General features: G+C 40.4%; 2 protein-coding genes and 1 non-coding gene across 9 annotated transcripts in view; 1 reads left to right on the top strand and 2 right to left on the bottom strand.

Moving 5' to 3' along the window:
- PACC1 (proton activated chloride channel 1) overlaps window positions 1–29,190 on the top strand; it is a 44,798-nt gene extending 15,608 nt beyond the window's left edge. For 3 of the 5 annotated variants that reach the window (XM_023203798.3, XM_023203802.2, XM_023203801.2), the window contains exons 3-8: window positions 6,050–6,259; window positions 7,731–7,882; window positions 13,192–13,334; window positions 15,848–15,992; window positions 18,246–18,353; window positions 28,287–29,190. In XM_023203798.3, the coding sequence (XP_023059566.1) occupies window positions 6,050–6,259; window positions 7,731–7,882; window positions 13,192–13,334; window positions 15,848–15,992; window positions 18,246–18,353; window positions 28,287–28,448 (920 nt within the window). In that variant the 3' untranslated portion in view covers window positions 28,449–29,190. The remainder of the gene's footprint in view (window positions 1–6,049; window positions 6,260–7,730; window positions 7,883–13,191; window positions 13,335–15,847; window positions 15,993–18,245; window positions 18,354–28,286) is intronic. The other 2 variants (XM_023203799.3, XM_023203800.3) reach the window with 2 other exon arrangements.
- Window positions 29,191–31,714: 2,524 nt separating this feature from the next.
- PPP2R5A (protein phosphatase 2 regulatory subunit B'alpha) lies at window positions 31,715–106,247 on the bottom strand. Of its 3 annotated transcripts, XM_023203805.2 has the most exons (14): window positions 105,369–105,475; window positions 68,959–69,071; window positions 65,714–65,910; window positions 61,394–61,495; window positions 50,431–50,523; window positions 46,502–46,632; window positions 45,134–45,193; window positions 44,043–44,151; window positions 43,335–43,388; window positions 36,552–36,602; window positions 36,163–36,282; window positions 35,948–36,075; window positions 34,783–34,884; window positions 31,715–32,937 (listed from the first exon to the last, which is right to left on the bottom strand). In XM_023203805.2, the coding sequence occupies exons 2-14, from the start codon at window positions 68,987–68,989 to the stop codon at window positions 32,805–32,807; spliced, it is 1,311 nt and encodes a 436-aa protein (XP_023059573.1). In that variant the 5' UTR covers window positions 68,990–69,071; window positions 105,369–105,475; the 3' UTR covers window positions 31,715–32,804. The 3 variants fall into 3 exon arrangements, with proteins under 3 accessions (XP_023059573.1, XP_023059571.1, XP_023059572.1); XM_023203803.2 differs by lacking the exon at window positions 68,959–69,071 and having other exon boundaries at window positions 105,369–106,247; XM_023203804.1 differs by lacking the exons at window positions 50,431–50,523; window positions 68,959–69,071 and having other exon boundaries at window positions 105,369–106,218.
- Window positions 39,918–40,052, bottom strand: LOC111537171. The gene has a single exon (XR_002729930.1). It is a non-coding gene; the product is annotated as a small nucleolar RNA SNORA16B/SNORA16A family (small nucleolar RNA).
- Window positions 106,248–144,179: the final 37,932 nt, after the last annotated feature.

Genomic DNA, 144,179 nt, shown 5'->3' with positions numbered 1-144,179 from the left:
GGGAAAGAGCATTGGGCTAGGAGCCAGGACTCTTAAGACTCTCTCATTCTGATTGTGCCAGTTACTGGCTGTGGGATCTGGATTGTTTGGTACAAAGAGTAGAGTTGGGCCAGATGGCCTTTTAGGTCCCTATCAACTCTTAAAAATTAGATTCAGATGTTATGCAACAAATCAGTCACTTCAGAGTTCCTTCAGTTTTATCTTGTGATCTTTTCAAACCCCGTTAGAATGTAGTCGGCTGGTACTCATTGCCACTGCAGTTATGAGCAGCTCATGACAGTGGATGTATTTTCACCCACCAGGTTTTGAAGGATACCCATGGTCCCATTTGGACCATGGGAGTTGGTTGTACCTTCCAAGCTAAATGGCTATGGGTAGGTTCCTGTGCATAGATCCTGTGGCCCTGCAGCCCAGCTACAGCTGACTGCTCAGGGGTCAGCACCCAAGAAAGGGAGGCCATCTGTGGGCTGGGTATGAAGGAGGTCAGTGTCTTGTGAGGTATCTGGTGGAACACCCTATACAGGATACTCTCTGGGGGAGAATTTGAATGCAAGACTCATGGAGAAGGACTTAGTAAAGTGGAGCAGGGTCCTGAGAGAAACATGTAAAGAAGGCAGAGAGCAAAGGCATGAAGGAGCAGAAATTGACACAGTGTTTATTAGCAATAGGTAGAGGCAAAAGTGTAATCAAACACAAAAGAAGCTGAGATGAGAAAGAATTGCTTTAATTCCTTTTGGACAACTAGAGCTGCTGTGGACCTTGGTGGCTTAGCTCTCAGCTATCCATTGGGTTTCCTGGGCTCTCACTTATCCTTGTACCTGTAGAGTAAACCTCCACTGCCCACAGTAACTTATTCCTTAAAACCTAAAGGGGCCTCACTGACAGTTCTGGAAATTGGCATTCCTGTGTAAAGTAAAAACTTTCTAAAGTATTTTGCCAAAAAACAGCAAGGAACATTCATTGGTTTATAGTTTTACATGCTTGATTGCACTGATATTCTCTGATGGATTGAGTTAGCATGGCAAGACTTAGTTCATCTATTATTTGGGTTATTTATTCATTTGACAAACATGGAAACATTACATGCCTACTATGTGAAAGACACTACATTCTGCCCTGCCTCCATTTTATTTTCAGCGTATATCTTTTCAGATTTATTTTTCAAAAGAGATTATAGTTCTATGATCTTTATTTTTGCTATTTTCATAATTGAGCACTTCATTGTTTGAAGGGGAGAGGGTACATTCTGTTTCTTTGGTACCAATAATTGTTACCATTGAGCAGGCACTATGTAATGCATTTTGCAACATTCTCTCATTTACTTCCCTCAAAAATCCTGTAAAATGGAAATGATAAAAATGTAAGGCTTTAAGAGCACTGAGTAACTTGTCTAGGATCATGGAGTAGTTAGTAGCAAAGCTGCAGCTGGAGCTCAAAACTCTGACTCTAAAGCTCATGCTCTTAACCACTGCACAGTATATTTGCTCTTTCAGTCAGAAAATAAATGAATAATGGAAACCAAATTATTTCTTCCTTAAAATTCTTCTTGTGGTTTAGGTGCAGAACTAACATGACCCCCTCCACAGAGTCTTTGCTGATAACTGCCCCTCTCCCTGTGCTTCCCATTCGTCCTCCAGTTGAAGGAAACCTAATGTTTTATACCCTTACATCTTTCTGAATTCTGTAGCACTTTGGATCAGAGACCATCAGTCCTTCATTTGATATCTCCCTGAAGCACCTAGTACAAAATCTTGCATGTAGAGTTGGTGCTTGATCTTGTAGAAGTAAAGAATGAATTATTTCCTTGTCTTTACCAATCCAGGAGACTTGGATAGTTCTGTGTTGCGCCTGCTTTTGTGCTTTAAATAAAGTAAAATGAAATAATTATGAGCAGATACTCTTTTGTGTCTTTGTATTTGAAATCTGCTATCAAAGCATATGGTTGGGTTTTGTTGTTATTCCAGACTGACAGTCTCTGCTTTTTAATTGGATGGTTTAGTCCATTTACATTTGATGTAATTATTGATATGGCTGGATTTGACTACATTTTGCTGTTTTCTATTTGTCTTGCTGGGTTTTTTTGTTTGTTTCTCTGTTTTTTCTTTATTGCAAGTTATAAACCTTACAATATTGTTGAGTAATTTCTGCTGTAGGCAGTCTTAACCTTTTTTTTAACTAGCTTTTTGTTTTACTCACTTATTTAACATTTTCAGTGCTCTTTACATCTGAGAGTTACCATCTAAGTGTCAATTCCTTTTAGCTTTCAGAATTTTTGTTAGCATGCATTGTAGTGCAGGTCTGCTAGTGATGAATTCTCTCAGCCATTGTGTTTCAAAATATCTTTATTTCATCTTCATTTTTGAAGTTTTGCTGGTTAGAGAATTATACTGGTAGAAGAAAAATTTTTTTTCTTTCAGCATTTGAAGATGTTCTGTTGTCTTCTGGCCTCCATTATTTCTGTTCAGAAATTGGTTGTCATTAGTATCAGTGTACTATATGTAATATATATCTATGTGTATATATATATATATAGATATATATTTTTTTCCCTTACTGCCTTCAAGATTTTTCTCTTTTCTTTACATTAGCAGTTTGACTATGATTTGCCTCAGCAATTTTTTTTTTTTTTTTTAATTATCCTGATTGGCATTTATTGAGCGTCTTGGATCTGTAAGTTGATGTCTTTCTACAGTTTTGGGCCATTGTTTTTTTCAGATTTTTTTTTTTTTTTTTTTTTTTTAAGATGGAGTTTTGCTCTTGTTTCCCAGGCTGGAGTGCAATGGCGTGATCTCAACTCACTGCAACCTCCGCCTCCCGAGTTCAAGCGATTCTCCTGCCTCAGCCTCCCAAGTAGCTGGGATTATAGGTGCATGCCACCATGCCCAGCTAATTTTTGTATTTTTAGTAGAGATGGGGTTTCACCACGTTGGCCAGGGTGGTTTCTATCTCTTGACCTTGTGATCCACCTGCCTCAGCCTCCCACAGTGCTGGGATTACAGGGGTGAGCCACCGTGCCTGGCCTCAGATATTTTTTGTGACCTATTTTCTGTCTCCAGTTACATGTCATTACACTGCTAGATACTGTAACAATTATCCGGGCTCCATTTTTTTTTTTTTTTTTCCTTCAATATTTTCTTCAGATTGGATAGTTTCTGTTGATTTAACTTCAAGTTCACTGACTCTTTTTCTGCCATCTTTTGCTATTAAAATATACAGTGAACTTTTTACTTCATTTATTTCTTGTCAGATCTGGAATTTTCATCTGTTTTTTAAAATTTAATGAAACATTTTTACAGTGGTTAGATACACATAATGTAAAACTCATCGTCTTACCCACTAAAATGTATAGCTCAGTGATATTAAGCACATTCATATTGCTGTGCAACCATCACCACCATCCATCTCCACAATGCTTTTTCATCCTGCAAAACTGAAATTCTATATATTTGGCTGTTGTTATTATTTTCTGTTTCTCTGTTGATCTTGTCTTTATTCCTTATTCAGATATTTTCCTTTAAGTGCCATAAAGTTCCTCTCTGCTAAATTGCAACACTGGGTCATCTTGGTGTTGGTTTCTATAGATTGCTTTTTTCTTGAGTACAGGTCACATTTTCTTGTATCTTAGCATGTCTAGTGATTTTTGATTGAACACTGGACATTATGAATGATGATTCATAGTGTCATATGAATAGTGAATCAAAATAGAGATTCTGGATTCTGTTATGATCTTCAGAAGGGTATTTTTTTTTTCTTGGCATATAGTTAGTATGGCAAGATTTAAGCTCAGCTCTAAACTCCTATCTCCACTGCATTAGCCGTAGTTGAAATCTCCATGCAGTTCTTTCAATTTCCAGTTGTTACTTTTTACTGGCCCCCTTGGGTTCTCCAGCCAAGGATCTGAACATATATTTAGTTGCCGATTTGGGTGTTTCACCCGCTATGTGGCTCCCTCCCTTTCAAGGTTTTGTCTGAACTTTCTGGCTGCCCTTCTAGCCCTGAACTTTGTGCCTGTCACTCTGAACCATGCCTTATAGGGATTGGCATGTATTCTTAGGCAAAAAGCTACAGATGTATAAATCTCACCAACAATTCTTCTCTTTCAAGGGTAGCCTCTCAATTTCATGCCTTCAAATAATTTAAAATATGTTGTCCAAAGTTTATAATTGTTTTCTGTGGAAGGGTGATGTGACACTGCTACTCTGTCACTGTTGGAAGCCGGATGCCAAGCAGATACCTTTTGGGGCTTACGTTCAGATGCTTCCCTTGTTCTCAGCCTTGTGCTCACCTGGGCTGTGGAGGAAATAGGGCTTCTTCTCAGGGAGCTCCATTTTCAGCTCAGGAGCAGAGAGGGCACAGGGAACCCTGTGGGAGTATCTTAGTCCGCTCGGACTGCTGTAACAAAATGCCACAGATGAGTGGCATAAACAATAGAAATTTATTTCTCACAATTCTGGAAGTGAGAAGTCCAATATCAAGGTGCCAGCAGGGTTGATTTCTGGTGAGGCCTCTCTCTCTTTGGCTTGCAGACACCTGCCTTCTCATTGTGTCCTCACATGAACCTTTTTCCTGTGTGCTTATGCTCCTAGTGTCTCCTCCTCTTATAAGGATTCTGGTCCTATTGGATCAGGCCTCATCCTTATGGCCACATTTAACCTTAATTATATCCATGAAGGCCCTGTCTCTAAATATACTCACACTGAGGGTTAGGGCTTCAACCTGAATTTGAGGGTAGGGGATACAGTTTTGTCCATAACAGAGATTAATCTAGCTTCTAGTCTCAGGATTTTGTGAGGGAGGTAGGGGAGACAGAGTTGTGTTGTACCAGTGGCATCAGGATGTGTTTAATCAGTCACCATGTAAATGCAGAATGTTTCAGGCATAGCATGAAGGGCTAAGGATTCAGTTACGGATAAGACTGGCCCCATCCCTGCCCTCATGGAACTCACAGCCTAGGGGGAGAAAAGATGTATAGACATGACATTGCAGAGTGATGAAGTAGGGGACATTCAGGGCTCCCTGGGAATACTGAGGAAGAGGTGCCCAAATAAAGGTTAGGGGTCAGGAGAGGCTTTTTCAAGAAAATGTCTGTCTTTTTTTTTTTTTTTTTTTGAGACAGAGTTTCGCTTTTGTTGCCCAGGCTAGAGTGCAGTGGCATGATCTTGGCTCACTGCAACCTCCGCCTCCTGGGTTCAAGCAATTCTACTGCCTCAGCCTATTGAGGAGCTGGGATTACAGGCATGTGCCACCGTGCTCAGCTAATTTTGTATTTTTAGTAGAGACAGTGTTTCACCGTGTTGGTCAGGTTGGTCTCGAACTCCTGACCTCAGGTGATCCCCCCGCCTCAACCTCCAAAGTGTTGGGATTACAGGCGTGAACCACTGCGCCTGGCCAATAAAGTGTCTTTCTAAATTAAAATGCTTCCGTGGAAGGTGGCGTGACCAAGCTACTCTGTCGCTGTTGGAAGCCAGATGCCAAGCAAAAAGCTTAGGATGCTTACGGGCTTAGGATGAGTGAGGCGTCAGCTGTGGAAGAAACGAAAATCAAGCAGAGGGAATAGTAAATGTGAGAGGCTCCCGGGTTGAGCAGGGCACGCCAGAAAAAAAAAAGTCGATGGGGAGAGGTGGAGCTGGAGCTGGGAGAATTGGGGAAGTGGAGTGGTGAGGGATAAGGCCAGAGAGGTAGGTTGTTGGATTGTAACTGCCTATCCCTCTAGAGAGTAAACTCCTTTTTTCTGTTCTGTTTAATTTTTGCTTGTTCTTTTAAAATTTTTATTTATTTTTTATCTTTTATCTTTTTTCTTTTGAGAGTAAACTCCGTAAAGACAATGAATAAGTCTCCTTCAGCTTGGTGTCCTCTGCCTGGCAGAGAAGCTGTGTAGTAAATGTTTACAGGTGCCCTTTGTTATGATTTGTGGGGTGAGGTGGAAAGGTTGGGCGTGCAGGTGACCTCACCTCCTTGGTGAGGTAGGCAAAGACCTGGAGGTTGCTGACCATCTCTGGCTGTACCTTGTCCCTGTGTCCTGGGTCACGTGGTGTTTTGTTGTTGTCAGGCCTGGACAGCGAGTCTGCCTCCAGCAGCATCCGCTTCAGCAAGGCCTGCCTGAAGAACGTCTTCTCGGTCCTGCTCATCTTCATCTACCTGCTGCTCATGGCTGTGGCTGTCTTCCTGGTCTACCAGACCATCACAGACTTTCGTGAGAAACTCAAGCACCCTGTCATGTCTGTGTCTTACAAGGAAGTGGATCGCTATGATGCCCCAGGTAGAGCCTGCCCCTGGGCCAGGCATCAGGGCCCCAGATCTAGGGTGTCGGCTGGCAGATACTCTCTGAGCTGCCATTGTATTTGTGGCACTACGGGCAGGGCAGAGGAGGCCAACCAAGCATAGTCTAGGTAAAGAGCCAACCAAAGAGCTGCTGTTGGGAGTGTGGTACGTGCTGAGGAGAGAAATGAACAGAACCTAGAGTAGCTATTGCAGGCTACTGGAGGGGTCAAGGAAAAGCTTGGCAGAGAGGTAGGATTTGAGCTGGTCCTTGAAAAGCACATAGATGGGAAGAGAGTGTCTTTGGGATGGGGATCAGTAGAGTGAAGGGGTGTCTAGGGAAGCAGAGGGCTTCTCTGGAGAGGATGAGACTAACTTGGCTGGGGTCAGAGGGCAGGGATGAGGAGAAGCAGGAGTCAAGGCTGGACTGTGGGGTGGGGAGGGTGATAGGGGAGGTGAGACCATCCGAGGTAGACAGGAACCCTGCCTGGAGAGGGACTCCCAGGCCACACTGGGTAGACCTGTCCCGCTGGGGTGTCTGGTCCCTGAGTGGCAGTCCGCTCTGCTACAGAGCAGGCTGTCTACTCTGGGCTACAGGCTGGCACTGGATGCTCTGGGGGCTGTAGAGTAAATGAGGAGGCATGAGCTGTGTGACTTTGGCCTTGTCTACCCAGTGTGTGCCCCCTGCTCTGTCCACAGATGCCCCTGAGTGACCTGCGGGAGGGCCTGCTCACATGGCAGAGCCAGAGTCCAGGTGCCCTCTCTCTGGGGCTTCCTGCCAGCCTCCAGCAGAGTCAGTTGTGCTGGTCATGGCTCCTCTGCCCATCTCTTCCTGTCTTGTGTTTGTCCCTCTTCTCTGTGTGTCTGCTTGAGTCTTCTTTATCTGTAGGTTTTACTTTCTCTGTCTGGTCTCTTAGTCTCTCTGAAGTCTGTCTCTGCTACCATGTGCTGCCGTCTTAGCATTGCTGCCTTTGAGGCTGGACAGCTACAGTCTGTAGAGGTGCCTGGGCTGGAAAGAGGGAGGGACTCTTGGGATGTGACTCGCACACTTGGGGCTCCCAGTCTAAGAGACAAAATGAGTTCCGAGGAATTCCACAGCTTAGAGCCTCCCAGCGATTCTGCAGGTGGGTGTTGGCCCAGAGGGATGGCACAGCGGGGCTGAGTCAAGCGACACTCCCTCGGAGGGTGTGGAGCGGGGCTCTGAGGGGGACCGGGTTTTGATGTGGGCATCAGGGTGGCTGGATCCCAGGTTGGCCAGGGGCTTACTGAGGAGGGGCTTGTGCCCTCTGCTACAGCGGGGCTTTCTGAGGCCAGGGGATGTGGCTCCTCACCCTCTGAAACCCTTTTCTTCTCCCTTCCTTGCAGTCATCCAGGAAGTCCAGAACATAGATTGCTGATAGATGTGAGATGATTTCAGGGATGTGGTCAGGACTGTGATTTCTGACACTTGCTTTTCCTGTTTGTGCCCCCAGGTATTGCCCTGTACCCCGGTCAGGCCCAGTTGCTCAGCTGTAAGCACCATTATGAAGTCATTCCTCCTCTGACAAGCCCTGGCCAGCCGGGTGACATGAATTGCACCACCCAGAGGATCAACTACACGGACCCCTTCTCCAATCAGACTCTGGTAATTCCTGTCTGCCTGAGCTGGGTCTGGGCAGCTGCTCCGTTAGCCCCGCACCCCTTCTTCCACTCACTCAGTGTGGGGCCTTGGTCCCCAAGCAGACATGCGGCTGTGCCACGTGGACACTTGGCTGTGGTTGCCTCGTTTGCATTCAGGGAGGACAGTGAGGCCTCCAGCCTTTGCTGAGTAATGCTCAGGGATTCCTGACAGTGCGGTGAGACCCTGTCCCTGATGGAAGAATGACAGGGCTAAAGGGTGGGGCTGGTGGGATATAGTGAAGTAGGTCCCATACCTGACCGCTTGACAGAATTGCCAGGATACTTTTTGAAAATACAAATTGCCAGGTTCCATGTGAAGCCAACTGAATTATAATTCCTTAGGTGAGGCCTGGGAATCCGTAGTTTGAAATAAATATGCCAGCATAAAGGAGTGCCGGTATGGGGACAACTCCTGGGCCCTGGGCTGGCCGTGTTGTCGTGTACAACAGCACGGCTGGGAAGGATGACTAAGGGACGGGGTTCGGAGTGCCCTGGAGGAGTGGCACTGCACAGGGTTTCAAAGGCAGGGTGGCGTTTTGTATTGATTTACATCTCATCTCCTTGCTTCAGAAAGGATTGAAAGGGGCTACAATAAAGTTTTCCAGATGAAATTGGGAAGGAAAGGTTTTCTAGGCAGAGGAAATTGCACCATGACCTAAAGGGAAGAGACGACATGTTGTACTTGTGCCTCTGGGCACAATTGCAGTTGGCGGGGAGATGTTTCATAGGGTCAGGAGCCCTGGAAGACTGACGGGTGATGAAGCTGTGGACAGAGTAATGGCCAGATGAGAAAAGAACATGTATCGTGCTGTAGTGCCACACTTGCTCCCTTGGGTAACAGGGTACTGTTAGTGGGTTTTAAGATGAAAGAATCGCACTAATATTTTTTTGTTAGTATGTGTACGCTAGGCCCCCTCCTAAAATTCTGCTGAAATGATTCTGTAAGGAACGAGATAAAACAGACTAGAACATCAGTAATAGCTTTGCACATAAAGAAAGGATATCACCAGTGGACCAGACATTTTGAGGAACTGGTATAAAGTATAAAAAACAGCTTGGGCCTGATTGGTGGAGCAAACAAATGAGAGAAAAACCCTAACCCAAAACAGATGCAGAAGAGACCTGCTGTAGAGGTACAAGCTTTCCTTCCAAACCCCCAGCTTGGAATCAGCACTGTTAGAAAGCAGGGTAGTCATTACTGGACTGCCTGTTGGCTGGGCCAGACACACCCTATGCTCTCCCTAGGTATGCAGAGCCGCTGGGGATGGTTGCTTCTGGGTAAAAGACCCTGGAACCATTCTCTACAGAAGCTAAGGGAAGATTCTTTGCTTAGGCATAGGAAACAGCAGACTTCTACAATGGAAAAGGAGAGAGAACTAAAGGAAAGGACTCTTCCCAGAGTAAAACACACTGGAATACTCAGTGTGCTTCCACAGAGCATACTTAGCTTTCCCATGCAAGGGAGAGGCCTATTAGAGAAACAGAAATTTATTACTTTGGAAGAAACCAAAACCCAGACCTATACTAGTCAACCTAATCCTTCATTCATAAATAAGAATGGAGAATTAATGGTCACCAGACATTTGCATGAAACTAATGACAGAAAAAGACCAAGATGAACAAATAGAATGGACTCTAGAATAGGGAAATGGAAGCTAATTAAAACAAAAAGGAAGCCGGGCGCGGTGGCTCAAGCCTGTAATCCCAGCACTTTGGGAGGCCGAGACGGGCGGATCACGAGGTCAGGAGATCGAGACCATCCTGGCTAACACGGTGAAACCCTGTCTCTACTAAAAATACAAAAAACTAGCCGGGCGAGGTGGCGGGCACCTGTAGTCCCAGCTACTCCGGAGGCTGAGGCAGGAGAATGGCGTGAACCCGGGAGGCGGAGCTTGCAGTGAGCTGAGATCTGGCCACCGCACTCCAGCCCGGGTGACAGAGCAAGACAACGCCTCAAAAAAAACAAAAACAAAAAAAAAAAACAAAAAGGAAAACAACTTTTAAACAATTCCAATATGGAGTTATATGTATAATAGAAGCTCTCTGTCTGGATTCCCAGCTCCCTTCATCCCTCTGTAAAACATGCTAATGAACACTCATGGCTGTTTCCGTCCCACCAAGTGCCTGTTCTCTGGATGCCCTCTTCTCCTCCCCCAGTTGAAGGGTACGCTTACGAGGAGTCAGTGAGGGTCAGTTCCAAACCCGTGTAGGCCAGTTGCACTTGTTACAATAGTTACATGATTCGACTAAATAGTGTAAAAACCCTTGAAATAAGGGCACAAAGAGAGAGCTGTTTTTATGGAAATGAAGTTGAATACAACTACTAGCCCCCGGCTCTGAGTGATGGTTCGTCTCCTCCATCAATTCCTTGAAGTCCACAAGCTATAAACTAACAGAGAAGTTATCTCCTCCCTATCCACCAAGTTTCCTACCCAAACCAGCGTATAGCAGTGCAGGAAGAACAGGATGAGAGCAGCAGAGCTCCCGTTTGGAAAAGGACGAAGGGGAAGGGCCTGCAGCTCTGCTCTGCAGCAGTGCTGGAACCCTGCGGGGTGGGACTGGTGAGATGCCTTCTTGGTGTGAAGTAAGCTCCTTGGTTTGAACCTGTCGCTGCCCTCAGAAAGAGACTCCTATGTGCTCTGGCCTTGTCCCTGGAACTTCTGCCTTGGTGGTAATGCTCTGTGGCCATATCTGAAGTGGATATTAGAAAATACGCCCTCCCTGGTGGCTGCACAGCTTGTGCCACTCACTTCCTGATTGTGTGAGTGGCTTTAGGGCTAAACAATCACAAACTGGGAGGGTGGCTTCTTACCTGCCTCCTCCTCCCGTTGCCTTTGTTTGCAGTGAGATTTCAGAAACGTGTAGGCTTCTGGCTGTTCGCATCTAATCAAGTCCATGTGGAAGTGACCCGGGTCGAGGGTCTCATCCTGTTATATTTGTAAAATCTTTGGAATTTTGTAATTTTCTGGTGCTTTCTTTCATGCTCTCAATTTAATGGTAGTTATTTTTTACCAAATGCTCTGTCCGGCACAATAAGGTTTGCCACTTTTCCAGCCTGCGGGATCCTTTTCTATTTCCTTACTGCCCGCCATTTTCCCACCGCCTAAATGTTTGGCTGATGCCTCATTTTTAGATTTTTTTGCAACCATGAAACATTCCAGTGTCAGTTAACAAATTATATATTAGTCAGAGTATAAGCTAAGCTACCGAATAAAAACAAAACCCGCAAATACGGTGGCTGAGATGAGGGAGAAGTCTTCTCTCTTTGAGAACAGTCCTGGCATGCAGGCTGTGTGGCATAGTGGCCAGTGCTGCCTCATAGGATGGTCCAGCCATGACTTTTGTCTTGTCACTGTGCTATCCCCTGGGCATTGTTCTGGTCCATGTGGGCAGTGTGTGTGTGTGTGCGTGCGCACATGCCCACGCCTGGGAAGGTGAGAAGTGCAGGGCAAGCAGTTCCCTTTTCAGGAAATGGCATGGAGTTGAATGAGCCCCCTTTTCTTCCACACGTTAGGAGCTTCATCACATGGCTACATTTAAGGGCAGAGATGAGGCTCCAGCAGGCGGAGTGGATTCTGCTGAAACCTGGGTTGGGAAAGCCGTTCTAGTACTAAAGGAAGAAATGGATAATAGAAACCAGGGACAGTGTTCTCTAAAACGAAATGGCACAGAAAGGTTGAAAAATAAATAAGATGGACAAAGCTGTCTTGGGAAAATGCAACGAAGCCCAGAAGTGGCAATATTAATAGTCAGTGTGGAATTCCATGTGTGAAGGGGTGAAAGAAGGATGTTTAATATTGATAACAGGTTCAACTCCATACTCTCCACTAAGATGACTGAACAGTTCCAAAACTTTATGTACTAAACAGCATGACATTTATATATTTTAAGCAAAATCTGTTAGAAGTAAAAAATACCATCACTTTAGAGCACGATTTAAACACCCCTCTCAGAAATTCACAGATCAAATAGACAAAAACTAGAAAGGATAAGAATTGAATAGTGCAGTTAATAAATTTAGAGTGTGTATGTGTGTGTATACATGTGGGGACACAAAACTTTGTAACTGATAGTGTACTCACTCTTTTTCAAATATCTAGAGCATTTATAAAAGTTGATGTAAAAGACATTTTTTTCTAAAGTTAATCTATAAATTCAGTTTCCATCACAGTTAAAAGTCCCAATGAATTTTTTTTGTGGAACTAAGCAAGCTAGTTTTAAAGCATACTTAGGGGAACACGTGTTCAAAAATAACCAAGACAAGTTTGGGGATGGGGAAGACTGGTAGGGAGGGCACTATAGGAAAACTTATAAACCTATAAACCATAAAGAAACCTTTTCTTTACGGTTTTGGGTTTTGCTTGCTGAGGAAAGCCAAAATTATATCAATATTCTCCTCTATTTCTTTATAGCATTTTTTAACCTTTTTTACATTTACATACTTTATATATCTGGCTTTAAGCTCTGCATATAGTGTGAAATAGGGCTCTAACTCCTACTTCCCAAACAATGCATAGAGACAGGTTTTAAAGCCTCTTCCCCTCCCTGCTTTATCCTATACTAAATTCAATATAGAACCAATATCTGTGTCTGCTCCCGGCCCCAGCAGAGCCCACACATTTGTCTGTCTCTGTCCAGTACTATGCTGCTTTGATTCCTGTGGTTTTCCACTGTTCCCAGATCTGGGCCGGTGCCCTCCCTACTACTCTTCCCCATCCCCAAACTTGTCTTGGTTATTTTTGAACACGTGTTCCCCTAAGTATGCTTTAAAACTAGCTTGCTTAGTTCCACAAAAAAAAATTCATTGGGACTTTTAACTGTGATGGAAACTGAATTTATAGATTAACTTTAGAAAAAAAGGTTCATAGGTTTCACTATATTAAATTTAAAGTTTCCATAGGACAAATGACATTGGAAACAAAGTTAAAAGAAAAATGACAGACTGGAAGAAAAGATTGGCACACATAACAGATGAAAGTGAACATCCTTGCCAAATTAAGGGCTTCCATAACTCAAACAACCAATGAGAAAAGTGGACAGAGGATGAGCTGCATTCAGCTCTGGTCGGGCATCGTGCGGGGAAAGCTCCCCAGGAATGAGCATGAGTCCCAGCCCGGGCCTGTTCTCGCCTGAACAGGAGGGTCTGGCTAGTGGTCCCTTTGGAGACCACTGGGCGAGGAGCTATGGGCTTTCCAGTCAGTGCTTCTGCCCTCAGACCCAGAGGCCTCTGTGTGCTCTCCCAGGACTGAGATTCTGTCCTTTGTCTCTCTGCAGAAATCTGCCCTGATTGTCCAGGGGCCCCGGGAAGTGAAAAAGCGGGAGCTGGTCTTCCTCCAGTTCCGCCTGAACAAGAGTAGTGAGGACTTCAGCGCCATTGATTACCTCCTCTTCTCTTCTTTCCAGGAGTTCCTGCAAAGGTGGCCTTTTAGAGTTCACAGTGGGCTTACTGTCTACTTTTATCTCGTTCCAGCCGTGTACATCCCTGGGCTAAAGATGGAGGGCTGAGGGTAGGGAAGGGAAGGGACATTCCCAGATGACCCATTGGCCCAGGAAGGGACCTCATGAGCTTGGCCGGTCCACTCAACATCTTATCACAAAGTTAAGCGAATCTGGTGTGGAGGAGCACGCTGGCTGTTCATGCACCTAGTGCTGACTGGTTCTGGAGAGATCATTTGGTCTCGCCATTGCCTGGGGCTGCTGAGGAGTAGGGGAAGTTGCCTTTGATTTGTAAGTCCCCTTGAGGGCAAGTTCTTGTGTGGTTCCTTGGTTCCACTCCCCACCCCTCCAGTGTGCACAGGAACCATGTCTTGCCCCTAGGGCTCAGTGTGTGTTTGCCTGAAATACAGTTGGCCCTTGAACAACTTGGGGTTTGGGGTGACCGAACTTAACCACTCCTGCCTATGCAGCCAAAAATTTTTGGATAACTTTTGACTCCCCCAAAACTTAACTACTAACAGCCTACTATTAACAGAAGCCTTACCAATAACATAAACGACACATATTTTGTGGTTATATGTATCATAGACTGTATTCTTTTTTTTTTTTTTTTTTTTTTTTTTTGAGACGGAGTCTTGCTCTGTTCCCCAGGCTAGAGTGCAGTGGCGTGATCTCGGCTCGCTGCAAGCTCTGCCTCCTGGGTTTATGCCATTCTCCTGCCTCAGCCTCCCAAGTAGCTGGGACTACAGGTGCCCGCCACCACACCCGGCTAATTTTTTTGTATTTTTAATAGAGACAGGCTTTCACCATGTTAGCCAGGATGGTCTCGATCTCCTGACCTCGTCATCTGCCTGTCTCGGCCTCCCAAAGTGCTGGGATTACAGGCATGAGCCACCGCGCCCGGCCATAGACTGTATTCTTATAAAGTAAACTAGAGAAAAGAAAATGTTATTTAGAAAATCATGGCCGGGTGTGGTGGCTCACACCTGTAATCCTAGCACTTTGGGAGGCCGAGGTGGGTAGATCACGGGGTCAGGAGATCGAGACCATCCTGGCTAACATGGTGAAACCCCATCTCTACTAAAAATACAAAACATTAGCTGGGTGTGGTAGCATGCACCTGTAGTCCCAGCTACTCAGGAGGCTGAGGCAGGAGAATCGATTGAACCCAGGAGGCGGAGGTTGCAGTGAGCCTAGATTGCGCCACTGCACTCCAGCCTGGGCAACAGAGCGAGACTCCGTCTCAAAAAAAAAAAAAATTAGGAAGAGAAAATATACTTACTATTCATTAAGTGGAAGTGATCATTGTAAAGGCCTTAATCCTCGTCGCCTTCATGTTGAGTAGGCTGAGGAGGACGGGGGTTGGTCTTGCTGTCTCAGGAGTGGCGGAGGCGGAAGAAAATCCATGTGTGAGTGGACCCGCCCAGCTCAAACCTGTGTTGTTTAAGGGTCTACTGCATATCTAGTATGATGATGGAAGCTCCGCCACCTCTCTTAGTCTTTGATTTACAGTGATGAATGTCCCCTGACCATCAGAAAGTTCCTGTCTGCTCCACACACACTGCTTTGGGGTCACACCGTGGAGCCTAGAGGGCAGGAGAATTTTCTTCATGTGCCTGAGCTGAGAGAGACTCAGTTCACCCCCAGGTCCTGCTGAGCACGGAGGCTCCATTCAGAGCAAGCAGGGAGGCAGCTACCGGGGCAGGGAGGCTGCTCCCCAGTGGACATGCAGCGAGCTGCCTCCGTTCCACACCGCTGCTGCTTTGTTCTTCCACCCCAGAGCCTCTGCCTTAGCATTTTCCCCCCTTTCTGCCACCTAGAATTCCTCCCTTCCTTGCTTCAAGCTGGCCATCTTGCCTTCCTCCTGGAAGACTTTTCCCGGGATCCCGCCCCCACTCCACACTCCTTTTGTGAGCTTCCTCAGGACGCTGCTGCAGTTTTTACTTGTTTTTATGTTCGCTTTGATTTTGCTGCATCTGCACTGTCTTGGGGCTGATGCTGTAGGTGTCCCACCTGCCTGAGAGCTCCCCAGGGAACCCTCTTCCCCTCTTTGGGCTTTCCAGAGGGAGCTGACAGGCCAGTGAGGGCTTCCTCAGGCTCTACTCAAGTCCAGAGTTCTCTGAGGAGCCGTGAGCACCGTGTTCTGAAGAGCTTCTGCCAACTTCATTGCCGACAGCTTTGGTAGCAGTAGATAGGAATGATGGGAGGAGGGAGGAGGATTTCTCCTATTGGGAGCTTCAGGGATCATGTTCTTGCCTTGAGGCCAGTGTCAACTCCCCCTCCATTTGGAAACCAAAGGGAGAGAAAACTGGGATGGGCCTTGCTTTTGCTGGTGACTGACAGCCCTGCTGAGGCAACCACAGTTTGGAGAGGAGGCAGGGAGTGGGCAGCATCCTGGTTGTGCCAGCAAGGAAACCAGCTTGCAGTGGGGGCTTCGACTCCTGCTGCCAGACCTGGATTGACCTGGATCTTCCTTCTCCCTCCTTCCTCCAAGCCCAAACAGGGTAGGCTTCATGCAGGCCTGTGAGAGTGCCTATTCCAGCTGGAAGTTCTCTGGGGGCTTCCGCACCTGGGTCAAGATGTCACTGGTGAAGACCAAGGAGGAGGATGGGCGGGAAGCAGTGGAGTTCCGGCAGGAGGTAGGTGGCTCTGGGTTTGCTCGAAACTGCTGGTGACTTTTCCACATTCAAGTCTGAGGTGGAGGGAAGCTTGGCAGAGAAGGGTCCTTTGAGCAGGGCCTTAAGGGTGAGTTGGCCTTGGTCAGGATGAGAAGGGACCCCCATGGAGGGCTTCATATGCTGTACCAGAGAGTCTGTGTGTGCTTCTGCAGGCAGCGCACATACCGGCCAGTCCTCACAGAATGCATGTGTGGGGCAGAGATCACTGCGGCTTGCAGAGAGGTCAGTAACTCATCCAGCCGTGTCTGATGTCCTGTATCTAGCAGCACTGTGAGGGGCTGGCAGTGGCATAGCAGATTGATTATTTGCAGGGAAGAGAGACTAGACACAGTGGTCCCAAGTGTGCATGTTGATGCTTTTCCTAAGGTCCTCTTCAGCTCTCATGGGTGTCACAGCAAGAGATGCCAGGTGTATCTCCTGGCTGCTAGGCCAGTGGGCTGAAAGCTTTTTGATCAGATTTCCCATTAGTAAAAACTTTTTGAGCATATACTCCATATACATACAACTTTGCAGGTGATATAACATACTATTATTGTCCTAGTGTTATATACATTTTAAACATTCAAAAACAGAAATGTTAAAAGGATGAGATAAAAATAAATACTAAAAAAAGCTAGTCTTTTCCTCCTGTATCCCAGTGGCTCATGATGCTCATTTGGAGCAGAAGGACACACTCCAGCCAACTAGGCTGTCACTGGCCAGAAGTCAGGCAGGAGGGGACTGTCTTGGGTTAGTGTTAAACAGGGTCCTTTCATGAGCCCTAGCTCCTCAGACTAGTCCAGGCTGGATACTTGGAAGAGGCTCAAAGCCAGTTTTCTTCAAGGAAGCAAGGCTATTTTTCCTGCCTTTGGAAGTGACAATCCCTCCTGGTGATTGGACCTTACAGTATTCCTGTTTCGTAAGATAACTGTCATCTCCCAGATTTTTACTTCCAAATTTGCTCCAAGAAATTCAAGTCCTTTTTTATCTGGCCCCACAACAGCTCTGAGGAAGGAGGCTGTGTTCACTTACCTGACAATTAAATTCAACCCCATCTACCCTGGCTCTTCTGGTAGCTCCCACTGTGATCTGAAACCAAAGGGTGAAAACCCCAGTGAACCTTTACATTTAAGAAATTTTAGTGTCTTTTATTACTGTCTAAATTGGAAGTCTTTTGTTGGTGTTATGAGCTCCTTTGAACACAACTAACTAATGTGTTTTAAAATCACATTTGAGAGTTTAGAATGCCCTCACATAGGCATGCTCCTGTACTGTAGTGACGTAGGCATTTTGTTCACCTTTGCGGGTGGCAAAGCTGAGGCTCAGCTTCGATGATGGATCCGAGCCTCTGGGTGGAGCTGGTTTCTGCCTTTGCTACCTGCTTGCTGTCCGTTACACCACACAGCCTCTTTAGTAATTGACTACCGGATCTCACCAAGCACACCTACTGAGTATTTACAGGGAATGCTCAGCTGTGTGGATCTATGTGGCTGTGCTTTGTCCTTATAAACTTGAAGGGTTGAAACAAGGGTTGAAAGTTCAAACAAATACTTGGTCTGAAAACCAAGTATTTTGAAATTTGGGATTTTTATTGCTTTTAATTGTGAGTCTTACATGGTAGTTTGAATATGGTTTATTTATTTTTTTTTTTTTTGGAGACAGAGTCTTGCTCTGTCCCCCAGGCTGGAGTGCAGTGGCCCGATTTTGGCTTACTACAACCTCTGCCTCCCAGGTTCAAGCGATTCTCCTGTCTCAGCCTCCTGAGTAGCTGGGATTACAGGCGCCCACCACTACGCCCGGCTTATTTTTGTATTTTCAGTAGAAATGGGGCTTAACCGTGTTGGCCAGGCTGGTCTCAAACTTCTGACCTCAGGTGATCTACCCGGCTCAGCCTCCCAAAGTGTTGGAATTACAGACATGAGCCAACATGCCTGGCCTGAATATGGTTTAATTGTGAGTACAGATAGTGACAAATTTCAGTGACAATCCAAAACACCTGTTGTACATCACAGATCCCATTTCTCCAGAGAACTGTGGAAACCAAGGTAAAGCCTTAGATCTGCTACCAGTGTCAGGATCTTGTATATATGAGATTTTTGCCACTCTGTCTCCAAAAGATAGTGTGAGGAGAACCACAGTCTGTGATCCCCTGCCTACTCTCTCTCCTTTCCCTGGGCACAGGCGAGGGAAGGGCACACAGAGGTGGTAACACTGCTTTCTCTCCTCCATATCTAGACAAGTGTGGTTAACTACATTGACCAGAGACCAGCTGCTGAAAAAAGTGCTCAGTTGTTTTTTGTGGTCTTTGAATGGAAAGATCCTTTCATCCAGAAAGTCCAAGATGTGAGTATTATTTAAGATTATGATAGCAAAACCCCCTGCCCTGAAGCATTTTGGCTCATTCTTGTAGACTGATAAGTCTACCTACCTGTCCTCATCTTTTTTCATAGCACAAATCGCTTATAATTTATATGTATGGCATCAGTGTTACGTATTCTTTGTGTTTAGTCTTGTCTTCATCACTAGACTTTCTCTGTAAAGGAGGGGACTTTAATTTTGCTCATCATAGTTTATCTGGGATATAGTGGAGTGCTTTGCGCAGAGTAGCTGCTTAGTAGTAATGTTCATTGAATAAATTGAGTAGAAAACATTAAGTCACTACTATACAGGTTACCGCAGTTGCAAGTTATTCTCTTTCTTAATGGTTCTCTGTAGGATAAATACTACGTGTAGTAAGAACAGAATGGTACAAATAAATAATTAACAAAGTATTAATTAATGCCATATTTTTAAAAAATTGATAAATGTACATGTTTATGTGGTACATGTAATATTTTGATACATGCATACAAAGTCTAATGATCAAAGATCAGGGTAGTTGGGTTACCCATCTTCTCAAACATTTTTAATTTCCTTGCATTGGCAACATTATTCTAGCTATTTTGAAATATATAATACATTCTTGTTAACTATAATTGTTCTACTGTACTATCTGTCATCTATCTTACTGTATTTTTGTACCTATTAACCAATTTCTCTTCATGTCTGCTTCCCCCAACCCTTCCCAGCCTCTGGTAACCACCATTTTACTCACTACCTCCATGGGACTCACTTTTTTTTTAGCTCCCACATGAGTGAGAACGTGTGATATTTGTTTTTCTGTGCCTGGCTTATTTCACGTAACATAATGTTCTCCAGTTTCGTTCGTGTTGCTGCAAATGACAGGATGTCATTATTTAATGACTGAATTGTGTATATATACCACATTTTCCTTATCCATTCATCCTAAGTGTTGATGGACACTTGAGTTGATTCCAGATCTTGGCTGTTGTGAATAGTGCTACAGTAAACATGGGAGTGCGGATATCTCTTTGATACACTGATTTTCTTTCTTTTTTTTTTTTCTTTTCTTTTTTGATTTCCTTTCTTTTGGATATGCACCCAGCAATGAGATTGCTGGATCATATGGTAGTTCTAGTTTTAGCTTTTTGAGGAACCTCCATACTGTTTTTTCATAGTGACTTTTATAATGTAAATTATTACATTAATCATAATGTAAATTATTACATTCCTACCAACAGTATACAAGCATTCCCCTTTTTCCACATCTTCACCATCATGTTACTTACTGTCTTTTTGATAGTGGTCATTTTAACTGAAGGGAGGTGATATAACCTTATTTTGGATTTGGTTTGCATTTCCCTGATTGATTAGTGTTGTTGTGCATATTTTCATATGCCTTTTGGCCGTTTGAATGTCATCTTTTGGGATAAATGGCTATTCAGATCTCTTGCCCATTTAAAAATTGGATTATTTGGCTTTTTTTTGCTGTTGAGTTGTTTGAGTTCCTTATATATTCTGGTTACTAATCCCTTGTTGGATGCATAGTTTGCAGATAATTTCTCTCATTCTGTAGGTTGTCTCTTAACTTTGTTGATTGTTTCCTTTGTTGTATAGAAGCTTTTTAGCTTAATATAATCCCATTTTTCTGTTTTCGCCTTTGTTGCCTGTGCTTTTGAGGTCTTACCAAAAAGATCTTTGTCCAGACCAATGTCCTAAAGTATTATTCCAGTATTTTCTTCTGGTTTCGTAATTTCAAGTCTTAGATTTGAGTCTTTAATCCATTTTGAGTGGATTTTTTTTATATAGTAAGAGATGGGGTCTGGTTTCATTCTTCTGCATATGGATATCCAATTTTCCCAGCACCATTTATTGAAGAGACTGTCCTTTCCCAATTGTATTTTCTTGGTGCCTTTGTCAAAAATGAGTTGGCTGCATATACATGGATTTATTTCTAGATTCTGTGTTCTGTTCCATTGATCTTATGTGTCTGTTTTTATGCCAATACCATGCTGCCTTGTTTACTATAACTTTGTAGTATATTTTGAAGTCAGGTAGTGTGATGCCTTCAGCTTTGTTCTTTTTGCCCAGGATTGATTTGGCTATCTGGCGTTTTTTGTAGTTCCATACAAAATTTAGGATTTTTTTTTCTACTTCTGTAAAGAATGTCATTGGTATTTTATAGGAATTGCATTCAATCTGTAGATTACTTTGGGTAGTGTGGACATTATACTAGTTCTTCCAATCCATGAACATAGGATATTTTTCCATTTTTTGTGTCCTGTTCAATTTTTTTGTCCCTATTTTACAGTTTTCATTATAGAGATTTTTTACTTCTTTGGTTAAATTTATTCCTAGGTATTTTATATTTTTATAGCTATTGTAAATGGGATTGCTGTCTTTAGTTTTTATTTTATTCTTGCATTGCTATAAGTTTTTTAGATTGTTTGCTGTTAGCACATAGAAATATTCCTGATTTGGGTGTGTTGATTTTGTATCCTGTGACTTTACCGAATTTATCAGTTCTACCAGTTTTTTGGTGGAGTGTTTAGGTTTTTCAAAGTATAAGATCATGTCATCCGCACACAAAGACAGTTTGACTTCTTTTCAGTTCGGATGCCCTTTATTTCTTTCTCTTGTCTAATTGCTCTGGCTAGGACTTCTAGTATTATGTTGAACAAAAATAATAAAAGTAGGCATCCTTGTCTTGTTCCAGATCTTAGAAGAAAGACTTTCAATTTTTCCCCATATGATGTTAGCTTTGGGTTTGTCATGTATGGCCTTTATTGTTTTTAGGTATGTTCCTTCTATACTCAGTTTGTGGAGATTTTTTTTTTTTTTTTTTTTTGGACAGTTTCATTCTGTCTCCCAGGCTGGAGTGCAGTGGCATGATCTCAGCTCACTACAACCCCTGCCTCCCAGGTTCAAATGATTCTTGTGCTTCAGCCTCCTGAGTAGCTGGGATTACAGGTACACATCACCATGCCCAGCTAATTTTTGTATTTTCAGTGGAGGTGGGGTTTCACCATGTCAGCCAGGCTGGTCTCAAACTCCTGACCTCAAGTGATCTGCCCGCCTCGGCCTCCCAAAGTGCTGGGATTACAGGAGTGAGCTACCATATCTGGCACATTGAGAATTTTTATCATGACAGTATGTTGAATTTTATTAAATGCTTTTTTACCATCTATTGAAATGATTACATGATTTTTGTTCTTGGTTCTGTTAATGTGATGTGTTACATTTATTGATTTGCATATGTTGAATCATCCTTGCATCTCTGGGATGAATCGCACTTGATCATGGTGAATGATCTTTTTAATGTATTATTGAATTTGGTTGACTGATATTTTGTTGAGGACTTTTGCATCTGTGTTCATCAGGGTATTAGCCTGTGGTTTTCATTTTTTGTTGTGTCTTTGTATCAAGGTAATGCTGCCCTTGCAGAATGAGTTTGGAAATATTCTTCAATTTTTTGGAATAGTTTGAGTAGAATTGCTATTAATTTTTTTTTTAATGTTAGATAGAATTTAGCAATGAAGCCATCAGGTGCTGGGCTTTTCTTTTATCACTGCCTCTATCTTGTTACTCATATTGGTCTATTCAGGTTTTCTGTTTCTTCATGGTTCAATCTTGGTATAGACTCTGTATCCAGGAATTTTTCCACTTCTTTTAGGTGTTCCTTTATTGGCATATAGTTTTTCATTAAGTCTCTAATGATCCTTTGTATTACTGTGGCATCAATTGTAATGTCTTTTATTTTGGTCTGATTTTATTTATTTGGGTCTTCATTCTATTTTTCTTAGTCTAGCTGAAGGTTTATTGATTTTGCTTAACTTTTCAAACAACTAACTTTTTTTTTTCTGAAACGGAGTCTTGTTCTATTACCAGGCTGGAATGCAGTGGCGCAATCTTGGCTCACTGCAACCTCTGCCTCCTGGGTTTAAACGATTCTCCTGCCTCAGCCTCCCGAGTAGCTGGGATTACAGGCACCCGCCACCATACCCGGCCAATTTTTGTATTTTTAATAGAGACAGGGTTTCACCATTTTGGCCAGGATGGTCTTGATCTCTTGACTTTGTGATCTGCCCGACTCGGCCTCCTACCGTGTTGGGATTACAGGTGTGAGCCCCTGCCCCTGGCGTCAAACAGCTAACTTTTCATTCCAGTTTCAGTTTCATGTATTTCTGCTCTGATCATTATTATTCTGGTAAATTTGGGTTTGGTTTGTTCTTTTCTAGTTCTTTGAAGTGATCATTAGCTTATTTGAAATCTCTACTTTTTTTGATGTAGGCATTTATTATAAACTTCCCTCTTAGTACTGCTTTTGCTGTATCTCATAGGCTTTGGTATATTGTTTCCATTTTCATTTGTTCAATAAATTTTAAAATTTCTTTCTTAATTTCTTCATTGACCTTTGGTCACTACGGAGCATCGTGTTTAATTTCTATGTATTTGTACAGTTTCCAGAATTCCTCATTATTGATTTCTAGTTTTATTCTATTGTGGTCAGACAAGATACTTAATATGATTTTGATTTTTCTGAATTAGTTGGGACTTGTTTTGTGGCCCAACATATGGTCTCCCCTGGAGAATGTTCCATGTGCTGATGAGAAAAATGTGTATGCTGTAGCAATTGGAGTTTTGAGACGCAATCTTGCTCTGTTACCCGGGCTGGAGTGCAGTGGCGCGAACTTGGCTCACTGGAAGCTCCGCCTCCTGGGTTCACGACATTCTCCTGCCTCAGCCTCCCGAGTAGCTGGGACTACAGGCGCCTGCTATCATGTCTGGCTAATTTTTTTTGTATTTTTTAGTAGAGACAGGGTTTCACCGTGTTAACCAGGGTGGTCTCGATCTCCTGACCTCACGATCCTCCTGCCTTAGTCTCCCAAAGTGCTGGGATTACAGGCGTGAGCCACCGCTTCTGGCTGGATGAAATGTTTTGTAAATGTCAGTTAGGTCCATTTGGTCTGGAGTATAGTTTAAATCCAGTGTTTGTTGATTTTCTGTCTAGATAATCTGTCCCACTGTTGTGAGTGGCCATTGATGTCCCCTACTATTATTGTATTGCAGTCTGTCTCTCTCTTTAGATCTATTAATATTTGCTTTATATATTTGGTTTCTCTGATGATATCGGATGCATACATATTTACAGTTGTTGTATCTTCTTGTTGAATTGACTCCCTCATCATTACATAATGATCTTTGTCTCTTTTTCCAGTTTTTGACTTGAAGTCTATTTTATCTGCTATAGGTATAGTTAAACCTGTTTTTTTATTTACATTTGTGTGGGATGTCTTTTTCTATCCCTTCACTTTCTTTTTCTTTCTTTTTCTGAGATGGAGTCTTGCTCTCCCACCCAGGTTGGAGCACAGTGGCATGATCTTGACTCACTGCAAACTCTACCTCCCAGGTTCAAGTGATTCTGCTGCCTCAGGCTCCCGAGTAGCTAGAATTACAGGCATGCGCTCCCACACCTGGCTCATTTTTGTATTTTTAGTAGAGACAGGGTTTCGCCATGTTGACCAGGCTGGTCTCAAACTTCTGACCTCAAACAGTCTGCCCACCTTGGCCTCCCAAAGTGCTGGGATTATAGGCATAAGCCATTGTGCCTGGCCTATCTCTTCACTTTCAGTCTGTGTGTCTTTCTAGGTGAACTATATGCTGTATGGCAGCATACAGTTGGGTCTTGTTTTTTAATAAATTCAGCAATTATATCTTAAGAATTTGGTCCATTTATATTCAGTATTATTACTGATAGAGAAGGACTTACTACGGCTATTTTGTTTTTTGTTTTTTGGTTTTGTAACTTCATTCTTCTCACTGTCTTTGTGGATAAATGATTATCTCTTTAAATTCCTTATTTTTATTTTTATTATGTCCATTATAGGTTTTGGCTTTATGGTTACCATAGGGCTTATAAAAAACATCTTGCAGTTAAAACAAGTTATTTTAAACTGAGGACAACTTCACTTTGATCACAAAGAAACAAAAAACGTTTACAACTACACTTCAACTCCACACATTTTGACTCATTATATCTATTTATATTTTTGTATTGCCTCTTTTTTTTTTTTTTTTTTTGAGACAGAGGCTTACCCTGTTGCCCTGGCTGGAGTGCAGTGGCCCATCTCAGTTCACTGCAAGCTCCGCCTCCTGGGTTTACTCCATTCTCCTGCCTCAGCCTCCCGAGTGGCTGGGACTACAGGTGCCTGCCACCATGCCCAGCTAATTTTTTGTATTTTAGTAGAGACAGGGTTTCACCATGTTAGCCAGGATGGTCTCGATCTCCTGACCTTGTGATCTGCCCACCTCAGCCTCCCAAAGTGCTGGGATTACAGGCATGAGCCACTGTGCATGGCCTGTATTGCCTGTCTCTTAACAAATTGTTGTAGTTCTTATTTTTGATCCATCTTTTAGTCTTCATACTAAAGATATGAATGGTTTACACACCACAGTTACAGTATTACAGGATTCTGAATTTGTCTGTGTACTTACTTTAACCAGTGAGTTTTATACCTTCAGATGATTTCTTGTTGCATGTTAGTGTCCTTTTATTTCAGATTAAAGAACTGCCTTTAGATTTTCTCATAAGAGAATTCTAGTGGTGATGAATTTCCTCAGATTTTGACTGGGAAAGTATTTCTACTTCCTGTTTGAAGGGTTCAGTAGCTTTGCTGGGTACAATATTTTCGGTTGGCAGTTATCTTTCTTCCCCCTTCAGCACTTTGATATGTCGTCCCACTTCCTCCTGACATGTAAGGTTTCCACTAAGAAGTCTGCTGCCAGATGTATCAGAGCTCCTTTATCTTGTCTGCTGCTTTTTTCTTACTGCTTTTAGGATCCTCTCTTTGCTTTGACCTTTGAGAGTTTATTATATATTTTAGTGTAGTAGTCTTGCTTGGGTTGAATCTACTTAGTGTTCTTTGACCTTCTTGTATCGGGTTGAATCTACTTAGTGTTCTTTGACCTTCTTGTACCTGGATATTCATATCTTTCTCTAGGTTTGGAAAGTTCTCTGCTATTATGTCTTTGAATAAACTTTCTACCTCTGTCTTTTTCTCTACCCCCCTTTTAAGGCCGTTGATTCTTTTTTTTTTTTTTTTTTTTTTGAGATGGCGTCTCACTGTGTTGCCCAGGCTGGAGTGCAGTGGTGCGATCTCAGCTCACTGCGAGCTCCACCTCCTGGGTTCATGCCATTCTCCTGCCTCAGCCTCCTGAGTAGCTGGGACTACAGGCGCCCGCCACCACACCCGGCTAATTTTTTGTATTTTTAGTAGAGACGGGGTTTCACCGTGTTAGTCAGGATGGTCTTGACCTCCTGACCTTGTGATCCACCCACCTCGGCCTCCCAAAGTGCTGGGATTACAGGCATGAGCCACTGCACCCAGCCAAGGCTATTGACTCTTGATTTAGCCCTTTTGAGGGTATTTTCTAGACCTTGTGAGTGTTCTTCATTCTTTTCTTTTTTTGAAAATTTGTGTATTTTCAAATAACTTGTCTTTAAGCTCACTAATTCTTCTGCTTGATCAATTCTGTGTTTGAGGCACTCTGATGCATTTTTCAGTTTGTTAATTGCACTTTTCAGCTCTAGGATTTCTATTTGAATTTTTAAAAATTATTTTAATCTCTTGAATTTCTCTGGTAAATTTCTGAATTGAGTCTTTGTGTTTCATTGAAGTTCCTGGAGTTTCCTCAGAACAGCTATTTTGAATTCCCTGAGTGGTCACGCACCTCTGTCTCTCCCGGATTGGTCACTGGCATCTTATTTATTTAGTCTGTTTGATGAGGTTGTATTTCTCTGAATTTTTCTGGTGCTTGTGGATGTCTGTCTATGGCCGTTGAAGACTTAGGTGTTTATTTCAGTCTTCACAGTCTGCCCTTGTTTATACCCATCTATCTTCAGGGGATTTTCTACAAATCGAAAGGTGACTGATGATGAGTTCCCTAAGCATGTAGTCACTACAGCTGTTTCAGCACTAGAGGGCAGTCTAAGCCAAGTTACACTGTGACTATTTTGTAGACTTCTAGATGTCCAGCCCTGATGTACTTGGGAAGGATCAGAGAGAATGCCCTGGGGGTTCCCAGGCCAAGTCCCTTGCTTACTTTGATGTCTTTCTCTCAAGGGGAAGGAGTCTCTCTCTGCTCTGAGCTGCCTGGAGTTGGGGAGGGGTAAGGCAGGTACTTCCATGGCTGTCACAGCTGGCACCACTTTGGGTCCCTCCTAGACCAATGCAATACTGGGATTTGCCTAAGGCCACTTTAGTCAGCCAGTGGTGAAGCTGGCTGGGGTTTGGATCCATCCTGCTAGGGTGGCAGATTGCCTTTTGGCCAGGGTGGGTTTAGAAGTACCATTTGGGAGCAATGGCCTATAATTAGGGGATTCAGGATTCTTTCTGGGGCTGTGTTTTACTGTGGCAGGGTACTAGATTCCAAGGCAAAGTCCCTCATACTGTTCCCTCTCCTTTGCCCAAGCAGCAGTGTTCCTCCATGTTGCACTGCCTGGAGTTGAGGCAGCTGGTATCATGCTCGATCACACCCCAAACCCACAGACTCCCAGCCCAGTGCAGTACCAGGGCTGTGGTTGCTACAGCCTGGCTGCCACTGAAATTATTTGGGGCCCACGGCCACTTTAGCTTATTGTAAAGTGGGCCCAGACTTGGTTTCCTCCCACCGGGGTGGCAGATGCCCCTCTGATCTGGGGTGGGCCTGATACTCTTTTCACGGGCTCTAGCCTGGAATCAGGGCCTCAGAATTCTGCCTGGTGCTGTGTTCCCCTGTGAAGTTCCAATGCAAAGTCCCAGACTCACCTCCCTCTCCCAAGCTCACAGATTCTCTCTGCTGCACTACCTAAGGTCAGGGGAGGGGTGTATAGGCAATGTGAGACCCTCCTTTCTACTCTCTTCAGTGTGTCTTTTCCTGTTATTGTACTAAACCAGATACTGTGATATCTCACCTGATTTTTTGGCTCTTGGGTGGATACTTTCTTACATGGATAGCTCAGTTTGGTGTTGCTGCAGAGGACTACCGCTGGGGGGTTCTCTTTAGCCATCAGGCTCCACCTCCTCTAATGTCAAATTCTGACTCATGATCTTGAAAGGGGAGGAATAATTGGACAGCTTTGCTAAAGGAACATTTAAGACACACCGGCCACCAGAGCCAGGCCCAAATCTAGTATTAATTGGCATTCAGGTCATCACAGTATGTCCTGATGTGATCGTGGTTTACAGGAAAGTTTCATAGCTGAGACCCACCAAATGTGTAAGCTTCCATCCCCAGGTGGGGATTCTGTGATATGGATGTGCTTGCTCTGCTATCACCCACTACCACTATTCACTATGGACTGGCAAGGCTTTGTTTGAAGAGGGATGTGCAGAGGCTTATTGCATCAAGACAGGGGAGAAGGGCTTGCAGCTCGTTGGGTAAGTGTGTGATAAAACATTTTTTAACCTACTGTATTCAGTATGAGGTACCTATTATGGGCCAAGTGGAGCCCAGTACCCAAGGCATGCTTTACTCAGCTTCACAACAGTCTTATATAAACAGTGGTGGTATCACCATTTTCACATGTGAACACTGAAGTGCATACTAAGGTCACCCTGCTAAATTGAGCTTGAAAGTATTTTATTTGGGAGGCTGAGGCAGGCAGATCACAAGGTCAAGAGATCGAGACCATCCAGGCCAACATAGTGAAACCCCGTCTCTACTAAAAATACAAAAAATTAGTTGGCCGTGGTGGCAGGTGCCTGTAGCCCCAGTTACTCGGGAGGCCGAGGCAGGAGAAGTGCTTGAACCTGGGAAGCGGAGCTTGCAGTGAGCCGAGATCATGCCACTGCACTCCAGCCTGGGCTACAAGAGTGAAACTCCGTCTCAAGAAAAAAAAAAAGAATCAAGACTGAAGCAAACCAGTAATCCTGTTTGTTTCTGTTTGCTTCACAGATAATCACTGCCAATCCTTGGAACACAATTGCTCTTCTCTGTGGCGCCTTCTTGGCATTATTTAAAGCAGCAGAGTTTGCCAAACTGAGTATAAAATGGATGATCAAAATTAGAAAGAGATACCTTAAAAGAAGAGGTCAGGCAACGAGCCACATAAGCTGAAGTCACCTCGCGTTGTTTATAGAACTGTCCACATCAGTGGGAGTTGTCATCACTTCCACTTTGTAAACTGAGCTATCAACAATCCTGTACTCACTTGAAGAAATGGGGCCTTGCTGAGAGGAACAGCATGTCAAACTGGAACTTCTAACCTCGCCCCAAAAGAGGCCGTGTAGAGCCTAATAGAAGAGAGCTAATGGATAACCTACACGTTATTTAAATATTTAAATTATTAATAAACTTTCTAAAGAGCTGGCCAATGACTTTTTAATAGGGTTTGTAGAAGATGCCTTTCTTTGTGTTTGGTTCATTGTATTGTATTAGGTTAAGCTCTACTAGGGTAATGAAGGCTCTACTTTTCACTTTTTAAAAGTAGACAAAAGAGTGTGATTTTCTTTTTCCAAAAATCCTGACTATCAAGATGTGCAGGTCATGCTTCGGAGCCTATGCACTGTACACAGAGGCAAAACCCTATGACTTTGGCGTCATCTGCCATTGACGTCCAGCCTCTGACATGCTCTTTGATTTGTTAAACGTTAAATGAGACTTTAAAGCTACTAGAAACTAGTAATTAAGTTTCTTAATGGGCTGACTAGCCACCTACTCGTCTGGCTAGAATGTTTGTTGATGTATGAGTTTAGATTAACGCTCAAAAGCACTAAGGACAGATGTACATACTAGGTGCCTACTCAGTGTATTTTGATGATTTCATTAACAGGTAAATAAAAGGTTAATACAACAGGAATGAGTGTGACAGTATGCATATCTGCTCAAATCATCGGGCACAATTATTTTCATTTGGTGACTTCCAAAGACGCAAAGGTAGTATGAGTCTGGACTCCCAAGATGGATGGATCTGACTCCAAGGTATGTTCTAACTGCTTCCAGGGAAGGGTTTGTTAGGCATGGTGACTGATGGCAGGTGTCCAGGAAGAGTGACCTGATGCCCCCGAGTAAGCTGGGTTAGCTCTACTGTGTCCACAAAACTACCCATCATCTGAGGAAGGGGCACACGCAGTATGACTCTCGAAAAGCTTTTAGCATAGCCTTTGACAGAGATGAGTATGCATTAAGAAAAAAATCTATTTTTCACATTAAGGTTCTAAAAATTGTTTCCAGAGTTTTAAATTATTTCTGTGCCTGTTGCTTCATAGAGGACTTGGTAGCATGTTTTAAATTTTGTAATCTGGCTTCCGATAATCCAAAGGGAGTAACTCAAATGTATGAACAGGCATTTTAAATGGGAAGAAACTGTTTTTTGATTGAATGATTAAAAGTGAACTGTGTAAAGAAATATTCCCTGCCACTTTTCTGCTCCACAGAAGCATGAGAATTCAAGTTTTAGCCTAGATCTCTTTATAAAATCTTATTTTATTGCAGGGCAAATGCAAAGCCAGGCATAAAAGCTTACATTAACAGTACTGATAAAAAGGGGGTATTTTTTTTAAAGCATGTCTAACAATCTGTCACTTTTATTTTTTATTTTTTTTTGCTTTGGAGACAGAGTCTCACTCTGTTGCCTAGGCTGGAGTGCAGTGGTGCTATCTCGGCTCATTGTAACCTCTGCCTCCCAGGTTCAAGTGATTCTCCTGCCTCAGCCTCCCGAGTAGCTGGGATTACAGGCACGTGCCACGTTGCCTGGCTAATTTTTATATTTTTAGTAGAGACAGGGTTTCACCATATTGGCCAAGCTGGTCTCAAACTCCTGAGCTCAAGCAATCCATCTGCCTCAGCCTCCCAAAGTGCTGTGATTACAGGCGTGAGCCACTGTGCCCGGCCAGTCACTTTAATATTACTTAAATATCTAATAAAACTTGTTTCAATGAACATACTATATTCTCTATATTGTAGAAAGTTGAGGTCGGGCATGCTGGCTCATGCCTGTAATCCCACCACTTTGGGAGGCTGAGGCAGGTGGATCACCTGAGGTCAGGAGTTCGAGATCAGCCTAACATGGTGAAACCCCATCTCTACTAAAAATGCAAAAATTAGCCGGGCGTGGTGGTGCGTGCCTATAATCCCAGCTACTTGGGAGGCTGAGGCAGGAGAATCACTTGAACCAAGGAGACCATGCCACTGCACCCCAGTCTGGGCAACAGAGCAAGACTCCATCTCAAAAAAAACCAAAAAATAATAGTTGAGAGACCTATTAAATGTGCTTTCATGTAAGCACATAATTAGGAAGTCAACGATTTTACCTTTTCAGAGAGAAAAACCTTTATTAGCTGTAACCTGTCAAAATCTACTCTGGTTGCTCTTCGGGAAAAGAAATATACCTTCTACAGAATAAGACATTTAGACATAACCTTCACTTTCTGGAAAGGCAGGTGCTTGCCTTTTCCTTCTGTTTTGTGTAGGACCATCATTTTTAACTGTGCTGTCTCCCAGCTGTCAGCAATACTGGCTGACCCTGGGTGAGTGTAGAGAATCTGGAAGGAACATCTTAATCTGATGGCCATGACAAGATGACTCTGCAATACCTACTACTTGAGAAAAATAAAATATGAGCTATTGTTGTAAAAGGAAGAATTCTGGTGTTCTTCCTTTTGGTACAGTGCCTTCGTGATGACCTGGGAGTAGTGTACACACCCTGTACTAGAGTTTTTAATATTAAAGCAGAAGTAAACATCAGTAGTGGATAACACTTTATTACAATAATGTCTGATTTCTTTTTTTTAATGAGACAGAATCTTGCTCTGTCACTCAGGCTGGAGTGCAGTGGCGCCATCTTGGGTCATTGCAGGCTCAAGCGATTCTCCTGCCTCAGCCTCCCGAGTAGCTGGGATTACAGGCACCCACCAGCATGCATGGATAATTTTTATATTTTTAGTAGAGACAGAGTTTCACCATGTTGCCCAGGCTGGTCTTGAACTCCTGACCTCAGGCGCAGGTGATCGGCCCGCCTCGGCCTCCCAAAGTGCTAGGATTACAGGCGCGAGCTGCGCCCAGCTAATAATATCTGATTTCTAACTGTGCCACAGGCTCCCTGCTCTTCACTAAAAGTGCTATTTATTATGGATTATGAAAAACTAGCTTCAAAGTAAATTAAACCTGTCCTCTTAACATACAAGGACATGAAAGATGATGGAAGGATATCCTAGAACTTGGGCTAGAAGACTCAACCTTGGCACACAATCTTCCTATTTTTAAATTAGACTTCGTCCCACAATTTGTCTTAAAAGTTTCTATAAATATACATATGTATGTAAAAAGGGGGGCAGGCTTCTCCTGTATGCCTAAGCTTAGAGCTAAAAGAAGCAAAGATGACATAAGGCAAAATACAAACATAGACTTTATTAAATGCTGCTCAATCCCCCAATGAAGATCTTTCATTACAAAACAGTTTTCCACACAACTGCAAGTTAAGAGGTTGGAATGGTACTCTGATAACAAAAGATGTGAGAAATACTTGACCAAGTAAAAACATACAAGACTTCTATATAGTCATCCTTTTCAGAGCTCTACAGAGGAAGCCTACTGCATTTCCTTTAAATAAAGCCAGGCAGTGACAACTAGTGCTCTGTATCACCACACTGTGGGACTCAAAGCCTCCATCCCTGGGTCAGGAGGGACTAGGTGAAGGGCAGGTTGTGAGGACTGGAAAGGCCCTGCCTTCAGCCTTTGAGAGGAAGAGGAGGAATGAATTGAGAGGCAAGCTGGGTAATTTACCTGAGCTGCCTCTACCCATCTGTTACCACTCTGGGGAATTGCAGAGGCAGGGGGATATTCATGAGGAACAATCTGAAGAATTTTGGTTTACTTTCCCAGCTTTTATTTATATTTTGTGCTTTAAAAGCCTGGAGATTTAAGGTTTTGCCTAAATTCCAGAGTACAGTAATATATTTATTGAGGGAGGGGTTAGGGCAGGTAATTCCCCCCATCATATTTCTGGGTGAGACAAAGAGAAGTGTAAGGATACCTTAGTTTTATTTTAGGAAGTATTCTTTTTCCTAGGATGTAACTAAGGTTTGCAGCAGTGTGAAAAGCACATTATAAAAGGGAAAAATATACAGAGCAGACTACCATATCTATGTGCAACACAATCAAAGAAGAATTCAAGTCATAATTCTTACCACTCCCATAATTATCTCACTCATATCATAGATGATAAAATTCATTCATTTCTGTGAAACTTCAGAAGTGACACAATAAATCCAATGATTAGACAAAGGTTACAATATACTGTGGCCATGATACAGCACAGGGCTACGTTTAGTCCATATATTTTTCCATTTACAGTTGCCAGAAAAAATTGGCCTTTTAATTATATTATACTGATGAGGTTTGTTTTGTAATTTTTACATATTTCAAAAAAGCATACAAAACTGTGCCTATCCGGCAGAGGTGGGAGGCTTTTTTTTATTCGGCACTTGTATTGCTGAGAATACTGTGCATGTTGTAAGCACTATTCTGTTTTTCTAGAGCTTTCTTTAGCTTTAGTTCCTCTAATTTTTTCCATAATTCTTCGCGTTCCAATTCCTTCTTTTTCTCTCTGTAGATAAACCAAAAGTTTTGTAATCAGAAATTATTTCAGAACCCAAAGAGAGGTGCTGTGTGACAGCTTACTGGAGAACACATTACTCACCCACATTTCACTTAAATCTGTCTGCTAAAGCTTTGGAGTCCACTTACCTGGAGCACCTAATTTCTTCTTGTCACTCTCCTAAATGTACTGAGTCTGTGCATCTTCTGTACCAGCTAGACATTACTACTTGCTTTCTGTCCCCTACACATTATCACTACAACACTGTGCTTTATAGTCAACAGGGTACTTACACGTTAATTTTCTCATGTTGACATCTCGCAGTTGTAGTAGTCCAATCACTATTACAAAGGCTAAAGGGGCTGGCCGCTAGGTCAGTAGGAAGCACTTCCTTCACACCAGGCAGAAGCCACATCATTTTTGCCACTAACAGCCACATCTCCAGCCACTAACCAGTTTGTATCTTACTATGTCCTATCTTTTACATGTCACATGAAAACTTTAGTTTCAGTAATCTCTCTCTAAAACAAAATGGAAGTCAAAATATTTCGTACCTCGTTTCAACTACTTAATTTCAGTTCTAAGGAAAACACTTCCGAATAACTTGGAGCAGTCTATTCTGAAAGGCTACATGAACATGTAAAACATAGGCTTATAATTCTGCAGTTATGAGTTAAAAGGACAAATCCTTTTAAAGGATTTGCTGATTTATGCAGATAAGAAATAATGATTATATTCTTAGTCATGTGAAACTTGTATTTTTCAAATACAAGTTTCCTATGATCCTAGTCATCTTATTTTTCTTCCCATTGCTTCCTGAGGCCCAAAACATGTACTTAATTTCTATTCCTGCCTGAATGCTGCTATTTAAAGGAAATAATGCATAGAGTTAGTTATTAATGGGCTAGATGGCTTTGAAGAAAGGCTATCCATTTTCTACTTTAAGATAACCATAACTAGGAACTTGTCAAAATAGATGAGCTTTTCTAAACAGAACAGGTAATATGCTTACTAGTAGTAAATGGTAACTATTATCCTCAAATGATGGGTGGGCTCAGGTACACTGGTACTAACCACTTAAGTTTAAGAAAGCGCTTCTTGAGTTTGAAATAAACATATGAGAAGAAAGTGATTTTTGAAAGATTATCTTATAGTAATTTATGAAATCCTCAAAAAGAGGTAATCACTAAGCCACGTTCCTAAAGGCTGATATATGCTAACATTTATACTCTAAAATATGTATTATTGCAAGGAACAACATATTAATAGTACCCTAAGCCATATCATTATGTGACTTCCCTCTTCCCAAAGGAGAACTATGCTGACTTTAAAATACCACCTTCTGATAATCCACAGCCTAAGAATTACTTACTGCTAACAAAGAACACTTGAAAAGTAAAGCTCACTCTGGAAGCCCACGTGGACAAAAAGGATTTCTGTAAATGCTTGGATAAAAAATCAAATTGTACAAATTGATATTTAAAATTCAGCATAAATTATATTTCATATGCAGATGCTAACAGACTGAGGAAATCTAAGGCTCAGAATGAGATAAACAGGATTTATGATCACATTAAAATCATAATCTAACTATTAGAGGAAGTAAATTATATAACTACCCTCAAAAATAGATGTTACTGCTTTTTCTGCTTTAACAAATTTATAAAAATACTGGGGCTAGTTTATCTGGAAATGACTTATGTGTTAAGAGACTTTCACATTGTAATTTTTACTATAAGGTAATTAACTTCTTAAATATCAGAATCTGAACTGAGAGCAGATACCTTCCTGAACTGAATGGCATTCAACTAACATAAAATGTAGAGAAATTTTGTAATTCAAAATATCAAATACCTCTGTCTTTCAGCTTTGTATGAGCTAGTAAGGTCATCGAAAAGCTTGCCATTCATTTCCATTAGGGTTTTCAGCACATTGTATACCAGTGCTACAATGGTCCTGAAATGAAAATGAGCCAGTCCTGAGTTATGATACTGCTAACAGAGAGGAAATGTTAACACTATGGTCTCTAAAATGGTTTAAAGGTTGGCTGATTCATTTAATCCATTTTAGAGATGATAAAACTGAGGCTCAAGAGGTTTGTAATATGCTCAAGGTCATACAGCGAGTGGTGGTAGAGACAGTCTAAGAAAAATCTTTTCCACTTTATCATGCTTAAACTGTAGTTAAAAATGTTCACTATAGTTATCTTCATTTCTGCTTTACAGTCTCATGTCTGAAATCCTGAGTAACAACATTAAAAGAAGATGAAAAAGATCCAATTACCAAAACTTATAAGAAAAGTAGAAAGCCAGATAAGGATGTTAAAGAAGTTAGAATATATTACCCTTAGCACTTCGGCTTTCCCCTAGGACAGTAGTTTGTGCATCCTCTGCAAATGTTCAGTTGGTCTCTCCAACAGGGTTTCACCACACTCTGGTGCAGAATGGTATACCAGATAGTCCACCCTCCAGGGAGATTTGCAATTTTAAATTGACATGAAGGCTGGGCAGAGTGGTTCATGCCTATAATCTCAGCACTTTGGGAGGCCAAGGTGAGATGATCACTTGAGATCACGAGTTTCAGTCCAGCCTGGCAATATAAGTGAGACCTCAAGTGTCCAAAAAAATAAAAATAAAAATTGGCTGGGTATGGTGGGGTGTACACCTGTGGTCCTAGCTACTCGGGAGGCTGAGGCAGGAGGATTGTGTGAACCCAGGAGTTTGAGGCTATGGTGAGCTATGATCGCACCATTGCAGTCCGGCCTGGGCAACAGAGCAAGACTGTCTCTAAAAAAGGTTAAAAAATAAATTGACACTAAGACCACATATTGAAGAACATACACACACGTTTATAACTTGATAAAAGTATATGTATATAAAATACAAAACAGAATACAACTGATATTAACCTTGGAGTAACTTCCAAATCTGTAATAGGTTTCAGGTATGAGTTAGGAAATCAATGACAAAAAGGTTTAAAAAGAAAAAATAAAAATATGACCTATATAAAAGATACTTACGGATTCCAGTGTTCTTTGGAAATTTTGTACAAACTGGCAAACATAATTGGCAGAATTTTATCAATGTTCTCCTCAATCAAACTAAGAATATATTCATTATTCCAGAAGTACAATGCCCTTTCTGCAACCTAAAAAAAGACATTTAGAGAAATGTCAAAACTAAAATAGGAAAGAAATACTAGTGTAAAGTAAGGGCTTCACTGAAAACATCATACCTGAAAATGAGAACTGGATACACACTTGGATATCTGCTTGAAAAGTGGCTCTTCAATTTTTTTGAACTGTGTTGGTTCAATGACATCTAAGATTTCTTCAATTTCTCCTAAAAACATCACCTAGGTTAAAAAAATTTTATTTTAAGAAACATGATAAATTATGTGAAACTAATATAGAAACCATACAAATGAGAAGGTTAATCTGCATAGTATACAATGGGCAAAAAAAATGTCTGGATGGCACAGAGTTTATTATAGCACGGGTCTTCTACCAAGTCTCTGTACATCTCCCGCTCGTTAGCAACAGCAATACAGCCAGCCCAAAGAAGCACAGCCCTGGGATTGACAAGTTCTAGTAAAATGCACTACATTTAGTGAACAAAACCCACCTCTTTCTGACTGCAGGTTTTTGGCCAAAATTTCAGCAGTCCTCTGATCACCTGCGAAAAAGAAAAAGTTTAGCATGCATTTAACAATGAAGCTAGTTAATCCCAGGGTATTTTCCATAGCTATGATTATATCAACACTCATTCTGAAGTAAATCAATATTGCTTAATATATAAGTGTATAAGCAGACCTTCTGCTCAGCTTTAGAATTTTATTAATTCAACAAATATTTACTGAGTACCTACTATGTACCAGATACTGTTCTAGATGCTAGGGACACACTGATGTATAAGATAGATGAGGTCTCTGGTTTTCATAGAGCTTACATTCTAATGGAGCACGACCAATGCAAGTGATCAATTAAACACATAAATAAAACAATTTAATAGTATGTGTTACTTCTAAGAAAAAGGAAAATACAAGTTGGTGGAGTAAGAGAGGGAGGTTATTTTAGGGAGAAACCTTAAGGAACAGATGATTCCTGTTATTTAAACCATTATGAAGCACAAAAAAGAGCCGGACAGCTTCCCAGTCTATTTCATGGCTAGTACAATCTTTATAACCGGAATACAATGAAACAAAAGAGACTATTTTTATTTATTTATTTATTTTGAGATGGAGTCTCACTCTGTCACCCAGGCTGGAGTGCAGTGGTGTGATCTTGGCTCACTGCAACCCCAGCCTCCTGGGTTCAAGCAATTCTCTGCCTCAGCTTCTCGAGTAGTTGGCATTATAGGCGCCTGCCACCACGCCTGGCTAATTTTTGTATTTTTAGTAAAGACAGGTTTCAACATCTTGGCCAGGCTGGTCTTAAACTCCTGACCTTGTGATCCACCAACCTCGGCCTCCCAAAGTGGAGACTATTTATTTAAATAAACATAGTTGAAAACAATTGCATTAAACTGAATCACAACAGAAGAATGCTATATGCCTAATTATAACTTATTCCAGAAATGCCAGGATGGTTCAATTCATAGGTTAAAGGGGGAAATAAAAAACAGATCATTTTAAAAGATTTTCAAGTCATTTGACATTTTTAATTGACTATATATTCTGATAAAAAAAATTAGTAAGCTAGAACTAAATGAATTTATCAGAAACCACCAGTAATCATTCTACACAATGATTTATTAGAGACAGGCTGTAAAACCATCTATAGGCCTGGTGGTTTTGTGGAAATAGATCTTTGACAGCTTTTTAGGTTACTTTATAGTCTGGTCCAGTAATGTGGAACACTAATTCAAATTAAAATTGAGAAGAATACTGTTTTGGAGATAATTCAGTAAGATAACAATGTGATGAATAATGTTGGAAAAGAATACCAGAATTACAATTACTTGTGTAAACATATATATCCCCTAAAACTTAAAAAAAAAAAAAAAAAAAAAAACCTGCAAGTTACTAGAGTGAGTAGGAAAATTCAGTATGTGGCCACATTAAAAAATATGTATATAAAAATCAATACCTTTATAAAACATCAGTAAAAATCAGATGAATAATAAAAAAGGTACTTTTCATAAGAACTATAATGTGTATAAAGAATAAATTTGCAAGAAATATTTAAGACATATGGAGAAAAGTATAAAACTTTACTGAAGATCATAGAAGATTACAAATACAGTTACATGTCATTTAATGATGGGGATACGTTCTAAGAAATGTGTCGTTAGGCGATTTCATCATTTAAACATCATAGTGTGTACTTACACCTAGATGGTATGGCCTACTACACACCTAGACTGTATGGTGTAGCCTTTTGCTCCTACCGACTACAAACCTGTACAGGATGTTCTTGTACTGAATACTGTAGGCACTGTAGGCAGTTGTAACAACAGTATTTGTGTATCTAAACACAAAAGGTACAGTTAAAATATAGCATTATAATCTTATGGGATCACCATTTTTCTTTCTCTTTCTTTTGGAATCACCATCTCTCTCTCTCTCTCTCTCAACATTTCTCTCTCTTTTTGATAAGGCCTCACTCTGTTGCCTAGACTGCAGTGCACTGACATGATCAGAGCTCACTGTAACCTTGAACTCCTAGGCTTAAGTGATCCTCCTGCCTCAGCCTCCCAAGTAGCTGGGACTGCGGGTGTATGCCACCGCACCTGGCTAATTTTAATTTTTTACTTTTTGTAGAGACGAGGTCTTGCTCTGTTGCCCAGGCAGTCTTAAAGTCCTGGCTTCAACCAATCCTCCTACCTTGGCCTCCCGAAGTGCTGGGATTACAGGCATGAGCAACCATGCCCAGTTCCATTTTTCTTTTTTAGGAGACAGTCCAGTCTTGCACTGTCGGCCAGGCTGGAGTGCACTGGTATGATCACAGTTCACTGCAACCCCCTAGGCTCAAGAGATCCCCCTACCTCAGCCTCCCAAGTAGCTGGGAATACATTCCTGAGCCACCATGCCTGTCTTGGACTGCCATTTTATATGTAGCCTGTTATTAAATGAAACATCATTATACAGCACATGACTGTAAATAAGTGAGGTGGTTCAATATTGTGCAGATATTATTTTTCCTGTACTTGATTTATAAGTAAATTTAATATAATTATAATCAAATGCCAATTGAATTATTTTTTGGAACTAGAAACATTCATTCTAAAATCCATAAATGTAAGCAAATGACAACAATTGTTTTTTTGGTGGGGGGAGTTAATAGAACAGAACCTATATTATGGATATCAGCAACTAAAACAAGATGATATTGGCAAATAAATGGAGAGAAAAGATATATATGAGTATCTAGACATACTCATGTATATATGAGTTTTAATATATGACAAAGGTGGCCTTTCAGTTCCATGGGAAACAGTGGTGGTCCTAGGACAGGTAGCTATTTAAAAAGGAAAAATGTAACAGGCTCCTTTGGTTGGCAGACTTCTATGATGACCTCATAAGCTTGTTTCCTGTCCTCACAACCTTGTGTAATCCCCTCTCCTTAAGTGTGAGCTGTCTAGTGTGACTTGCTTCTAACCAACCGAATGTCACTTCATGAGTAAGTTACAAAAGATTGTGACTTCTGTCTTACTAGTAGACTCTTGCTGTCTTGGCTTTGATGAAGTAAGGTGCCACGCTGGAGAAACCTGGGTGACAAGGATCTGAGGGTGGGCTCTAGCCAACAGCCAGCCAGGATCTGAGGCTCTCAGTCCAACATAACATGACAAACTGAATTCTGCCAACATACATGGGAACTTAGAAGCAGATCCTTCCCCATCTGACACTTTATATGAGACCCAATTTCTGGCCAACACTCCAACTGAAGCTTTGTAAGAGACCCTGAAGCAGAGAGCCCACCTAAGCCATGACCAGATTCTTGATTCACAGCAACTAAGGCAACAAATGCTTGTTATTTTTCCTCCCAATGGAACTATATTTTCCCAAAAAGTTGCAGATCAGTTACAGCAAACAGAACTGTGACCATCAAGGAAAACTGTCACTCTCGGCTTCTTTTTGACCAGAGCAGCTACGTGGAAGCAGCTACAGCTTTGATCAAGGCCATAAATGCTTGCTATTTTAAGCCAATAAATTTTGTGATCATTTGATATGCGTAATTGAAAATGAATGCAGGCCAGGCGTGGTGGTTCAGGCCTGTAATCCCAGCATCGATCCCAAGATCGATACCAGCCTGGGCATCATGGTGAAACCCCATCTCATCTCTACCAAAAATACAAAAAAAATAGCTGGGTGTGGTAGCACATGCCTCTAGTCCCAGCTACTTGGGAGGCTAAGGCAGGAAGCTCACCTAAGCCTAGGAGGTCAGGGCTGCTGTGAGCCACAATCATACTACTGCACTCCATCCTGGGTGATGCAGTGAGCTCCTGTCTCAAAAAAAAAAAAAAAAAAAAAAACCCAAAACACAAAACAAAAAACCCAAATGCAGTTCCTTACCCTCATCATACACAAATTTCAACGTCAGGCAGTACTGAATAATGAACAGTAGGTTGACTAGTGGCCCCCAAAAAGATGTCAATGTGGGTCAGGTGCAGTGGCTTATAAATATAATCCTAGCACTCTGGAAGGCTGAGGCAGGCAGACTGCCTGATTTCAGGAGTTCGAGACCAGCCTGGGCAACATGATGAAACCCCGTCTCTACTAAAAATACAAAAAAAACCCAACTAGCCGGGCGTGGTATTGCGCGCCTGTTATCCCAGCTACTCGGGAGGCTGAGGCACGAGACTGCTTGAATCTGGGAGGTGGAGGTTGCAGTGAGCCGAGATTGTGCCACTGACTGCACTCCAGCCTGGGCAACAGAGTGAGTCTCTGTCTCAAAAAAAAAAAAAAGAAAAGAAAAAGAAAAAAAAATTATTTTGGGGCTCAAGTTAGATTTTCTTGGAGTAAGAAAGGTGTTTTGTTTTGTTTTGCTTGTTTTATAAAAACGCAACTTTGCATGGAAGGAAAGGTTTACACTGCCAAAAAAATGGAAGTTTTGAAAGTCATGCCGACTCTTCATTTTTTTCCTCTTCATGGAAACTTAGCTGTAATGAATATTTAGTTACTTCTTTCACCCTGTACTTTTTTTTTTTTTTGAGATGGAGTCTCACTCTTGCCCAGGCTGGAGTGTAGTGCTGTGATCTCCGCTCAGCGCAACCTCCGCCTCCTGGGTTCAAGCCATTCTCCTGCCTCAAGCAATTCTGCCTCAGTCTCCCAAGTAGCTGGGATTACAGGTGCCCACCACCATGCCTGGCTAATTTTTGTATTTTCAGTAGGGACGGAGTTTCATCACGTTGGCCAGGCTGGTCTTGAACTCCTGATCTCAGGTGATCCGCCTGCCTCAGCCTCCCAAAGTGCTGGGATTACAGACTTGAGTACTAAATGAACAAAAGCTCTGAGGTAGTTATAACTTGTAGAAAGCTTTGATAGGAATGCTTACTTTCCAGAAAATTAGTATTAAGGCTCAAACCCAAGTAATATGGCACTGGAATGGCCTATGTTAGAAACTGCAAGATCTCTGTATCGAAAGATCTTTATGAGTTGGAAAATATTTTCCTTTCTTAACCTGGGTATTTATCTTACTCTCTCTCCTCATCCTGCTACTATTTTCATTAACCCAGCTCAGCCAAGCCAGATAAAAGCTGAATAACTGGCTATCATCCCTTGCCCTAATCGTCAAGTGCTTTTGTTGTGTTTTTTTTGGTGCAATCTTGGCTCACTGCAACCTCCGCCTCCAGGGTTCAAGTGATTTTCCTGTGTCTCAGCCTCCCTAGTAGCTGGGATTACAGGCACACACCACCACGCCCAGCTAATTTTTTTTTTTTTAAGTAGAAATGGGGTTTCACCATGTTGGTCAGGCTGATTTTGAACCCCTGACCTCAGGTGATCTGCCTGCCTCAGCCTTCCAAAGTGCTGGGATTACAGTTGTGAGCCACTGCACACCCAGCCAAGTTTTAATCAACTTCAGAGGTTTATATGGTTTCATTTGTAAATATATGGTTTCTAATTCTCCTGAATTGTCTTTAAAAACTGTTTACAGCTGGCCAGGCATGGTAGCTCGCGCCTGTAATCCCAGCACTTTGGGAGGCCAAGGTGGGCGGATCACGAGGTCAGGAGATGGAGACCATCCTGGCTAACACAGTGAAACCCCATCTCTACTAAAAATACAAAAAATTAGCTGGGTGTGGTGGCGGGCGCCTGTAGTCCCAGCTACTTGGGAGGCTGAGGCAGGAGAATGGCGTGAACCCAGGAGGTGGAGCTTGCAGTGAGCCGAGATTGCACCACTGCACTCCAGCCTAAGTGACAGAGCGAGACTCCGTCTGAAAAAAAAAAAAAAAAAAAACTGTTTACAGCGGTTTCTAGAAAACACTGTAAATCTAGAAGTAAAAAAAAACTAAAAAACTTAAGGAATGGAAAAATGTCTTTTGTTCCATTACACAAAGTTCAAGTGAAAGAGAGAATACTAAATATATAATTTTTTCAAGCATCCCTAGGAATAGCCTGAGAAGGCTCATAATATAGTAAAAATACATATATATTTTAGTTTTAATCCTTCAAACCCTTTGCTATTTACTAAATATTCATTAGGCTGCTGCTATTACTTTTAAATCTTTTAAAAGCACCAACCTAATACTAGGTAAATATTTAGATTTCACATGCCTAGAAAGCATTCTCTCAAAATACTTACACTTCACCAAGGTTAAAAAGTTTTCTATGCTTTTATACTCTGTTTCACCCTACTTCATCTTTTGTTTTTCTTGAATCCTCAGTAAATTTTCATAACTAATTATGTTTTCACTGTCTCCTGAATTTTTATTCTAGAGGCAAATAACAGTAGAATTCAAAGACTAAGTTGCCTTGCTGGTTCATAAACAACTTTTATTCCAAGATTACATCTTAAATCACCAAAAGCAAGGAAATGTTTTCTATCCCTATCAAGTGGTTTATCGTTAATGAGTGGCAAAAATTCTATTATTAAAAACAAAACAAAATTCAAGGGAGTACTCAAAGTATGCTTTAATTCCAGAAGGTGAATGAAGATTTAAAAGATTATTGGTGAAGACAGTATGCATATAAAATTTCACTGTGGTCATCTGATCCTATCATTGTACATCTTAACTACTACATATTAATAGTAGTCTATATTTTGGTTATTCAAGACATATAACTCATGAGAACTCTCCCCTCCTAACCCCTTCTTTGAATGCAGATTAATCTCACATTTCTTCTTCTAAATGATTTTAGCTTAAGGTACGTTATTTTACTTAATAACTCTAAAGGCTATAAAAAGAAAGCTACAATGAAATTCTATTAATGCAGACCAAAAACATGAAAATACATAGAACACTTACTGGCTCTGTTAGTGTTGTATCTTTCTCCAGGAACTGTACGACACAATAAGCTAGCTAAAAGGTAAGGGACAGTTTATAAATATTACTGAGTGAGATAACATTTAATAATGTAGGATTTTTTTATATTTAGCCAATATTTTTTAGACTACCTCATTTTGATAAATTATTTTGATATATGAAACTATACTCACAATTGTGTAACTTTTTAGCCTTGAAAGTAAATTCAAGTTTAAAAAAGATTTTTTAGTAGTAATTTCTGACTATAAAGTTAACTGAAGTAAGACTAGAGCTAACAATTTAGTTTTTCAGCATGTTTCTACATATACACCTATGCTGATATATTATTCTCTAAATATTAATAGAAGAGACCAAAATCTCTCTAACTAGGTCTAGGTTATTGCAGCTGGAAGAAACATTCTGTAGATATGTGGGATTTATTCAAAGTCACATATTAGGTCAAGGCCTGGACTAAAATATGAGGAAAGTGTGTATCTTACACTTAGTGTGTAAGTATAAATATGAAAATTAAATAATTGGTCTTACTTAACAACTAAATATTTTAAAATGATAAGAAAAATTTGCTTTGGGTAATTTTGTAAGCAAATTGCTTATACTTAAAACTGTCATCTCAATATTTCTCAATTTCTCTGCCTTTATATTTGCCTTTGAAATAATATTCATTTCATTTGAAATTTTTCTGAAACTTACCTGAGCATGAAACAAAGCTAATCCTTTTGCAGTATGCATAGGAATAAGAACCTTCATTAGAAATTGTTTATGTTCTGCTTTCAGTGGCAATGCAAAGCCATTGATAATACTGGAGGGAAAAAAAGGCAGGGGAAGGGTTAAGTAGTTACTACTTTGTTTCTAAAAGCTGTCATATCCATGAGTACATAAGGAACAGTGCTCTGTTTCAATCCTGGTGTTGTATGACTGTTCATCTTCAAACTACTTTAGGAAGACTATTACTATGAAGTCTGTTCATCTAAGTCATCTGATGATTCCAAAAGAAAATTAGGACTGTCAGTTAATTCCCAAGTAATGTCTATCTTTATTTTCTATCAAACCTGTCACTTTATGCGTTGTTGCCTTTATTTTTCCCCCCAAGGCCCCAGGAGAGTCAGTATCATAATATTGTTAGAACGTTCAATATTTTCTGAAGTAAATGGGTAGTTTTTCTTACTTTGTTGGATAATCTGAAATTAAGAAGTAGTTCTCTCCACAATCATTTTCTACTATTAATAAAGGAAACTAAAATCATTCTTTAAATAGTAACAGAAGGGTCTAAAATTCTCTTAATACTAATACGTAGTGAATAAAGAAGGCAAAGTGTTATGGCAAAAGGTAATAAGAATTCAGTTGAGGCTGGGCGTGGTGGCTCACACCTGTAATCCCAGCACTGTGGGAGGCTGAGGCGGGTGGACTGCCTGAGGTCAGGAGTTCAAGACCAGCCTGGCCAACATGGTGCAACTCCATCTCTACTAAAAATAAAAATACAAAAATTAGCTGGGCGTGGTGGCAGGCGCATGTAATCCTGGCTACTCAGGAGGCTGAGGCTGGAGAATCGCTTGAACCCGGGAGGCAGAGGTTGCAGTGAGCCGAGATCGCACCACTGCACTCCAGCCTGGGCAACAAGAGTGAAACTCCAACTCAAAAAAAAAACCAAAACTTCAGTTGAGAAACTAGGGCTCTACATTTAAACTCTAAAATATGACATAATTTCTCCAACCCTAGCTAAGATTTTAATACATAAAACATTCAAAGTTACTTCTTAAAAAGAACAAAAAAACCTGACCTACCTTCCTAATATTTCAAGAAGTTCAGCAACACCATTGAAATGTTCTGTTTCATATATAAACCTGAATTTAAAATAAAGACAGATGTAATCAAAATCAAACTTAAGAAAACTAAGAGAAACAGGCAGGAGGGTGAAGAAATCAATCCAAAGGACAGCTATTAGAAACACACAAGCATGTTTTGGGTCTTATAAGCTCTTTTGCCCCAAACCAGTTAATTCATATCAGTCTTACAAAAGAAGATCTGTTTCCTAATGAACTACATATGCCTTTGCCAAAACTCGCCATTATGTGAACATAACAGATTGTCATTTCACCTGGAATATTCAACTTAATAATTTATAAGAAAGATAAGTTTTCTCAAATAAATACTTTTTAAAATAAGAAACCTCTAATTATAGGGAAATCCAAGAGAAAAAGGCCCATATGTAATAAAGCCATTTTTAATCAGAATTTCTTTAAACCTCCAACTATATAGGCTGCATAGCTTTCCAAGATTAGGGTTGCCTTTAAAGCAGGGAGACATAAATAGAATAGGGCAGATATTTGAAATGGGCTTAGGAAGTGATGACAGAGAACTGGAGAAGGATACTCACTCTAGAGGAGGCAGATATTACTCATCTCTAATTGTTGATATGTGAGAATAGTAACCAAATTTTGCCAGATCTTCAATTAATTAAAACAAACCAAACCTTAAATGTGGGTGTTGTTATGAAATCTCCTGATCTGAAGCAACTACTTAACAGATTAATATTTATAAAGTACACTTGGCTCTCTGTATCCGCAGGTTCCGTATCTGTGCATTCATCAACTACAGATCAAAAATATTTTTAAAAAATAAATACAAATTTAAAATATAGAATAACATATATTTGCATAGCATTCACACTGTATTATTATAAGTAATCTAGAGATAAAGTATACAGGAGGATGTGTGGACGTTATATGCAAATACTATGCCATTTTATATAAGGGACTTTGGATTTTGGTATTAGCAGGGGCCTTGTAATCAGTCCCCCACAGATACTGAGGGATGACTACAAGCAAATGATAGGCCCCACATAAGAGGATTGCTTGAGTTCAGGAGTTCAAGACCAGCCTGGGCAACATAGTACATAGACCTTGTCTCTACTAAAAGTCAAAAAAATTAGCCAGGCGTGGTGGTGCACACCTGTCATTCCACTACTTGGCAGGCTGAGAGAGGAAGATTGCTTGAGTCTGGGAGATGGGGGCTACAATGAGCTATGTTCTCACCACTGCACTCCAGCCTGGATGACAGAGTGAGACCCTGTCTCAAAAAACAAAGACAACTTGAATACAAGAAGATATGTAGGAGGAAGAGGTGCAATATACAATAAATGATTAATTTACCTGAGGAAAATGTTGTTAATTTGTTTTCTGATGAATGCTCTTAATCCAAGAAATTTCCCATAAATTCGGTGCAGAACAGTCTTCAGGAAGTCACGTTCTCTGGGATCTTCACTATCAAAAAGCTCCAGGAGCTTTAAAAGAAATCTGAGAAATTACTTTTAAAAAATAATTGAGCTAAAGCTTTATTCTAATTTTGATTTGAAAGATTATCCATGATATCTTTTAAAAATTTTTTAGAGTTCTGCCTTACCACATTGACTTTATTCTTGCTAAGTAATGAAGTTGAGGAAAAGCTTAAGGAATATTTCTTCCCACTTATTTCACTTCAAAATATGACATTTACAATAAATATAAATATTTCAAAAAGTGGATTTTTCTTTACCTTCCCACTGATTTTAAAATTCCATCCTACTCTTGAATACTAAACAGGTTCACAATTTTGGAGTGTTAAAATTTGGGATTTTTAATGCTTTTTGAAAGTCAAAACTACATGGAAAATCTTTTAAGTTTTTAGATTGCAAGTCATCAAATAGTTTAAAAAAATCCATGTGTAAATGTATATTTCTAGTTTAATAGAAAGATGTACACATACTAAGACTTCTTGTGAATTTACAATAAATTCAAGATCGTTACCATGCCAACAGTTGAAAAATTAATGTTCAGTTATTAGGATAAAATATTGGCAGATACATACTAATAGAATAGAAATCAGATATAAAATAACACTAGAATATAAGATGAGGCCAATTTTTTTTTTTTTAAAGACAGAGTTTTGCTCTGTAGCCCAGATTGGAGGGTAGTGATGCAATCACAACTCACTGCAGTCTCGACCTCCTGGGATCAAGAGATCCTCCTGCCTCAGCCTCCCAACTAGCTGGGACTACAGACGCATGCCACCACGCCCAGCTAATTTATATATTTTTTGGTAGAGACGGGGTTTCACCATGTTGCCCAGGCTGGTCTCAAACTCGTAAGTTCAAGCAATCCACCTTCCTCAGCATCCCAAAGTGCCAGGATTATAGGCGTGAGCCACTATGCCCAGTCCATAGCTTTTTCAGCTTAGCAAATAGCTAAAAAATTTTAAACCAGTTCCACAATCAGCACTCTCCTATACCTCCGTTGGCCCAATCAGCGCACTCCTATATTCTGCACAACTTTTCAGCAAAACCTGAGAGAAGAGACTTTAGAAAAAGTTAAAGTCAAAATCTCAAATTTCCATTTAAAATGGTAAAGAAACTTAATTTCTTCTGTCCAAAAAACCAATATTATATTTTAAACATTGGATTTTCTTAGAAAAATATAAAATATTCTCTTTAGAGTACAAGTATCTGTAAAGCTGTCAAGGAATTTTATGTTTTGAACTTTCGTGTTTATAATTACAATAAAGATAGCAAGCTCTGTACCTCATCAGAAGTTCTTATTCCATTTTGTTTTGAATTATATATAATTGCTAACACATGCATCTGAAACCACAGTGGATGACTTAAGTCATATTTATATCTCCCAAAACAACTGATACTTATAGTTTCCATTCTTTGTTTGCTAGGCTGTTGAGGCCCTCATGAGACTCCAGCAAAACATATCCATGGAATATGAGAATTTTTGTTAATGTACCTAATAAGTTCAGATCAAATTATTCTAATTAAAAAGGGCAGCCGGGCAAAGTGGCTCTCAACTGTAATCCCAGCACTTTGAGAGGCCAAGGCGGGCAGATCACTTGAGGTCAGGTATTTGATACCAGCCTGACCAACATAGTGAAACCCTATCTCTACTAAAAGTACAAACAAAAATTAGCCAGGCATGTCGGCACACCTGAAGTCCCAGCTACTTGGGAGGCTCAGCCAGGAGAATCACTTGAACCTGGGAGGCAGAGGTTGCAGTGAGCCAAGATCCAGCCACTGCACTCCAGCCTAGGCAACAAAAGAGAAACAGCCATATAAACTGCTAAAAGCAATTACTGGGCCCTAGCTTCTCAGATAATTCAAACATTTAAAGTAGAAGGTAGAAAACAGATCCTGCTCCACCAGTTTTCTTCTTGTTGCCCTCACACCACAAAATAATACAGCAGCCTAAACACCTCAAGCTCTAGACTAACAAAGCACTAAGGCAACTGTTCCCCTCAACCTGTTATTGTATTAAATACAATTTCATATGGCATTACTAGACCTCCCTACTGTATCCCACACAAGAACTGCACAAGGAAATAAACAGGTGTTCATTTACAATTACCAAAATAACATAACTCCATTTAATCTAATTTTTAGTCATGATTAAAATGTATATGTTACTGTTAATACACACCTAATATTTCTTTATAGTTTGTGAAGAGCTACTTCAGTGGTTCAAGGAAATATTTTAGGCTGATAATGTTCTTCATTTATTAATCTTTCACAGCAACTGCTCAGAATACTTTATATGAGGTCAAGGGTAGTTACGAATGACCAAAAATGAGCTCTAAACATACCAAACTCACATTCGTAGAATCTTTATCATAGGGCACATACAAAGTAGTCTGAAGGATAGGAAAGGTCCTTGCAATGATTTTAATCCTGGCCTCAGCATCAAATTAGGTCCTAAAGAGGCCTGCATACTCAGGCCTAGAAAGGCCTAGAAAGGCTTGGTCTACTTCACAATTGTTTTGGGGGCCGGCCAATTCCATATAGTTAAAAAGGGGCCTTTAGGCCAGTGCAGTGCCTCACACCTATAATCCCAGCACTTTAGGAGGCTGAGGCGGGAGGATCCCTTGAGGCCAGGAGTTCAAGACCAGCCTGGCGAACATGGTGAAACCCCATCTCTACTAGAAATAGACAAAAAAAAAAAAAAAATCAGCAGGGCATGGTGGTGCGTGCCTGTAGTCCCAGCTACTTGGGAGGCTACGGCAGGAGAATTGCTTGAACCTGGGAGGTGGAGGATAAAGTGAGCTGAGGTTGCACCACTGCACTCCAGTCTGGGCAACAGAGCAAGACTCCCTCTCAAAAAAAAAAAAAAAAAAAAAAAAGAGGCCTTTAAATTTTTGAAAAGGTTTTGAAAATAAAAATATCTTCTTAGAAATTGTGAATATGTAGGTTCTAAAAATAACAGCTAATAACCAGTTTATAAAAAGAAAGAAGGCATCCATCCTGGCTAACATGGTGAAACCCCGTCTCTACTAAATATACGAAAAACTAGCCGGGCGACGTGGCGAGCACCTGTAGTCCCAGCTACTCGGGAGGCTGAGGCAGGAGAATGGCGTAAACCCAGGAGGCGGAGCTTGCAGTGAGCTGAGATCCGGCCACTGCACTCCAGCCTGGGCGGCAGAGCGAGACTCCGTCTCAAAAAAAAAAAAGAAAAAAAAAAAAGAAAGAAGGCATCACAATTAACTCTACCTCCTTATATTCTTAATGATTCCATTTTATCTGTGGTTTAGAAATTGGGTGGTGGGATGCTTAGGTGCAAAAAGGAAAGAAAAAGGGAAAAGTAATTGATACTTAATGACAGGAAAGGAGCCTAAAGCCCAAATTCCTCACAATGATTCTATTCCTTTTTTCCCCTGTCATTTCAAAGTCCCAATGCTTAAAATATATGTCAAGTTCAAAGACTTACAAATGTAAAACAAAAGATTTCCCTTGGATTGAATGGTCATACCAAATTTTCTTAGATACTGCAGAAAGGCTTGTTTTTCTGGTATTTATAAAATAACTATGATACTTTAGGATTAAATAGGATAATTTGATTGACTTCATTCGATGCTTACCCTTGATAAAAATACTTATACTCTCAGAGCTACTTCACTTTTATTCTAATTGTTTGGCAGTAATATTAAGTGCTGTCAAATTAAAATAAACAAATAAACCATTAAAGTTTTGAAAGACTACTCTATTTTAATCATAAGTTAATAAATCATTGCTAAGATTTATTAACTTATGATCTAAGACAAAAGAGTTCCTTACCTGTTGTACGAATTTCTGATCAATGTATCGCTTTGCAATGCTAGGCTGGAAATCAGGGCTCTCCAAAAATCTCAAGAAGAATTCATATACCAACTATGAGAGAAAGTCAAATAAAAGCTAAGATGATGGCTATAAAATATTACCCTAAATTATCACTTCATATTAAAAACACACCTGTTCTTACCAACTTAGTAGGGAGATTTCAGATCTCATACTGAGATCTGAAAATGTAATGAGTTGATAAAAATTTTTTTTTTAAAAAATTCATGCCTGTACTCCCAACATACTTTAGGAAGCTGACGTGGGAGAATCACTTGAGCCCAGGAGTCTGAGGCCACCCTGGACAACATGGTGAGACCTCTGTCTATACAAATAATCAAAAAATTAGCCAGGCATGGTGGCGTGTGTCTATTGTCCCAGCTACTGGGAGGCTGAGGTAGGAAGATCCCTTGAGTCTGGAGGTCAAGGCTGCAGTGAGCCACGATTGTGGCGGCACGTGCCACTGCACTCCAGCCTGGGCAACAAAGTGAGACTGTCTCAAAAATAAATAAATAAATAAATAAACAAACCCAGAAACTATATATTCACAATTTGGTTTCCTAACATGATAAACTTTGAGATTTATTTATTGCTTTACATAACTTGATGCAAAACGTTAAATTACAGGAGCTAGAAAAGAAGGACAATGCCTATAAAATTAAATATTTCTTAATGAAATATATTCCTATTTTGTAATCCATACTCACTAGGAACAGGCTCCTTCCCAGTGGACTACTATCTACCTCAATTTAATCACTACAGAGTCTTTTAAATGCAGAGTCAACAACCTCCAGATAAGACAGGCAGTGTAGCCAGGCGCAGTGGCTCACGCCTGTAATCCCAGCACTTTGGGAGGCCGAGGTGGGCGGATCACAAGGTCAGGAGATCGAGACCATCCTGGCTAATACGGTGAAACCCCGTCTCCACTAAAAATACAAAAAATTAGCCAGGCGTTGTGGTGCACGCCTGTAGTCCCAGCTACTCGGAGGCTGAGGCAGGAGAATGGCATGAACTTGGGAGGCGGAGCTTGCAGTGAGCCGAGATCACGCCACTGCACTCCAGCCTGGGCAACAAAGCAAGACTCCGTCTCAAAAAAAAAAAAAAAAAAAAAAAGACAGGCAGTGTATTATTAATTTTTAAAAAGAAAGGAAAAGAAAAACTTCTGGTCTTTCTATAAAACCACAGTAGGAAAACTAATTAAATCAAAACCAGCATATCCTATCCACACTTGAGAAATAATGAACCAAATTACGTAAGTAAAGGGCTAGGGAAGAAATGCCTGTGTACCAACCACAGCAAATAAATTAGAAGTCATAGCAGGCCTTCTATAAAAGTGCCAAGCAACCTACAAGTAATAGGAAATGTGCATTTGCTACCACAAATCAGAATTAAATATTTGGTTCAGCTTGTCACTATCACACCTGCTTTCAAGGAGAAAGGCAAATATGACTAAAGTTTTTTTATTGTAACCTAATAGCTATAAAAAGGCAGAAACTTAGACCAATATGTATCTTATTAGCTATTAAACAATACTATATCAATTTAACACCCTAAAAATTAAAAAGGATTCTATCTCAAAGCAAAAACAGTCATTCAATAAACATTTAGGTAGCCAGTTAGATTAGATGCAGAAGGAAGAAAAGGGAAAAGAAAGATTGCTACGCTAAATTAATAGACGTTATAGCAAACAAAAGCACTACCAGATCTAGGCCTTATCATTCACCAACTAACAACACATTTTTATTACAGTGAGTTCAGTAACATTCTATGGCTAACAATGGTTGGGGATCTGAGCAAATGCAGTTTTGCCTGATGTATCTCTGTCCAACTGTGGAAAAGGAGTGATGCTTATCTGGTCTAATGTTACCTAATATTTTGTGTTTATTATAAATTAAGGATATAACAAGAAATAAAACTTGATAGCAATTTAAGTTTTTATTCATAGACAATTTTCTAATCAAACAACAATAAAGATAACAGATAATTTTGCTTTGGGGTATACACATGCAAAAAGATACACAAAACTGATCACAGAGTGCTCTGAAAAGTCGGCACAGTCTCATGGATTGCTATGCAGTTTCATTAATGGCACAACTTATTCACTCAGTGCCTATTTTCATGTCCAGTACTGGGCTACGTATAGTATGAACAGACATTAGGGATAGTATGGCTCAAAAAGCCCATTCACTACACAATAATTATATTACGTGGCACAGACTATAAGTGCAGGAGCTATTTAGAAAAGGGCTGTATCACTGTGGAAAAGGTAGGAAAAGCTTTAAGGAGGATATGCAACTTGAGCCCTGTATTTGTTTCGATTCTGGATCTTCAGGAAGAGGATGGCTTTTATTTTATAGAAAGGTAGCAGCATGTCTTGATTTAAAAATATATATATTTATTTATTTTTAGAGACAGAGTTTCACCATGTTGCCCAGGCTGCTCTCGAACTCCTGGGCTCAAGCTATCCACCCGCCTCAGCATCCTAACGTGCTGGGAATACAGGTGTAAGCCACCATGCCTGGCTTTTTTTTTTTTTTTCTTTTTAAGCAGCATGTCTTGAGATGAAGAGAGTGCAGAGTACAGGTTGATGGTATGGAATTATAGACTCCAAATCTTTATGCAAATCCCTGGAGATTCCATCATAAGGTGGGATCAGGTTAAACATGAGCCAAATGTAGCATGCATTAGCCTATCTACTCTCCCTTCTTAAGATCTTCATCAGAAATACAGGGCCTAAGGCTTAATAGTTTTCAGAGTAATAGCCTGTCCTATGGGAGACTTTTATGACATCAAGCTACAGATCAAACTGAATTCTCTAAACCATATATATAAATTGAAACCTGTGCCATTCACGAATACCACATATAATTTCTTTCATAGTTTTCATCTACATAATTTACCTGACACAGTGAACATTATCAGTCAAAATTAGCAGCAAAATGCTGTTATGCTGTCAACTTAGCACCACTAAAGAGATGATGACAAAAAGTTACTTAAATACATATTGAGGGCCGGGTGCAGTGGCTCACACCTGTAATCCCATCACTTTGGGAGCCTGAGGCGGGTGGATCACCTGAGGTCGGGAGTTCGAGATCAGCCTGACCAACATGGAGAAACCCCATCTCTACTAAAAATATAAAATTAGCCAGACATGGTGGCACATGCCTGTAATCCCAGCTACTTGGGAGGCTGAGGCAGCAGAATCGCTTGAACCTGAGAGGCAGAGGTTGCAGTGAGCTGAGATGACTCCATTGCACTCCAGCCTGGGCGACAAGAGCAAAACTCCATCTCAAAAAAAAAAAAAAAAAAATTATTGAATAGTTATCCCAAATAGAGGTAGAAGAAACACTAGTGATCTACAGAGCTGGAAATCTTCAAAATGGAATAATCGAGATTATGCTTCTATAAAACTTATGAAATTTATCCTGTCCCAGTGTCACTCTCTATATACCCCATCCTACATTTTTAAAAATGTATCACACCCTAACATAGAATGTATGCCAATCATTTTATTATTATTTTGTTCTTCTCTGCTAGGATGTAAGGGATTTTGCTTAGTTCAGTACTTTACCCTCAATGTTTACAAAAATGCTTGATGCACAATAGATTCTTACTGAATGAATGGAAATCATATTTGTTAAGAGGTGTTTCTATGTAGTCACTGAAGTTTTTCCATGGTCTTGTTTTCTTTTTTCTTTTCTTTTTTTTTTTTTTTTTTTTTGAGACAGAGTCTTGCTCTGTCGCCCAGGCTGGAGTGCAATGGCACAATGTTGGCTCACTGCAACCTCCGCCTCCTGGGTTCAAGCCATTCTCCTGACTCAGCCTCCTGAGTAGCTGGGATTAGAGGCGTGCGCCACCACACCTGGCTAATTTTTGTATTTTTAGTAGAGACGGGGTTTCACCATGTTGTTCAAGCTGGTCTCGAACTCCTGACCTCATGATCCATCTGCCTCAGCCTCCCAAAGTGCTGGGATTACAGGTGTGAGCCACTGCGCCCAGCCTTCTATGGTCTTCTATACAAATAACTTGCTCCAAGAATCTAAGAAACAATGTTGCAAAGAAAAACACACACTTCACCAATGAATTCAGTTCACTAATAAAAACAACAAACTTCACCTATGTTCAATGTAGGGCTAGTTAGTCCTTCTACTTCTGTACACCAAAAATACCCTAAAAAATGAAAGATAACTAAAAAGTATAGGGAATTGAGGAGTGTAATCTTACCCTCCTACTCAGTTCTGACCATGTCTTTCCTAAAGGAGTTAAAATAAAACATAAAATTCTGGTCTTCACCATTAAAAAGACTTGGGAGAAGTTCCAACGGAAAACAGCATGGATGATTAAAGTATCTGAAAAATAAGACCTATACAAAAAGCTAAAGGAATAGAAATGTTTGGTTCACAGAGGCAAAGACTGAGAAGCAAACTTTAATGATCTACAAGTACCTAAGAGGCTGCTTTCAAGTAATACAGGTGACCAATGTTTTCCAACCTCTATTAAGAGGAAACTAACGTAAATAAGGTTTTTAACTGATTTAATATATAAAAGAATTTATATAAAAATTAATGCATACTCAACTATATATTACATATTAAGCACCCAAAAAGAACATTGCCTAGGATAAGGTAAACATTAACAAAATCTTAGTTTTTTAAGAATCTGTTTTTCTCTGTAATCCTTGTGAAAACAATAGATTCTGCATAAACCTTGAATAGTTTAAATACAGTCAGCCTAGGTTTTTTTCCTCTGCTCTTTTATTCATAAAAACTAAAAAGATAATAACTATTCACAATTTAAAAGGCCAAAGCAATAAAAGTATTTCTTAATCTTATATAAAAGATATTCCTTTTTATTTTTGTGCCTATAAAGTTAGTGCATTAGGCTATGATTCCTACCATTTTGGATTCTTAGCCCGTGAAAATATTTAAAATATAGTATATGGCCAAGAGTTATTTGAATGTAAAGGTGTACACTGTAAAACATGTATGTTGCCAGTTTAAATTTCTAATTATATTGCTCAGACAGAAAAGCTCTCTAATCCCTAAAACACAAGTTATTCCTAAAAAGGTCTATGTTCTAGGCACTATCCTACACAATTAAATCTTAATTATCTGTGCCACTAAAGTAATAAAAGAAAGTGAAAATACACAATCTGCCTGTATTCCAGGCTAGTACAGCAGCCAAGTGTCCTAATTATCTAAAAGTGCAGAAAATTAATATATTGTTAGTCCTCAATAGAAAGCAATAATACTTAGGAAAGAAATGAGAAAATAATTTAAAACTGTTGTACATTAATAGTTACCATATGATACTACACTTAATAAATTAGAAGATATAACCTATCCCCTAATACTGAAATGACCTTCCTGTGTTCCTTTATCTCTTTGTATTCCATTATTCCATTGCTCATTAGTATTTCCATTACAGTGTAAGAATAAGTAAGAAGAGATAAACTTTTATTAGCACATGTTTAGAAAACTCATGAAAAGGGTGGGGAAAACAAAGGCTTGAAAGGTTTTGAGATTACTTGTATTTACTCTCCCTCATTAACAACTAATGTTTATTTTCCACCATAACAAATTAATTTCTAGTATCTAGGATCTCATAAGCTAAATGTCAAATGTAAACTGTTAGTACAAAACAAAAGAATTCCAGGTGAATTAAGCACACATTGTAACAGCAGAAGAAACTTTCATTGAGCAAATTTCTTCACTGCTACAATTCCCTATAATCTGTCAGAGTAGCTTTAATATTCCATCTAAAAAAACTCAAGATGATTAATAATGTAGCTACATGTTCTGACAAATCCTATAAATCAGGTCACTTCAGTATCTACCAGTTTCTGATGTCCTTAGAACCATTTAACTGCCAAATTTAAAAACTGTATGCCAAATTTTGGTTTCTAGAAATTTTGGTTTTTGGAAGGATTTTTTAACTATAAACATACATATCTGGGGCAGAGCCTTTTAATCAAGGGACCATAGATGAATGAGAATTTCTTGTATCTCTGGGAATTTGTCTTGAGAGAGAACTACTTCTCAAAAATCATATTTTGGGATGGACGCAGTGGCTCATGTCTGTAATCCCAGCACTTTGGGAGGCTAAGGTGGATGGATCACTTGAGGTCCGAGTTTGAGACATGCCTGGCCAACATCTTTACTAAAAATACAAAAATTAGCTGGGCATGGTGGCAAGCACTTGTAGTCCCAGATACTCAAGAGGCTGAGGCAGGAGAATCATTTGAACTTGGGAGGTGGTGGTTGCAGTGAGCCAAGATCACGCCACTGCACTCCAACCTGGGCAACAGAGTGAGACTCCATCTCAAAAATAAATAAATACATAAATAAAACATAAAAAATCATATTCTGAAAGCAACTTAGCACCTCCTAAAATGTTAAGAACCACTGGAAACCAGGAATTTAAATAAAACCTCAAATCATACCAGTTAAAAATGGAAAGCATATTGTCTACTTGGCTCAATTTCCACTGTTACTTTCCATGAGCATATAAATATATCCTAATGAAAACACTCTCTTTAATTTTAAAAATTCAAAGACCAAGGGGTCTCTTTCAGACCATTCAACTACATCTGATTAAAAAACCAGCTAATGAGAATTTTTCATTATCAGCTTATCAACTTATCAGCTAATGAGAATTTGTAAAACCTTTGCATTTCAAATATAGCATTATTAATTTTACACCAACTATGGAACAAAATTTCATATAAACTTGTGTACAGTTCTATTAAAAAATAATTTACCACTTTGGATTTTCTAGTTCTGTAAGCTCTAATGTGCTGACAGATCTTAAAATTGTTATCAGTTTTCACTAATCCTAGGACTCCTCTCCATCTTATTTGGATGTATAGGTGCTACACAGAATGAATAAATTAATAAATAATGAGGCAGCATATTGCATAAAGTATCCCAAATGATATAAAATATAATTTTCTTTCTCTCATCTTTTTTTTTTTTGAGACGGAGTTTCCTTCTTGTTGTCCAGGCTGGAGTGCAATGGCGCTATCTCAGCTCACCACAACCTCCGCCTCCTGGGTTCAAGTGATTCTCCTACCTCAGCCTCCTGAGTGGCTGGGATTACAGGCATGTGCCACCATGCCCAGCTAATTTTGTATTTTTAGTAGAGACGGTTTCTCCATGTTAGGCTGGTCTCGAACTCCTGACCTAAGGTGATCCGCCCAGCTCAGTCTCCCAAAGTGCTGGGATTACAGGCGTGAGCCACCATGCCCAGCCTCTCCCATCTTTTTATAATAACAGAAAATGTAAAAGTCACTACAAAATATAAGTACTTGCAAAATTTAAAAAAAAAATCAGCAAATTAATTGGCATTAATACCTAGAATCCATATATAAATGAAGAAAATTGAACAGAGACCCAGAGACCTGTGGGACACCAGCAATTATAGCAACATACACGTAAATGGGAGTCCCAGAAGATGAGAGAAAAAGGGCAGGAAAAATATTTGAATAATGACCAAAAATAACTCAAAGATTATGAAACATTAGTTTACATAATGAATTCTAATTGTAACTCAATAAACAACAAGTAGAATAAAGTCAAGAAGATCCACACCTAGATACATCATAATCAAATTGACAAAACTTAAAGAGATAACATTTATAGCAGCAAGAGAAAAATGACTTTTCACATACATAATGAAATCCTCAGTAAGATTAATGGCTAACCTGTCATCAGAAAACCATGGATGTAAGAAGACAATGGGATGACATGTTGAAAGAAAAAGACTGTTAGCCAAGAATTCTCCTTCAAAAATGAAGAGGAAATTAAGACATTCCTAGATAAACACTGAAAGAATTTGTCATTAGCCAACCTGCCCTATAAGAAATACTAAAGAAATTCCTTCAGGCGGGAAGCTGAGGTGGGCAGATCATGAGGTCAGGAGACAGAGACCATCCTGATTAACATGGTGAAACCCCATCTCTACAAAAAATACAAAAAATTAGCCAGGTGTGGTGACAGGCACCTGTAGTCCCAGCTACTCAGGAGGCTGAGGCAGGAGAATGGTGTGAACCCAGGAGGTAGAGCTTGCAGTGAGCCTAGATCACACCACTGCACTCCAGCCTGGGCAATAAAGCGAGACTACATCTCAAAAAAAAAAAATTCCTTCAGGCTTTTGAAGAAACAAAAGGACGCCATACAGTGTCTCAAATCCACAAAGAGAAATAAAGAGCACATGTAAAGATAAATACACAAGTAAATACAAAAGACAGTATAAATGTATTTTTATTTATAACTCTTACTTTCCTCCTTTACAAGGCCAAATGCATAAAGCAATTACTGCAAAACTGTGTTCGTGGGCATATGATGTGTAGAGGTGTAATTTGTATGACAATACCACAAAAAAGTGGGGAGTGAATAGATGTATACTGCACCAAAGTTTTGTACACTATTGAAATTAGGTTAGTATTAAACCAAACTAGATTGTCTCAGAATGCTAACTGTAATCCCCAGGATAGAAAGAAAGAAAGAGAGAGAGAGGAAGAAAGAGAGGAAGAGAGAGGGAGAGAGGGAGGGAGGGAGGGAGGGAGGGAGGGAGGGAAGGAAGGAAGGAAGGAAGGAAGGAAGGAAGGAAGGAAAAAAGGAAAAGGAAAAGGAAGGAAAGGAAAGGAAAGGAATTAAAAAAATATAGTTAAATATAGTTAAAGAAACAAAGGAATGAAAATGGCCCCCTAGAAAACACCTATGTAACACAAAAATAGTAGTGGAAAAGTGGAGGAATAAAAAAGACATAAGTCACAGAAAACCAATGGCAAAATGGCAGTTGTAAAGCCCACCTTATCAGTAATTACATTAAATATAAATGGTCAAACACTCTAATCAAAAAGGCAGAGACTGTAGAAATTATTTTCAAAACATGATCCAACTGCATGCTGTTTACAAGAGACACACTTTAGATTCAAATAGATTAAAAATAAAAGGACGGAAAAGATATATCATACCAAGAGTAACCAAAAGAGAGCTGGAGTGGCTACACTAGTATCAGACAAAATTAACACAGAAATTGTGACTAGAGACAAAGGACCTTTTCAGGGCCATCTATAAAGAATATATAACAATTATAAACTTATATACACTTATCAACAGGGTCCTAAAATACATGAAGCAAGAACTTACAGAAATGAAGAGAGAGACAGACAATTCAATAATAGAGACTTCAGTCCCCCTTTAAAATAACAGGACAGACAGAAGATTAACAAGGAAATAGAAGACTTAAACAGCACCATAAACCAACCAGACCCAACAGACTTCTATAGAACACTGTACTTAACAGTAACAGAACACACATTCTTCTTAAGCACACATAAAACATTCTCCAGGACAAACTGTATATTAAGCCACTGTGTAAGTCTCAGCAAGTTTAAAAGGATTGAAATCATACAAAATATATTCTCCATTCTGCAATTATAGAGGCTGTAAAAAAGAAAAACTTTAAGAAAAAAAGTATATTCTCTAAACATACTGGAATAAAATTAGAAATTATTAACAAGGAAATCTGGGAAAGTCACAAATAGGTAGAAATTAACACATTCCTAAATAACTAATGGGTCAAAAGAAAAATCACTTAGGAAATTAGAAAATATTTTGAGCCAGGTGTGGTGGTGCACACCTGTAATCCCAGCACTTTGGGAACCAAGTGGGTGGGCTGCTTGAGCTCAGGTGTTCGAGACCAGCCTGGGCAACATGGTGAAACCCCATCTCTACTAAAAATACAAAAATTAGTGGGTGTAGTGGCACACATCTGTAGTTGCAGCTACTTAGGAGGCTGAGGTGGGAGGATGGCTTGCACCCAGGAGGCAGAGGTTGCAGTGAGCTAAGATCATGCCACTTCACTCCACTCCAGCCTGGGTGACAGAACCAAATGCCGTCTCAAAAAAGAAGAAGAAAAAGAAAGGAAAACATAATGTATCAAAATTTATTGATTCAAGCAAAAACTTATATATAGAACTGTTCATAACAGCTCTATTCACAATAGCCAAATGATGGAAATAATTTAAATGTCCATCAACTGGTAAGTGGATAAACAAATGTGGTATATCCATACAATGGAATAATTCGTCCATAAAAAGAAATGAAGTATTGACACAGATGACATTTATGATCCTTGAAAACATTATGCTAACTGAAAGAACCCAGAAACAAAAGCCCACATATTTCATAATTCATTTATATGCAGATACCAGAATAGGCAAATCCAGAGACAGAAAGCAGATTGGTAGTTATCAGGGGCTATAATGAGAGGGGAACGGGGTGTGAGTGCTAAATGCCAATGGGGATTCCATTTGGGGTGATCGAAAAGTTATAGAATTAAAGAGTGGTGATGGGTTGTACAGCATGGTGAATGTACTTTGTGCCACTGAATTGTACACTTTAAAATGGTTTAAATGGTAAATGTATGTTAAGCGTATTTTATTACAATGAAAAAACATTGAAAAACAGTATTTGCATGAAAGAAAATAATGTTAAGAAAACCATAGAAGTTAAATATTTTACACAGACACTCAGAATCTAAATGAGAAAACCATGATTTCTGCAGAATAGCATAAATATAAAAACTGCCAGGCCGGGCGCGGTGGCTCAAGCCTGTAATCCCAGCACTTTGGGAGGCCGAGATGGGCGGATCACGAGGTCAGGAGATCGAGACCATCCTGGCTAACACGGTGAAACCCCGTCTCTACTAAAAATACAAAAAACTAGCCGGGTGATGTGGCGGGCGCCTGTAGTCCCAGCTACTCGGGAGGCTGAGGCAGGAGAATGGCGTAAACCCGGGAGGCAGAGCTTACAGTGAGCTGAGATCCGGCTACTGCACTCCAGCCCCGGAGACAGAGCGAGACTCCGTCTCAAAAAAAAAAAAAAAAAAACTGCCAATACGTAATTATGTTCCATACCTGTATGTGAGGCCAAGAGGCCTCAAGCGTGGGTTCATCCTCTTCTGGATCAAAATCTGGATTATCACTTGGAGGAAGTGTACGGAAGATGTTAGCACTGATCTGTAAAGAAAAAATAATTGTATGTTCTTTGTTGTATGTGTAACTGAATTCGACAATTCAAAATGAAATATTTTAAAGATCACTTTAAGAAAAAAGTTACAGCTGTAAGCTTAGTTCAAAATCTATAAACCTCTCCAAGATACAAAGAAGGCAGGTGTTTGTTTCTCTCTTTTCTCTATCCAATAACTCTGACTTCCTCAGACCTAAGCTCCTGAAGATTACAGATAGCCTCTGGATTAATCTTCTTTAAATTATCAATTGTTCTTTCCGAATTTTACTCAAAAAGAAAGAGGGGGCCAGGCGAAGTGGTTCACACCTGTAATCTCAGCACTTTGGGAGGCCGAGGGGGCAGATTGTCTGAGGTTAGGAGTTCAAGACCAGCCTGGGCAACATGGTGAAACCCCATCTCTACAAAAACATAAAAATTAGCCAGGCGTCGTGGTGTATACTTGTGGTCCCAACTACTGGGGAGACTGAGGCAGAAGAAGTGCTTGAGCCCAGAAGGCGGAGGTTGCAGTGAGCCAAGATCATACCACTGCACTCCAGCCTGGGTGACAGAGCCAGACCCTGTCTCCAAAAAAAAAAAAAAAAAAATGAAAGACAGAAGGGAAAAGGAGAATATAGAGGAAGGGAGTAAAGGGAATTCGAGGGAAAAAGTTACTAATTCTACTTATCTTTAATTTGATTCATTTAATCTTTCTACAATTCCTCCCATATTCCAACCTGGCCATATTCTATACTTGCCTTATAACTCAGAGTTTGGTAAAATATCTCCATTCTTATACATACATACCACACTAAGGGAGAGGTGGGCGAGGGTAGAATGCCTTCACTATTATTATAAATGTGTTTATAATACTTCTTGATGACTTAATTTACTGTATTTCATCTACTTTGAGACTTTTAAAAAACATATTAACCACCTTGAAATCAGGATGTTCTTCATTTTAGATCCAGTGAAATACAGTATTTATAATTTCATGCTTTGCATTATCTTAGTACTAAGGTAATATATATCCTTTTTCTCTAGCAAAGGATAGATTGTGGTCTCAGTCTACAATTTTTTAAAGAATAATGAACAGACTGATAGACCAAGTAGTTTAATAAATATTTAAGGCCCAACTACTAAGAGGCTGATCATTTTGAGATCAACTATTCCAGAGGTAGAGGATAAGACATGGAATTGCAAGCAAATTTCCAACTATTCTTATGAAGTGGCATCTTTGGTACACAAATTACTGCTAATAGTCAATTACTATAACCATAAGACTTAATAAGAATAACCTAAAATTTCATCAGCCAGAACTCAAAGCCAGTACTTGAGGGCAAAGCCAATAAACAGTTTGATGGACATCAATTTCACAGAGTAGCAGCAAGCCATCGATAAAATTTGAAAACAAATATATCTCACAAGAGCATAGAATTTGTCCTTGAGATCACACTTATTATTGTCAGTAGTAAAAGAAAAAGTTAACCTTGTAGCTACTAATAAAATTAACTGTATATAACAAATATTCAGAAGAGCTTCAAGAGTCTAAATGGGTAAGATGACTCAAGTATTACTTAGATATTAAATTAAGTACTCATAAATTTTTAAGAAACCAACAATATATACCTACTATGTGCATACAGAAATCAAAATAAATTTAAGAAAGCAACAACAAACACACATCTTTTTACTTGGGCAAAGAAATTAAATCCCATAATTTATTAGTATATGGAAAATTTGACTCAAATATTTGAGACTTTCAATATCTGTCAACAATTTTAGAGATTAATTCCTGACTCTAAAAATTATTGAATATAAGCCATTTGAAATCAGTAACAGTAGGAAATACTGCTTTTTCTCCTTGAACTTTTTAAATGATTAAAAAACCAAAAAAATTGAAGAAGTCCATCAGTAATTAATATTTATGTTCTCAAACTATCACTTCCTTTTATTGTCTGTGGGAGTTTAAGCCAATTTCATTTTGATTAATGTTCTCTCTATAGCTAATCTTTAAATTTTTTTGAGGCTGGACATGGTGGCCCATGCATGTAAACCCAGCACTCTGGGAGGCCGAGACAGGAGGACTGCTTGAGGTCAGGAGTTTGAGACCAGCCTGGGCAATAAGCAAGGCTCCACCTCTAAAAAAAAAAGAAAATGAAAAAATTAATTGGGCATGGTGGTGCATGCTTGTAGTTCTACCTACTCAGGAGGCTTAGGCAGGAGGATAGCTTGTGCCCAGGAAGCCAAGGCTGCGGTGAGCTATGATTACGCCACCGCACTCCAGCCTGGGAAAAGAGACAGACTCTTTTTTTTTTCCTTTTTTTTGAGACAGGGTATCATTCTGTCGCCCAGCCTGGAGTGCAGTGGCACAATCTTGGCTCACTGCAATCTCCGCCTCCCAGGTTCTTCAAGCAATTCTCCGGCCTCAGCCTCCCAAGCAGTTGGGATTACAGGCACCCACCACCACACCTGGCTAATTTTTGTATTTTTAGCAGAGACGGGGTTTCACCATGTTGGCCAGGCTGTTCTTAAACTCCTGACCTCAGGTGATCCACCCGCCTTGGCCTCCCAAAGTGCTGGGGTTACAGGCGTGAGCCACTGTGCCCAGCCAACTCTGTCTCACAAAAAAAAAAAAATTGAAGGTTTTTATGCTCTTTAAAGAAAAAAAAAAAACTCAACAATCAAAATTTCCTAATTCCTTTTGAGAGGTCTTCTACTACAGAGTGATGAAAGAAAACCCAACTACTATATTAGGGCCAAACTTATCTTTCCTACTACACATTTGGTTCTTCCCCAAGAACATATATTAGGCAAGGGGAAAGAAAGGAAGGCAACTGTAGGTTATATTTATATTTGCTTTTAGCTTCAATACCCTGATATAAGTTTAAATTATATACTCAGTGACAATCTAACTAGTCCAACTGGATTTATTTATTTATTTATTTATTTTGAGGCAAGGTGTTGCTCTGTCAAACCAGGCTGAAATGCCGTGGTGATCATGGCTCTCTTCAGTCTTGAACTCCTGGGCTCAAGCGATCCTCTCACCTCAGCCTCCTGAGTAGCTGGGCCTAAAGGCTCATGCCACCATGCCTGGCTAATTTTTTTATTTTTATTTTTAGTACTTTTTGTAGAGATGGGTCCTTGCTATGCTGCCCAGGCTGGTCTTGAACTCTTGGCCTCAAGTGTTTCTCCCACCTCAGCCTCCCAAAGTGCGGGATTTACAAGCATAAGCGAGCCACTGCACTGGACTAAATGTTTATATTTTGTTAGTATACAACAAAATACAAAAAAAAAAAAAAAAAATTCACAAATACTAAACAAAATCCTACTGTTTGATAGAAAATAAGGTTGAATTACTAATAAACAGCAAGAACCCTAAACAATCTTACTTCAATAAAGTTGGCTGTAGTTTTTTTTCACATCAGATATTCCATTTATTTATATTAACTTCTTAAAGATCCTGACTTTCAATTAAAGTGTTATACCTGACTCCCTTACCCACTACTTAAATGTGGAGATCCCTAGTCTTTCATCGGTCTTCCCTTTCCCCTTTAAAAGTTCTCAGTAATGGCTGGGTACGGTGGCTCACGCCTATAACCCCAGCATTTTCAGAGGCCGAGGCGGGTGAATCACAATGTCAGGAGTTCAAGACCAGCCTGGCCAAGATGGTGAAACCCCATCTCTACTGAAAATACAAAAATTGGCCGGGCATGGTGGTGGTGGGCACCTGTAATCCCAGCTACTCAGGAGGCTGAGGCAGAGAACTGCTTGAACCTGGGAGGCAGAGGTTGCAGTGAGCCGAGACTGCACCACTGCATTCCAGCCTGGGCTACAGAGTGAGACTCTGTCTCAAAAAATAAATAAATAAATAAATAAATAAATAAATAAATAAATAAATAAATAAAAATAAAAGTTCTCAGTAACTATTCACCTCCATGGCATTAATTACCTATCAATCTGTATAATCCCAGGCCTAAATCCTTCTCTTAAGCTCTAGATCTGCACTATCCACTATGGGAGCCACCAGCCACTGTGACTCTCTCAATTCCCAAACTTGTATATGCAATGATGGTCTCATTGGAATGGATGGGATAATCTTTCAAATGAACTATTTTTTAAAATTTGGGGGATGTATTGTACATTTATTTAAAATCAGTCTCATTAATCCATTATTATACCTCAGATCTTAAATTTACATACATCTGAGGAACATAAGTCTAGAGGCTTACCATTTTTACTATATCAGAATACGCTGATTCAACAATTACACCACGATTAGTTGAAACATACTCAACCAGTTCATTCAGTGTTGCTCTTTTAATTTCTTTGCTCTTCAAGTCTGAAACAGAGTCCATGAAATCAAACAGTATACAACACTGCTGCAACTTCTGACAGAAAAGATCTTGTTGTTCATTTGAAGTGGCATCTATAAATAAAAATAAAGAAAAACTTAGAAATAACCTACTCAGAAGTTACTTTTATATATTTATTAATTTTGTAGAAGCTATTCACATATGTAAAACTTCTTCCAAAAATCTAGTGAGAAATGTGCCCATCTAACCCCATCATTCAGGGATTCATACTGGACTCTTCTCTCTCTCTCATTACTCACAATCAATCATGAAAAAAATTGTTTTAAAGAAATGTGGTCTTGCTACGTTGCCCAAGATAGACTCAAACTCCTGGGCTCATGTGATCCTTCTGCCTCAGCCTCCAGAGTAGTGGAGATTATGTGCCACCATGCCCAACTAATCATTAAATGTTATTGATTCAACGTCTTTAACATATTTGAGATCTATCCTTGTCACTCCCATTGCCATTTCAGACTCTCACCATGCCTCACCTGGACTACAGCAATGATATTCTAATTGCTCCTCTTATCTGGTCCCATAATCATTACCACTCCTGACATACCCTCCAAACAACTTCAAAATCTAGCTAAAATGAGAGTCGGTGTGCTCAAGTTCCATGTTTTTCAATGATAATCTAATAATTAAATAATAAAGTTCAAACTCCTCTGGACTGTATACAAAGTGCATCTGTCTACTGTCAAGAGTCATCTCTTAACCTTTCCAACATGCCTTTTCATTTTCATTAAACCATACTCTTTGCAGTTCCCCGAAGGTTACACAATGTTTCCTCTGTCTGGAATGCATTTCTTCCCACATTCCCACCCCAGGAACATTACCTACTTATAAAGTTTCAGTGTAAGTCCCTTCTTTTTTTTTTTAATTTTTATTTTTTTGAAACAAAGTCTTGCTCTGTCGCCCAGGCTGGAGTAGTTTTCAGAAGCTTTCCTTATGGTACTGAAGCTAAATTGGTTGGTTTATCCACTTTTACCCAAATATGTTTTAGGTGCATATGTCTATTATAGTATTTACTGTGCTTTACAGCAATTATATTTTACATATTCAGCACCCTTCAACTAAAAGCAGGAACCAACAGCCAGGCACAGTGGCTCACACCTATGTAATCCCAGAACTTTGGGAGGCCAAGGCAGACAGATCACTTGAGATCAGGAGTTCGAGACCAGCCTTGCCAACATGGCAAAACCCTGTCTCTACTAAAAATACAAAAATTATCAGGGCATGGTGGCGCGTGCCTGTAATCCCAGCTACTCCGGAGGCTGAGGTAAGAGAATCACTTGAACCCGGGAGGCTGGGGTTGCAGTGAGCCGAGATCGCACCACTCTGCATTCCAGTCTGGGCAACAGAGATGATGTCTCAATCAATCAATGCAGAAACCAAGTTTTATTTATCTAATTATTTCTGTCTTTCTATCTCTCTACTTCTCGTTCTCTTTCTAGTATCTAATACAATGCCTGGCATATAATAGGTACTCAAAAAATGGGCCGGTGTGGTGGCTCATGCCTGTAATCCCAGCACTTTGGAAGGCTGAGGCAGGTGGATGACTTGAGGTCAGGAGTTCAAGACCAGCCTGGGCAAATCGTGAAACCCCATCTCTACTAAAAATACAAAAATTAGCCGAATGTGGTGGCAGACACCTGTAATCCCAACTACTGGGAAGGCAGAGGCAGGACAATCACTGGAACGTGGGAGGTGGGGGTTGCAGTGAGCCGAGATAGTGCCACTGCACTCCAGCCTGAGCCACAGAGTGAGACTCAAGTCTCGATTTAAAAAAGCTTGTTTTATATTCTACTTATTACAAAAATACAGACACATCATATCGATTTGATTCTAACAAATGTTAAATCCTTTTGTTTCTAAGCTTCAAAACCATAAAACTTCAATTCTGAACTTCCATATCTATAAACAAGGACTTCAATTAGCTCAATCATTTAAGATTATTGAACTTCTGAGAGTAAAATTTAAAAATCATATTCAACTCTGATATTTAGCTCATAATATACAAAACTATTCTTCCATTCAAAACCAGTACATACTTTATATAAAGATACAGGCAGAAATCTTCGTAAAGATGATAACCTAATCAAGAATGTCTATGCTTTGTAATTAACTCCAGGGCAGGAAGCTAGTAAAATTACCTTTCAATTATATTCAAGTTGCTGTCCTTAAAAAAGCTGATTTAGATAAGGTACTGCTGAACCATAGTAGGTCAGGTATTCTAAGCATGTTCACACAAAGTCACAAGACATAAGGCACATTCTTTTCATTGGTCAATTATTATTAAATAATTTACAATAAAACAAATGTGGATATATTATAAAGAACAGCAAAAGTCACATGATTTTTGAAGTAAAAATATGAAGACTTGAATTTGCTGCAGTTCATCTGTGGCTATGCCAGTAAAATAAGATAGCTCCACACTTACAAAGAACTTATATTAACACTTCCTATTCCAAAATCAATAATGACTCTCTGCTTTATGAAGGCTAAAGTCTATATTCCTAAGATTGGCATTCAGAGTCCACGTAATATTGACATATATGACATTTTTCACTACCAATTTGGTAAAGTTTTTGATTCAGGGTCACTTTTTTTTTTTGAGACAGTCTCACTGTGTTGCCCAGGCTAGAGTGTGGTGGTGTGATCTTGGCTCACTGCAACCCCCCCCTCCTCCCAGGTTCACGTAATTCTCCTGCCTCAGCCTCCCAAGTAGCTGGGATTACAGGCCTGCACCACCATGCCCAGCTAATTTTTGTATTTTTTTTAGTAGAGATGAAGTTTCACCATGTTGGCCAGCCTGGTCTCAAACTCCTGACCTCAAATGATCTGCCTGCCTCGGCCTCCCAAAGTGCTGGGATTACAGGTGTGAGCCACCACATCCTGATTCAGGATCACCTTTTATGAAACTGTTCTTTAGTGGGAATATTTTGATTTTTGATTAAAAAATATTTGATTTAAAAAAATTAAATTTGCAGCTATTTTTAATACTAAGTAATATGTCAAACAGTTGTCTTTATCCCAGAATTAAAATTCATTCTACTGGGGGTGAAAATGAAGCACGAGCCAATATACATGCTACATATAACCAGCAGTCTTATGTTTACTACCTTTTTTTATCCCAAAATGGCCATTAGTCATTCTAAGCAGAATCTGCTTCTTCTCTGTAAAATCAGTTGTTTCTTGAACGGCCCTTTTCTTAAATCTTCTGGGGCTTTTTACCCTTAAAGTCAAAATGGTTATGTGCATTTAATTTCCATTAATAAATGATGTCTCCTAATACTTAATTTATTTCAACTAACAAAAAGATGTCTGCTTGATATTAGTACTTAGTTTGAAAACTAGAGATGGACACCTCTGCTTATGTATGTACTACACACTAAATGAGATACATGTTGACTATGTGGGCTATAAGAATCCTTCTCGATCCACAGTGTACAGGAAATCCCCATAGTTTTCTCAGTTATTCAGTAGTATCTTTATAGTTATCTATTTTCAAAGATATCTATATCCTTCATATATGGCTTTATTTTATAATATATATCTTTATAAGTAATATAAATTCCATAATGATGACTTGGTGAAATAGTTGCCATACCTTGAGAGGCTGCATTCTAACAGAGTTTTAAGATATATTTTAACTCTTTTTCCCTAATGCTGATAGTAATACAAACTCACACAAGATCCCACTTCAATTATGTGAATACTTCACATAGCCAGTCCTCTTCTCTCCTTCCTCCCACTACCTGTTTGTTCAAAGTCTTTTCCCTACCTGAAATACTTCACTAGATTTCCTCCCCTATCTTTCCATATCCTACTTGCCCTTTAAGAACAAACTTAAATCTCATATTCTCCACAAAATTTCCCTTAGGTAGGTCAGGATATAATGATCTCTCCCACCTCTCATGATCTGTAGTGTTCACAACCTCAATTACGTACTTGAGTACCCATTATCTTTAGGCCTATATTCAACAGATGTTTCTTTCATCAACCACCAAAAGATTTCAGGCTCCTCAAGGGGAAGGATTATTCACTGAGCAGGGTTTCCTTTTTATTTCTTTTTTATCTAGGATAGGGTATATAAGGAGTTAATAAATACTTACTTGATGCTTCAAAAAACTCTCTGAATTTAAAGAATAAAGATACTGCACTGAAAAACAGTCTATTGAACAAGGAGAAGTTCAAAATTGGTGCTGGCTATTAACAGTGACATAAATAATGAATTACTACAACATGCCTATGTTTAAGAATTAATAATGCCGCGTGCGGTCGTGCCTGTAATCCCAGCACTTTGGGAGGCCTAGGAGGGCGGATCACAAGGTCAGAAGATCAAGACCATCCTGGCTAACATGGTGAAACCCCGTCTCTACTAAAAATACAAAAAATTAGCCAGGCATGGTGGTGGGTGCCTGTAATCCCAGCTACTCGGGAGGCTGAGGCAGGAGAATGGCATGAACCTGGGACGCAGAGCTTGCAGTGAGCCAAGACTGCACCACTGCACTCCAGCCTGGGTAACAAAGCAAGACTATGTTTCCAAAAAAAAAAAAGAATCATAATGACCATTTTTATGAACAATCTACCTTGATGGTAGAATTAAAAGGATTGAGATAACAATCATGAAGATGAGTGCATATAGTTCAAGGTGAAATACAAATGGAAAGTCTGTTTTTCTAACACTACAGGCTAAGTAGCCTGTGGCCAGCACAAAAAAAAGACACAAAATGACTTTCAGGATTGGAAAATACAGTCACGCGCCTCATAACAAAGTTTTGTCAACAACAGACTGTGTATATAATGGTGGTCCCATATAAACCGTATTTTTACTGTACTTTTTCTTGTTTAGATACACATATACTTACTTTTCAAATTGCCTACAGTATTCAGAACAGTAACATGCTGTGCAGGTTTGTACACAGCCTAGATGTGTAGTAAGCTATACCATTTAAGTTTGTGGAAGTATACTCTATGATGTTTGCACAATGACAAACCTGTCTAATAATGAATTTCACAGTACATAGCCCCATCGTTAAGCACAATCATATTAGGTTCAAGAACATGTTACCCTTTTTTTTTTTTTTGAGACGGAGTCTCGTTCTGTCACCCAGATTGGAGTGCAGTGGTACAATCTCTGCTCACTGCAACCTCTACCTCTCAGGTTCAAGAGATTCTCCTGCCTCAGCCTCCCAAGTAGCTGGGATTACAGGTGCTTACCACCACGCCCGGCTAATTTTGTATTTTTAGTAGAGATGGCATTTCACCATGTTGATCAGGCTGGTCTCCATCTCCTGACCTCGTGATCCATCCGCCTCGGCCTCCCAAAGTGCTGGGATTACAGGGGAGAGCAACCATGCCCAGCCCCATGTTACACATTTTTTAAAAAAGACTTTTTCTGGGCACCTAAACTCTTGGGTCTCCTCCTCCAGAAAGAAATTAATGTTTTTCATAGCTTATCCATTCAGTAATCCATTTCTTAGCCTAAAGATGCATTTAAATTTGTTTTTGTTTTTTCTCCCCCAGAACTATATCCCAGCATTACATAATGCTTGGGTGGGATAGGTCACATCTGAATTCTCCCAAACATCAGAAGTATTTAGAAGCAGTTAATGTTACAACTCCACTGGCTCTGGGTTAAAACAGAAGTTTCCAATTCTTGATTATTTTTAGGTATTATGATATAGAAAGATCTTTTCCTACTAAACCCTTCCCACTAAGTACATAACGTCTATTGAGCAGTCTGCCGTGCTCCATATTAAAATACAGTACTACTGCTAATGTTAGTACTTCATTCCAAAGACAATTCTAAGTGTTTTATATGCACTAATTTCACTCTCACAACAATCCTTTGAAGCAAATTCTGAAAGAGATGATTTCCTGCCTTCAAAAGATTAGAAGCAAGTTGAGGAGGCAAGATACAGAACACAGAAAGTAATGCTATCAGGCAAAACGGAAAAGGTACTACCACAGTATATATTTACCACATACATACTGACTACTCTCCACACAATCTGGAATCAAAAAGAATTCAAGAGTGCTTACAAGATTAAATATAAACAGAAAAATTAAAAATGAAATCAGAGGGCCGGGAGCAGTGGCTCATGCCTGTAATCCCAGCACTTTGGGAAGCTGAGGTGGGCAGATCACGAGGTCAGGAGATCGAGACCATCCTGGCTAACACGGTGAAACCTGGTCTCTATTAAAAATACAAAAAATTAGCCAGGTGTGGTGGCGGGCGCCTGTAGTCCCAGCTACTCAGGAGGCTGAGGCAGGAGAATGGTGTGAACCAGGGAGGCGGAACTTGCAGTGAGCCCAGATCCTGCCACTGCACTCCAGCCTGGGCAACAGAACAAGACTCCATCTCAAAAAAATTTAAAAAAATAAAATAAATTTAAAAAATGAAATCACAATTAATTAAATGCAAGAAAGCTTTACAAGATATTTGACTGCTATATTTAAGGGCTTTTGTTTTTACTAAGTTTCTTGGTAGCTAAGGTAAAACAGTTGTGAAGAGTAAGCCATACTGTAAACGGTTAAATGAGAGAAGAGAAGTTACTGTTATGTACTGCTGGTTGGCCTACTTGTAGGTTCAAAACATGCAACATTTTTATATAGGTCAAAAACATTTTTATAGTAGTTATCCTGTAAGAAAAGATGGTAATCATGGTTTTCATTATTTAAAAAATTATGAAATATTTTGCATTTGTAGATGCTTAATATGTCCCAACTCTAGTACATTTGTGAAACAGTAACACTGAATTTTCTCATAAGAAAAAAGAGCAGAAAATATAAATAGGTTGAAAAAAAATCAGCCTATCTTCTTGCTATATTTCATAAACATGAGTAACAATCTGTAAGAAAAAAAACACATAGGCCAGGCATGGTGGCTCACACCTGTAATCCCAGCACTTTGGGAGCCTGAGACAGATGGATCACCTGAGGTCAGGAGTTTGAGACCAGCCTGGCCAACATGGTGAAACCCCACCTCTACTAAAAATACAAAATGTTAGTCGGGCATGGTGGTGCACACCTGTAATCCCAGCTACTTGGGAGACTGAAGCAGGAGAATCACTTGAACCCGGGAGGCAGAGGTTGCAGTGAGCTGAGATCACACCATTGCATTCGGGCCTAGGCAACGAGAGCAAAACTCTGTCTCAAAAAAAAAAAAAAAAAAAAAAAGAACACATAATAAATCTGTTAAATGTAAAAAGCACAGACAATATCTGCACTGGCCACTTTATTCTTCAGCTTCTCCGTTTTAAGAATTCTTGCAAATGAAGTCTGTCATAATGACGTTTCAGTCTGGCAATTGGGCTGATGTTGATTATCCATTTGCCATTCTCACTACGGATGATAACGTCCATTCTGATTCCTACGGTGACAGCTTGCTCACCTGGCATTCTCCCTGCAAGAGATGCTGATATTTTCTATCAGAATTTCACTTAAAGGTTTAAAAATGAAAACGTCTTTAGAAACAAACAAGTTCACAGGAAAAATTCACACCACCTTACAGCACTGCATCATCAGCAACTAGAGTTGTGGCTGACAAGGTAACTTTTGGATCATGCCCTGAGTACTACAACACAGTAGTTTGCTCAGTCACTCTGAATTAAATTATTACAAGAGGTCCAAGTTTTTGTTGGGACAATTTTAACCAGGTTTTCTTGAACTGATGACATATATCTGTTTCAAATGGATGCTGATTTCTTCCAAAATGTATAAATAAATGAGTAAATAAGGGATGCGTATTTAAGGTCCTAGTGACCTCTATTTAAATGAAGAGAATATCCTACATGTAAACTTTAAAGTATACAGTTGATCTGCATTATCCATGGGGACAAGTTCCTGGACTCCCCTGGATACCAAAATCTGAGGATGCTCAAGTCCCTCATGTAAAATGGTCTAGTATTTCCATCAACCTATGCATAGCCTCCTGTATACTTTAAATCATGTCTATATTACTTACACCTAACACAATGTAAATGCTATGTAAACAGTTGTTACACTATATTATTTAAGGAATAATGAGCTGAAAAAAAGTCTGTACATATTCTGTATAGACTCTTCCTCCCTCCCCTGGAGTATTTTTGATCCAATGTTGGTTGAATCCACAGATGTGGAACCCACAGATAGGGAGGGCCAACTGTATTTTGATATTCCCAAGTATTTACCAAGGAACAATTCAGACTACTATCTACTATCATGGTATATCATATTTAACCATTTCCAATGCCTTAAGTCTTTGTGTTGCCTCAAGGAAATTTGACTACGCACTTACTTAATATATGTAATAACCTGCAGCATCAATTTGTGGTCATCTCTTCAGCATCAGAGCTAAGGATTTATTAAAAGCGTTCTTCCAAAAATAAAAAATAAAATTTAAAAACAGCATTCTTCTAGAAAATATCACTAAATCCACAATATAAAGAGCTCTGCATGAATATTATGAAAGGTACAACAAACTGCACAATCTAGGAATTATCTTTTAAAAAAAACAGATATGCCTTGCTTTGCTAAATACATAATTAATTTAAATTTGGCTAAAAGATGTGTTTTTAAAGCACATTTTAAACTGTATTTCAATTTATTATGACTGCCACTTGATCTCACTAAAGATAATTCTCAACACTGTAAAAATCCCTGCATGGCCTCAAGCCAAGGGTGACTCAAGATAACTCTAGGGAAGGGCAGAATTTCGTCTTTGGAGGATTATCAACATACCTTTTAAAACTCACAAAAGCCCCGCTAGGTTTTTCCTAAATTCTTACGTTTTTTTCAATACTCAACTTGAAAATATATCTGGCTCACTTTTTTTTTTTTTTTTTTTTGAGACTGAGTCTCAGCTCACTGCAACCTCTGCCTCCCGGGTTCAAGCGATTCTCCTGCCTCAGCCTCCCAAGTACCTGGGACTACAGGTGCCCACTACCACGCTCAGCTAATTTTTGTATTTTTAGTAGAGATGAGGTTTCACCACCTTGGCCAGACTGGTCTCAAACTCCTGACCTTGTGATTCGCCCGCCTTGGCCTCCTAAAATGCTGGGAATACAGGCATCAGCCACTGAACCTGGCCCTGGCTCACACTTTTAAGAAATACTGCTCTAGTATACTGTTTTTCAAAGTGTAGGTTTTACACCATTGGTGGGCAGTAAGATCAAGTTACTGGGTCACAACCAGAGTTTAAAAAAAAAAAATCAGAGTGTATTGCACATAAGGATATTATGTCATGGAAGTATGTAAGTTGTGAAGTAAAATGTATTTCTTACTATAGTTTACAGTCAAAAAGAGTTTGAAAACCATTGCTTTACAATATGTGAAGTACTTCAGGTTCCCACACTACACAGCAGGCCCAAGATCATAAAGCAAATTTGTACTGAAGCTAGGACTTAAACCACCTAGAATGTAGGGTGAGAATACTGTTTTTGAAATATCAAATGTTCCTTTAAAAGCTGTATTCTAAATCGTTACCGATTAGAGATTCACAGTACATATCAGTTAAAAATGGCAATTTTGTTTATTTTCTCTCCTTCCCTCTAAAATAAAAGTAGATCCCCTACCGAAAAAAAAAAAGATAAAACCCCACAATAACAGAGAACAGAGGAATAGGCTCTTAGGCAAGAGACTTCAACAAATTTCAGGGAAAACTCAAAGTAGGTGGAGAAGTGGTAACTGGCAAAACCAAGAGGAAGTCACGTCCCAGAATAAAAAGAAGGGGGAATACAGACAAGGGTCCTACAGAACGTCAGATTAGTTCAAGATTAAGAAATATCTAGTGAAACAGAGGAAAGGATTAAGACATGAACTAAAATGGGGGATTAAATAAAAGTGCGGACTTGCTGAAGAGTCTACCATCCCATTCCAAAGGCAGTCAAGCATTCATGCTTCAGGCAAGAAAATTAGAAGGTTCTTCCCTACAGAAACTGAATAGTGCCAGAGGAGGATTCCTACATTCCAGCATTTAACTAGTTCCCTAACCAATTACTCTAAACAAAACCAGATAATCAATAAACCCCAACCAACTCTTACAGTAATTTTTTGTTTATCCACACATATTAATGGAAAATAAAGGATCACCAGACATTCAAGGAAAAACCACAACATGACATAAAACCAAATACAGAGAAAAACATGATCCCAAAGGGATAATTCAGCACATCAGTGAAAATTCAGATGCCCAGGAGAGAAGAATAAAAGCTTTCAGATTAAAAGAAAAAAGTCACCCACAAAGGAATCAGAGGTTAAATATCCATGGAATTTCTTATCAGCAAAAAGTCATGCCAGAAGGTAATGGGGCTATCCTATTAGAATTCTAATGCCAGTCTAGAACTCTATAACTAGTCAACTATCAATTAAGTACAGAGGTTCAGGAAGGGCATTTTTAGACATGATCTCGATTAGGCTTTGGCTTAAGGAAATGTTATGGCTGTTTGATTTTCTATTCAGACCACTCAAACTTTCTCCAAATCAGCAATAAGGCTGTTCTGCTTTCCTATCATGCATGTGGTCACTGAAGTAGCACTTTTAATGTCCTTCAAGAGTTTTTCCTTTGCATTCACAACTTAGCTATTTGGTACAAGAGGCCTAGCTTTTGGCCAATCACAGCTTTCAACATGCCTTCCTCATTAAGCTTAATCATTTCTAGTTTCTGATTTAAAGTGAGGTGTGAGACTCTTCCTTTCACTTCAATACTTAGCAGCCATTGCAGAGGTAATTCACTGGGAATAGGGAGGCCCAAGGAGAGGAAGACAGACCCGGAAATGGCCGGTTGGTGGAGCCGTCAGAACACAAACAACACCTACTGATTAAGTTTGACATCTTATATGGGTATGGTTCATGATGCCGCAAAACAATTACAATAGTAACATTAAAGATCACTAATCGGAGATGACCATAACAGATAGAATAACGCAAAAGTTTGTAATACTGCGAGAATCTCCAAAACGTGACACAGACACGCAAAGTTAGCACGTGCTATTGGAAAAATGGGACCAACAGACGCTCAATGCAGGTTTGCCAAAAACCTTCCATTGTTTTAAAAAAAATAAAACCCACCATATCTGGGAAATGCAATAAAGTGAAGCACAATACAATGAGATGTACTTGTATGTATACTTCATATTTACATAAAATGAAAATATCAGAGAAATAATCTACATAGTTGAGTACACAGCCTGGCTTATTTCAATGACTCACTCAATATCAGCAAACTTTGTGAGAATTTTTTGAAGTAAATTAGAATCTTTAGGAAAATGCTGCAAAGAAGTTTTACATTATGTTCTTGAATGTCAATTTATGAAACCTACTTAGGAAGACTGTACAACTAAATTAAGAGGTCTTCAAGACAAGTCAAGACAAGTTTGGGTGTTTTAACTCTGTGTAACATATATCTGACTACAGAAATGTCACGCAAAATGAAACCTCATTCTCAACCACACAGGGATGTTAGTATACCCTCAAAAGAGAGTAAGTAGCTTCCCAAGGAGCTTAGTGTTCATGATGAATTTTCAATGTCTGAGTCTATTCCTCTGCCTTACAAACTCAGCTGTTTTTAAAAATCATACATAACACAAATTCCCCACGCTCATAAAACAGTAATAAATACCAATTTATTAATCCAGGATAAGAAACTATTCCCCATATACTATATTAGAATATTCTGATTATGTGTTCCCATAGGAAACTTATAAAACAAGCCAAATCATAAGCATAATGATGCCTGGGGTATTCATTTTCTATTCTTAGTAACAAATTATCCCAAAACTCTGCGGCTTAAAACAATTAATGGGGCCCGGGCGTGGTGGCTCAAGCCTGTAATCCCAGCACTTTGGGAGGCCGAGACGGGCAGATCACGAGGTCAGGAGATCGAGACCATCCTGGCTAACATGGTGAAACCCCATCTCTACTAAAAAATACAAAAAACTAGCTGGGCGTGGTGGCGGGCGCCTGTAGTCCCAGCTACTCGGGAGGCTGAGGCAGGAGAATTGCATAAACCCGGGAGGCGGAGCTTGCAGTGAGCTGAGATCCGGCCACTGCACTCCAGCCTGGGCGACACAGCGAGACTCCGTCTCAAAAAACAAAAACAAAAACAAAAACAAACCAATTAATGAGCTGGGCGTGGTGGCTTACGCCTGTAATCCCAACACTTTGGGAGGCTGAGGCAGGAGAACTGTTTGAGCCCAGGAGCTGAAGACCAACTTGGGCAACATAGCGAGAACTTGTCTCTAAAAAAAATTTAAAATTTAGCCAGACTTGGCTGGGCACAGTGGCTCATGCCTGTAATCTCAGCACTTTGGGAGGCTGAGGCAGGCAGATCACTTCAAGTCAGGAGTTGAGACCAACCTGGCCAATATGGTGAAACCCCATCTCTACTAAAATACAAAAAAAAATTAGACAGGCATGGTGGCACGTGCCTGTAGTCCCAGCTACTCAGGAGGCTGAGGCAGGATAATAGCTTGAACCCGGGAAGCGGAGGTTGCAGTGAGCAGAGACTGAGCCACTGCACTTCAGCCTGGGCATCGCAGTGAGACTCCATCTCAAAAACAAAAAAAAAATTAGGCTTGGTGGCACACACTTGTAGTTCCAGCTACTTGGAGGCTGAAGTAGGGGGATTACTTGAGGCCAGAGGGTTGAGGCTACAGTAAGCTGTGATCATGCACTCCAGCCTGGGCAACAAAGCAAGAACCCATCTTAATTTAAAACAAAACAAAACAAAACAAAAACTACCTTTCTCAATTTGTGTCAGGGATTCAGAAAGGACAGAACAGGGATACCTTATCTCTGCTCCATGATGTCTAAGGCCTCTGCTAAAGGACTAGAAAGCTAGAGGATGGAATTCTGAGAAGGCTAAATCACTCCTATGTCTGGTAGTTGATGGCTTTTGACTGACAGACTAGCTGGGGCTAGTACCAGAACCTCCAACATATAACCTCTCCATGCGGTCTGAGCTCCCTCTTAATATGGTGACTGTGTTCCAAGGGCAATGAATCTGAGAAGTCTAATGAAAAACAAGCAAGGCTCTTATGAATATAATTATAAAACATTCTTGAAATGTATTAAAGAGATAAATAAATGGAGATATGCTATATTCATGGATGAGAAGAAACAATGTTTTCCCCCAATGAATCTATACAAGGAACACAATTCAGATTAAATTCTCAATAGGGTATTTTGGTGGAACCATTAGAGTTGTTCTTAAAAATGCGTCTGGAAAAATAAAGTGAAAAAGAACAGCCAAGATGATTTTTAAGAAGATGAAGAAGGGAAGAGTCATCTTACCACATTTAGTAATTAAAACCACATGGTATTGTGCAGGAATTTACAGACCACTGAGGAAAAAAAAAATAAGGCACTTAGAAACATGCCAGCATACACATACAAAAGGTTAGTATATAATAGGGTTGGTGTTTAAAAAAAAAAAAAAAAATCAGTAGGAAATAGTTAAAATTCAATAAATTATTCCAACTACTCATATGAAAAAAATTAAAATTAGACCCTTCACACACAAAAATTAGTCCCAAGAGAACTAAAAAATTAAATGTGGACAAGAAATTGGTATACAGAGTGTACACCTACAAATCATTAAGAAAAAAACAAAAGCTATAGGAAAAAAAGGTCACATGAAACATAAATGACCGATAAGCATATGAAAAGATATTCAACCACACTGGTAACCAAAAAAATGTAAGTATGTATAAACGGTATACATGAATTTATACATGAAATGTCATACATCACTTTATACCTACTGGGTAAGAATGACAAAAAGTGTGAGCAAGACTTCTTCCAGAAGACTAACCTTCCCACTGTAAACTACTAAAAACTGAACAAAATATATAAAACATTTGTTTTCAGATGCTGGAAACAGGCAGTACAGGACTGTGATCCCCGTGGGAAGGAAAACAAAGCCCCACAATCACACCAGCTTCCTACCTGCTAGGGCTCTCCAGAAGAGAGAAGGCACACGAAAAAAAAACCCTAGAAGAACAAGAAGATTTAATGAGCAAAATAAAGACTAGAGATAGGGCTACTGAGATGGCTAGGATTTGCATAGAAAAGTATAAAGAGAAGGCAACTATACAGAGAAGGAACTTTCTGTTTTCTCTATTTATGTTGAAGTGATACTTTTTATTTTATTCTATTTATGTAACAAAACTTTTTTTAAAGTAAAACCAGCCTTGCATTCCTGGCATAAATTCCACATGATCAAAATATTGCATTCTATTTATATATTTCAAATTCAATTTGTTAATATTTTATATACAACTTTATTGTTCAAGTTGGGCGTGGTGGCTCACGCCTGTAATCCCAGCACTTTGGGAGACAGAGGCGGGTGGATCACGAGATCGGGAGATCGAGACCATCCTGGCTAACACAGTGAAACCCCGTCTCTACTAAAAATACAAAAAAATTAGTCAGGCGTGGTGGCGGGCGCCTGTAGTCCCAGCCACTCAGGAGGCTGAGGCAGGAGAATGGCGTGAACCTGGGAGGCGGAACCTTCAGTGAGCCGAGATCATGCCACTGCACTCCAGCCTGAGGGACAGAGAGAGACTCCGTCTCAAAAAAAAACAACAACAACAACAACAAAAAAACTATGTTCATAAGGGATGTTGGTCTATAATTTTCTTGTAATTTCCCTCTTGGGGTTTTAAATTAGGAATCAGTCAAACAGGTATACAACTATTCATATTTTTGTTTCTTCTTGTGTCAGTTTCAGAAAGCTGTTTATTTCAAGGAATTTTCCCATTTCCTCTTAGGTTTTCAGATTTATTCGCATGATTATGTACCTGAAAGCTATGAAGTCCTAAATAAGGCGAAGGTACTAATTATTACTACAAAAAAAGCTAAAATTGTAGTCCAGAGGGAGATCAACTTCTGACAAGACAAGGTGAGAAGTTCCACAGACCTACTCACCAGGGAAACTAATAGAAGTTATGTTTAAAACAGCCATTTTTATAGCCTCTGTAATGGTCCTAAGGGCAAACAGCAAAAAAACATCTATTCAGGAATATCTATGAAAATTCGGTTAGAATAGCAAGAGCTAGTGGTACCGTCATGCATCACTTAAAATGACAGAAATACATTCTGAGAATGCATCCTCAGGCGGTTTCATCATTGTGTGAACATCATAGAATGTATTACACAAACTGAGATGGCACAGCCTACTACACGCCTAGGTTATATGGTAGAACCTACTACTCCTAGGCTACAAACCTGTAAGCATGCTACTATACTAAATACTATAGGCAATTTATAAGTGTATCCAAATATAGAAAGGTATGATAAAAAATATGGTATAAAAGATTTTAAAATGGCACTTAACATGAATAGAGCTTACAAGACTGGAAGGTGCTCTGGAGGAGTAAGTGGTGAGTGAATGTGAAGGCCTAGGACATTATTGTACACTACTACAGACTCTATAAACTGTATCCTTAGGCTACCCTATATTTATTTAAAACATTTTCTTTCTCCAATAACAACCTTAGCTTACTGTAACTTTTTTACTTTATATAAACTTTAAAATTTTAGCTTTTTTACTCTTTTGCAATAACATAGCTTAAAACACACACTGTACAGCTGTATAAAAATATTTTTTCTATCAGTAGTCTGTAAGTTTTTTTCTATTTTTCAGACTTTTTGACTTTTTAAACTTTTTTGTTAAAAACTAAGACACAAACACACATTGGCTTAGGCCTACAGAGGGTCAGGAGCATCCCCATCACTGTCTCATCTCCACATCTTCTAGAAAACCTCCTGAAGGGCCTACCTGAGGCCATTTTACAGCTAACTTTTTTTTTACTAACTTTTGTTTTAATAAGTAGGAGTACACTCTAAAATAATGATAAAAAATAGTATAATAAATACATAAGCCAGTAACATTTATTATCAAGTATTATGTATTGTACATAATTGTATATGTATATATACTTTAATATGATAGTGCAGTTGGTTTTATTACACTGGCATCACCATAAACACGTGAGTCACACCTTGTTCTATGAGCTGAAGCTACATCACTAAGGGATAGGAATTTTTCAGCTCCATTGTAATATTATGGGACCACCATCCTATATACCACATCATGGGCCAAAACATCGTTATGCAGCACATGACTGTATTTTAACCAAGACTGCTCCTTCCCCCTTGGCTCAGCTACGTAGAAAGGCAGCCGAGAACACAGGGATCCTCCTCTACTTCTAGCTCCCAGACATCTTTAGGTAAGGAGTAGGACATATCAGCATTTCTCATCCTTTCCACAGCTACTTATTGTTGCTAAGGATAAGTTCTAGACAAGTGCATCTGAAAGGCAGGCCTCCTTTCTTCTGCCCAACCTCCACGCATGGAGCAGAGGCTCTACCTTTTGTGCAGCACTACTAAAAAACACTGGGGCCTCAATTACCTTTGCTCTGGCCTATAAAGTGGTGATTCCACACTGGAAGAGGCAAGCCAAAAAGACCTCAGGCTACTGCCCCCACTTTCCCCAACTGCTCCTAAAGCAGGGTTTCAGAGAGAAGCATACTATTGTCCCCACCCCTAACTCAGAGCCTTGACTCTAGACATTTTGCCTGGGGGGAGAAGTAGGCCATAAAACAGTTAGCTCTTCATCTTTTCTCAAAACAACTGACTTCTTTACAACAAGGCATTAAAAAAAAAGTTCAAGCCTAAGGGTACTCTCAAAAACAGTGGAGGTTTTGGTGAAAGATAATGGTAAAATTTGTAAATTCAATGAGGATACAAACTAAACTGTAGGCTAGTTTTTTTTCAGGAGAGACCAAAAAAATAAATAAATAAATAAAAAACCAGCAGTGTGGAGCCCTCCTGATGTTAGAACAAATATCACCACACACTGACCTTGGGAACTATTCCTTCAAAGGAGCCTGGATTTGATTGGATTAGTCCATAGAACAATGTGTGCCCCAAAGCATTACTGAAAACAATTGAGAATCAGCTGAAAATCAATGGAACTTAACAGCGGGCAGTATGGTCAGGAAAAGACAAACAGAACCCTGCCAAAACCACTGTCATCCCAAGGTGCCTGGGCATATCCAAAGCTGCACCTCTCTGAGGAACAAGATCAGAGGCTTTACAAAGTATGGGGGAAAACTACACCCAGTCACTAAACAAATAAACAAGTGACAATAACAAGGTTGGTACCCAGAGTTGCTACCATATATTATTTAAAACAGCCGAGTCCAACCCTTAGGATGCGAGGACCTTTTTGCTTATCTGTGGTGGTGGGTATCACAAAAATTATGCATGGACTGTTTTTTTTTCTTTTAGCTCGTCAGCTATTGTTAGTGTTAGTGTATTTTATGTGTGGCCCAAGACAATTCTTCTCCCAGCGTGGCCCAGGGAAGCCAAAAGGTTGGATACCTGTTATTTTAAATATCCAGTTAATAACAAAATGGATAAAGAAACAGGAAAAGTATAACCCATGTGCCAGAAAAAAAGAAGGCTGTAGAACCTGCCTGTGAGAGTGACTACATGTTGGATTTAACAGAATATATGACTTTAAAGTAGTCATTATAAATATGTTCAAAGAACTATGATTAAACAGTAAAGAAAGGTACGATGATGGCCGGGCGCGGTGGCTCAAGCCTGTAATCCCAGCACTTTGGGAGGCCGAGACGGGCGGATCACGAGGTCAGGAGATTGAGACCATTCTGGCTAACACGGTGAAACCCCATCTCTACTAAAAAATACAAAAAACTAGCCGGACGACGTGGCGGGCGCCTGTAGTCCCAGCTACTCGGGAGGCTGAGGCAGGAGAATGGCGTAAACCCAGGAGGCGGAGCTTGCAGTGAGCTGAGATCTGGCCACTGCACTCCAGCCTGGGCGGCAGAGGGAGACTCCATCTCAAAAAATAAAATTAAATTAAATTAAAAATTAAAAAAAAAAAAAAAGAAAGAAAGGTACGATGACAATGTCACATCAAATAGAGCATATCATAAAGAGATAGAATTTACAAAAAAAAAAAAAAGGAATAAAATGCAAATCCTGGAGTTGAAAAACATAACAGCAAAATAAACTAAAGGGACCCATGAGGAGATGCGAACTGACATTAGAAAGAATTGGGGAACCTGAAAATACATCAATAGAAATTATGCAATCTGAGAAGAAAAATGAACAGATTCAGAGACCTGTAGGACACCATTAAGTGTAACAACATACAGCCGGGTGTGGTGGCTCACGCCTGTAATTCCAGCGCTTTGAGAGACCAAGGCAGGAGGATCACCTGAGGTCAGGAGTTTGAGACCAGCCTGGCCAGCATGGCAAAATCCCATCTCTACTAAAAGTACAAAACTTAGCCAGGCATGGTGGCAGGTGCCTGTAGTCCCAACTACTCAGGAGGGTGAGGCAGGAGAATCACTTGAACCTGGGAGGCAGAGGTTGCAGTGAGCCAAGATCATGCCACTGTACTCCAGCCTGGGCAACACAGCAAGACTCCATCTCAAAAAAAAAAAAAAAAAAAAGTGTACCAACATAATATATTGAATAACACAAACCCAACACAAGAAACTCCAAGAAGGATAAACTCAAGATCCACAAATAAACATCACAGTAAAAATGATGAAAGTCAAAGACAAGGAGAAAACCTTGAAAGCAGCAAGAGAAAAACAATTCTTACTTTCAAGGGCTAAGATTAACAACCAAAAACGACTGAGGCCAGAAAACAGTGGAATAACATATTCAAAGTGCTCAAAGAAAAAAAAAACCTGTCACCAAAAATCCTGTATCCAATAAAACAATCTTTCAAGGATGAAGGCTTAGGAGCTGAGGCAGGTGGACTGCTTGAGTTCAGGAGCTCAAGATCAGCCTGGGCAACAGTTGAGACCCTGTCTCTACAAAAAATACAAAAATTAGCCAGGTGTGGTGGCAGATATTCTGAGGCAAGAAGATAACTTCTTAGAGGCTGAGGCAAGAAGATAACTTGAGCTCGGGAGGTAGAGGTTGCAGTGAGCCAAGATCGCGCCACTGCACTCCAGCCTGGGCACTAGAGTGAGACCTTATCTCGAAAAGTATTTAAATCTTTAAAAAATGAAGGCAAAGGCCGGGCACGGTGGCTCACGCCTGTAATCCTAGCACTTTGGGAGGCCAAGACAGGCAGATCACGAGGTCAGGTGATCGAGACCATCCTGGCTAACACGGTGAAACCCCATCTCTACTAAAAAGTACAAAAAACTAGCTGGGTGTGGAGGCGGGCGCCTGTAGTCCCAGCTACTTGGGAGGCTGAGGCAGGAGAATGGTGTGAATCCAGGAGGCGGAGCTTGCAGTGAGCTGAGATTGCACCACTGCACTCCAGCCTGGGTGACAGAGCAAGACTCCATCTCAAAAAAAAAAAAAAAATGAAGGCAAAATGAAGACATTCCTAAATAAATAAAAACGGAGAATATTTTGCTAGCTGGTCTACCTTTTAAGAAACACTAAAGGATTTCCTTCAGACTCAAAGCATATGACCACCAATGATAGTTTGAAATCTATAAAAACTAGCCGGGCGAGGTGGCGGGCGCCTGTAGTCCCAGCTACTCGGGAGGCTGAGGCAGGAGAATGGCGTGAACCCGGGAGGCGGAGCTTGCAGTGAGCTGAGATCCGGCCACTGCACTCCAGCCTGGGCAACAGAGCAAGACTCCGTCTCAAAAAAAAAAAAAAAAGAAATCTATATTTAAAAACATAGAGCACGAGTAAAAGTAATTATGTAATTACAAAGTACATTATAAATGCCGAGTTTTCTTTCTTCTCTTACCTGATTTTAACAGCCATTACATAAAATAGTAGTATATAATGTATCATTGGACGGTTAATATATGGAAATATAATGTATTTGCTAATAACAGCACAAAGGAGGAGGTGGGAGGAAAGTTGTGCTACATGAAAGAAATAACTACTGGCTGTGGGCGGTGACTCATGCCTGTAATCCCAGCACTTTGGGAGGCCGAGGCAGGTGGATCACAAGGTCAGAAGATCGAGAGCATCCTGGCTAACATGGTGAAACCCCATCTCTACTAAAAATACAAAAAATTAGCTGAGCGTGGTGGCGGGCACCTGTACTCCCAGCTACTCTGGAGGCTGAGGCAGGAGAATGGCGTGAACCCGGGAGGCGGAGCTGGCAGTGTGCCGAGATCACGCCACTGCACTCAAGCCTGAGCAACAGAGCGAGACTCCGTCTCAAAAAGAAAAAAAAAAAGAAATAACTACTGATGGTAGAGTAATAATTATAACAATATATGCTTGGGGTTGTAACATTAATAGATATTATATAACACTAATATCACAAAAAAGGAGGAAAGGAAATAGAGGTATATAGGAATAATGATTCTACATCTCACTGGAACAAAGCCTGTATAAATTTGAAGCTGATTCTAACAAGTTAAGATGTATATAATAAACCTAAGGGCAACCACTAAAAAAAAAAAAAAAAAAAAAAACTCTCAAAAATATGTAGTGAAAAATAATCATTACACAAGTTTAAATGCTGCATTAGAAAACATTCACTTAATACTAAGGAAAACAGAAAAAGAATACAATAAAATAGAAAAAAATACAGAACAAAAAAAGACATGAGGTACACAGAAAACGAAAAGTAAAATGGCAGACATAAATCCAACTATATGAACAACTACATTAAGTGTAAATGGATTAACCAGAGGGGTGCAGTGACTCACACCTGTAATCCCAGCACTTTGGGAGGCCCAGGCAGGTGGATCACGAGGTCAGGAGTTCAAGACCAGCCTGGCCAAGATGGCGAAATCCCGTCTCCACTAAAAACTACAAAAAAAATGAGCCAGGCATGGTGGCAGGTACCTGTAAGCCCAGCTACTCGGGAGGCTGAGGCAGGAGAACCGCTTTAACCCTGGCAGCAGAGGTTGTAGTAAGCGGAGATTGTGTCACTGCACTCCATCCTGGAGACAGAGCAAGACTCCGTTTCAAACAATAAATAAGTAAATAAATGTAAATGGATTAACCAAGCCCATCAAAAGGTAGAGACTGTCAAACTGAATTTTTTAAAAATGATCTAAGTCTCCAGAAGATACAATTTAAATTTAAAAATACAAGTAGATTGAAAATAAAAAGATGAAAAATAATATATCATGTAAACAACCACAAGGAAGCTGGAATGGCTATACCAGTATTAGATAAAACAGACTTTAAAAAATAGGTAAGTGTTTGTATGCAGACAAAACAGACTTTAAAAACTTTTGTCTCTTACATCTTACACAGACATGGCTATATATCAAACTACATATATTTTTAAAGTCTGTTTTGTTTGATATTAGTGTGGGATATGATGAGGTTTCTCTTCAAATAATCCGATTAATCTTTTATTCTTTAATTCATAGTTACCTCCCACCCAATTTTTCTCCTTTTTTCTCCTTTTCCCTTCTTGCCTTTGTTAAATGCCCAGGCCCTCCACACTACAAAGAGTTATCAGTACCAGCTCACATTCCTTTCCTTATTTGGAAGAAGGACTAACTTTCTGGCTCATTACAGACACCCCTTCCCCTGTTCCCTTCACTTTCCTTTATGTGCCCACCCTATCTAAAAAAAAAATAAAATGTTTAGCCAACCAGGATTAGTTTAGATTGTACGACCCGACCCCGGCCAATGGGGAAAGGGTACGGGGCAGGACTTGCGTCAGGAATAAAGGCTCTTTGTTGCCCCTTTGTTCAGGTGTGCTCTCATGGCAACTGGCCAGGGAGGCACCCCTCTGCACATAAGTAAAATTGCTTTGCTAAGAATCCTTTGTTCAAGTATTCAATTTCCTTAGGATTTTGAGTGTTATTCCTAACATTAGTATAGCCACTTCAGTTTTCTTGTGGTTGTTTGAATATATATTATTTTTCATCCTTATATCTTATTTAGATATAAATATCATTATATAAAGATACTCTTTATCTCCTATCTAAAGAGTGTCATTTTGTAATGATGGAAGGGTCAGTCTCTCAGGAAGAGGGTAACAATTATAAACATATTTGCACCTACTAACACAGTACCAAAATATATGAAAAAAGACTGACAGAAACAAAGAAACAGAAAATTCAAAAGCAATAATAGTTGAAGCCTTCAACACCCCCTTTCAATAATGGATAGGACAATTAGGTGGAAGATCAATGAAGAGACAGAAGACTTTGAACATACATAAATTAACTACACCTAACAGGTGTCTATGGAACACTATAGAATTTATACTCACTATGTAACACTCCACCCAACAACAGGAGAATATATATTCTCAAGCGCATATGGTACATTCCCCAGGACAGACCAGACCACATACCAGATAGTAAAACCTCAAAAATTTCAAAAGAACAGAAAAACAAACTATGTTCTCTGACCACAAAGGAATGAAGCTAGATATCAGTAACATTAAAAAATTGGGGGCCAGGCATGGTGGCTCACACCTGTAATCCCAGCACTCAGGGAGGCAGGGGAGGGTGGCTCACAAGGTCAGGAGATTGAGACCAGCCTGACCAACATGGTGAAACCCCATCTCTACTAAAAATATAAAAATTAGCCAGGCATGGTGGCGTGTGCCTGAAGTCCCAGCTACTCAGGAGGCTGAGGCAGGAGAATCACTTGAACCTGGGAGGTGGGGGTTGCAGTCAGCCGAGATCATGCCACTGCACTCCAGCCTGGGCAACAGAGCGAGACTATGTCTCAAAAAAAAACAAAAAACAAAACAAAAAAAAAAAAACCTGGGGCCGGGCTTGGTAGCATGAACCTATAGGCTCAGTTACTTGAGAGGCTGAGGCAATGAGGATCCCTTTGAGGCCAGGAGTTAAGAGGCCACAGCGTACTATTATAGCATCTGTGAACAGTCACTGCACTCAAGCCTGGGCAACACAGTGAGACCCCATCTCTCTTTTTTTTTTTTTTTTGAGACAGAGTTTTGCTCTTGTTGTGCAGGCTAGAGTGTAATGGCGTGATCTCGGCTCATCTCAACCTCCACCTCCCAGGTTCAAGCGATTCTCCTGCCTCAGCCTCCCAAGTAGCTGGGATTACAGGCATGTGCCACCACCCCAGCTAATTTTGTATTTTTAGTAGAGACGGGGCTTCTCCATGTTGGTCAGGCTAGTCTTGAACTCCCGACCTCAGGTGATCCGCCTGCCTCGGCCTCCCAAAGTGCTGGGATTACAGGCGTGAGCCACCGCACCTGGTTGACCCCTTCTCTTAAAAAAGAGAAGTTAAAACACATTTGGGGAATTCAAAAATATTTGGAAATTCAATGATTCTTAAACAACTAATGGATCAAAGAAGAAACCTAAAAGAAAATTAAAAATATATTAAGACAAATGAAAATGAAGACATCACAACCAAAATTTAAGGGTGTTTAGAAAGATATAGCTGTAAATGTCTATATAAGAAAGAACAAAAGATCTTAAATCGGAAACCTAACCTTTGCAATTATAAGTAACCCAATAACAGCTGAAACAATCCTGAAAAAGAAAAACAAAGTAGGAAGATTCACACTATCCCATTTCAAAACTTACTACATAAAACAAGTACTCAAGACAGTGTAGTACTGACACAAGAACAGACATATAGATCAATGGGACAGAATTGAGAATCCAGAAATAAAACCATCTGCTAATTTTCAACAAAAAGGCCAAGACCATCTAATGGGGAAAGAAGTATTTTCAACAAGTGGTGCGGAGATAAATGTGATAACTACATGCAAAAGAATGAATTTGAATCCTTACATCATACCCTATATAAAAATTAACTCAAAATGGCCAAAGACCTAAATGTAAAGGTTAAAATTATAAAATTCCTAGAAGAAAACATAGGGGTAAATCTTCATAACCTCATATTTGGGAAATGATCCTTAGAAATGACTCCAACAGCATGAGTAACAAGAAAAAAGAGAATTTAGACTTAATCAAAATGTACAACATTTGTGCTTCAAAGGATACCACCAAGAAAGTGAAAAGACACAAGGGACTTATATCAGGATATATAAAGAATTCTTACAACTCGATAAAAAGACAAATAACAATTCAAAAGTGGGCAAAGGATCTAAAGAGCCATTTCTCCAAGGAAGATATACAAATGGCCAATAAGCATGTTCAAAGACACTTGACACCATTAGTAATTAGGGAAATGCAAATCATAACCACGAGGAGATACTACTTCACATTCATTATGATGGCTATAATCAGAAAGTCAAAATAAGAAGTATTGGTAAGGATGCGGAGCAATGAGAACCCTCATATACCACAAGTGGGAGTGTAAAATAGTGCAGCCACTATGGAAAAAACTGTGGCAATTTCTCAAGTGACTAAGCCCAGAATTACCTTATGACCAAGCAGTTTCACTCCCACGTGTATACCCAAGAGAAATGAAAACATACGTCCACACAAAAACTTGTATACAAATGTTCATAGCAGCTTTATTCACAACCAAACAGTAGAAAGAACTGAAATGTCTATCAACTGAGGAATGGATAAATAAAACATGGTATAACCATACGATAGAATATTATTCAGCCATAAAAAGGAATGAAGTCCTAACACATGCTACAACATGAATAAATCCTTGAAAACATTATGCAAAGTGAACGAAAGAAGTCTATTATGAAAGACCACATATTATAATACTCCATTCACATGAAATGTCCAGAATAGGGAAATCTAGAGATGGAAAGTAAATTAATGGTTGCTCAGGGAATCCCGAAAGGAAGAGGGGGTGATAGTTAAAGGGCATGAGATTTCTTTCTAAGATGATGAAACTATTCTAAAATTGACTGTGGTGGTAGCTGCACATGTCTGTGAATATACTAAAAGCCATGGAATTGTATACTTTAAATGGGGAATTACATGGTATATGAATTATATCTCAATAGAGCTGTTTAAAAAATTTAGTCCAGTTCTGGTCTCTAAAATACTTTCATATCAAATATCCAAAACGTCGCTGAGAGACAGTAAAAGTTTAAAGATCAACTGCAGCAATGCCACTGACCAATAATCACATAAACTTCATTTCACCACCAGTCTATACAACACATACATAGAATCCACTAGTTTTGTCTTTATGCTGCCTATAACTTATAATAGTAAATTAGATTAATAAAAATTTTCAAGGAACATGTAAATGAAATCCCAAAACCAACATATAAAATGAAAAAGAGGTAGTAATAATAACTTATTAAGATGATCACAGAGGACTGGTTTTAAGAACAGCTCACCGAATTTTTTTAATACCATACAGTAAGATAATTTGTAGTTTTCCCCCTGTAATGCAGTTTTGCTTGTACTGTTTCAAATGCATCTTCCCGGAAAATCTAATCTCTATTCATTTTTCTCAAGATTTCAAATACCAAGTAGAAGAACACTGAAATCTTAATATATTCATTATCATAAAGCCTTCCTTTTCTTGCCCATCTTCATTAAGTCAGTGATAAAATAAACTTCTGAGGTGACTACCAAGTTATTTCAAGTTGTCCATTGTTAATCCTCTATATTTAATGATAAATAATTTGAAGTAGCAGGTATCATTTGTAACAAATAATAATTTTATAGCTATAATTTTCCTTAGAGGAAAACATCCCTAATTACTGCTGCTAACATACTTGAAATCTAAAGTAAGATCTCATATAGGATTCATGCTACAAATTATAGAACAAGCACTGTATCATAGCAACCCAGCAATACCACTACAGTGACACGCTGAGGATGCAATCCAAGGTTCTAATTTAAGAAACTGGCACAGAATATAGGACATGTAGCTTTTTTTGGCAATACCCTTAGAACATTAATAACTAAAAATCTAAAATCAGCTTTTATTTGAAACTTTAGAGAGCAGGCTATTATAAAGTAACAATGGAAATATTTATTAACAAATGATTCACAGCACTGTGACTAAATATGACTTATTAAGGTTCTGTGATTTCATTAAAATTGAAAATGGTGGGAAAAAAATTGTAGACATCACATTTTAGGAAATTTGAACACATACGCACTACCAGTTTGATAATGTTCTAATATATAAATGTATGTATTATTTTAAGAAAACCCCTACAGTACTAAAACTTTCAAGAACATAAATATTTCCATGCTTTAATCAATTACCATTCAAATGTAAGTATATCCGCAACTACTGCTATTTTTTATTTCAAAAAATTAACTGGGCTGGGCATGGTGGATCACACCTGTAATCCCAGCACTTTGCGGGGTCAACATGGGCAGATCACTTGAGGTCAGGATTTCGAGACCAGACTGGCCCCCATGGCGAAACCCTGTCTCTACTAAAAATACAAAAATCAGCCAGGCGTGATGGCTCGCACCTGTAATCCCAGCTTCTCAGAAGGCTGAGGTAGGAGAATTGCTTGAACCCAGGAGGCAGAAGTTGCAGTGAGAAGATTGCACCACTGCACTCTAGCTTGGGTGACAGAGCAAGACCCTGTCTCAAACAAATAAACAAAAACAAACAAGGTGTTCAATTCTCTAGAGCAGAACCTAAGCTCTACAGACATCCCACTTCCTTCTACCATCAGCATAGATGGGCTTGGGATGGTGGTGGTGGGGAAATCCAAGAACCCTGAAAATTACATAAAATATTATATACATATTTTAAAACAGCACATTCTTTAAATTGGATTTTCCAACAGATTCACACATAATCTCCGTGAAATTAAATACTAGTGCTCTTAGAAATTATCTCCTTTCCTTTAAACATAAGAAACTTATAACCAAGGTTTCAAATGAGTTGGTTCAGTATTTCCAGAAATAAAAACTTTATTCACAAACAATTCTAAATTGACTGTAATATTTTTCATTCAGAAATTTGCTATTTGTAATATTCTATTAAGAGAAAATAATAGGCTATCGAACAATATACACAGTATGATCCCACTCATGGGTAAATATGAGAAGATGCTCAAAAATTTAAGAGAGATTTCCTCTGGGTGGGAATTTTTACTTTCTACCATTGTAAGATTCTCCTTTGAGTTGTTTTAACAGTGAGTCTATAAGTTTTTACAAAAATAATACATAATGGGGTAGTTTAAAATATGACACTTCCCATTACATATTCTTTAAATGAGTTTATTTTAGAAAACCATGAAAACTGAGATTCGCTTATGACTCACAGCAAGTATTGTATTATAACCTAAAATAGTCATTCCTGTTCTATAGGAGAAGTTACTTCTCTAGATCTTAAACAAATTAGTTCTTAAAAATATACTGAGAGTATCCAGGTGATCCAAATTAAAAATAGATTATCAAAACAGATGAAGTACCAAAACCAATGACTAGATACACGGCAGCTAGGTGAAGGCTGAGTTATTTTTACCTTTCCTATACGAATAATCAAAATTTCTTATGGGTCGGGTGCGGTGGCTCACACCTGTAATCCCTGCACTTTAGGAGGCAAAGGCAGGCGGATCACTTGAGGTCAGGGGTTCAAGACCAGTGTGGCCAACATGGCAAAACCCTGTATGTACTAAAATACAAAAATTAGCCAGTTGTGGTGGCAGGAGCATGTAATCCCAGCTACTCGGGAGGCTGAGGCAGAAGAACTGCTTGAATCCAGGATGCGGAGGTTGCAGTGAGCAGAGATCAAACCACTGCACTCCAGCCTGGGGGACAGAGCAAGACCCTGTCTCGAAAAAAAAGAAAAAAAAAAAAAAAAAGACTTATGAAGGCAATATGACTGTGGGAAATAAATGCATCTTAAAAGCACTTCATTGTTATATTTGCTACTTTATGTTCACTCTGGATTCAAAATTAGGTTGGTTCATTCACTGGAAGCACAAATGCATGTGGAAAACTATTTGAGGAAATGATATCTAACTTTAATTTCAGCTTGTCTGGAAGTTTTAGTGGAAGAATAAAATCAGTCAAGTGGTAGATTAACCCAATTGACTTTTATTTCCAAGTCTCTGTTATCTTTACCTAACTTTTTTCCTCTCTCAAATTGAGAAGAAATGATCAGAAAGACAGTACTATGCTAATGTGGAAGAGTATTTTAAAAAGTTTTCAAAAACTTTCTGTAAAAGGGGACCAGAATATACCGAACATTTCCAAAAGAGGCAAAAATAAGTAGATTCTAATCAGTTCTTGATAATCTATAATAATTTCTTCAAATCAATTACAGATCATTATAACTTTGAGTGGTGACTCCAAAATCTAACTGTGACACAAATGTGCTGAATGATTAACAATTCACTTCATCTTATTTCTCAGTACTCATTCATAAAACAAATGCTCTCATATTTTTTTGAGAAAAACTTTAGGTTACCTAAAAAGGAGAGAAAGGACAGTGCTAAAAAGAAGACCTCAAAGAAGATCAATGAAGCATTTTTATATCAGAAGAATTTAAGAAACAAAAATCCCTTGCTTTAAAGGGTCTTAGAAAAATCTACATTCAATACTGGCTTACTTGCCCAGCACCTGTAGTCTAAAGGCCTAAAGGTCTAAAGAATATAGTCTATAGACTTAATCTTAGTCTTTAGTTACACTAAAGACTATAGTCTGAAGACTTACTCATTCAGCTTTTACAATTTCTACTCACCTTACGCAAATCTCATCTCAAGTTATCAGAAAGAAACGTATTGGCTGGGTGCCGTGGCTCACACGTAACCCAGCACTTTGGGAGGCCGGGGTGGGTGGATCACGAGGTCAGGAGTTTAAGACCAGGCTGGCCAACATAGTGAAACCCTGTCTCTACTAAAAATACCAAAAAAAATTAGGGAGGTGTGGTGGCAGGTGCCCGTAATCCCAGCTACTCGGGAGGCTGAGGCAGGAGAATCATTTGAACCCAGTAGGCGGAGGTTGCAGTGAGGAGAGATTGTGCCACTACACTCCAGCCTGGGCGACAGAGTGAGACTCGGTCTCAAAAAATATATATATATATTTCTCTTGATAAGGTTCTCAATTATATATATTTATCAGTTGCACTCTAAGGAAATAAGGTACTAAACTTTGCTTCAGTCCAGGTAACAAACATCTTCCATTTAATAGAGGAATCAGCAACCAACTGAGAAGAGCAAGTCATACATGACCGGCACAAGAATGTAACCTACCTAGGTTTTGGTGTTTTCATCTATAAAATGCTAGCCAGTTTAGTGTTGCAGGTAAACATTACTCAGTTATAAATCATCCTAAAATTGTAAATTATTTTATGATATAAAATGATGTTTTTCTTTCAATCAATTTAACAGCTTTTGCTTCATTCTTTCATTCAATAAATATAAAACAGCACTGACTATCTAAATGCTGTGTAGGAAGATATGGCTCTTGGGTCTCAAAGCACTTATAGTCTAAAGACAAAAAGCAGGCACTTTAAGTAACCTTATTCATGCAACTTGTCCCAGCAAGATTTTGTGATCTTCTTCATGCACATAACAATGACATCTTCTCATGCAGTGTACACAGAAGATGTTCTATTGAGTAGGGAATAGATAATCCCAATTTGGCCAGGAGACTATGTGGCCAGCAACCCAAACTATCACTGCCTTCTTAAAAGCAAATCTGAAAGTCTTGGCAGGCCATTAAAGGGTAATATAAAGAATATACCTACTGTTTAGAAGTCATAGAAATTACCAAATGGGCACTCTTTGATTCACATATGCAGTGGTCTATTTTATATTTACAACTGGGTTTCTAAATGGCATCTCAATTTTAAAATTTCCAAAATACAACTCTGGATTTTCCCTCTATACCTGGTTCCCCCTCCAGTGTACTCCTTTCTCAGTGGTGGAACACATTCCTATCTACCCAGGTGTCCAAGCTAAAGCATCCGAGAGAGTCATCCTGGACTCCTACACCTCTGCCTTTCCATCTCCTCCCAAACAATTCATTAACAAGGTCCTATCTAAGATATATCTCAAATGCATCTTTCTGTCTCTATCTTGGGTTACTACCCTAGCCCAAGTAACGTAATGTCTTACCTGGCTTATTAATCTCGTAACTTGTCCTCCTAAAAATCTTGTTCTGCTACAATGCATTCTTTACCCAGTAGAGACAGTAATTTTTAACTGCCAAACTTTCTGAAAGAGTTGTCCATACTTACTCATTCAGCTTTTACAAGATCCACTCACTATCCACCTTACACAAATCTCATTTCACATTATCAGTCCTCCAAACACCTCTCACGTCACCAATGTTGCCTAAAGACTAACAAACCCATGGAAACTTTTCAGTTCTTACTGGGCTTGTCCACAGTTATCCACTGTTACTACTTTCCCCATCCATCCTCCAGTTTGTAAAGACTCTCTTCCCCTGACAGCCTCGTCTCCACCCTCTCCTGTCTTCTGTGGCCCCCACTCCAGCTGTCTGTCTTGGCTCTTGGTTGTACCTTTTCCCCTTACCCATTATCTCAATGTTGGTATTCCTTGGCGTCTTCTCATTCTATCCATTTTCAGTAGGCAGTCATTTCTACTTCAAGTGCTTCAAATGCCACGTATAAGCCAAAGACTCTCAAATTACCTCTAGCATATTGCTTCATATCCAAATAATCCACCTTCCTACTAGGCAGCTTCACTTCAATTTCCCATGGACACTTCGACCTGTCCAAAAAATAACCATTATCTTCTCCTGCCAAATCTAATGTCTCCCTTTTTCCCTTTCAATAAACTGCTATCATACATCCAGTTGCCCAAGTTAGAAATGTATCATCGTTGATTGTTCCCTCTCACCAGATTTTGCCTGTGATACCACCCCATCCCCACTTGGACAAGCACCTTTATCTCTTGTCTGGATTACCGTGTCAGTATCCTCACTAGTGTTATCTACTCTCATTTCCCAATACACTCTTCATGGTACTGTAAGGTATAAATGCAATAAAGTGCCTACATCCATTCTTCAACATAGCAACAAGACTATGCACTAGACCCTAAATGTTGTTCCACTTCTCTAGTGATGTATCACATAGAGATATAGAATGTAACCTATATTCTAGATCACAGCTATATAAACCGCTAGTAATTCCCAAAATATACTATGCTGAATTACCTCTGGGTCTTCATAGATTGTCTTTTGGGTGGACCTCTTAGCCCATCTATCTTGGCTTAACACCTTCTGGCCTTTTAGATGGCAGTTTACCTGTCACTTTCTCCAGGAAACTTGCCCTGATCTCTCCCCTCCCATACCAAAACAGGACTGAGTCCTTCACCTACTCCCTTAACATTTTAGAGCTTATTCTTACCATGACACTTATCACATTACTTGAAACTGCCTGCTTACAAGTCTGTATTCGCCACCAACTATAAACTCCTAAAGACATTAAATTTGAAAAGAAAAAGCATTCATAATTTTATTCACTTTACTAAGCTTTAATCTCTGCAGTGGTTCACCAAAATTTTATGCACTATGGAAAACCAAAGAAAGGAAAAGATTTCAGTACTAGATTTTTGAAAATAAAGTGTGTGTCTAATTTCACAGCAAACAAAATCTTTTGCCTCTGGCCAATTTAAAGAAAAATGGTAGGGCAACTTTGTTGTTGTTGTCGTTATTTGTTTTAGTAAAATCAGAAACATATTCCTACAGAAGTTATGTCTTATTTTACTTTTAACTTCAATAGATATTTTTCTTTAGAAAAGCCTGTCTGAAAAGTTGTTTTAAAAATCTACTCAGTTTTGCTAATCAAAATTCAGCAGTTATAACAAAAACTGTCTCACCTTTTTCACTTTTATCAATTTAGAGGCAGGGGATTAACAATGAGTTCAAACAATCATTGATTTACGGTAATAGCCATAATTATGGAATATCCTTGACACAATGTGAAACGAAGGCAAAACCAATTAGACAAAATATACAATTTTTTAAAATCTGCGTTCTGCTGAAAAAATACACAATTTTAGATTTGATACTTTCCTCCCTACCTTAAAGAAAACTTCTCTGATGAAATGGCAAGATATTTATTAGAATAACAAGAGTGAAATCAATTCCCAACAGAGGCTAAACCAGAATGACTTCTGAGATCCCATTCAGCACTGGAAAGCTCAACTAGATATAACGCACAGTAAGGTTATAGTAGCTGCAATTAGCATCACCATTCCAGTAGGAGGAGTGTGTTTCCAAGAAATCCCTTGTCTTCAGTATCCAAGTTAGACTACCCTCACCAAAAATAAAAAAAAAAAAAAAAAAAACAAAAAAACAGTCCTAGTATGTTTCTTCAGGAAACCCAATCAAAATTACGGGATTTCTAAAATTCTTCATTACTCACTTAAAAGGGCCACATAAATAAAATCCTTCAGGTAACAGTTCAAAAAGACAGATATAAAAATGAGTCCTGAAACTGCTTATTAGTCAACATCCTGCTCAGAAAAGTAGAGTTTATTTTGCATAATCCCAGTCTGTCATGTACGACTCTTTCAGCAAAGCATTTAGATTCCTTGTTACATAATAATACACTAAAAGTAATTATATATTTCAAATCTGTTCCTTTTACCTCCCTTCAAGGACATACTTATAAAAAAAAGATTGCATCTCAAACTTAGAAATTACTGCAAACAAATTGTTTCAGCTATTTTATATACACAAGTCCACCTCTAGGAGTCAACCCAGTATTACTTTTCCTCACACATTTTATACAGTAACTTTCATAGCAACAAATCACTCAATAATGTTATATGTCACTCATACTGTTCATTGGCAAAATACAAATAACCTTTTGTTTTAAACCTACATTTACTATTTACTGCCAAGATATTAAGGACCCAGAATTCATTTACTTTAAATCAAACTTGTCCAACCCACCTTATTTTGTTGTTGTTGTTTTGTTTCATTTTGTTTTAGGCTTTTAGCATCCTGAAGCCATAGTTTTTAGTTTCTGTCTCTAGTGGTAAGCAGAAAAGAGGGATAAGGAAGGGGCTTTACTGGCACAACCAAAAACAGAAACTAAGAACCAGTGACTGTATTCTCTCCCTTGGATACCCCTGTTTTAAATAACCCTGAACCAGTTTTAGGCATAAATATATTAAAACCAAAAAACTGGGTGAGGCAGTGATTCACACCTGTAATCCCAGCTTTTGGGAAGCCAAAGACAAAGGATCACATGAAGCCAGGAGTTCAAGACCAGTCAGGGCAACATAGCGAGAACCTGTCTGTACAAGAATAAAAATAAAAAACAGCTGGGTGTGGCAGCACACACCTGTAGTCCTAGCTACTTGGGAGAATTGCTTGAGCCCAAAAGTTTGAGGCTGCAGTGAGTTATAATTGTGCCACTATACTCCAGCCTGGGTGATAGAGCAAGACCCTGTTTCAAGAAAATACAGAAAACCAAAAAACAAAACAGAAGAGAATCAATCTCTGGTAGACAGCACCAAACATCACTAAAAGGAGCAAAATCAACAAAGGAGAAGGAGTGACTAGAAGAAAACCAACAGATAATTTCTTCATCAAAACAGTGATTCTGTCTCTATGACCACATTGTGCACAAAATACTGTATTTGGTACCTTAACAGGATTTGTAAAAACAGATAATGACTTCCGCTTTCATGGAAAAATTCACCATCTCGTTCTGGAGAGAGAGCATCACAACACAACAACTGAACACCCACCCAAACAACAAATCAACTAACACAAGTATCATGCAAACTGGTTATCAGAAAAGACAAAGACAAAATAGGAATATGGAATATAAGCAGCCCTGAGTTCTCACTGCCCTACCTTCGATAAAAAGCTGTGGTCAAGATTAAGTTAGAAGATAGACACGAAAACACTCTGGAGAAAAACATTTCTTGATGTGAAATAAAAATAAGGCATGACCAAAATGCAGTAAAGTTCAAGAATAGTTCCTTTGTTCAATATCTTGTATTTAACACATACAACGGTAGTATCAGGCCTAGATCTTCAAGAAACAGAACAGTGTTGTGAGCATACAGAGGAAACTAGTTTGATATCCCAAAGTGGTTGAAATCATTACTTATTATCCTGAACGATGGGATTAAAATTAAGCAAACCTGTATATGTTCTTTTACTTGCCAGCTCCAAAAATCACAGAGAAAAGAAAATTGACCACCTTACATCAAATAATAGTTGGGCTTTAATTACAGTAATGACAACAAACCAATAGAATCATCCCATCATACCTAAAACTCCAGAATCTAATGACACTATCTCCCCTTCAGGAAAGTACTTAATAAGCCATAGGGGGCAGCAAAGTTAAGAGAGTGAAATGTAAATAGCAGGAGGTGAAGCCAGGGCAGGAAATGTTAATAGGCTGGGTAATGAACCATGAGTATCAGAGAGAAAAGGACAAAGTCTCAATTAATGAATTAAATCAATAGACAGACAATGCCAACTCGGTGATTCTCAATCCTGGCTGCACATCAGAATCACCCTGGGAACTTTTAAAAATCCTGTAAGTGGATTTTACCTTAGGCCAATTAATCTACAGTCTCTTGGGGATGTGCCCAGGTATTGATTTTTTGTTTTGTTCTGTTTTAAACTCTCCAGGTATAGGCCAGGTGCAGTGGTTCACGCCTGTAATCCCAGCACTTTGGGAGGCCAAGGCAGGCAGAACACCTGGCGTCAGGAGTTTGAAACCAGCCTGATCAGCCATAGCGAAACCCCCATCTCTACTAAAAATACAAAAAGTAGCTGGGCATGGTGGTGCATGCAAGAGAATCGCTTGAACCTGGGAGGCAGAAGTAGCAGTGAGCTGAGAGATCGTGCCACTGCACTCCAGCCTGGGGACAGAGCGAGAGAACTCAGTCTGAAAGAAAAATTAAAAAATAAAATAAAAAAAAAACCTCTCCAGGTATAGCCAGTATGGGAACCATGGTGCTAAACACATAAAAACAAACTAGTCTTTATCCCCAGCTTTTTACAAAAAGCTAACTTTTAAAAATGAAGCACAAAAATCTAAATGTGTTATTTTTGTTAGTAAACCTGTCTTTGAAATCAAAAGCAGCAATAACTCCTTAAAGACTAATTCATCTTTGTAATTTTATCAAGAGAAAAATGTTATTCTTGCAGGTGAAGATGGCTAAACTGAAGCTGAAAGGAATGAGTCACCACTCATGCAGGAAGACAACTTAAATCTACTGTTTACATGACAGTAACATACTACACTGGTTACATTATTTTACCAAATACATTTTATTGGATTAGCACTTTATTCAGTTAGACACTTCATAAAATAATCCACAATTAACAATTAGATAAGATAATAAAATGGAGGGAAGGAAGAGATGATCCTAAACAGGAATTCTAAAGATGTTAAAATAGGTTTAAATAGAAAAGTTTTTCCTTTATGTGACGACTAGCAGTGAACACTTTATCTGCAATTTCTCTTAAGTATATCCTAAAAATATTCTGTTTTTTAAAAATAAATCTTCCAGAAGAGATATCTCAGAAAATAGTCCTAAAATGACTAAAATGTTATTTCCCTTTGTAAACAATTTTCTTAACATCTTCAGATGAATTTGAACTGTCCTCTAATGGCATCCCAATTGTGTTTAGATGGAATGATAGTAACTTTGAGAAGATCTATAAACCTTAAAAGTTGAGTGAGTAGTACTATTTTCTCTCCACAAAAAGGTTTAGCTATAGAACTTAAGATAATGTCAGTGTTCTTGTTCCACAATTACCTTAGATCACCTACTCTAGAAAACACACACATTTTACCCCCTAAAGGTAAGAAAGCACTGCAATCAACACCACTATTACTGGCCTCAATACCTCCAGTGGGACCCAGTTGCTAAGAAAGAACCAACAAAGAATCTGAGTGCTACTCGGGAAAGTTTTACCTCTTCTGACGGGGATTCAATCTCAAAGCCAGTTTCAGCTTGATCTTGCTATTTATTTCCTGGCTGTCTCCTATGAGGACTGCCCATCTATACAATTCTACTGGTTAGTCTGATTTCTTCACTTGGTAAAAAAATCTTACCACAACTTTTAATATTTTAAAGAGTCTGACTTAATCCTATTTCCATTTCTACACTCATGCTGAAAGATGTTACAGCTGCACTTCACATAAATCATATCTGAAAACTGATTATAAATAAAATCACACTTTAAATACACTAGGAAAGTTTACCATTTAAGTAAGTAATCCTATTAATAATCCTTCATTTAAAGATATTTTTAATCTGGATTTTCAAATATTTAAGAGAATGGGAACTAACATTCTTTGCCTATTTTTAGGTACTTAAATTATTTCCCTTAATCCCCACAGGCCTGGGGAGATTGAAGGTATTATCCCCGTTTTACAGATAACGAAAAAGACTTAGAAAGATTAAAAATTTACCTTTGACCCAGGACTAACCCCAAAGACCCAACTCTATCACACTGCTTCAAATTTACGTAAAACAGTTAACAGCACAAATACTGAAATCGTTTAACCTAGGTCCCAGTGTCAGTTGCAACATCATCCAGATAAGTAATCACAGGCCAGAAAACTTCTTTTTAGGCCTCACCTTTCTCATCAATAAAACGGGACTACTGATCTTGCAAAAAGTTCAGGGATGACCCAATGAATAGGATGTTTGTAAAAATACATTGAGCCACGGATTATCAAATAACAGTATTACCCTTACTAGGTGTGAAAAAGCAGGAGATACACAGTTATTGAGGGTTACACATCTTTGGATTGTTTCACTTGGTATAAACAATACTGTTCTATAATTTAAGAAAATTTTTAAGGTAAAATAATTTTAAAATGCTAAAATGTTATATGAATGTAAGGCATCAATATAAATGTAAGGCATCAACTACTTTACCAAACCAGTCCTTCCAGAATCTTAAACAAAATAGGTTAAACAGACTGAAAAGCCTTTTAACAAGGCTTGTTTATTAAATACTTTCAATTATAGAACAATTTATTCTGAACCTTTTTGCCATTAAAATCCTACAACCCCCTTACTAAATGATTTTGCACAAATACTTCTTACAGGTGAAAAGGTTGGATTATTTTGTTAATCCTTACTATGCTTTGAGGAAAACTAGTTGGCACCTTTCCAGTTCAGATGCACGCGGTCAAAGTATAACACAAGCAGGCTGGTATAAACACTTAAAAGATCTTGGAGTCCATGGATATCTGAATCACTCCACAGTAAGATGGTATTTCAGAGGAGGAAGAAAATTCTCTTTCATACACATACTAAAGGGCTTTCCACTGTTTTTGTGAAGGCCACAAATGGAAAAAACTACCACTCGCAGAAAAAACACAACACTGTGGTATCAAGTACACTGCCAAAGTTCCAGTTGAAGCAACTGAATGTCTTTTTTTTTTTTTTTTTAATCACTTTCAAGCATTTTGGCATCTGGAGTAAAAGCAGTTGTTCCTATTAGTTTGTAATCCAAGTAAGGGTCTTATTTCCTCAATCAAATTTGCATAAATTTATCCTGAATACATAATTTTCCTTATGATGAATACTGTATTTTCATGCAAATATCTACAATTAAAGTAAAGTTCCAATTTACTTTTTTCTTTACTAGTGACCAAATAGTATATGGCACCTTCAACCTGTTGAACCCTACCTCATATAACTTAGATGATTACTGACTCTATCCATATTTTTGCCAGGTTTTTAAAAGCAAAATGTGGCCAGGCGCGGTGGCTCACGCCTGTAATCCCAACACTTTGGAAGGCCGAGGTGGCTCGATCACCTGAGGTCAGGAGTTGGAGACCAGCCTGACCAACATGGTAAAACCCCATCTCTACTAAGAATACAAAATAGCGGGCCGTGGTGGCGCATGCCTGTAATCCCAGCTAGTTGAGATTAGTTGGGAAGCTAAGGCAGGAGAATTGTTTGAACCCGGGAGGCGCAGGTTGCAGAGAGTCGAGATGGTGCCATTGCACTCCAGCCCAGGCAACAAGAGTGAAACTCCGTCTCAAAAAAATAAAATAAAATAAAACAAAATTTAAAAAAAGCAGAACGTATCAAAGCTGCATCTCCTGGCCTGAAAACAACCAAATGTTTAATATTCAATTATTTTTATTAAAGTATACTATTAAGAAGTACAACACTAAGAAACTAGAATATCTTACTAAAAAGCAAATTAAATAACTATGAAATAACCCTAGCATGAAACCTTCAAACTACATAGTTTGACAATTTAATGGGGAAAAAAAATCAGTAGTGTAAAAAAACTATGATATTTTAAATAAGTGTAAAATTTAAAATCTATGAATAGCAAAGACGATATTCTTTTATAGCTATGACATCATTCAAGAATTAAAGTCTTGGCAATGCCAATCATTACAGTCTACCATTTTGCTATGTAATTTTAACAATTTTTGTATGCTAAAGAGCAATCAAATGATAAATTCGATAACACAGACTAATCATATCTCAAAACCTCTTTTCAAAAGCCAGTTTGATTCTAACGGTGAGATGTCATGATTTAGAAGCACTCCAAGAGTCAGGGCAAGGTAGGGTCTCAACAGGGTTCTGGAGCTGTTGTAGGTCAACTGTGATTTGATCTGGGTTTTCTTTAGACTCTTTTAAACTAAGGCTGGATTCACAGGCCCAAAGACAAATGAGAACCAGACTGGCCTTGAAGGAGATGCTGCAGCTTTTTCAAATGAATTGAAAAATCTGAACATCTGATGATATGGATCTCCGTCAGGTTGCAAATTTTATTTAAAAATGTAGGAGCATTATCATCTTGTTCCATCATTTCTATCTCATAAAATGCAAGGACATTAATTAAACATACTGAGTAATACACAAAGAATAAACTAGAACACCAGGAAATAATATCGAAAATCCTCTAATTCTAGTGGGAAAAGTGAGCCAAAAAGAGTGCCAAGTTCTCCTGCAAGGCATTAGGCACGGATACCAATTTGAATTCCTGTACAAACCTACAAAGTCCCTGGAATCACTGCCTGGCAAACTAAGCTCCCATTCAATTGCAAAGCAACACTACCTACTTCTTTATATTTCCAAATAGACCATGTGTATCATCTCAGACAACAGAATATTTTAAATATTTCTGTTCTTTGAGCTACAGGATACCATTTAAACCTAACGATCCAGTGAATAAGATATTACACTGGTCAAATTTTTAGGCTTTTTCTTTATAAATACATTCAAAGGCCAGCTAACTCTTAGCCGATGTTTGCATTCGGATTCCTGGTCTGATGACTCTTAGGGGCAATCAATGGGAAGTGGAGTTGAGAAGAGGGTGGGTGCACACGGCTTTATAACTGTAAAAGTAAAGGACTAGCTAAAAGTGGCCGAACAGAGGAGCTGACACTCGGGAAAGTGAAGGTCGGGGAAGGTTCGTGCGGTTGTTAAAGCAAGACCGGGAAAGGGCAAACCTGGAAGAAGAGTGAAGGGCTCTCTACCTTGCGGGACGCAAAATAGGAAGTGCAGGTTAAGCAAGCGCGCAGGTGGGGAGGGGTGTTGGCCTCCCCTAGGATGGAAAGAGTTCAGGTGAGAATTAGAAGAGTCAAGACTTCACAGAAAACCTGTTTGAATAAGGAGGAGGGGGTGAGGGGACGCCAAGGCAACGTGAGGAACTCGGCTCACACACTACGAGTCCCAGCTGAGAGAAGCCCAGAAGGAAATGGCTCTGCTTGCGCAGAGGCAAGTGTTGCCAGTCCCTGCGCTCGCTCCCAGGGCTGCGCCATCGGAGGTTACCTTTGAGCTGGGGCAGTGGGTGCAGCTCTGCCTGGCTGCCCTGGCTGCGAAACTGCGACGAGCCCTGGGAGCGCTTCTGCCTCTGCGCCTTGCGGACCGATTTCCGGGTGAAGCCGTCCACTTTCTCCGAGGCCGAGATGGCGGCGCTGGCAGCCCCCGCCGGCGGCGACGACGACGACATCTCCGCGGCCCTGGCGCTTGGCAGCTCCGGCTGCTGCTTGCAAGGCACGGGCAGCGGCGGAGACGGCAGGAGGAGGCGGGGGAGAGGCGCGGGGTGCTCGCGCCCCTGCGCCCCGGCCCCACGGCCCTCCGGCCCCGGGACGCCGCCGAGCTTCTCCTCGCCGCCCGCCAACGCCTCACGGCCACATCTCAGCGCCGGAGGTTCCTGGTCCCCGGCGCGCGGCGAGCTCCCGGGGCTGACGGAGGGAAGGGCGGGGGCGGAGGGGGGTGAAGAAGTTGTTGACTCCGGGCGCGCAGGGCGGGTGGAAGAGAGCCCGAAGTTTAGACAACTGAGGCGAGGGCACGGGGTTGCCGGCGCCAAGCGCGCCTCTCGTCGCTTCTGCCCCGCTCGCCAGCCAGCCGGTCGGCCAGCACCTCAGCGGCTGCTGCCGGCGTAGCCCGCCCTGCCTGGAGCCTCCTCCCGGGGCGCTGCCATCGCGGGTCCCCTCGGAGCCACTGCCGCTGTGCCCGCTCTTCCCGGTCAGCGCCGGCCCCTCATCGCCCGGGGCGCTGCCCCGTAGCCCTGGCCCTCTGCGTGCACACACTCCTCCTTGCCGCGCTGGGCGGCCCGAACCCCCTCCCCCACGCGCCCGTCGGCCGCCCACGGAGAACCCCCGGCGAGCGACCGCTACAACTTGAGAAGGTGGTTGGTACAGGCGAGCCGGGAGTGTGTGCGCGTGTGCGCGCGCTAGGGCGCGCGGCCCGGGGAGGGGCCTCGCGAGGGGTGGGGAGGGAGGAGTTTGACTGACAACTTCCGCGGGGTCCCGCCCGCCTCTCGGTGCGGCGGCGGGGGAGGGGGCGGGAAAGCATGTCAGTCTTGTTAGCCAATCGCACGGCTAAGCGGCAGCGACGGCGTGAGGTGCGGCCTCTTGAGGCAGAGCAGTGGGGCGGGCTGTGTGACGGGCTTCGGCCACAGCCAATTGTAAGTGAAGAAGGCGAGCGGGGTGCCCCTGCGTCACAACAAATGTGGCAAATCTCTTGGGAGGGAGGGGAAGCGCCCCTCCGCCAGCGGGCACTTTTGCGCTCATGCGCGACTGCTCCAGGCTGTCATTGCTCTCGGGACCGTCTGGGAGAAGACCGGGAAATTTGAGAGGGTGCGTTCAGAGAACAAAATAGAGCGCCCCTTCCCTTCGCTCTCCTCTCTGCTGGCCAGTGAGGAACTGAAGCGATTGGTGGGGCGCCGGAGGGCTGGGGCTCGAAAGAGCGCCAGGTGTTACGCCACTGAAAGGGGGCGCAGCAAAGGTCGGGTGGCGAGCAAGCAGTGTGATTGATGGGCGAGGGAGCCCCGGGGGAGGTGAGCTCGTCCAATCGTTGCGAGGCACTAGACACCTGGGCGGGTCTTGGCGCCTCACTGGCCCCCAGCCGCGTAATTGGTAGGTGCTGAATAAATTTGTAGCTCTTGGGAGGTTCGGACTCCGCAACTCCAGAGAGCTATTCTCGTGTGGGGTTTGGGCAGTCTAGCATCTACTGCTTCAAAGAGTTCTGCAAGTCCACGCCCTCTAAAAAGAGAGTTCGCATTCCCAATTTAGTATCCTGCTAATTTTCACCCCTCCTTGAGCCAAAGGCCCTCAGCTACTCCAACGAGAAGAGTACAAATTCATTGGTCAGTGGTGTGTCGATATGGAAGCTTGCCATGTACTCTTACTGGAATCTCTTTCTTGGAGATTCCGTCTAGATTTTGAATTTCTTAAGGATAAGGACTGGTTATCTTAGTTTTTTTTGTGCAGTGCTTTCCATACAGCGGCCGTTAATTATTAATCTGAACAGTCTGCCTCCCTTTTCGGCAATGGACCCAAATCTGTAATCCCCTCCCTGGAACTCCAGACCTTTTCCTTTCAACATAATAAAAGTAGTTGTCGTATATGTAAACGAAGCCACCTGATGCATATGTACAGAATATTCCAAATTTGGTAGGAAGTTGAATTCTAGACCTAGAACCAAGCATACTATCCTCAAAACATTTCCTCCTTCAGATTTGCTGGGTGGTGAAATTGTACATAATGTTCCCAGTCAAGGAGGTTCAAACCTCAGCAGCGTTTCTGACACTTTTCGCTTTCTCACATAGTCAAGCTCCAGATCACGTTAAATCTACTTTCACAATTGGCCTTTCTCCCAGTGTGTACAAAGACCACCAAACGTAGTTCAGGGCTTTCAAACTCACTGCCACATCAATCTTTTAAGGTCACTTTTATCTTACCTGCGTGTTTGAAGAACCACCCAATACCTGCAGAACAGAGTCCAATCTCAAGGCTCTCTGCAATCTGACTCCTGTCTTTCCAAGTGTAAATTCCTACCTGTGCCCACACAAGCTCTTTTTAGTTCAGGCACATCGTTCCACATACTGATCCCCTAAAAGAAGTTATGCATCCTCAACACTTAGTCTTTGCTGTTCCAACATCTTGAAATAATCCACTTTTTTTTTGCTTTTTCTTTTTTGAGACGGAGTCAGTTCTGTCACCCAGGCTGGAGTGCAATGGCGGCATGATCTTGTCTCACTGCAAGATGCGCCTCCTGGGTTCAAGCGATTCTCCTGCCTCAGCCTCACCAGTAGCTGGGATTACAGGCACCTGCCACTACGACCGGCTAATTTTTTGTATTTTTAGTAGCGACGGGGTTTCACCATGTTGGCCAGGCTTGTCTCGAACTCCTGACCTCGTGATTCACCCACCTCCGCCTCCCAAAGCGCTGGGATTACAGGCATGAGCCACTGCACCCGGCGCACTTTTTTTTTCATCTTTTTGAAATTTCTTTTCTTCAAACCCCCTATCTTTTACGAAGCATGACAGTCCAGCCAGAAGTGATGCCTCCCTTCTTTGTATTCTTATTGCATTTAGTGTCCACACCACTCACAGCTATCATCACATACCGTCTGACATGGCAGACAGTATCCCTTTCTCCCCTGAAAGTTTGTCAACACCAAGAGAGCAAGAACTCAGTTATTTTACACCTCTGTTTCCCCCAGTGAACAGAGGATAACAATCACATTTTTAGTTCTCAACAGCAGAATTTCTGACAGTGTGGTTACTGGATCACCTGCATCAGCATCCTCTGGGGTGCTTATTGAAAATGCAGATTCCTGGACCTCCCCCCGGCTCACCCCCCACCCCACACACACACAGAATTATAACCTATGGGAAAAGCACTGAGAAGTCTATTTTTAATAACTTCCCTAGGTTATTCTTATGTACACAAAAGTTTGGAACTACTATTCTCTAGTCATCTGGAAGTTATTAAAAATAGATTGTAAATGTCTATAAGTCAGGAGTAGTACTATTTATAATAATTTACATAAAATAAGAAAGGGAGACAAATAGTAGAAAGAAAATCAGTACAGGCTGGGCGCGGTGGCTTACGCCTGTAATCCCAGCACTTTGGGAGGCTGAGGCGGGCGGATCACGAGGTCAAGAGATTGAGACCAGCCTGGCCAACATGGGGAAACCCCGCTTCTACTAAAAAAATAAAATAGCCCGGCGTGGTGGTACCAGCCTGTAGTCCCAGCTACTCAGGAGGCTGAGGCAGAAGAATCGCTTGAACCCGGGAGGTGGAGGTTGCAGTGAGCCAAGATTGCGCCACTGCACTCCAGCCTGGGCGACAGAGTGAGACTCGGTCTCAACGAAAGAAAAGAAAAAATTAATACAATAAAGCAACTTCTGTAAGTCAATACAGTAAATCATATTCCATGTTCATACTGGAGTATGATAAATAATAGATACTGGTTAGAATAGAACATACTGGAAACAAGTTTTTGGGAGTCTTGGAACCAGCAAAAACCATCTGGACTTTGTCTGAAACAGCCTCTTGGGGAATAATTTTGAGCATAATTTTAAAGATCAAGTCAAAACCTGAAAAGAGAGGATGGTATTCCAGATCAAGTCACTATGCATTTTCCAGGGGGAAGAACAATAGTCCAAGAATCAAAATGCCTGACTCTGTGTTACTTATCAATAGAATGATCCTGTCCAGTGACTTTTTCCACATGTGTACATCAGAACAAAAAAAAAAAATGACAGCCTGCTTCACAGGGCTGGCATGAGTTTTAAATATGACCCAAGAAAAAACACTCGGGGAAATAAAAATTATGCAGATGAAAATGTTATGCATACGTGTATATCAAACATTTATTTTCCGACCGCTATTTTGAGTAAATAAGGTATCTGAGTCCTAGACAGAGATTTGGTCACTAAGAATCATCTAATAGAAAACTGCAATGACAGTACTAATCTATATGTGCCCCTGAAGCAGAAGAGTGTCTTTGATTCCGTGTCATAGAATTTCTGATCCTTCCCATACGTGAAGCTCCTTGGTCAAGAGCAATTTAGAGGCCAGGACTTCATCACTGACAAATTCCTTGGATGGTTTGTGCTCACATTATTTGACTTCCTTAGTTTATAACCGTATATACCTTACTGACCTTATTCTTTTGTTGAGAAAAATGATGCAATAAACAGTAATATCCACAACATCAAAATAATGGTTGTGTAATGGTTTTAAAGAGCACATCCTGTACAGAGAGTGTTCTTTTCAAATCACTGTGAAATTCTCTAAAGCATATCCAAGCAAAATTTCAACTGTCAACATTCTCTTTCCTTAAGAGTCATGATTCCCAAACTGCTCCAATAGAACACCAGACCAAGATGCCAGATCTACAGAATCAAAGAGCAGTAGTATTTTCCAAATTTACACAAAATTTCTCACATGGCCAGGCACAGTGGCTCACGCCTGTGATCCCAGCACTTTGGGAGGCCAAGGTGGGAGGATCATTTGAGCCAGGAATTCAAGACCGGCCTGGGCAACGTGGCAAAACCCCATCTCTACTAAAAATACAGAAAATTATCTGGGCGTGGTGGTGTGCACTTGTAGTCCCAGTGACTCAGGAGGCTGAGGTGGGAGAATCACCTGAACCCAGAAAGTCAAGGCTGCAGTGAGCACTGATGGTGCCACTGCACTCTAGCCTGGGCAAAAGAGTGAGACTTTATCTCAAAAAAAAAAAAAAAATTATCTCCTATCTCTTTAAAATGTTTGTGTCTTACTACCACTTTACTAGAATCAAAATCAAGATACTATCTGTCTTATAAAAATACGCTAATTTTTAGTGCCTCATTTCTATTTATTTAAATACATTCACATTATTTAAAATTCAAAAGGAGTAAAAGGGCAACAGGAAACGTCTCACTCCCACCCATGCTTCCCAATATCTAGTTCCCCACTTTGGGGACAACCACTGCTATCAGTTTCTTATATATGTTTCCAGAGATATAATGTGTTTAATTGCTTAAGGCTTAGCAAATTCACACTTCAAGAAGCTGCAGGAGAGAGCACCAAATCCTAACTGCTATTCAAGCAGGGAAATTAATATTGTTAAAATGTTCATACTATCCAAAGCAATATATAGATTTAACCCAATCCCTATCAAAATTCCAATGGCATTCTTCACAGAAATGAAAAAAAAGCAATAAAATTCATTTGCAACCACAAAAATTCCCAAATAGCCAAAGCAATACTGAAAAATGAAAAGTTAGAGGTATCATACTTCCTGATTTAAAAGTATATTACAAAGCTATAGTAATCAAAACAGAATAGTTCTGGCATAAGAACAGACACATAAACCAGTGGGACAGAATAGAGAGCCCAGAAATAAATTCAACTGTATATGATAGTCTCTTCCATAAAAGTGCTAGGAAATACATCCACATGCAAAACAATGAAATTGGACCTTTATACCATACACTAAAATCATCTCAAAATCAACATAGGGAAAATGCTCCTTGACATTGGCCTTGGCAATGATTTTTTAAAAAATTATACCAAAAACTCGGTACAAAAGCAAAAATAAATAAATGGGACACATCAAACCAAAAAGCTGCACAGCAAAGGGAGCAATCAACAAAATAAAAAGGTAACCTATGGAATGGAAAAAAATATTTGCAAACCACATATCTGATAAGGGGTTAGTATCCAAAATGTATAAAGGACTCTTACAACTCAATAGCAGAAAAACAAATAACCTGGCTGAAAAATGGACAAGGCTGGGCACGGCAGCTCACATCTGTAATCCCAGCACTTTGGGAGGCCGAGGCAAGCAGATCACTTGAGGCCAGGAGTTTGAGATCAGCCTGGTCAACATGGCAAAACCCTGTCTCTACTAAATATGCAAAAGTTAATCGGTTTTGGTGGTGCACACCTGTAGTCCCAGCTACTTGGGAGGCTGAGACACGAGAATCACTTGAACCCAGGAGGCAGACGTTGCAGTGAGGTGAGATAGTGCCACTGCACTCCAGCCTGAGTGACAGAGGGAGACGCTGTCTCAAAAATAAATAAATAAAAATGGACAAAAGACCTGAACAGACATTTCTCTAAAGAAGACATAAAAATGGTCAACAGGTGCCAGGCACGGTGGCTCATGCCTGTAATCCCAGTACTTTGGGAGGCTGAGGTGGGTTGATCACCTGAGTTCAGGAGTTTGAGACCAGCCTGGCCAACATGGTGAAACCCCGTCTCTACTAAAAAAAAAATACAAAAAATTAGCCAGGCATTATGGTGGGTCCCTGTAATCCCAGCAACTTGGGAGGCTGAGGCAGGAGAATCCCTTGAACCCAGGAGACGGAGGTTACATGAGCTGAGATTGCACCATTGCACTCCAGCCTGAGCAACAAGAGTGAAAGTGTCTCAAAAAAAGGTCAACAGGTATATGAAAAGGTACTCGACATCACTATGATCTGGGAAATGCAAATTAAAACCACTAAAGATACCAGTTCACATCCATAAGGATAGCTATTACCAAAAAGACAATAGGCAACAATTGGTGGGAATGTAGAGTAGAATCATTTTAAAAACCACATAGGGTTCCTGAAGAAATTCAAAATAGAACTACCTTATGACCCAGCAATCCTTCTAGTAGATGTATGTCTAGAGGATATGAAATACCACTTGGTAAAGATATGTGCATTCCCAATGTTAAGTACAGCATTATTCACAATAGGCAATACGTAGAAACAACCTAAATGTCCATCAATGGACAAACATATAAAGAAAATGGTATGTGTGTGTGTGTATAATGGGATATTATTTTTATATATAATATATATACACACATGCATTATATGCATTATACAGACACCCTTTATATATGTTTTATATATATATGTATATAATGGAATATTATTCAGTCCTCTAACAGGAGATCCTGCCATTTGCCACAACATGGATGGACCTAGAGGACGTTATGCTAAGTGAAATAAGCCAGACACAGAAAAATATTGCATGATCTCATTTATATGTAGATTTAAAAAAAGAGTTCAAATACACAGAGAATGAAACAGTGGGATGCTGTGAGGAAGAGGAAATGGGGAGATGTAGGTCAAACGATACAAAATAGCATATATGTAAGATGAGTAAGTTTAGAGATCTAATGTAGAAGGAAAGTTAATAAAAACTGTATTATATTCGAGGTTTTTTGTTAAATAAGTAGATCATAGCTGCTCTTGTCACAAAAAGGTAACTATGTAAGAAGGTAGATCTATTAATCTGCTTCACTAGAGTAACCATTTTACTCTCTACTTTTCTAGATTTTTTTTTAAAAGAATTCTAATTCCATATTGTCTATCTGGCCATTTTACAAGCACAAGAACATATTGATATGATTAGAAGTCGTGGTTTTCAATTGCTGCCATTTTTGCTTTTTAACTTTAAACTTATTTTAGTTAAGCTTATTATGATTCACTTCATTTGTTGTAGGCTACTGTACAGGCTATTGTGTTGGTCAGCCAGGAGCTTAGACTAGGCTAGTGGCAGTAGAGATGGCTAGACTGGAGATTTATTTTGGACGAGGAGTATATAGGATTTGCACATGGACTGAATGTGAGCTGTCAATACAGCAGAGGTATTATTAATCCCCAAAACCTGCTCCTGTAGTTACACTTTCTGATTATCACAGAATCATCTTTCCATAACTATGAAATTTTTTGCCCCATCTAAATGGGCTGTAATCATAAATGTTCAATAGCCCCTGGTCTACCCAGTTCTTTACCTGTATAGATGAGGAACCAGGACATAGTTTGAAGGGGCTCAACTCGTGCAAATATACCCTTGCCCTTGCAGAGTGGGACGAAAGAACCTGATGTTAGCAAACTCTCCACACTTTAATTCAACCCTGCAAACATTTTCCAGGTGCCTTCTGTTTGTCAGGCAATATGCCAGTCACTAGGAATGAAGAGGTAGAAAAGGATGGGCCTCAAAATCAATCTAGTGAGGAGGGACAACATAAACAAATGAACAAACAATTATCAGAAATATTTTTTATGGTGTGGTGGCAAAACAATGGAATAAAGGATCTAATTTGGTTCGGGAAGAAAGAGAAAATTTAACAGAAAAAGTAATGTTTGAAGTCAGTCTTGAAACAAAACAAAGGCCAGGCGTAGTGGCCCATACCTGTAATCCCAGCAGTTTGGTAGGCCGAGGCATGCGGATCACCTGAGGTCAGGAGTTTGAGACCAGCCTGACCAACATGGTGAAACCCATCTCTACTAAAAATATAAAAAGTATCCGGGTGTGGTGGCATGTGCCTGTAATCCCAGCTACTCGGGAGGCTGAGACAGGAGAATCCCTTGAATCCGGGAGGCAGAGGCTGCAGTGAGCTGAGATCACGCTATTGCACTCCAGCCTGGGCAACAAGAGCAAAACTCCATCTCAAAAAAAAAAAAAAAAAAAAGAAAAGAAAAGAAACAAAACAAAATGTTCATATGGAGAAGACCAAAAAAAGAAGAAAAATGCCTGCCATTCAAGAAATTAGCTTACCACATTTCTCCGGCACTATGAAGATTTCTGTATCTCAATGAATTTACTTATTCCACACAACTATTACCAAAAAGTAAAATTTCGTTGCAAGAGGAGAATATATTATGCCACACCTTGTGTCGGAATTTGACCTGGAAGTGGATGGGCAAAGAAAAAGTAGAGATTAACTTCAACACATAACTGTCCTCTGGGTATATCATAAAGAGCAGTGATTCAAAAGTGCTATATGGTTCCTTCTTGTTCCTCTAATATGCATGTTTTATGTAAATCTATAAGTGGTCTTCTGCTTTCATCCATCTGAAGGCAGCATCTAGTAGGTTTTGAGGCAGTCCCTGTCTTAAAATACCTAGCTGCTGAATGTCAGCAATGTATTCTCTCTCATTGGCTTACTATTTTGGATCAAATTACTTTGAAAATCCTACAAACTCACTATTGTCTTCTATGTAAGGTGTTGTCTACAGTTTGATAAAATAATACTGGTAGTACTAAGAGTTTTCAGGAATTATTAAATTGGAAATTAATGTTTTCAGACCCTATGCTTTGACTTCTATAGCAAACAATATGGCTTTTTCAAAAATTTGTGTGTCTGTAGGTAAGTGTAAATATAATCTTGGCCAGGTGCAGTGTCTCACGCCTGTGATCCCAGCACTTTGGGAGGCCAAGGTGGGTGGATCACCTGAGATCGGGAGTTTGAAACCAGCCTGGGCAAGATAGTGAAACCCCACCTCTACTAAAAATACAAAATTTAGCTGGGCGTGGTGGCGGGTGCCTGTAGTCCCAGCTACTTGGCAGGCTGAGGCAGGAGAATCACTTGAACCCGGGAGGCGGAGGTTGCAGTGAGCTGAGATCACACCACTGTACTCCAGCCTGGGGGACAGAGCGAGACTCTGTCTCAAAATAAAATAAAGTACACGTATAATCTCTACCATAAATTTAACACCTATATGCTATATGCTAGGCACCATTCATATAAAGAATCTGGCAGAAAGAGATCAAATGAGATCCCCACTTAAAGTCTCTCTCATCTATGTGACACTCCTCTTTTTTCCCTTAGGAGTTTGGCCTTGGTGACTTCTGCCATGTTCAGGAGCAATTTTTTGTATTCTAGCATATCTGGAGTTCTCCATTCTTATAAATATCAGTGGAAATTCAAGGCTCTCTTTATTCACTCTGTACAAAGACATTTACAAAAAAATGAAATTAGAATGGATTAGCATAAGATTATTCTTGCCTAGCACTTAAAAAATTTTGTGTTTATGGAACTTTGGAGCCTACTACCTAGAAGGAAAATGAGATTATCAAGAAATGTAATGATGCTTAATGTTTTCTTTTCATTCCATCAAAAAGCATTAATTAACCTCCTATAATGTGCCTGGCCTGTTCCAGGTGCTTGGAGTATAGTGGTGAATGAGATGAAATCAGCCTGCATGGAGCTTGGCTCCAATGATGAAAGCTCACATCAATTAAAGTTCAGATGTGGAAACAAAGCAGGGAATATGTACCAGAGGAAACACCATGTGACTGCACACACAGACCTTCAGAGCTGCTTAGGAGAACCTCTAGGGTGACCAACTCATCCTGATTTGCTAGAGACTTTTCCAGTTCGAGTACTGAAAATCCCATGTCCCAGGAACCCCCTCAGTTTTGGGCAAACGAGGATGATTAGTCACTCTATGAACTAAACATGCAGCAACACATTTATTCAAGGCCTACTTTGAGGAAGTCCCATGGCTAAACACTGTGGCCTCCACCCTAAGAGAGCACAAGCTCTAGGGGAAGAGATGAGATGAGGCATGCATTCACAAAAAGATAACTTCTCATTCAGAACACTACTTGATGAGAGCCAAGATAGAACATTTGGAAGGAGGTCGTAGGTGGTATTTGTGCTCAGGTGGAGAAGACGGAATTCAAGCTGGACCTGGAGGTTGAGGCATAATTACATAAATAGAGAAAAAGATCAGAGAGAAGGGAAAGCACTATCCAACTGCTTACTGCATGCCTCTTAAACTCAAAGTTTTCAAATTACTATGTTGACCTCCTCCTCCCCTCTCTGTCTCACTATATCGCTGTCCACCAGTCAACAAAGGGAGAAATGACATGGAGGTGTGGAAGTGGAAAGAACAAGTGTGTAGATGGGAGGTTAAAAGATGTATTGACTGGAGAAGATGGTTTTTGGAGGTAATAGTGGGAGGGAAAGCTGGAAAAGGTACAATTATGTACTTATTCAACAAATGTTCAGTGTTTATTATTGGCTGTTTTCTGGTCTAGGTTCTGGGTATAGAAAGGAAAAAAAAAAATACAATTCCTTCCTTCAGAGAGTTTGGAGAGGGAAAGAAAAAGCCCTCCAAACCCCATACCTACCACAGATAGTATCATAAATGCTGTGACAGAGATAAGCACAGAGGAGGAGTACAGAATCTCTGGCGTGGAGAGCAAGAAAGGCTTTCTAGAGGAAGATGCTCTAGATCTGAGAATTGAAAAACCAGAAGGAGTTAGTCAGGAAGACAAAAAAAAAGAGGAAATCATTCCAAGCAGTGGGAATATAACTTCTAAGGTGCAGAACCCTGAGAGAATGGGCTACATCTGGAAACCAAAGGAATTTGGTATAAGCTTTCTTCAGTGGGCAGAAGTTGTGTCTATTGAGGAGGGCAGAGTGGGTCATGAAGGGCTTTGTGTGCAGTTATTGGGCTTTATCCTCAAGTCAGTGGGGAGACACTGAAGGATTTTAATAAGCAGGAGAGTGGCATGATCAGATTTGCATTCTAGAAAAATTACACTGTTGGCAGTGTGGAGGATGAACTGATTACAGAGGGCAAGGCCAGAGAAAGGGAGACCTGTGGGCCAGAAGACAAATAGTAAGAGTCTGTGTCAGGCATCTGAGATGGAATGGCGAGATCAGACTCAGGAGATACTGTAAATAAATAAAACAACTTAGTGACTTATTGGGCATGGATAAGGGTATGGGACACAGAAGAGCAAAGGATGATTCCCAGGTATCCAGACTGAGTGACTGGTGGGCAGCAATGCCATGTAGTGAGACAGGGAAGGGAGGAAAAGGTGGACATAATAAGTTGGACACTTTGAGAATAAGCAGTTGGATAGTACAGGCTTGCAGGAAAGGGATCTGTATTGAAGGCAGAGATCTGGTAGTCATCAATATACAGATAGGAGATGGAACTCCAAGAATACCCTTGTTCTTCTGAGTGGAGTATATAGAATAAGGAAAGAGGGTGAGAAAACCTCTGGGGTACCCTTACTTGAGGACACTGCAGAGAAATAAGATGGTATCAGATTATGGAGTGTCACCAAGTTTGGGCCTGATCCTGAAGTCAGTCGAGAGATGCTGGAGACTATTTGAATAGAAGGTGTCATGTTGAAGTAGTGTTTTAAGATCACCAGGTGAAGGCAATAGAAGCCAAAGAGATTGGCTGGAGATGATTACAGGTGTCCAGGCAGCCAGAGCTTGAATGAGTGGTGCTAAGCAGTGTGTGTCAGTGGCACCCATGGAGTTTTCCAAGCTATAACTTCCTGGCTCCCCAGTGGACATGAGAATCTTGGGGTAGAAGAGGCAAAACTGTAGTTTGAAAAAAATCCCAAGTGATACTCCAGTCCCCTCCCACTATCCTATCCTCCATTCCTTGGTGATGAGTGGCTTGAACTGAAAATGGCCTTGGGAATAGATGTGAGAGATACTACAAAAGAATACTACACTAGAAAGATTTGACTAAAGGTGGAGGACAGAGGTGGCAAGTCAAAGAGGAGAATTACAAATGATGCCAAGGTTTTGAATTGAGTGACCAAATAAACTGGGGGCCTTTAACAAAAGTCCAGTAGCTGATCCAGTTTTCTTTTGTGGGAGGAGGTAGAGAGGGGTGTCAGAGGAAGGAAGGGAAAGAGAAGCAAACATGAGTCTGAGGTTAGAAATGTTGAGTTAAAAGAGCTTTTTAAGGTCGTTGGAGCTGAAGAGCTGGATCTTTATTTTTAAAAAGAGGTGATGACATGTTGTATATTAATTTGGAGAAAGAAGATGACTAGAATGGCTGACAGCTTGGCATAGGCTAAAGCAAAGAAGGAAATTACACAAACAACACAAGCCTCTTTTTCCTCTTTAAGGAAAAAAAATCATGACAGAAACAAATGGTCAAAAGATGGCCTGTCATGTACCTCTGCGTTCTCCAGTGCCAAACGGTCAGTAGAACTGCACGGGAGAGGACCAGGCCCAGGGCAACCCCTTATATCTGCTGTGGCTGTGGGCCAAAGATCAGGAGCAATGCAGCCCTCACGCTGGGCGCATCATGTGTGCACACACAGACACACACACACACTCACACTGTGTTCTAAATTCTTAACCACCTTCTAAGCAAAACTGTACCTAGATCTTTTTATGATGCCTTTAGAGAGGAAGAAAAAAAATCAATTTACCAACTGAGTACCTCCTCCTAGTTTCAGGCAAGATCTGTGTAAAGTCTTCCAGCTTTCCCAGCTTCTTGATTAGTTAAGGCCTCTTCTTACACTCAGCAGATAAGTCCAACTCCCTCTCACTGAATTACAGTGATTGTTTCTCAGCTTGCTTGGGGTCAAGGATATGGGCTAGGACTGGAGAATGACCTTAGCCTTTCAGACTGAAAGATGCAATTTCAGTCCTTATACACACTGGTCATGTTTCAGTGTGAATTATTTGCATATTGGCCTTAAGAGAGAAAGTACTACATCAATCCAGTGATTTAATACAGCACTATATCCTTCTGGGTGCTAGGGAAGCAAAGTTGAGGAGGACACAGCTTGTGCTCTCTTGGAGTTTACAGTTTCATGACGAAGAAAAGTCAAGCACACAGAGAATCACTGTATAATTCGAGAAGAGATGTACCAACAAAATGCAATTGGGGCTAAAGGAGGAAAAATAATATTATGATTGGGGAATGAAGAACAAGGGACAGGGAGGAGCTGGAAATTTAAAATTGACTTTGAAAAGTGCACAGAATTTCAGTGGGTAACTAGGTAGAGGAAAGGAGAAGAACATTCAGGTAAGAGAAACAGCATGAGCAAGGTCACGAGAGAGGAATATGTGTGGCATATTTGGAGAAAAGCAAATAGTTTGATTAGGCTGGGGTATAGGAAAAAAGTAGGAGATAAAGCTAGGAACATAGGTCGGGGACCTACTGCAGAGGACTTCAAATGCCAGGGTGAGGAGTTTGTACTTAATTCTTCAAGTAGTGGGAAGCTATTGAAGACTTTGGGGCAGGACAGCAGTTGATTAGACTTGGATCTAAGAGGTTTAATCCCACATCTGTTAACTGGGAGGACAAGAGGGGAGAAGCTACAGACAGGACAAAATTTTAGACGTGTTTAACATGTCTGTGCACTCTCTGAATAAAGATGCTCATTAGCCGGGCGCGGTGGCTCAGGCCTGTAATCCCAGCACTTTGGGAGGCCGAGGCGGGCGGATCACGAGGTCAGGAGATCGAGACCATCCTGGCTAACACAGTGAAACCCCGTCTCTACTAAAAATACACAAAATTAGCCGGGCGCGGTTGCGGGCGCCTGTAGTCCCAGCTACTCGGGAGGCTGAGACAGGAGAATGGCGTGAACCCGGGAGGCGGAGCTTGCAGTGAGCCGAGATCGCGCCACTGCACTCCAGCCTGGGCGGCAGAGCGAGACTCCGTCTCAAAAGAAAAAAATTAAAGAAAAAAAGATGCTCATTAACACTTGGAATGAGGGTCTGAGATTCAGGAGAAAGGCATGGTTAAGGTCTCTGTAGCCTTAGTTTCTTTACTCTGAGGATTGTTTTGGGAATTAGAAGATAATGCTTTGAAAAACACATATAACAGTTCCTGACTCGTAATGGGCACGTGAGACAGATGTGATGGTACTTGTGGCAGTGGTAGCGTCGGTAGTAGTTGTACAGTTAGTTCTTCCTTGTAACCCTTTTGTTCTTCCCAGAATTCTGCCATGAGTTCAGGAAACAAAACCAAATGGCAAACTCTTGCTGTAGCCAGAATGGCTCTTCTCCTAAGATGACCATGGCTGTATATTAATTGAATCAAGCAGTTGTACTGGCTCCTTTTCCGCCACCCCCCCACCTCCCAAGATAACCACTCTACTGGGAAAACACTTAGCCCCTGGCAAATAGAGTCCTGTTGAGTGTCTCTGGTTTGTCTGTTGCATTCAAACACAGAAGCTCAGAAAAGCTATAACCCTGGATGGAAGAATGAGTGGAGCTAAAAACATGTAAAAGGCTTTTTATTGTTTAGGGATATATAGCTTATATAAATATATGCATACACACACAATTATATATATATGTATATATTTCTAAACATTCCTGTATATATAATGGGAATTTAAAACACCAAATTGGCTGGGCACGGTGGGTCACGCCTGTAATCCCAGCACTTTGGGAGGCTGAGGCGGGTGGATCATGAGGTCAGGAGATCGAGACCATCCTGGCTAACATGGTGAAACCCCGTCTCTACTAAAAAATACAAAAAATTAGCTGGGCGTGGTGGCGGGCACCTGCAGTCCCAGCTACTCGGGAGGCTGAGGCAGGAGAATGGCGTGAACCCCGGAGGTGGAGCTTGCAGTGAGCCGAAATCGCGCCACTGCACTCCAGCCTGGGCGACAGAGGGAGACTCCGTCTCAGAAAAAAAAAAAAAAAAAAGAAAACACCAAATTGAGAAAACTGGTTACTTCCTAGAAGGAAGGCAGGAAGGAAAATATAAATGAGAGGGATACACTGAGGGCTTCAGCTATATCTGAATGCTTTATATTTTTTTCAGCTAGGTGTTGGATTGATGTGTATTTATTATATTATTCTCTATAGTTTATATGTAAGAAATGATGTGTATATATAATATATATTTTTAATTTTGGAATGAGGAAAGTAGGGTCTCTACATTTTAGAAATGATGAGCTTGAGCTGATATTTGGGCACTTACAAAAGGGGAAATTGAATATGGAGAGAATCCATTTCAGCCTGCATTTGATCCAGCCAGCAGATGACTGCCAAGCCTCATGCACCACAGTAGGAATCCCCAAAAGGAGCTGAATAACGGAAAGCTTCAAGCCCTACCCCTAGAGGTTACCCACCACAGGAAAAGTGACACTGAAGTAGCACCAGCAGAGGAAAAGCTAGAGGAACAGATGGTTGCTATAACAAAACAAGGGAAATGTAATTCCTTAGATGCTTTAGGGGAAAAAGCATAGACTAGGAAGTAATCTGTCAGTAGCAGCAGGGAAGAAAGAAAGAGAAGATACTGGACTTCTCTGGGAAATACTTGTATTGACTTATCAAGAATAATTCTAGCAGTGCAAAAACCGATTGCTATGAAGAAACTTCTACTTCCAGACATGAAAAGTAACTGGAATTTGACTTGCCCTCTCACTGACAACAACTAGAAAATTGGCCATAATATACGAAACAGTTGTTTTCATTGTACAATACACAGTGAGGAATTGTGATCCCTGAGAAAAGAGCAAGAAATGAAAAGATCCCTACAATATTCTGCCTGGAGGCACTTTCCAGACCACAAAGAAGGGGACCCAAGTAGACATGACAATCTTGCTATGATGAGGACAAAAAAGATCAGAGTTTGAGGAGACTGAGGAGGCTGGAATTTGTGAGGCAAAGTACCAGAGAAGACAGAGGTATGCAGAGAAAGAGCTCCAGAAATCTTGAGCCCCCTTGAGTCCATGCAACTCCATGACACTGGGCAAAAATAAATAAATAAATAAACTCTTAGGGAGCTGTAAGCTAAACAATTTCCTGAGCTCCCACTGGGCTGGGAAACATTCCAGTTCCAACCAGGGAGAATGGAAAGACCTTGTTGAACCCTTGTGGCATTCAGAAAAGACCGCAGAAGGGCTTCATGTATATGCAGTAGGGCTAAACTAGCCCTAAAGTAAAGGCTACTCTAGACCTTCCCTAACCAATCTTAAAAGCAAGCATCAAAAAAGATCAAACTGATCTGCTAGTTTTGACCAGACGCCAAGCCATATAGAAATCCAATATCCAACATCCAATAAAAAATTACTAGATATCCAAAGAGAAGGAAAATGTGGTTCAAAAACAAGAGAAAAAAAAAAAATCAGTCAACAGAAATAGACCCAGAAATAATAGAAGAATATGCGATTGGGTAACAAGAACTATAAAAAAGCTATTGTCAATACATTTAAGAATTTAAGGGAAAACATAAAAATGTTGAGCAAGACTGAAACTATAAAAAAGAATACAATGGAATTTCTAGAGCTGAAAAGTACAATGTCTGAAATAAAATATTCATTGAATGGGCTTAACAGCAGCTTAAATAATGAAGAAGAAAAGATCAGTGGACTTGAACATATAGCAATAGTAACTATCCATATGGTAGAGAGGATGAAAACAAGAAGAAGAAGAAAAAAAAGACAGTTTGGGCACACTGGCCCATGCCTGTAATCCCAGCACTTTGGGAGGCCGAGGCGGGAGGATCACTTGAGGCCAGGAGTTTGAGACCAGCCTGGCCAACATGGTGAAACCCCGTCTCTACTAAAAATACAAAAAAAATTAGCTGGTTGTGGTGGCATGCACCTGTAGTCCCAGCTACTTGGGAGGCTGAGGCATGAAAATCGCTTGAACCTGAGAGGTAGAGGTTGCAGTGAGCCAAGATTGCACCACTGCACTCCAGCCAGGGGGACAGTGAGATAGCCCATTCGATGATTTTTTAATTTCAGATATTGTACTTTTCAGCTCTAGAAATTCCACTGTATTCTTTTTTATAGTTTCAATTTTGCTCCTCAACATTTTTTATGTTTTCCCTTAAAATCTTAAACCTATTGACAATAGTTTTCTTAAGGCTGGGCGCAGTGGCTCACGCCTGTAATCCCAGCACTTTGGGAGGCTGAGGCAGGTGGATCACGAGGTCAGGAGATCCAGACCATCCTGGCCAACATGGTGAAATCCTGTCTCTACTAAAAATACAAAAAATTAGCCGGGCATGGTGGCAGGCGCCTGTAGTCCCAGCTACTTGGGAGGCTGCGGCAGGAAAATGGCATGAACCTGGGAGGTGGAGCTTGCAGTGAGCTGAGATGGCACCACTGCACTCCAGCCTGGGTGACAGAGCAACACTCTAGAAAAAAAAAAAAAAGTTTTTTTATAGTTCTTGTTAGCCAATCGCATATTCTCCTATCATAAAACAAAAAGACAAATAGAACCTCAGTGACCCATGAGAAAATGTCAAATGGTCTAAAATAGTGTAACTAAAATCCTAAAAGAGGGCTGAGAGAACACAAATACTATTTGAAGAAATAATGGCAGAACATTTTTCAAATTTGATGAAAATTATAAACTTATACATTCAAGAAATCCAACAAACCCCAAGTAGAATAAAAATCAATTTAGGTAGAGAAGGCATGCTAAGTATTTTTAATAATGGAGCGATTTTCTGAATGGACTGGACCTAAAGGCACTAGTCCAGGGAGGAGAGGGAACGTTTTGCAAGATGTAGGGAACTGTACAACTTTTGAAAAAGTGGAAACCCACCTACAAGCCACAAACACTAAAAGATAATAAAAGAGAAGAGATGGACCATCTGGAGGAACCAAATACTTCGAAGGTGCAGACAAACTGCAGAGTAAGGAGAGAAAGTCATAAGAATAAAAGAATAGAGTGGCATCTCCAGCTTTCAGCCTTTCCTTGTTCCCATAACTCATTTTTGGACAACAGTCATCTCAGAACTGAACTTGAAGCTGCATTCTTTTCTGCTTTTTCTTGCTTGTATTGAGCCTAGGTCTTTGTGTGTCTTTGGACCACAACAATTAGAAGTGGTTTATGCTTCACTTGTCTCCTTTCGCTTCTAAGTAGACCCATGCCTCTCCTTTCAGCCTCTTACTTGCCTGGAGTCTTGGTTGGATCTCTTGACCCAGTTTATAGACCTTGAACCTGGGAGGCCACAAGGATGTCTCCTAGCAGCCAGAACGCCTTGTTTGAGAGGCAATGAGGGGTTGAGGAAGGGATACTGACTTAGAATCAGGATTTGAATGATAGCTCCTCAGCTTCTGCCACTAAGAGACATTCTAGAGCTGTGTTATCGAATATATGTTAGCCACTAGACAAATGTGGCTACTGAGCGTTTGAAATGTGACTGGTATGACTAAGGAATTGAATTTTATATTTAATTTTAATTTAATTTTAATCAAAAACCTGAGACACTGAAAATCATTTTTCCATTAAACACAGTGTGGAAAATATTGTTATAGTGTAATAATAATATAAATAATATAAACAATAATATAAATAATATATAACAATAATTAAATCCTTAATTAAAATGCTTATTTTAATTTTAATTATATAATAAACTAAGTTTTTAGTTTAAAAAATGAGTATGGAAAATTTTTAATATTTAAAATGAAGACATTCTACTGATACAGAATTGAATAGGGATTCAGCAGCTAGTAAGTACTATGACTGGACCGTAAAGAAAAGAGACTGGGCTGTACACAGTGGCTCACGCTTGTAATCCCAGCACTTTGGGAGGCTGAGGCGGGCGGATTCCCTGAGGTCAGGAGTTCGAGACCAGCCTGGCCAAAATGGTGAAACCCTGTCTCTACTAAAAATATAAAAATTATCCGGATATGGTGGTGTGCACCTGTAATCCCAGCTACTCAGGAGGCTGAGACGGGAGAATCCATTGAACCCAGAAGGTGGAGGTTGCAGTGAGCCGAGATTATGCCACTGCATTCCAGCCTGGGTGACAGAACAAGACTCTGTCTCAAAAAGAAGAAAAAGAAAAGAGACTGGCTGGGTGCAGTGGCTCATGCCTATAATACCAACATTTTGGGAGGCTGAGGCAGGAGTTTGAAACCAGCCTGGGCAACATAATGAAACCCCGTATGTACAAAAAAATATATACAAAAAATAGCCAGGCATGGTGATGCACACCTATAGTCCCAGTTACTTGGGAGGCAGAGGTGGGAGGATCGCTGGAGCCTAGGAAGTTGAGGATGCAGTGAACCATGATTGGGGCACTACAATCCAGCCTGGGTGACACAGCAAGACACTGTCTCAACAAAAAAGAGACTGGAAGAAGTCAAGTCACAAATTTACAAAGCGAACAGCAATTGCAATTTGCTGCAGCAGAGCAAAATTTAAAAGCTATTTATTTTATTTTAAAAAATAAAGATAAAGTAAACAGGCCGGGTGCGGTGGCTCACGCCTGTACTCTTAGCACTTTGGGAGGCCGAGGCAGGTGGATCACTTCCAGGAAAGGAGTTCAAGACCAGCCTGGCCAACATGGTGAAACCCCATCTCTACTAAAAATACAAAAATTAGCCAGGCATGGAGCACACGCCTGTAATCCCAGCTACTTGGGAGGCTGAGGCAGGATAATTGCTTGAACCCAGGAGGTAGAGGTTGCAGTGAGCCAACATGGCACCACTGCAATCCAGCCTGGGTGACAGAGCAAGACTCCATCACAAAAAAAAAAAGTAAACAATAGTACAAGACATTTTCAGCAAATATATAGTGAACTTGATAAGACATTTGCTCTCAACAGTTAAAAGAGAATCAATATTGGTTGCCTGAAATTAGACTTATATGCCCAACAAATATTTTAAACAATTTTTCGCAGGATCTGAGCATATAATGTTGCCCTACTATAAGATGACTTAGGTTCTTACACAAAAAAGAAAGTCATTTTTAGATAGAGAGGTAATAAAAGAAATTGTTTTAGTCATGGATATATTAGTGGAAGAGTATAAGAAAAAATATAAAATACATTTTACAAAAAGTTAAAGCATGGTATAGCCATTATGGAAAACAGCACAGAGGTTCCTAAAACAATTGAAAAATAGAACTATCATATGATCACACAACCCCATTTCTGGGTATATATTCAAAGGAAATGAAATCAGTATCTGAAAGAGATATCTGCACTTCATTCACTGCAGCATTATTTACAACTTAAGTGCCCATTGATAGAGGCATTGATAAAGAAAATATGATACACACACAGAGGAATATTATTTAGCCTAAAACATAAAAGAAAATCCTGCCATTTGTGACAACATAGATGAACCTGGAGGACATTATGCTAAGTGAAAAAAGCTAGACACAGAAAGGCAAATGATGTGTGACCTCACTTATGTAAAATCTAAAAAAGTCAAACATAAAAACAGTGAGTTGGCCAGGCATGGTGGCTCACGCCTCTAATCCCAGCACTTTGGGAGGCTGAGGCTGGTGGATCACCTGAGGCCAGGAGTTCAAGACCAGCCTGGCTAATATGGTGAAACCCTGTCTCTACTAAAAATACAAAAATTAGCTAGGTGTGGTGGTGTGCACCTGTAGTACCAGCTATTCAAGAGGCTGAGGCAGGAGAATCGCTGGAACCTGGGAGGCGGAGGTTGCATCGAGCCGAGATTGTGCCACTGCCCTCCAGCCTAGGCAACACAGCGAGACTGTCTAAAAAAATAATATTAATAGACCGGGTGCAGTGGTTCACGCCCGTAGTCCCAGCACTTTGGGAGGCTGAGGCGGGTGGATCACAAGGTCAGGCGTTTGAGACAAGCCTGGCCAACGTGGTGAAACCCTGTCTCTACTAAAAAATACAAAAATTAGCTGGGTGTGGTGGCATGTGCCTGTAGTCCCAGTTACTCGGGATGCGGAGGCAGGAGAATCACTGGAACCTGGGAGGCAGAGGTTGCAGTGAGCCGAGACCGTGCCACTGCACTCCAGCCTGTGTGACAGAGTGAGACTGCATCTCAAAAATAAATAAAATAATAATAATTAAAAATAAATAAAATAAAAACAGTGAATTGAATGGTTGTTACCAGGGATGGAGGGTGAGGGAAATAGGGAGATAGTGGTTAAAGGGTACAAACTTTCCTTTATAAGATGAATAAGTTCTGAAGATCTAATGTATAGCATGATGACTATAGTTAATAATAATGTAGTGTATACTTAAAATTTGCTAACAGAGTATATCTTAAGTGTTCTCACCACACACACAAAAAAAGTTGTTATGTGAGGTGCTAGTATGTTAGCTTGATTGTGGTAGTTATTTCACAATATATATGTATATCAAATCATCGCATCATGTATCTTAAATATATACAATTTTTGTCAATTATACCTCAATAAAACTGGGAGGAGGAGAATGAAAGCCCTTCAATTAACCTGCCAAACAATTGCCTATTGAATACAAAATTTTTCTAACAATATCAAAGTTCAATTGATTTAAGTTTTGGAAAATTACAAGGACTTTCTTCTACTTTGAGAAGTTAGATAAGAGGCACTGCCCAATTAATACTTTGAATGTGTTTTGTCTTAAAAGGACTTTCAAACTTACAAAAAACAAGTATTATTATTTTGCAGCCTTTTTAGTGAACTGACTGGTGTAGATGTTTTTGAGTTTTTATTCCTGTCAAAGAAAACAGTCAACTAGATAAAACACAGATTCTATCACAGAGAAGGGTGCTCTAGCTATGTTAAGTCAAAAGTCTAGATTTATTATCATTTTAAAGCAAGAAACTGATATTTCTTCTATGACTTTGTTGCTCTTATACATATTGAAGATATTTATGTTCAGTTTTCTGAACAGTGTCATGATACAGTTGTTAAATATATGTGCAAATGCTATGAATCATCAGCTTGTGGAACTGTAGAAATACATGAAAGAAAATAAATGTAATGATCTTGTGCTCTTTTCCAATGCCCATTGGTTGACTACTGGAGGGATCTTTACAAAGGTTTAATGTACTGTTAATTCTCATTTAAAATTTTCTTGAAACAAAAGGAATACTCTCCAAATATTTAATAATAAAAGACCAAAAACAGCAGTGTGATTTTGTTTTCTCATTGATATCACACAGCATATGAATGAGCTAAATTTGAAGCTTCAAGGAAAGGAAAAGTCTTATCTGTGACCTAGCTAGACAAGTACAAAAATCTGTGTTTAAACTGAAATTTTTCATAATACAAATCAATAACAATCTTATACATTCTTCTAACAAATTAACACTCAAATTTTCATTATAATAAAGAGCATTATGCAAATTTGTTGCAAAACTAAGAAGATATGAATATATTATAATAATTGAATGTATCATTTATTTTCAACTTATGTAATATCCCTTTGAATTCAACTTTAATAATACTGAGTTGACACAAGAGTTGCTGAATTAAATAGGCACAATTTGAAACTGATAATAGTTTGCTTCAAAGTCAAGTTAATTCTTCTAAAAATAAAGAAACCAGATTTGACAATATGGATGCAAATGTTAAAATTATTTTTGGTACTCAACTTAGTTATTGGAAAACTTTTAAGTATGTTTGGAATAACTTGGGTATGTGAATCTATTTTTTCAACTATAAAGTGTGTGAAATATACAGATCAAATATTTCTGATGTAAATTTAGCGTTTGAATTGAAATATGCTGTAAGTTTAAAAATACTCAATTCAGAGATTTCACATTAAAAAGAATATAGCATATATTTAATAATTTTTAATACAGATTACATGTTGAAATAATATTTTGGTTGGGCATGGTAGTCCAAGCTACTCAGGAGGCTGAGGCTGGAGGATCTCTTGAGCCCAGGAGTTTGAGGCTGCGGTAAGCTATGATTGCACCATTGCACTTCAGCCTAGGTGACAGAGCAAGACTGTCTCTAAAAACATAAAACATAAAAACGAATTTTAAAATACTTTGGAGATATTTGGTTAAATAAAATACATTATTAAAGTTAATTTTACTTGTTTCTTTTTATTTTTTAATGTGGCTACTAGAACATTTAAAATTATGTATATGCCTCACATTTGTGGCTCACAGTACATTTCTATTAGCAGCTTTGCTTTAGAGGCTTCTGAGGCTGGGCTCTGAAACTAGACTGCCTGAATTCAAATGTCTAGTTTCTGACATTCCTTAGTTGTATACCTTAGGCAGGTGTTTTATCTCCACACTTCAGTTTTTCCCATCTAAAAATGGGGTTAACAAGAGTTTTTACTTCATAGAGTTGTTATAAGAATACTTAAATAGTGTCTGGCATATAGTAATTACCATGTGTAATTGCTATTATTATTATTAACTATGTGATCTTGAGAAGTTCCTTAACCATTAATTTACTCATATGTAAAATGGTGATAACATTTACCTCACAAGACTACTTTTTGAATTAAATGAGATATGATATAAGAGATTGCTTGGCAGGAGGTAGGTGACCACAACATTGCTGAAACTTCCAGATCTTTGATGGTATTCAGAAGGTTCTAGAATCTGGCTCATTTTGCCACTCTTAAATTCAATTGTGTTTGTGTGTTTGTGTGTGTGTGTGTGTGTGAGAAAAGTTGTAAATTATAAGGTGCTCTTTAGTTGTTAAACATTATTTTTATTATCCCCTACCATAAAACTCTCTCCAAGTATATGTTCCCTAAACTTGCCTTACTTAAAGACTTCCTAGCTGCACTTGCTTACCAGCTAGACTGAAAATTTGCTTTTCCATGAGGCCCTCACCGTGAATTCCAGCCCCAGTATGACCTCCTAACCCTCTAAATTCCTGAAACATTTCCCACCCATTGTATATTGTTGTCAGTTAATCCTATACTACTTTGTATTATTGTTTAATATTATCATATGTATGTCTCCCTGGTCAGGCTACAGTGACTGTTTTATAACTTGTGAATTTCCCAACAGCACATGATAATTGCTCAAAAAAATATTTGGCCACCAAGTGGGAACATTTGGAAAAGTTAGAAGGAAAAAAGGAGTTTTGACCCGGAGATCTGGTTATACTCTGCAGAGGACAAAAAGTGTCACGGGATAGAGGGAGTTATATGCAAAAGTTTGAGATAAGCTTGAAAGGGCTAAATACAGCTGATATGGAAAAAGAAGGGCGGAGGTGGTGGCTAAGGACAGAGCAGAGATTAGGAGCAAAGTGGACACCTGCCCTGCAAGACAGTCCTAGAACTCAAAGCAGAGCTCCATCTTTCCCATGGTTCCCCCAACAGCTATTTCCAGCCACACCCAATTGTAGAAGGTGCCACAAGACCTCATCCAATCAATTATCTTGCCAATCTCAGGCAACTTATTCTGAGAGTTGCCTTCCCCTTGCCCTGGGAGCTTTCCCCACACCCAGGCATTTAAAATGTTTTGAAATTCTTTCTTCTGCATGAAGGTTTTGCTGACTGCCTGACAGTGAATGAAAGCAGGTGCCCTACTCTACTGCCTTCTGAACTCATAAATCCCTCCTGGTACTCTATCAGGAGAAAATACCCTATCACCTGAGTCACTGCAGAATCTACCATCTCCAAACACAGTGCCTACTCCATAACATGATGAATTGATGTCACCAAGTTGATGCTTGTTTGGGCCACAGTGAAGGAAAAACACAGCTAACATGGAGAAAAAGAAACTGCTGTTCAACCGTGACTCATGGGCTTACCTCACAACACAAGGTTCAGGTTTGTTTTGCATTTTTGTGGCTCCAAGGTGACAGTGAATTGGCAAGAAGAAAGGGAGACAGCATGGTGGAAGTCAGGAGAGGTGTGATTCAGTTCTTGTCACCAACTACAGTATGAATTGGGCTGGGTATGAACTCATTTGAGTTTGAAAAATACAGAGTGCCTTACCGCCTCAAAATTTTATTATTCAAAGTTAGTCTGTTCCCACTAGGCATGCTGCCCCAAAGACAATCACACCTGAAAGGGTCTGACACTATTCCTGGGAAAGGATCACTAATTTCTGGATCTGGGGAAGTAGGACATGCCAAGTCTGGTTACCTTGGCCACCTGGCTCAAGAATGTGGAACTAACAGAGACCCAGCATACAGGACTAGGGACCCAGCTGGCTTGATCTTTCACGCTGCTCTTTTTTTTTTTTTTTTTTTTTTAATCCAACCAGGTTCAGCCAGACTCTTCCTCTCTCCTTCAAACTTTATTCCCAGCCCCAGGTCAAAATCTGATGGCATAATTAGGCACTCAGTAAGTGTTCTCCAATGCTGATTTTTAACGAACTTGGACAATGCTGCTTCCTGTTTTGAAAGAGACAAACACATTTGAAAAGCTAGCCTATGCCCCCAGTACCCACAGCATCTTGGAAATCAAATGGGCATTTTAATCACTTTAGAGGCAAAACAATCAGATATAAATAGGTTAAAGTTCTTACAACTTTAAGAGGGCGGCTGTTGAAAAATTTGGTAGCAGGATACGATTGTGAAGCCAAAACTAGTACTGTCTGATCTACTAACTATCTATCCATCCATCCATCCATCCATCCATCCATCCATCCATCCATCCACCCATCCTACCTAGTCACAGATTGTTCTGGGCTAATATCAAGATTATGAGGCCTGGCGAGGTAGCTCATGCCTGTAATTCCAGCACTTTGGGAGGTCAAGGCAGGAGGATTGCTTGAGCCCAGGAGTTTAAAATCAGCCTGGGCAGTATGGTGAGAACCCATCTCTACAAAGAATGAAAATATTAGCTGGGTGTGGTGGTACATGCCTATAGTCCCGGGTACTCAGGAGGCTGGGGTGGGAGGATCACTTGAGCCCAGGAGGTCAAGGCTGCAGTGAGCTGTGATTATGCCACTGCACTCCAGCCTGGGTGACAGAGCAAGACCTTGTCTCCAAAAAAAAAAAAAAAAATTATGACTATGCTGACTCTGTAGTCTACCATTTTCCTGAGATTTTGGAACGGCAGGTAAAAGACATTTCTAAGACTTTGAATGGCATCTTCCTAACAAATCACTTCTCGGTCTCCTGGGTAACTTTAGAGGGCACTTTGGAGTTAATTCTAGGCTATTTTAAGTGCCACACCAGGCCTGGTGATGTTCCTTAGTGGAAGTAGAATTGGGCTGACTTTCCCAGTATTTTTGGTGTGTGTTCAATAGTACAAGAGGCATGAGGAAAAGGAAATGTTGGAGGTAGTAGGCTTACTGGGAGAAAGGGTAGACATTGAGGAGGGGTGTTGTAGTTATTTGCCATAAAAGCTGTTTTATCTTCTCACCCTATATCCATGACTACAACTCAGGATTAAATGCTAACACTATTATTTACTTGCTTAAAACCTTTCATCTGAACAATGCTTCCCACTGCATCCTTGGTCTGACATTCAAATTCAGATTGGGTTCTGCTTGTATCTTCAAATTCATTTCTCAACACTCCCTGTCACTAAACATTACTTACAGTTCCCAGTGAGATGGGAACTGTCTTTTATGCCTTTGCCCAGATTGAGCTCTAAGGTTGCCTTTTTCTCACCTTCTTTACCATCTATTTTCTATGTGTTCTTTAAGATAACTCAGGTACCACCATCCCTGACACCCTCCTGAACTCAGTCTCCCTCCTCTGTTACCTCTGAGCACCGCAGGCAGATGTCTATCATAGTCACAGGATACTGTAATTATCTCTTTGCTTTTTTGTCCTCAACTAGACTGGATCATAGACTCTTTGAAGGTAAAACTATTAAGCATCATTATATTTCTGTGACTTGTACAATGCCAGTCACTTGTAGAAACTCAATAAATGTTGATGAATTAATTAATTTGGTATAGATTGGGGGGTAGAACCATCCCAACCAACTGGCGTTGCACAATGCTATAGACTAGAGTTGGCCTCATCTCCAGTTCTCTCCTGGGCACAGGCCTGGAGCTCCACTGGCACATTAGGAGCTGGGTCCTGTGTCTACATACAGACTCACATTATTCTCTCCATCTAGACTTGGAATCTCCAACTCCGAGCTCCATGCTCTCCCTCTTTCCTCTTTTGGAAATTTGTTTCTTTTTCTTTTTTTTTTTTTTCTTTTCTTTTCTTTTTTTCTTTTTTCTTTTCGAGATGGAGTTTCGCTCTTGTTGCCCAGGATGCAATGCAATGGCGCAATCTTGGCTCACTGCAACCTCTGCCTCCCGAGTTCAAGTGATTCTCCTGCCTCAGCCTCCCGAGTAGCTGGGATTACAGGCATGTGCCACCATGCCTGACTAATTTTGTATTTTTGGTAGAGATGGGGTTTCTCCATGTTGGTCAGGCTGGTCTCGAACTCCCGACTTCAGTTGATCCACCTGCCTCAGCCTCCCAAAGTGCTGGGATTACAGGTGTGAGCCACCGCGCCTGGCCAGAAATTTGTTTCTTGTTTAAATCCACTTCTTGGTTCTTTTCTCTTTGTCTCTCTGCCCTCCCACCATTATGTACACAATGTTTTGATTACATGTTTTTGTCTGTTTTTGCATGCATGCATGTGTGCCCTGTCTCCTCCAAAGTTCAGGCCAAAGTTCGCAGACGGCCATGGCTCTCCACCAAGCCCACTGCAGTGCTGTGTGCACAGTGGAGGTTGCCTCCTTCACTGTCCCAGAGCCTGTTTGGGATCATTCACAATCCCTACAGTCTGTAGCCATCTCTACAAGAGGCCAGTTTGTATAGCTTTTCCTCATAGTATTCATTTCCACTGTATTCTGTGTCCTGTACTGGATCTGTGCTGAGTTACTGAACATAAAGATTTCACTTCTGATGAGAAGGTGGTGTGTCGTGACCTCAGACAGCTCAGAACAATTAAACAAAACGTGATATCTCAACTGGATTGGAACACTTCTACCATTTCCCAGGAATACCTTTCAGGGATTGGGATTCACTGAGATACCAGGTCTCTTCTATTGCAAATAGAAAGCAGTTTTCATATAAGGGTTGTAACTCTTGCCCATCCATCTGCAGAGCACATGCTTTTATGGGTTATTTATTTTTTTAAAAAAATTAAGGCCGGGCGCGGTGGCTCAAGCCTGTAATCCCAGCACTTTGGGAGGCCGAGACGGGCGGATCACGAGGTCAGGAGATCGAGACCATCCTGGCTAACACGGTGAAACCCCGTCTCTACTAAAAAATACAAAAAACTAGCCGGGCGAGGTGGCGGGTGCCTGTAGTCCCAGCTACCTGGGAGGCTGAGGCAGGAGAATGGCGTAAACCCGGGAGGCGGAGCTTGTAGTGAGCTGAGATCCGGCCACTGCACTCCAGCCCGGGCGACAGAGCGAGACTCCGTCTCAAAAAAATAAAAAAATAAAAAAATAAAAAAATAAAAAAATTAAAGAGTTGTGTTAAACTTTTTTTTTCTTTTTTGAGACAGGGTCTTGTTCTGTCACCCAGGCTGCAGTGAAGTGGCACAATCTTGGCTCACTGCAGCCTCGACATCCTAGGCACAAGTGATCTTCCCACCTCGGTCTCCTGAGTAGCTGAGACTATAGGTGCACACCACCATCCCCAGCTAATTTTTTAAAAATATTTTTTGTAGAGATGGAGTCTCACTATGTTACCCAGGCTGGTCTCAAACTCCTGGGCTCATGCATTCCCCCTGTCTCAGCCTCCCAAAGTGCTGGGATTACAGGCATGAGCCATCACGCCCAGTCTAAACCATTTTTGTTCTCATCCAATGGTCTGAAGTTGAGAACCGCTGGTCAAAGTTGGGAGTGCTGCCTGTGACACTGGAGTGGATGGAAGTACACTGGCCCACAAAGGAATCAGATTCGTGACCTTGGCCCTATTACCACTAAACCAACTAGGATGCTGGCCCAGAGGCCTGGCAAAGATGGAGCTTGGCCACAACTCCCTTGAGAAACAGCAGGCTACTCTGCAGATGACCAGTTCCAGATCCCCATGGTTTGTGGGCAGTCTTACCCCAGGTCCCTGTTGACCAGCTTCCCCTCACCCCAAATGGCTTCCTGTTTGAAATGGTCTTCCTACTTCATCAGGTGGGAATAAGTCAAGATAAATGCCACTCAAGCGTATGTCAAGATGGTTAAGAGGAGGGGACTGGGAACTAGGTACATCTGAATCTGCACCCCAGTGCTGCCGCTTGGTGCTACCTGGTCTTGGGCAAGTTGCTTCACCTCTCTAAACCTTATTTCCTCATGTGTAAAAAGGGGATTGTGATAGCTGCCACTTCATGTGTTTGCTGGGTGATTAAATGAGAAAAGGCATGTAATGTGTGGAGCACTATGCTTGGAAGACAGTAAGTACTCACTTGGTGGTAGCTCTTCTTCATACATTCATAATATTGTGAATAGTGATAAGGAAAATCCATACTGAAAGTGATTACAACAAGATAGGGCCATGTTGGCCATGCTCTCAGGACACAAGCCCAGTCACTCCTGCCTGCTTTCTCCCAAGGTGACCCAGTTAGACAGTGCCAGCTTTGTTGGGGGCTGCTGAGTGAGGTGAAAATCCTGGCCTGCATCAGGCTGCCTGGGCATGACCCCTGCTCCAGCAGCCATGGGAGGGGAGCAGAGGGGGCAGGGGAGAAAGAGGGTGCTAGTGGGAAGGCTGGGACTTTGAGGAGGAAGTGGGTTTGTGGTAGGGAGAGGGTGGGGTAAAGAAGAGGGACGGGCAGAGCTTGAGAGATTTTTAGCAGGAAGGAAGGCAGTTGAGCAAAAAAAAAAAAATCCACTTGTGTCTTATTGGCCTCTTGCTGTCATTTGCTGAAAATGAGGACTCAGATAAACCAACACAAATCTTCTCGGGTATCACAAAACTCAGGCCTTTCTCTTTTTGTGTCTTTTGTGGGGCATAAGAGAGGTGTGGTCTTATCATTGTCCTATATGCAGCTCCAAAAAAGAAAAAATGGGCTGTGTTTTTCAGATGGTCAGACCATTAGACCAAGATCTAACATGCTTTTTTCAGCCTAAAAGTCTTGTTGCACAACCTGGTGGTATTTCCACAGGCAATTGAAGTAACTCTGCTCTTGAAATCCTGCCCCATGTGACTTTTTCTTGTTTGTTAGCCCAGTAACTAAATAGTCATGACAGGAAAAGAATACCCTTGTTCTGTGAGGCAGGGACCTGGGAGGTCAGCAGCACCCCGTGGACATCTCCAGGGAGGGCACATTATATCCTGTGTACTTGGGACGGGGAAACAGAGCTGCTCCCGACTCTCAGGGGCCTAGCTTAATGCTCCGTGTCGTTCTTCAGCCACACAGTTATCCAATCGAGAGGCAGCTGGGTGTAGACAGAATGACTGTAGAGCCATGCCCCATGGAACACTGGGCAGGTTCTCCTATCACAACAGGAAGCAAAGTCACAGGAGAGCAGGATGTCAAAAGCGAGATTTCTTCAGCACCTGTGGAGACACCAAGTTGCCTCTTCACTCTCCCCCATAGTTTCATCTTTGCTAGACCACTCACTTTCCCAGATTCGTTTTCAGACCTTCATCCTCAAACTTCAATCAGGTTTTATATGGGGAAGGGGCCGGGGTGAATGATTTCACCCCGGTGGATCTATTTGATTCCTCATCTCCTCATCTCACCCCTGAAATGGCCTATTGTTTGGAACAGTCTATTGTTTGAAATATCTCAGCTTGGCTGCTCTGTTTTCACCTCATTTTGCACGTTCAAAATCAACCCCTAATCCTCATCTCCCAAATCATCTCAGTTTCCTTATTTCCATTAAACAGGACTGCCATTTATCCTGTTGTTCAAGTACTACTTTGCCTCACCCATACTAGCTTCATAAATGGTCACCAGCAGATTCTGCTGATTCTTGATTCATCTGAAATATCCCTTGTCACTGTCACTCCTATACAATGCAAGCTTTTATCACTTCCTCATGCCTGGACCTGGGTAACAGCCCCTTATCAGACCTCTCGGACTCATGCCAGCATTATCCACATTAATCTGCCTGGAACACAGATTGCATCACTCTCTTTGCACAGAAGCGTCATCATTGACTACAGTACAAGGTCCAGCTGGGCGCCCAGCCTGGCATTCCCTACATTCTTCTGCAGTCTGGCCACCAACTTCCCCTGGCAATCTCCCACCTCCCCAAAAGATACCCACACTCCTGCCATGCTGTTTTAATACCACGCCCTACCTGGTATGGGAGATGCTAACACACAGGAAGGGAGAGAGGGAGGGAGGGAGGAAGGGAGGAAGGAAATGCACGGCTCCATCTCTCCTGCAAATCTTTCTGCAGTGGCTGTAGTCCTTGTCTGAACTCCACCACCAGTGTCTACGCCATTCATTAAAAAACAGACAAGCTACAGGTGATGTGCAGGTGTGTTTGAAACAAAATAAAAAACAAACAAGCAAACCACTTTTATTATAAAAATTTCCAGACTGACATAAAAACTCCTATGACCCCATCGACCAGTTTCAATAGCCATCAAGTTTGCCATACGTATTTAATCTATCCTCCCTTTACCTCCCCACCTTTTTGCTTTTTGGCTGGAGCTTTTTTTTTTTCTTTTTTTTTGAGACAGAGTCTCACTGTGTACCCCAGGCTGGAGTGCAGTGGCAGGATCTTGGCTCACTGCAACCTCTGCCTCCTGGGTCCCAGTTCAAGCAATTCTCCTGCCTCAGCCTCCCGAGTAGCTGGGATTACAAGAACGCGCCACCTTGCCCAGCTGATTTTTGTATTTTTAGTAGAGATGGGGTTTCACCATGTTGGCCAGGCTGGTCTTGAACTTGCCTGACCTTGAGATCCACACACCACGGCTCCCCAGAGTACTGGGATTACAGGCGTGAGCCACCGCGCCCAGCCTGCTGAAGCATTTTAAAGCAAATTATAGGCATTATGTCAACTTACTCCCAAATACTTTAGCATGCATCTTAGAAAGGGTATTTTCTTCTATTACCACAATGCCAAAATTGGTAATACCTTCTTATCTAGAGTCTATATTGAAGTTTCCCAAACTGTTCTTTTTAAAAGTTCATTTTCAGAACCTGGTGCAGTGGCTCACACCTGTAATCCCAGCACTTTGGGAAGCCGAGGCAGGCAGATCACCTGAGGTCAGGAGTTCCAGACCAGCCTGGCCAACATGGCGAAACCCTGTCTCTACTAAAAATACAAAAATTAGTCAGGCATGGTGGCGGACGCCTGTAATCCCGGGCACGGTGGCTCACACCTATAATCCCAGCACTTTGGGAGGATTGTACTTAGTTATGTGGTAGAGGTCTCTTTTAAATCCCTTTTTTTTTTTTTTTTTTTTTTTGAGATGATTTCGGTCTATCACCCAGGCTGGAGTGCAGTGGCACAATCACTGCTCACTACAACCTGAACCTCCCAGGCTTAAAGCGATCCTCCCACCTCAGCCTCCTGAGTAGTTGGACTACAGACATGCACCACCATGCCTGGCTAATTTTTGTATTTTTTGTAGATACCAGTTTGTTGTTGTTGTTGAGACAGAGTCTCATTCTGCCACCTGGCTGTGGTGCAGTGGCATGATCTCGGCTCACTGCAGCCTCCGCCCCCCAGGCTCAAGCGATTCTCCTGCCTCAGCCTCCAAAGTAGCTGGGATTACAGGTGCACACCACCTAGCCCAGCTAATTTTTATATTTTTAGTAGAAACGGGGTTTCACTATGTTGACCAGACTGGTCTTGAACTTCTGACCTCAAGTGATCCACCTGCCTCGGCCTCCCAAAGTGCTTGGATTACAGACCTGAGCCAACATGTCTGGCCCAGGATTTTGCTATGTTGCCCAGGCTGGTCTCTAAGTCTTGTCCTCAAGCAGTCCTCCCGCCTCCGTCTCCCAAACTGCTGGGATTACAGGTGTGAACCACCACGCCCAGCCCTTTAACTCCTTTTAAGCTACAATAGTCTCTCCTTTACTTTTCCCCTCAAGTTAATTGTCCTGTAGAATGTCCTACATTCTGGATCTGCCCTGTGGTATCATTTATATATAGCCTACTTACTACAATCCTAATACCTTGTCTTGATCTTTTTTTTTTTTTTTTTTTTGAGACAGAGTCTCATTCTGTTACCCAGGCTGAAGTACAGTGGCAGGATCTCGGCTCACTGCAACCTCCACCTCCCAAGTTCCTGCCTCAGCTTCCTGAGTACCTGGGATTACAGGTGTGCGCCACCATGCCCAGCTAATTTTTGTATTTTTAGTAGAGGCAGGGTTTCACAATGTTGGCCAGGCTGGTCTCAAACTCCTGACGTCAGGTGATCCACCCACCTTAGCCTCCCAAAGTATTGGGATTACAGGCGTGAACCACTGCACCCGGCCTTGATCTATCTTTGATCTAACTTGGTATATGTAATTATAGACTCCCAAAGAAAAAGTCTCGTGTGTGAGTATGTGCAAATGAATGCATACGTGTGTACAAAGAGTTTTCCACATACTACATCCTCCATAAACACCCACTGAACAACATTTATTAAGTCTACTACCTGAAGAATTGTGTACTAGGGAGAAATATAGAGAAAAAAGGAGACAGATTCCTAACCTTGGTGTTTCTAGTCCTGTTTATACAGGACAGTGGTTCTCAAACTGAAGAAGGCTTATTACAAACACAGACTGCTGGGTCTTACCCCCAGAGCTCCTGATTCAGTAGGCCTGGGATGAGTCCTGAGAATCTGCATTTCTAATAAGTTCCCAGATGTGCTGCTGGCCTAGGGGTCAATCTTTGAGAACCGTTAATATCAGACATGAGCTTCAAAAAGTCTCCCACAGCCCCTGGTGCCCAGGCCACTTATACAGTACTGATTCCCTAGGCTGCCACTTCTGAGGTCTCTCTGAACTCAGTGAGTGGCCTGATTGTCCAAACTTTCTGGTAAGAAGGAGCTACTGTGAAGATATGTCCTCCTGGTGGAGAGGGGTAAGATGATGGTGCTGACAGTAGGGTAGAAAAGTGGCTTCCTGATACAGATGAAAAGGGTCAGCTACATTTTTTGAGTCCCAAAAAGTCTGAAAGGCATGATGGGCAGCAAAAGCCTTTCCCAGACCAGATGCTGATAGCTCTGAGCAACGGTTTCAGGGCATAAAGGGTATGCCTGCTCCTTTGCCTCCTGCAGTAATTCATGCCATCCCTGCATAGGACTACTGCAGGGCAAGATGTGACTCAGGCTTTTTGCCACTGCTTCTGCTCCAGTATCTGCCATCCAGATACGGAACAAAAAGATATCCTTTGGAAGCAGTGGGCAAAATGAAAAAAACTTTAAAGTCTTTTAAGAGCATCCTATTAAATTGAATCAAAGTGACTAAGTAAAAAAATGTTATTTTGCTCAATGCTCTCAACGAGACTTTTTTTCTATCTCAGGCTTATTTCTTTTCCTGTAGACAATAGCTGTTTCTTAGTTTTCCTTATAATTCCTGTTATTCTTTCTATCCCCTACCTTATTACTGGGGGGCAGATTCCTTTTCTTTTCATCCACCCCTTATGTTTGGACATTTCCCATGTTCTAAACTCAACCTTCATCTATTCTCACTAATAGACTCTCTTTGAGAATCTACTTTTTTGTTTTTGTATTTTTTGTTTTTTTTTTTTTTGAGATAGAATTTCGCTTCTGTTGCCCAGCCTGGAATGCAGTGGTATAATCTTGGTTCACCGCAACCTCTGCCTCCTAGGTTCAAGTGATTCTTCTGCCTCAGCCTCCCTAGTAGCTGGGATTACAGGCATGCGCCACCATGCTCAGCTAATTTTGTATTTTTAGTAGAGATGGGGTTTCTCCATATTGGTCAAGCTGGTCTTGAACTCCTGACCTCAGGTGATCCCCTTGGCCTCCCAAAGTGCTGGGATTATAGGCTTGAGCCACCTCACCCAGTCCATTATCTACTTTTATAGCTTCAACTTTCCACTCATATGTTCATGGCTCCCCAAAAAAATATCTCCAGCCCAGAACTCTCTCTTGAGTTCAGACCATCATGCCAACTTCCTGCTGGATGTCTCCACCCAATGACCCACAGGTACCTCCAACTCAGTACATCTAATTCAACTTATTTTCTCCATCCCAATACTTACTTCTTATCCCCTTGCTTTATTCCTATCCCTGTTCCTCCAAACTCAGTGATGGCATCAACATCTCTCAAGTTGTTCAAGCTTGAAATCATGGAGTTCTCTTTTCCTCACTTACCCTCTACCTAATTGTTCATCAAGACCCCTCTTTTCACTCTTGAAATATCTGGATAATTCATAATCTTCTGGCAATCTCCCCTGCCTCTGACTTAGTTCCAATCCTTATCATCTCTTCCCTGAGTAACTGCAGTGTAATAATGATAGCTGCTATATATTGAGTGCTTACTCTGTGTCAGAAACAGTGCTCAAATCCTTATATACCAACTACATCTGTTTTCTGCTGCTATAAAAGGATACCACAGACTGGGTAGTTAATAAAGAACAGAAATTTATTTGGTTCATGGTTCTGGAGGCTGGGAAGAGCAAGAGCACGGCACCAGCATCCAGCAAGGGCTTTGTGTTGCATTATCCCATGGCAGAAGGGCAAGAGAGTCTGGGAGACAAAGAGAAAGATGGGGACTGAATTTATCCTTTTATAAGGAGCCTATGTCCATGATAAATAGCCCACTCCCATGATAACAGCATTAATCTATTTACAAAGGTGGAGCCATAACTTAATCACCTCTTAAAGGTTCTATCTCTATGAGACCATCCTGAGCAACGTAGCAAGACCCTGTGTCTATAAAAAAAAGAAAGAAAGAAAGAAAGAAAGAGAGAAAGAGAGAAAGAAAGAAAGAAAGAAAGAAAGAGAGAAAAAAAAAGTGAAAATTAGCCAGGTATAGTGATGTGCATCTGTGGTCCCAGTCTCAGTTGGGAGGCTGAGATGGGAGAGTTGCTTGAACCTCAGAGATCAAGGCTACAATGAGCCGTGATTACACTATTGCACTCCAGCCTGGTCAAGAGAGTGAGATCCCATCTCAAATAAATAAAAAATAAAGGTTTTACCTTTTAAACTGTTTAATTTCAATTAAACAGATATTTTTGCCAATGGCAATTAAATTTCAACATGAGTTTTCCAGGGGATATTCAAACCATACATATACCTTAGATTTTTCCTTTTTGTTTGACTGGTTTACAATAAATATTATACCATAATTACTAATCAATGGGGTAACTATTATGATCCCCATTTTATAGGTGAGAAAACCAAAGGCTTAAAAATACTAAGTAACTGGCTGGGCGCAGTGGCTCATGCCTGTAATCCCAGCACTTTCGGAGGCCAAGGTGCGCGGATCACCTGAGGTCAGGAGTTCGAGACCAGCCTGGTCAACATTGTGAAACCCTGCCTCTACTAAAAATACAAAAATTAGCTGGGCGTGGTGGCACACACCTGTAATCCCAGCTACTCAGGAGGCTGAGGCAGGAGAATCGCTTGAACCTAGGAGGCGGAGGTTGCAATGAGCCGAGATCATGCCATTGCATTCTAGCCTGGGGGACAAGAGCGAGACTTCGTCTGAAAACAAACAAACAACAACAAAAAGAACAACTAAGCATGCCCAAGATCTCCTGCTTTCTGGTAAGTTGTGGAGACAAGAGCTTGTGTTTTTAAGCACTGCCATGTAGTGATGTGGTCCCGACCTTGGTGGCACTCTAGAATCACCTGGGGAGCTTTTAAAGACTACCATTTTCCCAGCCTCAACCCAGACTAACTAAATCAAAATCTCTGAGGGTTTGGCCTGCACTTGGGTATTTTTTTAAAACTTCTTTAGGTGATTGTCATGGGCGGTCAATACTGAGAACCCTTGTATGACTCTTTGTACGCAGAACCACTTTCTCTACTCCAATCCCACTCCACTCTGAATCTTCCTCCAGACTGCTAATTGTTCTTTTAAAGCACCGCAATGATGATGCAACTGTCCTGCTCAAGCACCTCCAGTGGTTCCCCTCTGCCTATACAACAGGGACCAACATCCTCAGTGGAGCAGCCAGACCCTTCTCAGTTTACGTGCCCATCTGTGAGCCACTCTTCCCTTACTCTTTTTTTTTTTTTTTTTTTTTTTTTTGAGACAGAGTCTCATTGTCACCCAGGCTGCAGTGCAGTGGTGCAATCTCGGCTCACTGCAACTTCCACCTCCCAGGTTCAAGCGATTCTTCTGCCTCAGCCTCTCGAGTAGCTGGGCTTACTGGTGCCCACTACCACACCTGGCTAATTTTTTGTATTTTTAGTAGAGACGGGGTTTCACCACGTTGGCCAGGCTGGTCTCAAACTCCTGACCTCAGGTGATCCACCCGCCTCGGCCTCCCAAAGTGCTGAGATTACAGGTGTGAGCCAAAGACCTTCCCTTACTCTTTACCTGCATCTACACCACACACTTGAGATTTTCAATACCCTTGCACATGTTATTTGCTCAGCCTAAAGTGGCCTTTTCCCCTTCCTTCCCATCCCACCCAACCTTAACTCCCTGACAAACAGCTCCTCCTTTTCCTTTGAGACAGTTACAATGTTATCTCTACAATTTCCCCAGGTAGTATTAATGGATTCTCTTTTGTTCTCTTTGTAATTTGCCTAATTGCTCTGAATTGCAATCATGTACTCACACATTTGTCTCCTTCAAAAGACGTTGAGCCTCAAGAAGATCTGTGTCTTGTTCATATTTTTACCCCCATGGCCTAGTCCATGTCAGGCACTCAGTAAATGATGAAAGAATGACCCCTGCCCAGCTGTGCTGCCTACTGTCACCTGGTTCTATCAAGCAGTGGTCAAGAACAGAGTCCCCATAGTAAGATGAATCCAAATCCCAGTTCTATTATCTTACTAGTTGTGTGGCCACCCACTTGAGACTAACCTTATCTACTCTCTCTCTGGCTTAGTCTTCTCATCTGTAAAATGGGGATAGTGATAGTACCTACCTCATAAAGTGGCCATGAGAATTAAGTGAGGTTAATCTATATCAAGGGACAAGGGACCAGCACAATACTTAGCACACAGCAAGTATTCACTCTCCATTGTTATTATTATTAGCTTAGAAAACAGCCTTCTAATATATTGATACCACTTATGGAAAGTTATATCTGTGTGTGTGTGTGTCTGTAGAAATACATGGGAAAATGTCCACTGAAGTGATACTTTATGGTTTTGTAACTTATATTTTTCTTTACTGTTTGACTGTTTCATAATAAATATCA

The sequence above is a fragment of the Piliocolobus tephrosceles genome, chromosome 1 (genome assembly GCF_002776525.5).
Source record: "Piliocolobus tephrosceles isolate RC106 chromosome 1, ASM277652v3, whole genome shotgun sequence".
Classification (NCBI taxonomy): Eukaryota; Metazoa; Chordata; class Mammalia; order Primates; family Cercopithecidae; genus Piliocolobus; species Piliocolobus tephrosceles.
Note: the sequence above shows the minus strand (reverse complement) of the source record. Positions and strands in the feature narration are given on the sequence as shown.

What these genes read in the sequence shown, in the direction of transcription:
- PPP2R5A (XM_023203803.2), bottom strand. Translation starts at nt 105,549, where the DNA reads ATGTCGTCGTCGTCGCCGCCGGCGGGGGCTGCCAGCGCCGCCATCTCG. An exon ending in ATTCTGATATAGTAAAAATG is followed by an intron (nt 61,496 to 65,713) that starts GTAAGCCTCTAG and finishes TTTTCTTTACAG; the next exon opens with ATCAGTGCTAACATCTTCCG. An exon ending in ATCAGAAATTCGTACAACAG is followed by an intron (nt 46,633 to 50,430) that starts GTAAGGAACTCT and finishes TTTCTTTTAAAG; the next exon opens with CTCCTGGAGCTTTTTGATAG.